Genomic DNA, 107167 nt, shown 5'->3' on the forward strand with positions numbered 1-107167 from the left:
CAGGCAGAGGGTGAGAGTTGAGGGAGAGCGATGCCACGCCACCCACTCATCAGGGAAATGGAGAGCGCCTACTGCTGCACTCACAGCCAGTGCAAAACATCAAAGTGCTGTGATGAATGGAATGTACAGGAATGAAGCTGTACAGCATGATGTGGGTGGTACCAAATGGGGCAAGCCATCTCATCCAAATTCACTCCACGATACCCTGTGCCCTGTATTCATCAGTGTAGTGGAAAGCGGCCACACTAACGTCCGTGTTTGACTCATCTGCTCCTGCATCACCAACCTATGAACTGCCGCTCCTGCTGCTTTCACCGCCTACATTGAAGCGCATTACTGGGATGTACAGCATGATATAAGCCATACTAAGCCGTGGGGTACAGTGGGGATGTGGTGCACAATGGTTCGTGCTGCATTCACAGCACACATCAAAGCGCTGTACAGGAATGTACAGCATGAGGTGGACTCTAGCAAGCACAAGAGGGTCCATGCTTAGTGGCTCCTGTGCCAAGTGGTTTGTGGTCCAAGCAGTTTCTGCTTCTCAAGAGCTTAGGAAAAATTTCACCAGTGTCTATGAAAGTGGGTCAGTGGTGCAACACGTAAAGGAACCTCCACATTGGTTAATCCTGGTTATTTTGTGTAGTTGAAATAGCAGATGCCTTTGCATTACAATTTTTATTCCTAATTCCACTAAGCAATTTTTGGGAGCATGGATCTTTTTATTATATGGATTGCAGTCAGTGTCGTAACCCCGCATGTTGGTCAGATGTATGGACCCTTGTAGCGTTTTAAATCCTATAAGGATATATGTTGCCCCCCTCATTATGTAGTAATGTCCCACATCCTGGGCCCCTTCCTGGTATTTATGTCCCCCCCATCCTGGATATTTTCCTGGTGTATAGTTTCCCTATCTTGGTATATATGCCCTCCATTCTGGGCCCTTCCTGGAATATATGTCCCCCATCCTAGCTTATATTTATTTATTTTACTTACTTATATAGTGCCATTAATTCCACCGTGCTTTACAGACATTATGGGCACTGTCCCCATTGGGGCTCACAATCTACATTCCCTATCAGTATGTCTTTGGAGTGTGGGAGGAAACCGGAGAAACCCACGCAAACACGGGGAGAACATACAAACTCATTGCAGATGTTGTCCTTGGTGGGATTTGAACCCAGGACCTCAGCGCTGCAAGGCTGCAGTGCTAACCACTGAGCCCCCGTGCTACCCATATATATGCCCCCTATCCTGGGTTCCTTCCTGGTATATACAGGGTGGTCCAAAAGTAGGTGGACAGAAAGTGTAATAAGGTTATGAAGGGGGAGATTTATCAAACATGGTGTAAAGTGAAACTGGCTCAGTTGCCCTTAGCAGCCAATCAGATTCCACTTTTCATTCCTCACAGACCCTTTGGAAAATGAAAGGTGGAATCTGATTGGTTGCTAAGGGCAACTGAGCCAGTTTCACAGATCTAGTTTTCACAGATAGATCTCCCCCAAATCTGTTTTCTTTTCAGATAATTCAGATAACACATAATGGCAAATAATTTAAATACAGATCAAAGAAAATGGATTTTAACAGAGTATTGGAAATCTCAAAATGCTGAAACCGTTAGAGCAAATTGGGTTGAAACATTTGGTACTCAAGCCCCAAAGAGACAAACCATTTACCGCATTCGTGACAAATTCAATGCCACTGGCTCAATCCTTAATGCTCCAAAAACTGCCAGACCCAAAACAGTCTGTACAGAAGATAATAAACAACTTGTTGCTGAAACATTTGCTCAGAGTCCAAAAAAGTCCACAGAAAAGCCTCTTTGAATTGGGAATTTCACGAGCTTCTATCATGTGAATCCTGAAATCTATTGTGTGGAAAGCTTATCGTCCACGTCTAATTCATGGTTTATTGGAGGATGATCCAGACAGACAGCTGCAATTTAGCGAGATTATGCTTAACGAAATTGAAGAAAATCCAGTAATTTTAGATAACATTAAGTGGAGTGATGAAGCTTCTTTCAAATTATCCGGCCTTATTAACAGACATAATTGTATTTACTGCTATAATGAGAACATGCATTTAAGATTAGAGCAACAACTAAATGAGCCCGGTGTCAATGTTTGGGGTGGTATTTCAAGTTTTGGTGTTTTAGGACCAATATTTTTTGATGGAACAGTCACAGGAGATAAGTATCTCGAAATTCTAATGAATCAAGTTGTCAAGTTGTTCCCCAGTTACAGCAACAGCCTAATTCAAATGTTATTATTTTCTGTCCACCTACTTTTGGACCACCCTGTATGTCCCCCATCCTGGGTTCCTTTCTAGTATATATGCCCCCCATCCTGGGTTTCTTCTGGGTATATATGTCTCTCATCCTGGGTTCCTTCCTGGTATATATGCCCTCATCCTGGGTTACTCCCTTGTATATATATGTCCCCTTTCTGCCGCTGTTCTCTAATGCATTGAAAAAAAAACCAAAACACTCTACTCACCTTCCCCTGCTCTCTAGACAAGCAGCGCCCTCTTCTGTAGCCAGCACAGAGGCCGGCCGCTGACTTTGGCATGCCTTCTATTGGCGACGTGCAGGGCTGCCACCAGGAATTTCAGGGCCCCATACTGGCAAAATTTTTGGGCCCCCTTGAAACTCTGCTCAGGCCTCCACCCCTCGAATCTTCCACAGGCCTACCGCACACTCTTGGAAAAACTGTACTTCTGCACCATGTCCTCACCAATCACACATTAACAATTCCCATTGAACCATATCACATACATAGCCAGCAGCTTTTGTTTTCGCCAAAAGATTTTTTTAAGCAGCCACCACCACGACAAGGTAGACTCTTTTGGGCAGGCCCTACTCTACTCTAATCTATGGTAAAGAAAAAGAAGGTAAGCGCCCCTAGTGCAAATCATACGGAGTAGATGGAACACTTGAAGGTTATATTATACACCCTGTGAAGTTGTGCTTGCAGGCACAACTCTGCACACATAGGAAATAAGATGCTCCTTGAGGGCTGCAGTTTCACCCACTGGGTTCCAACGGGAGTCCAGAAGATTGGATGACGGATGGTGGGAATGGCTGATCGATAGTGCTGCCCAGGAAACCGATGTCACAAAGGAGTAATCTTTAAAATTTGTATTTATTTGCTACGCATTTCGAGGCTGTTCAAGCCTCTTCATCAGGCAAAAGTATATATATATATATATATATATATATATATATAGTACTCTTTTTAGGTATATTTTTCTTTAAGGGAATGTGTCACATTTTTTAAAATGACCAATAATATCACATACAAGGGGCAAATACCACCATACAATGATCAGATCACATATTACCATCACATAGTGACAGAATAATTCCGCAGTCGTGGAGTCGGAGTCTATGTCCATTTTAGTAGAGTCTAAATCGGAGTCGGTATAAAATGGACCGACTCCAACTCCAAAAATATATAATAAATTGGGTTCAGTAGTTCAATGCAGTTTCTGGGGAATGTTTATTTCATAAGAATTTGGAAAAGCTATGAAATGTCCTATAAATGTCTGTCCTATTCCTGATCTAAGGGTCTAGACTTTTAGCTGAGATGAATCTGTGCTACAGTAAATTTATCACTTAAACATGAGCCGTGTATGAGGGAGTCGTGGAGTCAGAGGTTTGGCTTACCGAGTGTCAGTGTACAGGTAACACACTGACTCACCGGTGACGTCTCTAGTTGAAGTCCTTCATCTTTGCTTTTCTTGTTCATCCAACGCAGACCGCCATCACTTCTTCCAGCCAGGACGCATCTCTGCAGAAAATAACACACAGTTATCTAGAGCACCGCTTCCAGAGCACATTCCCCAATTTATCCCCAACTTCGACACTACACCAGATGAAGAAAAAAAAAAAGCAATATAGTGCCGTCCTGCACAGTAACATGACCCCCCACTAAAAACAGTATCCTCAAAAATAAAATACATCACAGCAGTAATAATATCCATAATTAGGCCCTACAGTAATAACATCCCCCATCCTGGCCCCAACCATATGTTCTCCCGTCCTGCACCATGTGACCTCCCATCCTGCCCCAAGTGATCTCCATCCTGCCCCATGTGTCTCCATCCTGCTCCATGATCCTGCCCCATTTGTCTCCATCCAGCCCCATGATCCTACCCCATCTGTCTCCATAGTACTCCATGATCCTGCCCCATCTTTCCCCATTCTGCCCCATCTGTCTCCATCCTGCTCCATGTTCTTGCCCTATCTGTCTCCATCCTGCTCCATGATCCTGCCCAATCTGCTCCATCCTACCTCATGATCCTGCCCCATCTGTCCCCATCCTGCACTTTCAGTACAAAAAAAAAGTTTATAAAGTAAAAAAAGTTTCTCCTTACCTCGCTGCACTCCAGCGGCACCCGACTCTCCCTCATCCATTCGAGAGGCGGACACGTCGGCTCATGACAGTGACATCATACACTGGCGATGTGCGCGTGATGTCAGCCCCCGGCCTGTGATTGGCCGGTGGCTTTTAACACACGGCAATAAATTTTTAACTGAACATGCATCCAAGGACACACGTTCAGTCACTGAACCAGCAGGATCCTGCTGCTGGGGCCCGGTAAGCTCACCGGGCCCCATATGCCAGTAAAGGCAGTAATGCCCTGATGGTGGCCCAGCGAAGTGCCTGCTGACTTCAGCTGCCAGCCAGCAGTGTGTATTTCAACTGAATGTGCGTTATCAAGCTAAAATAGCTCCTGGTATCGGTGGACTCCTGTCCCGCAAGAGTCCGGTCGCTGCCGCACCCTCTGCAGCTGCAATCGTTATGTTCCTGAGTGCAGTCATTGTCGTGAGATAAGGGCTCTGCTCTTAAGCTACTACAATCACCATCCTGGGACGGACTATCTAACTAGTATTAAATATTGATAAATTTGTCACAAATAATGACAATGTTGCCCCCAGCAAAAGTGACTTAAAAAATAACGCACATTATAGCATCCCTATTGTTTTTGTAGATTAATATGGTGCCTCCATAAAGGAGCGATCTTCAGTTTTACCAATGGCCTTTTGTGGCATCAACATCACTCTGCCTTCACTTGTTCTTCATTGCTTGTAAATGCTACAGTTCCTTATAGACATTTTATTCTGTCAACAGAGGAAGGATAACCACATGATATCTTTGGACATAGTTACCACCCAGGATTATCCTTTCAAATACCTCTTCTTTTTCTCTTAAGCACAAAAAGTAAGTAAAGTATATGGCAGGCCGTGTTATTTCACTAAATATTGACTTTAGTATTCAGTAGCAACGAGAGATTAAAGGATTTTAACTTCTTTGCACAAGGCTGGAGCTCCTCAACGAGACAATGTTTTTATACTCAGGCTAGATATGGCTCCTGAGGATTGGCAGCTGAGACAAACCCACCTAAGTTTGTTTTATTTTGTTGCATATGTAGAGGTTGGCATTCAGTGGGGTACATGGAGGAATGGGGGCTCGATATCAAATGTCACTATTAGCTCCCCATTAGGATGCAAGGTTTTGCCACACAGGGTAAATGCCTTAATCTGGTTCTTCTGGGTAGATGGTTTCTGCGCATTTTCCCACCATGAAGTTGGAAAGAGAAGAGGACTATCCACCATTGGCTCCTCTTTTCAAGGGACCCGATAACATTGGCATGGTCTACCACTAATATGATATGTATCCTGCTAGTACCATTGGTAGGACTGTGTTTTTTGCCTTTTTCTCTCTCCTACTTTCATAGAATATGACAGGGCAGCTACTCCGCAAATACTAATGTCTCTATATAGAGGATGTATGGGCATGGTCCGCTGTGGCTCCATATATTAGCAGATTCTTCAGATTATACCAATTGCTGTAGAAACGTTGCCATCCACCCAACTGCAGAAGTACCAGGAACTGAGGAAGTTTCTGAACATTTTAAGGTTACAAGGGTCCTACCAGCCGCTGGAAGGAGATCATGTATTTATATGTGCTACTGATTTATACAGAGATAATATATGGTAGTTTTGTTTGAGAATGGATATGTTATATGATGTCTCACATTTTTTCTATTTGCAAGGCAGGTAAGATGGAAAATCACAGTCATCCCACCGCCTTTTTTTCATATTTGTGACAACTTGGTGAAGGGTGATACATCAATGTTATGTTTGCTGTCTGGGTGTGTAAACCTGCTGCCATTCTCATTTTCACCATAACAAGACAAATAAAATAAATGCCATTGCTAACATTTTATTGGACTTTGACACATGAACAGAAATATATAAAGTATCTGCACACTTCTGAAGGAAAGCAGAAGAGCAAGACATCCAGGTAGGTATCTGCTCCTTGTGCTGCGTCCTCATATTCCTGTTCATGTGTTTGTCTTTAAGGGATTTCCACTTTGGATGATGCATTTTTATTATAAGGATCTCCTGATGATAACTTCATAACAAGACCTTGCAGGAAACCCTGGTGGTATGGGCCAACTCAACCAACTCTTCCAACTCAACTATTTTCAATCTCACTCAACATGCCTGATCCTATATTCCTGGATAAAAAAATCTGAGGGGTCTGGCAGTATAGGAGATCGATGTTGGTCCAACTGTTGAGACTCCCACCTATCCCGAGAACCAGAGATCTGAAGAGCCTGATGTGAATCCAGCAGTGGTCAATCATGTGCACTGCAGCTCCATTCATTTCTACGGAAGTGACCAACCAAACTGAGCTCAGCTATCTCCAGTAGTTCCATTAAGAATGAATGGAGTGGTAGTATGCCTGATCGACCACTGCTCCATTCACATGGAGCAATTCTCGGGAATGGTGGGTGTCACAGCAGCCAGATCTCACGGATCTGAAATTTATCTTCTACAGATATAGGTCCATTCTTTTAAGTCATATGGTCTAGCTTTGGAAATAATGGAGAAGCAATACACTTCGGCAACGAAATAGCAAAATGGTTAAATATTTTTTTTGTCAATTGCAAACATTGGCAGAGGGCTATAACTTCCCTTCTGCCACTAAGAATACATTTTAGGTAGGTTACACTAGTGTGGATGAGGACATCTTTGTTCACCAAAGGAAATTATTTTCAGGACCAAACCTCAAGTTAAATTGACCACTCCCCATCTACAAAGATCAAGTGGATGTCATGATCTTGTAATTTACATAACATTTATAAGGTTACCAACTTTTTTCCTGGACAACGTATCCAAAAATTACAGCTAGTCAATAGGCACATTGTAAAACTATTAAAACTATAACAATTCATTAAAATTTGAAGCAATATACAGTACAGACCAAAAGTTTGGACACACCTTCTCATTTAAAGATTTTTCTGTATTTTCATGACTATGAAAATTGTACATTCACACTGAAGGCAGCAAAACTATGAATTATCACATGTGGAATTATATACTTAACAAAAAAGTATGAAACAACTGAAAATATGTCTTATATTCTAGGTTCTTCAAAGTAGCCGCCTTTTGCTTTGATGACTGCATTTGCACACTCTTGGCATTCTCTTGATGAGCTTCAAGAGGTAGTCACCGGAAATGGTCTTCCAACAATCTTGAAGGAGTTCCCAGAGATGCTTAGCACTTGTTGGCCCTTTTGCCTTCACTCTGAGGTCCAGCTCACCCCAAACCATCTCAATTGGGTTCAGGTCTCGTGACTGTGGAGGCCAGGTCATTTGGCGTAGCACCCCATCTCTCTCCTTCTTGGTCAAATAGCCCTTACACAGCCTGGAGGTGTGTTTGGGGTCATTGTCCTGTTGAAAAATAAATGATGGTCCAACTAAATGCAAACCGGATGGAATAGCATGCCTCTGCAAGATGCTGTGGTAGCCATGCTGGTTCAGTATGCCTTCAATTTTGAATAAATCCCCAACAGTGTCACCAGCAAAGCACCCCCACACCATCACACCTGCTCCTCCATGCTTCACGGTGGAAACCAGGCATGTAGAGTCCATCCGTTCACCTTTTCTGCGTCACACAAAGACATGGTGGTTTGAACCAAAGATCTCAAATTTGGACTCATCAGACCAAAGCACAGATTTCCACTGGTCTAATGTCCATTCCTTGTGTTCTTTAGCCCAAACAAGTCTCTTCTGCTTGTTGTCTGTCCTTAGCAGTGGTTCCCTAGCAGCTATATTACCATGAATGCCTGCTGCACAAAGTCTCCTCTTAACAGTTGTTGAAGAGATGTGTCTGCTGCTAGAACTCTGTGTGACATTGACCAGGTCTCTAATCTGAGCTGCTGTTAACCTGCGATTTCTGAGGCTGGTGACTCGGATAAACTTATCCTCAGAAGCAGAGGTGACTCTTGGTCTTCTTTTCCTGGGGCGGTCCTCAAGTGAGCCAGTTTCTTTGTAGCGATTTATGGTTTTTGCAACTGCACTTGGGGACACTTTCAAAGTTTTCCCAATTTTTCGCATTGAGTGACCTTCATTTCTTAAAGTAATGATGGCCTCTCGTTTTTCTTTACTTAGCTGCTTTTTTCTTGCCATAATACAAATTCTAACAGTCTATTCAGTAGGACTATCAGCTGTGTATCCACCAGACTTCTCCACAACACAACTGATGGTCCCAACCCCATTTATAAGGCAAGAAATCCCACTTATTAAACCTGACAGGGCACACCTGTGAAGTGAAAACCATTTCCGGTGACTACCTCTTGAAGCTCATCAAGAGAATGCCAAGAGGGTGCAAAGCAGTCATCAAAGCAAAAGGTGGCTACTTTGAAGAACCTAGAATATAAGACATATTTTCAGTTGTTTCACACTTTTTTGTTAAGTATATAATTCCACATATGTTAATTCATAGTTTTGATGCCTTCAGTGTGAATGTACAATTTTCATAGTCATGAAAATACAGAAAAATCTTTAAATGAGAAGGTGTGTCCAAACTTTTGGTCTGTACTGTATGTCTACAGCCAATGATAGTCATATAAACATATAGGCAACATCACTGTAAAATAATGATTATTACAATCTTAATAATCTGTACAAACTTCATAAAAGTCAAGAACACACCAAATTTTGAGACAGGATTCTGCTGAAATCAAAGGGTTAAGACAGTTGTTTGTTTCATTTGGATATAATGCTAATTATTATATTTTTATTCAATGATAGCAAAGTTATCCTTGTAACATTAGTGGCTCCTGATATCTTCAGGGCATTTAGGGCTGTATTGTAGAAAATGCAATGTATCCTGTCTGAGAGAGAAATACATAATAGTGGATAATTCCAAGTGGTGCTTTGGCGACTTGTGACAATATGACCCATCTAAAGATTTAGATTCAAATAAATAAACTCAATTGGAAAAGTTACAATATATATTAAAATGATGAACCATATAGAGACTAACTCCAAAATTAGTTTACTTATGTGGTCAATGTATCACTGAATCGTACTGGACACCTCAGAGGAAATGATTCTTATCTTCATTCCCATCTAAATAGAACATGTACACTCTCAATAATAATTGTATGGTAATTGTTCGTTATTATCACACACATCATTAACCTTATCTAATAGGGTATTTGTGAATAAACCCATTTCCATTAGACCAAGTGGTTGGCTTCAAAGCTGTCTTCTACTGGACTTCTGGTGTCAGACCTTGAACTTCTAAAATTTTGGTGGGCTAGTCAGGCTCTATATGGGGTACACATTTTATTAATGTCCTTAGAATATATGTATGGATATATTTTTATTACCTGTATCAGTCAAACATAACTGCATTACGTTTCTACAGGACTAACGATGTCCAGCATGCTGTCTTTATCACTGTTACTTTCTTTGCTGTTTCTTCAAGGTTCTCTAGGTAAGTCTAATTCTTTTCCTGTGTAGTCAATCCAAACTATAGCCCAACAGAGAAGAAGTGGGATTAAGACCACTAACCTAGCATATGTTTCTTTATAGGGATTCTATTTGGAAAACCTCAAGATTCAAGATCCTCTGGAATCAATCTTCCATTCCTCAACATTGGGTTTGGCTCTTCACATGAGAACCATAGACACAGTGGAGAACAAAGTGAATCATCAGTGTCAGATGACCTGAACCCAATGTATTTCTGCCAAGGTCCTTGTAAAGATGGTTGGATCTCCTATAAAGGTTATTGTCATTTGTATGTTGCTCGGGAACTTAGCTGGAAAGATGCTGAGGTAAGAAGAAATCATTGTCAAGGATATGTATCATTTACTACTATTATAAAAGCTACCAAGCTGGTTATACATGATGAACATTGATATAAAATGACCCTGGTCAAGTTGAAGGGTCATGACACTTAATGCTATTCACTTCAATTTTAAAGCTAAAAGAAAAAAGCAATAAACTTCTAAATGTTTATGAATTACTTCTAGTCAGTGGTTTCAGATTCTCTTAGTTTATATTATAAAACCTGCCAAATTTATAAGGAATACACTCCCATATATGCTATCTGAACAAGCAACTTTTTTAACCCTTTTTACTACACCTTTTGGCAGGGTAAATGGAGAAAAAAACAATAATTCTGGATTCCATGTATTATTTTTTTTATTGTTATGCTATTTATATAATTGACATGTGTAATTGACACATTAATTGTATTTTGAGGTCAATGTGATTATGATCATACCAAATGTATATATTTTTTTACTTTTACTTTTGCATAAAAAAAATAACTTTTAAAAAAAAAAAAAGACACATTTGTCTATTCTTCCGAAGTCAGAGCTGCGTGAGGGCTTGTTTGTTTGCTGGACATGCTATAGATTTCAACAGTACTATTTTTGGTACTTACAGCTTTTTTTTTATTTCTTTTTATTCCATTTTTTGGTAGAAGACCTGAAAAAAAAGGATATGTTTACATGTCACGTTTTTTGCTGCACATTTCCTGCATTTTTTCCCTGTACAAATTTGCCACTAGAAATGCAGCATTTTACTGTCCAAGCAAAGTGAATGAGATTTCTGAAATCTCCTGCATGTTACTTATTTTTTCTTTACAGATTTGAAGCAGTTTCACATATCTAGAATGTTCTTTCAGCATTTTTGCAGCATATTTCACCCATTCAGGGACTGGAGTGAGATTTCTGTGGGAACGCCACAATACGTGATTAAATAGACGAGCTGAGGCGGTACGACTCTGCTGTGCCCTGTCCTGCCCAACTCTACCCATTTTAGCTGGGAGAAACTAACATCAAAACACCAGAGGACAGGGTCGTACTGCCTATTGTGGCAGTCCATGAAGTCGCTATGGGACTTGTGAGTGGGGGGCTCAGTGTGGCTCAGCATCGTGCTCACTCTCTTCCCCTCGTTGTCACAATTTCAGCAGTATCCACATCCCACATGACTCAGATACCATTGAATGGAATGATGCATCAGGGAGCCTCGCTCCCTGATCCACCATTCAGCCTGTGCCAGTGGTCTGAGACTCTGTGAAATGCGATGTGATGACGTCACTACATTGCGCCTGTTGTGTGGAGCCTCAGTACTCACACTGCACAGCGCTCAGGGGGAACGGTACAAAATGAGTAGTGTTTTTTTAAATGTCAGTAATTGTGGGGGTCCATATACTGTGTGGGGGTCTGGTTGGGTCCTCATACTGAATAGGCCATTATGCTGAGTAGAGGGCTAGTGAAGCCATTATTCTGAGTGGGGGGGCTTGTGGGGCCACTATACTTAATGGGGGGCTGTGGGGGACTGTGAGGACTCCCATACTGAGTGGGGATCTTTAGGGTATCTATCCTAAGTGAGGGCCCTCATACTGATTAGGGGGCTGCGAAGATCTTCATGCTGAGTAGAGGTTTGTGGAGGCCCTCATACTGAGTAAGGGGCTGTGGGAACCTTCATATTATGTAGGGGTCTGTGGGGGCCCTCATACTGTGGGGGGGGGGGGCTGTGGGGCATCATACTTTGTTGGGGTGTTGTAGAGGCCATCATACTGAGTGGTGGGCTGTGGGGGCTCCCATACTAAGTGAAGGGCTGTTGCTGTTGGGGCTTCCTTACTAAGTACAGGGCTGTGGGGGCCCTCATATTGAGTGTGGTCTGTGGGGGTTATCACACTGACAGGCCATCATAGTGTTTGGGGGCCATGATACTGTGAGTGTGTAGGGAGGGACTATGGGGATATCATACTATGGGGCATCATGCTGTGGGGGTATTAGTCTCTGTTCAAACATTTGCATTTCAGCTGCATTTTTTGTGCCATTAAAAGCTTCTTTTTATAGTACCAACAAAAGCTCTGAGATTTCAGAAATCTCATGCACACGCTTGTTTTTTTTCCCTGACTCAAATGGAAAACTTTGGCATTTTTGGAATCTGCAGCATGTCTATTCTTTCGGTGTTTTTGCAGCATTATTTCACCCATAGAAAGTAATGAGAAAATGCAAAACGCTGCAAAAACGCTTAGTTGTGCTTTTGCAGCATTTTTGCTGTGTTTCTGGTGAATAAAACTAACTTTATTAAGCATGTACTATAGACAAATTACAAAAGCAATCCGCACCAAAAATGTTCCAAAAAATGCTGTGAAAAATGCCCAAAAATGCTGAAAAACGGCAATGTAAAATTATTATACAATGTTTTCTAAGCACTAATCATTTATCATGTATAAAGACATACATTTATGATATACTGTACGTTTGCTATACACTTGTGGCCACCAGATTCTTTCCCTGACCCATTTAGCCAGGTAAGGCACAAGGTTCTTCAAAGGGTTCAAGAACCTTCAAAGGGTTCAAAAAATTCTAATTAATTGTCATTACAAAATATATGGACTGCTGACATCCATATACGGTGAAAAATGTCCTAAAGGCCACTGAGAAGACCACAACCTTATCAAGATGAGATTTTCTGCTCCATTTTATTTTAAGAATGTTGTCATTTTCTTTGAGAGGACCCATCTGTAGAAGATGTAATTTTGGATGGTCACCTCTAAGACTGCTGATATTCAGAGCTGAACAAGGGCTTGGGTCTAGGTTTATGAAAACGTGTGTGTGTGTGTATATATATATATATATATATATATATATATATATATATATATATATATATATATATATATATATATATATATATGTCTACGTATAAAAAATTATTTCCCTCTTACTTCTAGGACTACATTAGTCAGCCTTTGAAACTTTATCTTCATGAGAGTAAACGGATTATCTACTGGTTTATAAACTAAATATTTGTACTTGCAATCTAGGTGGCATGAAAGTCACTTTGCAAAGACTTATCTGTACTTCATCTTTGATTACTCTCTGTTATCACAAGGAGGGTATTCCTTGTGGATATAGCAGAACCTTGATGTATTTAGAGATAAAACACATTGATGACTCTTGTATTCCCATGACAGTCGTTACAGTATTTATAACATGAATCCTAATGCATCAAATGGTGCTCTGTCCGTACACTTATCCATTTATACTCCTCTGTCTATGGATTACTGTTTCTATATTGGAAGCTTTGAGATGAGGCTCTATTGATTTGTGACTTTCTTCCATTTGCAGTGTAATAGATGGGGGATAAGAAAGAAAACTAGGAGACCCACAATGCACTGTACCATGATAAGCAAAGATACATAGGGAATCTAACGTCCAATCATGTGAAAACGTAAAGACACCCTATGTGTTTCTTATATTTGTTATTCAATCTCTGTCATCAACTGGAAGAAACCTCTTCTTACTCCTCCATGGAGAATGCTTTCCTCAATACAATGTATGAGGGGACTTCTCGTGTAAGGAGATGGACATACTGCCTACATTCCCCCTTGAAAAACACGCGTATCGCTGTGTTGTATAATGTGAATTGATTGTGATATACATTAATAGTGTTGGTATTGTCTTCTGCCTGACAGTAGGGAGAGTTCAAGTTAATTGTTCGGACTGGCCTAGAGTGGGCTAAGGTGAAGGGACAGAGACAGTTTCCTGTCAGTAAGATATATAGGGCCACGGATGCAGCAAAAGCAGACCTAGTGATGCACTGGAGACAGGTCCTGGGACAAGACGACTAGCAGTATGGCCCCGAGTTATTAACTCAGAGAGGTAACGGGCCAGCAGGGAACAAAGAACGTGAGACGAAGACAGTGTCCTGGTGCTGGAGTTGCAAGGCGTCAGAAGCAGAGAAGCTAAGTACCGGACATATTGGCAAACTAGTTCCCTTAAGAGGGAAGAGAATAGAACCCTCACTTACAGGACTGTAGTACTGTGCTGGGTAGTGGTGAACATATAGAACTGAGTGAAGGACAACCGAGTCATTCTGAGAAGAACAGGAAGAATGTATGTAAAGATGTTGAAGAAGCACACATGCCAAACTCTGGCCCGTAGACCAAATCTGGCCCGCAGTGTGATTATATTTGGCCCGCGACACCAGAACCACCACCCCTATCTGTGGCCATTATTCTGTATGGAGGACTATGTGGGGCCATTAGTCTGTATGGAGGACTATGTGGTGCCATTATACTGTATGGAGGAATATGTGGTGCCATTATACTGTATGGAGGAATATGTGGAGCCCATTATTCTGTATGGAGGACTATGCAGGTCCATTATACTGTATGGAGGACTATGTGGAGCCCATTATTCTCTATGGAGGACTATACTGTATTAAAAGCTATGTGGGTCCATTATACTCTTTGGAGAACTATGTGGAGCCCATTTTTCTGTATGGAGTACTGTGTGTGGCCCATTATCCTGGATACTGGTTGGCCCGGGACTTTATCCAAGTTTTTCATTTCGGCCATCTGTGTGTTTTGAGTTTGACATCCCTGTGTTAAAGGAAATGTTTGTGAAGTATTGCAAGCGCTTATCTACTCTACATAGTTCTGTCACACAAGGTGTAGGAAAGACTTAGTGCAACACAAAGGGAAAAGGGAAAGGGAGCTCACACTCCAGGGTAAGGGGGGGAGTAGCGACCTCCTAGGCTGATCTAATATCACCCTGTCTCCACTAACGTCCATATATTGGTTCTTCACCAATCGCCGCACGCGTACCTCGCCCTGTCTTTCCCTGGCGTTTGGCCCTGGCTAGGGAAGGGAGGGGATGAGCGCTAGTCGATCCCCACTGAACACTAAAGACAACAAGGGGGAACAAACAAGGGAAAATCACTTAGCTTTAGTTGTCTCCAGACAAATGCGCACACGTCCTCTAGCACCAGAGAGGAAGAAGTACTGCTCTTGCTCAAGCCTTCACAAGGAGTAATGAATATCGCCGACACCCCTCTCTGGCACACAGCAGGTATTTATACACCCAGGCCAGGGTGTTAATTAGCCAGAGGAAGGTAGCGGCTGGGTCCTAGAGAGACAGCTTCTAAGAAGTTGTCTGTAATGCCAAACAAAGAGATCTCCTGCAACCAACTGCAGGATGATGTCACTTCTGACACATCCGTGACAAGTTCCCACCAAATTGTTGTTTAGCAAAAGACTGTTTATTGTTGATTAGTGGTTCCCTCATTGTATATGATAACACCTGGTCTTAGCTAGTCAAAGTCATCGGCATCATGTGGCCTGCAAGGACGTAGCACCCTCATAGCACAAGTCCACACACCCAGACAGGACCCCCATCTTCATGTAATGTACTGGGGCATAATAGACGATTATATCGCCCCACGCTACATTACACTTGCATACAGATTTTATTACAAATCCCACCACTAGCATCTTAATGAGATTTAAGGTGGCCATTCACATTACACTAAGGTGGGCAGAACCCACTATTATTGGCAGGACACATGATTGGGCATGTTACATTTGCTATGACTAAGGAGGGGGGGGTGTCTCCCCCTGAATCCTTTAAACATATCCTCATGTCCTATTATATTTCTTGGATTGCATAGGATTGAAATAAAGTGAGCTGATTTGTAATAATGGATGCTGGACTGTATGTTTATGAAGTGTTGAAATTCACAGTTGTACAATACTATGACACAAATATTGGTGGCACAGAGCTTGATAGTTACATCACTTGACAGTGGCACATAGCTTGGTAGTTACACTACTTGACAGTAGCACAAAGCTTGGTTACACTACCTGACTATGGCACAGAGTTTGCCAATTACAACATTAACAGAGACAGTCTCTTGTCATTCGTACAGTCAATTCATAAAGTCATCAGTTGTTATCGGCAGCAAACACAGTTCAGCAACTTTGGGTTATTAACATGGAACACAATGTGGCGGGTTGCACCCAGACCACAGTTGCTCTCTTACAGATGCAGTTTGTAATGTTTACTTAGGCTATGTGCCCATGTTGCATTTATGAAGCAGAAATTTTCTGCTGCATAAATGCAAGTCCTCTCCCGGAAAAACGCATGCGGAATTCCGCACGCGTTTATCGCGCATTTTTCGCGCGTTTATCACGCGTTTTCCACATGCGGAATTGCCTTGCGTTTTTTATGCATTGGACAAAGGCAATTCCGCTTGCGGAAACGCAAAATTAAATGACATGCTGCGGATTTTTGAACGCGGCATAAACGCTGCGGAAAAATCCGCAGCATGTGCATAGAACTTGCGGAATCCCATTGGGGACCATGGGGTGCGGATATACATGCGTTTTTCAAGCGTTTACGCTGCGGAAATTCCGCAGCATATACGCTTGAAAAATGCTACGTGGGCACACAGCCTTATAGATGCGGGGCACAACTGAAGTTGAAGACATGGTAACAAATAGGCTGAGGAAGTTTGTAGAGTTTAATATTTCTTCAGTAAAGTAAAGAAAATGTAACAGGTCTCATAACTTGTAATGGAATATATCTGTACTCAACCTCTGTAAGGCTAAGTGCCCACGATGCAGAAATGCTCCGGATTTTATCCTGAGCGTTTCTGCTTCTCCCTGGCAGAAAAAAAAACATGCGGATTTTACATGCGGATTTTACATGTTTTTTTCCTGCCAGGGACAAGCGTAAGTGAAGCGTTTTTCACACGCGATTTCGCATGCGGGTTGTCAAGCGCTTTCCAAGCGATTTTAGCATCACTTGGAAAGTGCTTGACAACTTGGTCACACTATATAAATCCATGCAACCGGCATGGATTTATATAGTCTGACCAAGTTAGTTAAAAAAAGATAAAAATAGTTAAAAATGAAAAAAAACATTATACTCACCTTTCGATGGCCCCCGGTCTCCTTATCCGATGCGTCCGGTGTCTCGCGGTTGTGTAAAAGGACCTTCCATGACATCATTAAGTAATGTGACAGGTCACGCGACCACCGACGTCAGCGGTCACGTGACCCGTCACATGACTAAATGACATCATGGCAGGTCCTTTTAGACCATCGCGAGCAGCTGGAGAGCCAGGACGCATCACTAAGGAGACCGGGGGCCATCAGAAGGTGAGTATAATATATTTTTTTATTTTAAATTCCTTTTTTTTTACAGGTACTATGGTACCCGGGTCTGGAGGAGAGTCTCCTCTTCTCCAGACCCAGGTACCATCCGCACATTGAATCTCTTAATAGCCTTATACTTCCCCTTTTTTTAGTTGCCCCAAGCAACTTTTACTGTGGAGTTCTGTCCTGAAGCGGTAACTTGCCTTTGAATTTTGGAGGCACCCTACTCTGCCTCCACCCCTTGAACCTTCCACAGTCCCACCACTCACTCTTGAAAAAACTCTACACCACATCCTCATCAATCACACATGATGTTATGATCTGCAACAAGTACTAAGGAAAGAAAGGGGAAAACTTTCCCTACAGTAAGACTAAGCTGAATCCCTACGATGCAGCAGGCTGCCTGTTCCTTGCGAACGGACCCGCCTTAGTCCTAGGCTAGTCTGAATGAAGACATATAGAATAAAGGGAAGGGGTCCCTAAAAGAACTAAGGACTGGAACAAAAATAGGACACCTCCTGAACAGAGAAAGTTGTTGCAGAACACAAAAAGATAAACTGACAAAAAAGTACTAGAGGTCCCAGAAGGACCAAGCAAACTGACAGAGAAAGGCACCAAAGCACCTGGCTTGCAAAACAGTCAAACAACACTGAAGTCCAGCGCAGCCAAAAAGGCGGAGCTGGAATATAAAGGTAGATGGTCACGTGACCGCAAAAGACAAGATGGAATAAACAAACAGGAGGGTTCTAACAGTACCCCCTCTTTTATGAGGATCCGAAACCCTTCCAGGAGACGATATACTGTAATCTCCCTCTATGCCATCTGGAATTTCATATTCGCCGTCTTCCACCACAGGAGGAACTGTGACAGTGACATCCCTCTCTGATACATCCGCCTGTTTCAACAAGGAAACATGAAACACAGGATTAATCTTCCAGGAAGTAGGGACATCCAACCTAACCGCAGATGGGTTAACAACCTGAAGCACTTTAAATGGACCCACAAATTTAGGACCCAGTTTTTTAGAGGGAATCCTCAACCCCAGGTTCCTTGAGGACAACCAAACCTTGTCACCCACAGTAAACAAAACCTCCTTACGTTTCCTGTCAAAATACTTCTTGGACCTCTTGTTAGTCCCTTGAAGGTTGCAATGTACATTAGTCCAAACTCTCTCCAAATCACAGGAAAAATTCTCCTCCTTCGGCACCACCGACCCCAATTTGGAGAGCGAACCAAAAGGCGGATGTCTCCCAGTACAACAAAAAAAAAGAGAACACCCAGCTGAGGAGGATGCATGATTGTTAAGAGCAAATTCTGCGAGAGGCAGAAACTCAGACCACACCTCTTGATTGTCCACCACAAAAGATCGCAAAAACTGTTCTACATCCTGGTTCTTTCTCTCAGTCTGTCCATTAGACTCAGGATGATACGCAGACGAAAATGACAAATGGACTCCCAACCTGTCACAAAAAACACGCCAAAAGCGAGCCACAAACTGAGGTCCCCTATCTGAAACAACATCCATGGGAACACCATGAAGCTTGACAATCTCCTTAACAAACGCCTTAGCGAGTGTCTTGGCGCAGGGCAACTTAATGAATGGAACCAAATGACACATCTTACTAAAACGGTCCACGACCACCCACATGACAGTAAAACCCTTGGACACAGGCAGATCAGTAATAAAATCCATTGAGAGATGCGTCCAAGGCGCACTAGGAACCTCCAGAGGGCAAAGCAACCGCGCAGCAGGAGTATGTGAAGCCTTTGACCTAGCACACACAGTACACTGACGCGCCCACTTGATGACTTCTTTCTGCCATCCAGGCCACCAAAAACTGCGACTGATAACTGCCAACCGAGACTCATGACACTCCACAAACAAGTCTCTCCTAAAGGTTCTAGGCACAAACAACCTCCCATGGGGAGTATTAGTTGCCATCATCTTGAGCTTTTAGAATCCCATTCTCCAAAACGAAGTCCAATGCCGACACCACAACTCCTTTCAGTAAAATGCTCTACTCCTCCTCGGCACCAACCGCAGGAGAGAAGCTGCGAGATAAAGCATTGGCTTTAACATTCTTAGTACCAGGGATATAGGTAACAGAAAAATGAAACCGAGAAAAAAAAAGTGCCCACCTAGCTTGACGGGCATTCAAGCGCTTGGCTGCATCCAGATAGATCAAATTCTTATGATCTGTGAAAACCTGAATGGGAAATCTAGCGCCTTCCAAAAAATGACGCCAATTTTCAAACGTGAGTTTAATAGCCAGCAACTCCCTATTTCCAACATCATAATTCAGTTCGGTTTCCGAAATTTTTTTCGAAAAGAAGTCACAAGGATGTACTCCATCCCTGTTCTCCTGAGACAAAACTGCTCCGACCCCCGCCGATGAAGCATCGACCTCGACCAAAAAAGGCTTGGTCTCATCAGGCTGCATAAGGATAGGGGCAGAACTGAACCTCTCTTTGAGATACTTAAATGCTTCAATGGCCTCAGTAGTCCACTGTACGGTATTCGCACCTTTCCTGGTGAGATCGGTTAGAGGCTTAACAATTACAGAAAAATTCTTAATGAACTTCCTGTAATAATTGGCAAAACCCAAAAATCTCTGTATAGATTTCAAACCAATCGGCCTAGGCCATTCCTGCACAGCTTGAAGCTTCACCGGGTCCATCTCAAAGCCCTCGCTGGAGACAATGCAGCCCAAAAAACTAATTTTCTGCACAGCAAACTCACATTTCTCCAGCTTAGCAAAGAATGAATTATCACTCAATAACTGCAAAACTTCACGTACACTCTGCCAATGGGACTCCAGATCTGGCGAATAAATCAAAATGTCATCCAAATACACAACCACATTCTTACCAATCAAAGGTCTCAGGATGTCATTAATAAGGTTCTGAAAAAATGCAGGTGCATTGGTAAGACCAAAAGGCATCACCAGATTCTCAAAATGACCTACTGGAGTGTTTAGAGAACCACTTGGCCCCCACTAACTGGTTAAACAAGTCAGGAATTAAGGCAAAGGGTAGGTATTGCGTACGGTAATCTTATTAATTTCACGAACATCCAGACATGGACGCAAACCCCCGTCCTTTTTTTTAACAAAGAAAAATCCAACTGCCACAGGTGACAAGGTCTAATGTGACCAGCAGCCAGGCTAGTCTGTATGTACTCCTCCAAGGCATTTCTTTCCGGGATAGTCAGATTAAACAAGAGACTCTTGGGAAGAGTAGCTCCCGGAACAAACTCAATGGCGCAATCATAATCCCTATGAGGAGGTAAAACTTCTCCAAAAAAACCCTCCAAAAATCTTGAATAGGTACAGGTAATTCCCCTTTTCCCACAGCCGCAATGCGACTATTACAACATTTATCATAGCACTTCGGACTCCAAGACTTTATCATATTAGTAGACCAGTCCAGAAAAGGATTGTGCAGTTTTAACCAAGGCAATCCTAGAACGACCGGAGAGGGTAAATTATTCAATACAACCAAGTCCAAAATTGCAGCAACCTTGTGAGTAATACATTTCAAGGGAGTGTTATCAATTGCAATCACAGAAATAGGTGATGACAAAGGTTTGGATTTCAATTTAAGTTTTTCCAAAAACCCTTTATCAAACACATTAAGTGTTGAACCACAATCCGCAAATACCTGAAATTCAATCAAATTTCCCTGCAAAGTAGTACTCCCTGAAACAAATACTCCTGCAGAGCGTAAATAAGCTATACGGGTGTACCTGACCTTTTTTTTTTCTTTACTTAAATGAAGCTCACAATACTTAATCAAATGCTCAGCTTTACCACAATAAGGACACAATCCCTCGGTGAACCTCCGGTCTCTTTCCTGAGAGTGGAGTGACATCGCCCCAACCTCCATCGGTTCTCCACCATCTGAGCAGATTTTCTGGGGACTAGGACCTGGCATTACAGGAGTTTTTACCTCATTCTGCCTAGATTTCAGCCTCCTATCCACACGAACAGCTAATTGCATGGCATCCTGCAGAGTCTCAGGTGCGGGGAATGCAATTAGCAAATCCTTAACCCTTTCTCTCAGACCAGCAAAAAATAGACATTTCAGCGCAGGATCATTCCATTTGACTTCTGAAGCCCTTCTTCTGAAGTGTGTGCAATAATTTTCAGCATCATCTGACCCCTGATTTAAACGCCTGAGTTCAGCCTCAGCAGATGAGATTCGATCAGGATCGTCATATAATAGACCCATAGCAGAAAAAACTCTTCTACCGACCTTAAGCATGGGTCATTAGGTTGAAGAGAAAAGGCCCACCCTTGTGGTTCATTGCGCAAAGGAGACATAATAAAACCAATGCGCTGTGATTCGTTCCCAGAGGACCTTGGTCTCAATCGAAAATATAACAAACAAGCATTTTTAAAAGAAAAAAAATCTTGCTGTTTACCATAAAAAACATCAGGCAGTCCTACCTTGAGTTCCACAAAATGAGCTCCAGAACAGCTACTCACATGTTGCTGGAGCTCGGCCACCTCCAGAGTCAACCCCTGCAAGTGTTGAGCCAAATCCTGGACGGAAGCCATACTGATCCCCGTATTTTTTTTTTTTTGGGCTGGACTTACTGCTATGATCTGCAACAAGTACTAAGGAAAGAAAGAGGAAAACTTTCCCTAAAGTAAGACTAAGCTGAATCCCTACGATGCAGCGGACTGCCTGTTCCTTGCGAACGGACCCGCCTTAGTCCTAGGCTAGTCTGAACGAAGACCTATAGAATAAAGGGAAGAGGTCCCTAAACGAACTAAGGACTGGAACAAAAATGGGACACCTCCTGAACAGAGAAAGTTGTTGCAGGACACAAAAGATAAACTGACAAAAAGGTACTAGAGGTCCCAGAAGGACCAAGCGAACTGACAGAGAAAGGCACCGAAGCACCTGGCTAGCAAAACAGTCAAACAACACTGAAGTCCAGCGCAGCCAAAAAGGCGGAGCTGGAATATAAAGGTAGATGGTCACGTGACCGCAAAACACAAGATGGAATAAACAAACAGGAGGGTTCTAACAGTCCCATTGAACACCATATCACATACACAGCCATCAGCTTTTGTTTTGGCCAAAAGATTTTTAAGCCTGCCACCCGACAAGGTAGAGTCTTTTGGCAGGACCCTACTTTACTGTAACCTATTAAAAATTTGTTAAAATACCCAATACTCTTTTTAGGTATATTTTTATTTATTTTTCTTTATGGGAATGTGTCTCATACATTTTTTAAAATGATCAATAATACCACATACAAGGGACAAATACCGTAACGCCATGACCGAACCACATATTACCACCACACAGTGACCAAATAGTACCACATACTAGGGACAAATACCACCACACCATGACCAGACCACATATTACCACCACATAGTGACCGAATAATACCACATACAAGGGACAAATACTGCCACACCATGACCAGACCACATAGTGATCGAATTATACCACATACATCGAGAAATACTGCCACACCATGACCAGACCACATATTACCACTACATAGCGACTGAATACTACCATACTGATCATTAATAAAAAAAACACAATACTATTATCATAAGTTCCATAATACACAGGAGCTCTGTACATAGTATATAGTGTAAATGTACAAATAATACAGTGATCACCAGTGTCATTATACACAGGAGCTCTGTATATAGTTTACAGGTAATACAGGGATCACCAGTGACATTATACACAGTAGCTCTGTATATAGTGTCAGTGTACAGGTAATACAGGAATCACCTGTGACATTATATACACAAGCTCTGTATATAGTGTATAGTGTAAGTGTACATGTAACACACCGACTTACCAGTGACGTCTCTAGTTGAAGATATTCATCTTCATTTTGTTTCTTCATCCAGTGCAGACCACCATCACTTCTTCCAGCCTGGAATCGTCTCAGCGGAAAATAACAAAGTTATCTAAAGCACATTTCCCAATTTGTCCCCAACTTGCACACCACGCCAGATGAAGAAAAAAAAGTGATAGTGTGGCCCTGCATAGTAATGGGATCCACCCCCCCCACTGAAAACAGTATCCTCAAAAATAAAATACATCACAGCAGTAATAATATCCCTTAATTAGCCCCTACAATCATAATGTCCTAATAATGTCCCATCATGGCCCCATGTGTCTCCATCCTGTCCCCCACATGTCTCAATCCTGCCACCCCACATGTCTCCATCCTGCCCCCCACATGTCTCCATCCTGCCCCCATATATGGCCTCTCATTCTGGCCCCATCTCCTTCCTGCCCCCACATGTCTCCATCCTGCCCCCATATATGTCCTTTCATCCTGGCCCCACATGTTTCCACCATGCCCCCATATATGTCCTCTCATCCTGGCCCTACATGTCTCCATCATGCCCCCCACATGTATCCATCCTGCCCCATATATGTCCTCTCATCCTGGTCCCACATGTCTCCATCATACCCTCCCATATGTCCTCTCATCATAGCCCCACATGTCTCCATCATGCCCCCATATGTCATTAAATCCTGGCCCTACATGCTGCCCCATATAGGTTATCTCATCCTGGCCCCACATGTCTCCATCATGCCCCCCACTTGTCTCCACACTGCCCCCATATACAGTACAGACCAAAAGTTTGGACACACCTTCTCATTTAAAGATTTTTCTGTATTTTCATGACTGAAAATTGTACATTCACACTGAAGGCATCAAAGCTATGAATTAACACATGTGGAATTATATACTTAACAAAAAAGTGTGAAACAACTGAAAATATGTCTTATATTCTAGGTTCTTCAAAGTAGCCACCTTTTGCTTTGATGACTGCTTTGCACACTCTTGGCATTCTCTTGATGAGCTTCAAGAGGTAGTCACCGGAAATGGTTTTCACTTCACAGGTGTGCCCTGTCAGGTTTAATAAGTGGGATTTCTTGCCTTATAAATGGAGTTGGGACCATCAGTTGTGTTGTGCAGAAGTCTGGTAGATACACAGCTGATAGTTCTACTGAATAGACTGTTAGAATTTGTATTATGTCAAGAAAAAAACAGCTAAGTAAAGATAAAAGAGTGGCCATCATTACTTTAAGAAATGAAGGTCGGTCAGTCCGAAAAATTGGGAAAACTTTGAAAGTGTCCCCAAGTGCAGTTGCAAAAACCATCAAGCGCTACAAAGAAACTGGCTCACATGAGGACCTCCCCAGGAAAGGAAGACCAAGAGTCATCTCTGCTTCTGAGGATAAGTTTATCCGAGTCACCAGCCTCAGAAATCGCAGGTTAACAGCAGCTCAGATTAGAGACCAGGTCAATGCCACACATTGCAGCAGCAGACACATCTCTTCAACAACTGTTAAGAGGAGACTTTGTGCAGCAGGCCTTCATGGTAAAATAGCTGCTAGGAAACCACTGCTAAGGACAGGCAACAAGCAGAAGAGACTTGTTTGGGCTAAAGAACACAAGGAATGGACATTAGACCAGTGGAAATCTGTGCTTTGGTCTGATGAGTCCAAATTTGAGATCTTTGGTTCCAACCACCGTGTCTTTGTGCGAAGCAGAAAAGGTGAACGGATGGACTCTATATGCCTGGTTCTCCCCGTAAAGCATGGAGGAGGAGGTGTGATAGTGTGGGGGTGCTTTGCTGGTGACACTGTTGGGGATTAATTCAAAATTGAAGGCATACTGAACCAGCAGGGCTACCACAGCATCTTGCAGCGGCATGCTATTCCATCCGGTATGCGTTTAGTTGGACCATCATTTATTTTTCAACAAGACAATGACGCCAAACACACCTCCAGGCTGTGTAAGGGCTATTTGACCAAGAAGGAGAGTGATGGGGTGCTATGCCAGATGACCTGGCCTCCACAGTCACCAGACCTGAACCCAATCGAGATGGTTTGGGGTGAGCTGGACCGCAGAGTGAAGGCAAAAGGGCCAACAAGTGCTAAGCATCCCTGGGTACTCCTTCAAGATTGTTGGAAGACCATTTCCAGTGACTACCTCTTGAAGCTCAACAAGAGAATACCAGAATGTGCAAAGCAGTCATCAAAGCAAAAGGTGGCTACTTTGAAGAACCTAGAATATAAGACATATTTTCAGTTGTTTCACACTTTTTTGTTAAGTATATAATTCCACATGTGTTAATTCATAGTTTTGATGGCTTCAGTGTGAATGTACAATTTTCAGGCATGAAAATACAGAAAAATCTTTAAATGAGAAGGTGTGTCCAAACTTTTGGTCTGTACTGTATATCTTCTCATCCTGGCCCCACATGTCTCTACCATGCCCCCATATATGTCCTTTCATCCTGGCTTCACAAGTACCCATCCTGCCCCCATATATGTCCTCTCATCCTGGCCCCACATGTCTTCATCCTGGCCCCACAAGTCTCCATCATGCCCCCATATAGGTCCTCTTATCCTAGCCCCATATGTCTCCATCCTGCCCCCATATATGTCCTCAAATACTGGCTCTACATGCTGCCCCCATTTAGGTTCCTTCATCTTGGCCCCACATGTCTGGATCCTGTCCCCCCCCCATATCTTATTATTATTTCAGTACCAAAAAAAAAAAAGTTTCTTCTTTCCTGGTCGTGGTCCAGCAGTGTTCACTTCATTAACATTTGAATCGCGGTCTAAACGGCGCATGACAATGATGTCATACCCAGCGAATTGCGCGCTGACATCAGCTGCCGGCCTCTGACTGGCTGGCGGCTCCCATTGTTGTGCAGGAAGCGGGTCCTGTATGGCAGTAGAATTCAATTGAATGTGCGTCCGAGAATGCACGTTCAGTTAGTGAGCGAGCGGCCAACTTCTGCCCCCTGGGACCTGGTGAGGAGGGGGGCCCGGACTGTGAAATGATGATCTTTCCACTTGCGGATTATGGCGCCAACAGTGCTCACTGGAACCTTTAGTAGTTTTGAAATTCTTCTGTAACAAATGCCATCAGTATGTTTTGCAACAATAAGGTTGTGAAGGTCTTGAGACAGCTCACTAGTTTTATCCATAATGAGATGTTTCTTGTGTGGCACCTTGGTAATGAAACACCTTTTTATAGGCCATCAGTAGAACCAGCAGATATTATTTTTCACGAAGTGGCAGTATTGTTTTCTAATTACTGATAGATTTCAGCTGATGTCATGACTTTCCATGGCTTTTTGTACCTCTCTTTCTCCATGTGTTCAATCTTTTTCTCAAGATTTCTCATTATTACACATTTAAGTAAAATCCTATTCAAAAATGGACGGTATTCACATAGCTGGTCACCACCAAGTATATAACTATTAGAAAATAGGAAGGATATCAAGGAGGAAAAGTATGTGAATAAAATTTAACTTTTAATAATAAGATTAAAATTTTAATGTAACAAATTATCATACATCCAAGCGGATATATATTGGGCCACTGCTGTAGAAGGTTCTAAGCAGCTTTGACCCACAAAGTCCTGACTTCAATATGACAGCACCAATATGAATATTCCACAACCAATGTCCCCACAATTGAATGTTTGGGTATTATAGATTACTCATCCCGTCTATCCCTGTCATACCCTATCAAAATTATTCTTATTGGATATATGTGCCGTATACTACACTGTGTGCAGAATTATTAGGCAAGTTGTATTTTAGAGGATTATTTTTATTATTGATCAACAACTATGTTCTCAATCAACCCAAAAGACTCATAAATATCCAAGCTTAATATTTTTGGAAGTTGGAGTGGGTTTTTTTTCGATTTGGCTATCTTAGGAGGATATCTGTTTGTGCAGGTAACTATTACTGTGCCGAATTATTAGGCAACTTAATAAAAACCAAATATAATCCCATCTCACTTGTTTATTTTCACCAGATAAACCAATATCAGTGCACAAAATTTAGAAATAAACATTTCTGACATGCAAAAACAAAAACCCAAAAAATTAGTGATCAATATAGCCACCTTTCTTTATGATGACACTCAACAGCCTTCCATCCATAGATTCTGTCAGTTGCGTGATCTGTTTTCGATCAACATTGCGTGCAGCAGCCACCACAGCCTCCCAGACACTGTTCCGAGAGGTGTACTGTTTTCCCTCCCTGTAGATCTCACATTTTATGAAGTACCACAGGTTCTCTATGGGGTTCAGATCAGGTGAACAAGGGGGCCATGTCATTATTTTTTCTTCTTTTAGACCTTTACTGGCCAGCCACACTGTGGAGTAGTTGGATGCATGTGATGGAGCATTGTCCTGCATGAAAATCATGTTTTTCTTGAACGATACCGACTTCTTCCTGTACCACTGCTTGAAGAAGTTGTCTTCCAGAAACTGGCAGTAGGTCTGGGAGTTGAGCTTCACTCCATCCTCAACCCGAAAAGGTCCCACAAGTTCATCTTTGATGATACCAGTCCAAACCAGTACCCCACCTCCACCTTGCTGGCGTCTGAGTCAGAGTGGAGCTCTCTGCCCTTTACCTTTACTGATCCAGCCTCTGGCCCATCCATCTGGCCCATCAAGAGTCACACTCATTTCATCAGTCCATAAAACCTTTGAAAAATCAGTCTTAAGATATTTTTTGGCCCATTCTTGACGTTTTATCTTATGTTTCTTGTTCAAAGGTGGTCGTTTTTCAGCCTTCCTTACCTTGGCCATGTCCCTGAGTATCGCAAACCTTGTGCTTTTTGATACTCCAGTAATGTTGCAGCTCTGAAATATGGCAAAACTGGTGGTGAATGGCATCTTGGCAGCTTCACGCTCGATTTTCCTCTATTCATGGGCATGATCACGCTTCAAAAGTTTGGAAATTTCAAGACTGCTGCATCCCTCTGCAAGACATCTCACAATTTTGGACTTTTCAGAGCCCGTCAAATCTCTCTTCTTTGCCAAAGGAAAGGAAGTTGCCTAATAATTAAGCACACCTTATATAGGGTGTTGATGTCATTAGTCAACACCCCTCATTATTACAGAGATGTGTGGCACCCCAGGGGTCTGGTTTCCACAGTAACAGCAAGGTTCTGTCTGAGAGCAGGTGGGAGGTCTCTTGGTCAGGGATCCTATGCATGCCACACCTCCTGCCCAGTCCTGGGAGGGGAAGAACTTCCCCTATATAAACCTAGGGCTGAGGCAGGGTTAGTGAGTAGAGAAGAAGTAGAGACAGAGAAGAGAAGCAGATCTAGGAAAAGAACATCAGGAGCTCTGTGGGAGCAGTGCTACAAGGAGTCAGGGGCTGGCAGCTGCAGAGCTCGCCCTGACTGAGAAGATTTCTTACCGGACCCGGAGTCCGAGGCTGTGGGGACTAACTCCTACCCAGCAGCAGAATCCGTCAGGCAGGGGATTCCAGGTCCTCTGGCCAAGAAACCCGAAGGCACGGTCACACGTATGGGACCAGCACCGCCGTCGTGGAGCGGAAGCTACTAGAAGGCCCCGAGTCACCGGCCATACGGGTGAGCACCACACGGCACACTCAGGGACGTGGGCTACTTTTACCCGCCTCTAGCAAGGTAGCCAGAAGAGTACAGTTAGTTTGGGAGGCCTACAACTCCGCCTGGCCAGGGGAGATCCCATCTGCTCAAGGACTGACCAGGCCCCAATCGCTAGCCAGTACTCCGGGAGGGTCTATCTTTGTCACCAGTAAAGACCCTGAACTACACCGTACCGTCTCCGAGTGGTTCCTGCTACCCCCATCGTCCACGTCGGCTGCCCTGAGGCCATACCCCTCCCGTTGGGGGTTATACTATCACGCTGCACAATCCTACCACCGGCCTCAGCGGTCTGCCCTGCAGCGGCAGCTCCATAGCTGCATTCAACGGGTGGTGTAGTCGTCCAACATCTACCGCTAATACAGCGCCACTTAGTCTGACTCCCTGGGCACGGACCGGGTCACCGCCACGAGACTACTACCCTCAACAGATCCGGCTCCGGGTAAGCTCCCGCGTGCGCGACGCTGCGCGACACAGGCCCAGGGGTGCGTCAACTTTTGGCGTAGTCGGCAGGATTTCGTGCCCGCAACCACCGGGTACTGCGTGCCTGAAAAAAGACTGTTCAAACTTACCAGTGGTGAAGATTCCCGCCATCCGGCGCCATCTTCTACATTCTTCCCGCCATCCGCGAAGTTTTCCCGCCATCCGGCGCCATCTTCGGCCTTCTTCCCGCCATCCGTGGAGGTTTCTCGCCATTGGACACCATCTTGAGGACGCCGCGCGGGAAGAAGAGGGGCGTGGACTCCGAAAGCGCGCGAGAACTGAAGTCCCGCCTCACGTCCGGACGTTGCGTAAGGTCCTGGAAGGAGCCCAGCAGACGCCGACGTCACAGGAGCGCGACGGAAGGTCCTCAACCCTGACGATCCACTGCGGAGCCGCGGCCTACGGAAGAGGATCATCGCAAGGTAGGCCACGGTCCACTAGGGGGGAGAAGGATGTCGGATACGGAGGAGAGCTTCACCGCTTCAACCCCCGCCAGCGCCACCGCTGTTGCGGTCATGCCTTTCACCATGCCCTATATCCCGGGGGCAGCCTGGCTACCCCAGTACTCAGGGGAATCGCATACCCTGCATGACTTTAGAGAAAAGCTGGATAGCCTCTTCCAGGTGTACCCCCTTACAGAAGAGCAAAAAGTGAGCATCCTGGTGGCCCAATTAACCGGGGCAGCCCAAAGGGAGGTAAAGTCCTGGCCACCTGGGGGGAGGACTGTCGCAGGGATACTGGCCCGGCTGAGGGACACCTTTGATACCCGCACCTCAGCCGAGATCAAGCTCAGATTCTACGGGTGCAAACAGCGGGCACATGAGAGTATAAGGGACTATGCATTAAACCTACAAGAAGCCCTGAGAGCCATTAAGCAGACCGACCCTGACGGCGTGGGAGACGAGGACAGGCTGTTGACTGAACAATTTATAGAGGGTTTATATTGCAATGCCCACCGAACCCAGTTGCGGGCAATGGCCTTACAGGACCCTCATCTGGGATTTGCACAGTTCAAGGACAGAGCCATCCGGGTGCTCCGAGAACTGGCACCAGGTGGCGTTGTGACCCACAGACGCCCCACTACCACTTACCACCAGGAGGCGGCGCCCTTGTCGGCAGGGCCTGTGGGAGCTGATGCGCAGGCTTTGAGCAATGACCCGGCTCCAGACCTGCACCATCAGGTCCAAGAGCTAGCTAAAAGCGTTGCTGCGCTAACCCGAACTGTGCAGTCTTTACAGGTTTCTACTCCAGGGAAGATCCAGCTGGCATCCGGACCGGAGGACATCCCGTGGCGTCGACCAAGGAGGACCCCACCGGCCAGAGGAAGACCCAGCGACCGATACCACGAGGACGGACGACCCATCTGCCGCCGCTGTAATCAACCCGGACATATGGCAAGGTACTGTCCTTTAAACTGGCACAACCTAGGGTAGAGGGCCAACCCCTAGGAAAAAGATCATCAGGCCCATCGAACTGGCGCGACAAATATGTGGGAGGACGTCCAGTCTTGCCTGTGGTACTGGATGGCATTCCTATGAGTGCCCTACTGGACACCGGGTCACAGGTCACCACCATCCCGTACGTGCTCTTCAAGCAGTACTGGAATGACTCGGATATTACCCGCTACCCTGACGACGACTTGAGTATCATCGCCAGCAATGGTCAGCCCGTGCCACAGATCGGATTTAAAGAGGTGACCATTAAAATTGGTAGAGTTGAACTGGCAGCACAGGGACTGATCATTGTAGACATTGACAAACACGAGAGTCACCCAAAGATAACTCTAGGAACTAATGTAATTGAAAATTGTCTTGCAGAGGTGATTTTCCTTTTACAGCAGGTTGCCAAGAACGCCAGCTCCGGCGAGCAGCGAGTGCTCCAAAAAGAGATCCGGGCACTGATGCGACGGCAACAGGTGGAACTCTCCAGCGGTGAGATTGGTAGCGTGAGAATGTGTGACCCTTTCCCTATTGCCATGCCCCCAAAAAGTGAAATGATGATTTGGTGCCGGGCAGCTATTGGTCTGAGAGGTAGAGATTACCAGGCAATGGTAGAACCAGTTTACTCAGACAGTAGGCCCACCATCTTGACAGCACGGGGGGTGGTTAATGTACGCCATGGGAGGGTGCCCGTTCGCATAATCAATATCGGGAAGAGGGAAGTGTACCTGCCCCGGTATGCCACGCTAGCCAAATTATATACCATTAACCAAAATGCTATACAATCTGTGGAACCCTTGCCTCCATCTCACCCGGAGGAAGGTAACGGCTCTAAGAAAACAATGGAGGACTGGTGTCAGCAACTACATTTGGGTACTGACTCCACTCCCTCACACCAGAAACAGGGAGTCTATCGGGTGGTTCAAGAGTACGAGAGAGTGTTTAGTAAACACCCGTTAGACTTCGGGCGAGTCAAGGGGGTAGAACACCACATCCCCACGGGAGACCATCCTCCCATAAAAGAGAGGTATCGACCCGTACCCCCTGCACACTACCAACACGCCAAGGGGATGCTTAGAGACATGAAGGAGGCTGGGGTGATCAGGGATAGCTGTAGCCCCTGGGCAGCTCCACTAGTCTTAGTCAAAAAGAAAGACAACACCATGAGGATGTGTGTAGATTACCGGAAAATCAACCGTATCACACACAAGGATGCGTACCCCTTACCAAGGATAGAGGAGTCTTTGGCTGCTTTAAGATCTGCTAACTTCTTCTCTACCTTGGATCTCACTAGTGGGTACTGGCAGGTTCCTGTAGCAGAGGCGGACCGGGAGAAGACCGCATTCACCACCCCGATGGGACTTAGCGAGTTTACCTGCATGCCGTTCGGACTCTGCAATGCACCAGGAACCTTCCAACGATTAATGGAGTGCTGTCTGGGCCACAGAAACTTCGAGACCTGGACGATGTCATCGTATATTCTAAGACTTATGAGGACCACCTGAAACACCTGGCGGAAGTGTTCGAAGCTCTGGCAAGCTACGGCCTAAAGGTGAAACCCTCCAAGTGTCACCTCCTGAAACCAAAGGTGCAGTACCTGGGACACGTGGTGAGCGCTGACGGAGTGGCTCCCGACCCTGATATGATCACCGCAATTAAGGAATGGCCAAGTCCCTCCAGTGTAAAGGAAGTGCGGCAGTTCCTCGGGTTGGTAGGCTACTACCGCAGGTTCATCCCCGGTTTCACCAAAAAGGCAGCTCCTATGCAGGACCTCCTGATAGGCCAGTCCCGGAAGGCCAAGAACCAGAAGCCGCCCTTCAGATGGGAGAAGTTGGAAGAAGAGTCCTTCCACCAGCTGAAGATGGCCCTCACGGGGGATGAAATCCTGGCGTACCCGGATTACAGCCAGCCCTTTATCCTCTACACCGACGCAAGTAACATCGGGCTAGGAGCCGTGCTGTCCCAGATCCAGCAGGGGAAAGAGCGAGTAATCGCTTACGCCAGCCGAAAACTGCGACCCACCGAAAGAAACCCTGAGAATTACAGCTCATTTAAGCTAGAGTTCCTGGCAGTGGTGTGGGCAGTCACCGAACGCTTTAAGCACTACCTCGCTTCTTCCCGGTTCGTCGTGTACACGGATAACAACCCGTTGACACACCTGGACACGGCAAGACTCGGTGCCCTAGAGCAGAGATGGATGGCCCGCCTGTCCAACTACGAGTTCACCATCAAATACCGGGCAGGACGCTCCAATACCAACACGGACGCCCTGTCCAGGATGCCAAACCTACCGGACGTAGGAGAAGATCCAGAGGGACTGGAAGAAGTCGAACTCCCCGCGTTCCACCGTCAGGGGACTATCCAGTATTCCCATCGGGTAAGGAGTAAGCAAGCCTCTACGTTTAACCCCTTGCCTCACTACAACTGGGAGGAAACGCAAGACAGTGACCATGCCGTCCGGCTGGTGAAGGAGATGCTGACTCGGCCAGAGGCTCGCCTTGACCCAGACGCTCCGGAGGAAGCCAAGCAACTGTGGGCTGAGAAGAGTCGACTGTTCCTTTACAAGGGGAAGTTGTGCCGCAGAATGGTTAACTCCCGGACGCATGAACTAATCTGGCAAGTAGTGGTGCCACGGAGAGACGCAGCCATGGTGATGGAAGCATACCACGACGGGGCTGGACACTTCGGATGGAAGAAGCTGGAGTTCCTGCTGCGTGGGCGGTTCCACTGGGTAGGCATGAGGGGAACCATCGAGAGGTGGTGCAGAGACTGTGTCCCGTGCAACCTAAGAAGGAAGGACCGTGCCAGCCAGAAGACTCCCCTGCAGTCCATCGTCACCCGGCAGCCGTTGGAACTGGTAGCCTTGGATCATGTAAAACTGACCCCAAGCAGAAGTGGCTACGTCTACGCGTTAACCATTGTGGATCATTACTCCCGGTTCTTGGTTGTCGTCCCCGTTAAGGACTTAACGGCTCAAACAGCAGCTAGAGCCTTCCAGCAGCACTTCTGCCGTCCACACGGGTACCCGGACCAAGTGCTGACGGACCAGGGACCTGCCTTTGAAGCGGAGGTCTTCCAGGAATTCTGCAATCTGTATGGCTGCCGGAAGATAAGGACGACACCCTATCATCCGCAAACTAATGGACTTTGTGAGAAAATGAACCAGGTGGTAATTGATCTCCTGAAAACGTTGCCCCTGGAAGAACGCAGTCTGTGGCCTGAGAAGCTGCCCGATCTAGTGGACCTATACAACCACATTCCGGTAGGTTCCACCAACTGTACCCCGGCTTACCTAATGAGGGCGAGACCTGGTAAGTTACCTGTTGACCTGGAAATGGGAGTCCTGACACCCGAGGACACTTCACCAGAAGCAGACTGGGACACAGAGAGGCAGCAGCAGTACCGGAAAGTACAGGAGAGCGTGGAGCGAAGTCTCTGTCAGGCTAGGGAAAGACAAGAGAAAACTTACAACCAGTATGCTCCCGCTGTTCCCCTGGTACCCGGAGAGCAGGTCTTGAAGAGGAAAAGACGGCTCCACAAGTTGGACGACCAGTGGGAGAAGGACCCGTACACCGTACTGCCCTCAAGCCATGAGAACCCGAAAGTCTGTACCATCAGTAAAGACGGAGGGGAGACCGTAGCCATTGTATCCCGGGATCACCTGAGGAAGTGTCCTGAACAGCTACGGAACCCTGAAGAGGAACAGGAAGACCATCGACCCGTAGAGGAAAGGGAAGATATGGTTAGTACTGTGCTCGGAGACTTCCCTCGGTCTTGGACTCAAGTCAATGGTGCAGTTGTGGTACCCGTACTCACCTTCCTCCAACCAGCATTCCAAGCACCTACGGAGCAACAGGTAGAGCTGGAAGAACAGCCGGTCCAGGAGGCAGAAGACCCCACACCAGCAGACCAGGAGGATCAACCCTCTGCTTGCAGTGAGCCTGCCATATCCCTAGTGAGCCGAAGGGCCCGTAGACTGCTGCCCAGTTTACCCTTAACAGCTCCTACACCCTGTAGTTCAGGGCCAGACAGTCAGCTCCGTAGGTCCACTAGGGCCACTAGAGGCCAGTTACCCGCACGTTGGAGGATTTGAAGTGTATAAATTGTTTTATTTGTGGTTACCTGTTTTTCTTGTTGCTTGTGTATAATTATGTGTTTCTAGTTGTTTATAGGAGTCTTTGGTGGATTTACCGGGAATCCTGTGTACATAGTTGGAGCGTAACCCAGGACGGACTAAAGACTGTTAAGGACTCGGGGCAGGACAGACCCCTACCTGGTTACGTCTCCCTGTTTTGGTGAAATGGACACCTTGCTTTCTTCAAAGACTGCACCCGGTTACGGACATGCCGTGACCACCTTTATGTGTTTCTTTATTGTATTGTTATTGTTATATCTTGTTATGTTTTTCTAAAATATGTTTAGTCCCGGAGTACTAAATTTCACTAGGGGGGAATGTGGCACCCCAGGGGTCTGGTTTCCACAGTAACAGCAAGGTTCTGTCTGAGAGCAGGTGGGAGGTCTCTTGGTCAGGGATCCTATGCATGCCACACCTCCTGCCCAGTCCTGGGAGGGGAAGAACTTCCCCTATATAAACCTAGGGCTGAGGCAGGGTTAGTGAGTAGAGAAGAAGTAGAGACAGAGAAGAGAAGCAGATCTAGGAAAAGAACATCAGGACCTCTGTGGGAGCAGTGCTACAAGGAGTCAGGGGCTGGCAGCTGCAGAGCTCGCCCTGACTGAGAAGATTTCTTACCGGACCCGGAGTCCGAGGCTGTGGGGACTAACTCCTACCCAGCAGCAGAATCCGTCAGGCAGGGGATTCCAGGTCCTCTGGCCAAGAAACCCGAAGGCACGGTCACACGCATGGGACCAGCACCGCCGTCGTGGAGCGGAAGCTACTAGAAGGCCCCGAGTCACCGGCCATACGGGTGAGCACCACACGGCACACTCAGGGACGTGGGCTACTTTTACCCGCCTCTAGCAAGGTAGCCAGAAGAGTACAGTTAGTTTTGGAGGCCTACAACTCCGCCTGGCCAGGGGAGATCCCATCTGCTCAAGGACTGACCAGGCCCCAATCGCTAGCCAGTACTCCGGGAGGGTCTATCTTTGTCACCAGTAAAGACCCTGAACTACACCGTACCGTCTCCGAGTGGTTCCTGCTACCCCCATCGTCCACGTCGGCTGCCCTGAGGCCATACCCCTCCCATTGGGGGTTATACTATCACGCTGCACAATCCTACCACCGGCCTCAGCGGTCTGCCCTGCAGCGGCAGCTCCATAGCTGCATTCAACGGGTGGTGTAGTCGTCCAACATCTACCGCTAATACAGCGCCACTTAGTCTGACTCCCTGGGCACGGACCGGGTCACCGCCACGAGACTACTACCCTCAACAGATCCGGCTCCGGGTAAGCTCCCGCGTGCGCGACGCTGCGCGACACAGGCCCAGGGGTGCGTCAGATGCACATCACCAGATTTACTTAATTGGTAGTTGGCTCTCAAGTCTATGCAGCTTGGAGTAGGACAACATGTATAAAAAGTATCATGTGATCAAAATACTCATTTGCCTAATAATTCTGCACACAGTGTAAAGAGCGATCTCAATATGAAAGGTGACTATTATAATAATCACCATCCATCAGCCTCATATTTAACCCTATATCAGGTCTGTAGGGCTGGTATACTAATAACCATAATGATTAGAGAGACGGCTGGTATTATCACGGTACGATCCTATAATGGGGAGTTATCACCCATGCCACAATTGTGCTGGCATGAGGAGCTACCACCCCATATTAAATAGATGAATCGCCAGCATACATATTGGTATTTCACTGGCACATACGAGGATACCATACATATATCACCCCGTCTCTCACACAACGCTCACAGACTGATCACGTGCAGGTGGTGCGCACGCGGTCAGCGCCGCTAGATATATTCAGCCGGCAGAGCTAATCTTATAGTGAAATGATATCGGCACGTGGCAGGACCGGGGAATAATATGGGACACTCTAATGTGCTGACATATAGATTAATGTCAGGATAATCGTCCCTGACGCGCGTTTCGCCAGGATTACCGGCTTTTTCTAAGGGCGAAATCGACCGCCTTCTCAGGATTCTTATACACCCTGTCAAGATTGACAGGTGTGACAGCCAATCAGATTATCGGTATACCTATGTTCACCAGATATTAAGATAAAACAATACCAAATGATTATAAAGAATAACAAAAATTACAATGCTAATACATGGGTCCCAAATTTCATCCCATTCTTCTAGATATTTAGCTAATATTGTACCTAAGAGGGCATATACATTAGAAATTCAAATTGTAACAATCTTATGATATATGTAGACCTATTAAATTCCAAAAGCTGATGTATTCAATGCCCACCAACTACATTTACACAAAGCTAGCCAAACCACATATAATATTTACTAAAAGGAATATAATCACAATTCCCATCAAAATTATTGTGGCTGATATATGTGCATCAATTAATACTTCTTGAATATCTCACAATAACTCCCAGTCATCAATATGTTATAAAAGGAAAAAAAGAATTATATCCTAGGTGATTTGAGATATCTAAAGTATATTCCCCACATATTAGGAATTAATATTTATCCATGGTGTAATATCTGGGACACCGATAATTCAGTGCCCAAACACAGCACCATGGGAGACAAAGAAAGCCATATGCTAGTTCACTATGAACGATAAAATCTTCGAAAGATTTTTCTCAAGGTTTTAAGCCAAAATATTTAAATGCTGAGGGCATCAAAGGGAAGGCACAGTGTTTTGGGATAAAAAGGGGAACATTATAGCAAGCAACCGAAATTAAAGTTTTCATTCAATCCATACTGATTGACCGTGTGTAACCGGAATATCCATTGGCTTTCCGTCTTCAATAGAATTGAGTCCAGATCTCCACCTCTGATATCCAATTTTTGCTGAAAAATAGCCCACCCTTTGAGATTTTTCAATCGTAGATCATGTTCATACTTGAAGTGCTTGGTGATGGGAGTGGGAGCAAAAGTTTTTTGTTTTTCTTTACTTGTTTGTTCGTCTTTGTCAAAATTAATAATGCTCCTAATGTGTTCCCTAACAAGTGTTCTGAGTCCACATGTGCACTCCAAACAGTAATCAGATTTTGAAATCTGATTGTGACCTCAACCGATGCCTTACATCTAGGGCTTCCGTAGGATACCGTAAAACCACCTCTATTTCCAATCTTCTAGTCTCGAGCCATTTTAAACGCAACAACAAAGCTACGAATGTAAGGGATCCAGGCTTTTTCCCCTGTAAGTTGTGCAAGGCCTGTCAAGTTTTGATCCCTATTAAATCTTTCAAGGATGTGACGCACCCCTGGGCCTGTGTCGCGCAGCGTCGCGCACGCGGGAGCTTACCCGGAGCCGGATCTGTTGAGGGTAGTAGTCTCGTGGCGGTGACCCGGTCCGTGCCCAGGGAGTCAGACTAAGTGGCGCTGTATTAGCGGTAGATGTTGGACGACTACGCCACCCGTTGAATGCAGCTATGGAGCTGCCGCTGCAGGGCAGACCGCTGAGGCCGGTGGTAGGATTGTGCAGCGTGATAGTATAACCCCCAACGGGAGGGGTATGGCCTCAGGGCAGCCGACGTGGACGATGGGGGTAGCAGGAACCACTCGGAGACGGTACGGTGTAGTTCAGGGTCTTTACTGGTGACAAAGATAGACCCTCCCGGAGTACTGGCTAGCGATTGGGGCCTGGTCAGTCCTTGAGCAGATGGGATCTCCCCTGGCCAGGCGGAGTTGTAGGCCTCCCAAACTAACTGTACTCTTCTGGCTACCTTGCTAGAGGCGGGTAAAAGTAGCCCACGTCCCTGAGTGTGCCGTGTGGTGCTCACCCGTATGGCCGGTGACTCGGGGCCTTCTAGTAGCTTCCGCTCCACGACGGCGGTGCTGGTCCCATGCGTGTGACCGTGCCTTCGGGTTTCTTGGCCAGAGGACCTGGAATCCCCTGCCTGACGGATTCTGCTGCTGGGTAGGAGTTAGTCCCCACAGCCTCGGACTCCGGGTCCGGTAAGAAATCTTCTCAGGGCGAGCTCTGCAGCTGCCAGCCCCTGACTCCTTGTAACACTGCTCCCACAGAGCTCCTGATGTTCTGTTCCTATATTTGCTTCTTTTCTCTGTCTCTACTTCTTCTCTACTCACTAACCCTGCCTCAGCCCTAGGTTTATATAGGGGAAGTTCTTCCCCTCCCAGGACTGGGCAGGAGGTGTGGCATGCATAGGATCCCTGACCAAGAGACCTCCCACCTGCTCTCAGACATAACATTGCTGTTACTGTGGAAACCAGACCCCTGGGGTGCCACATTCCCCCCTAGTGAAATTTAGTACTCCGGGACTAAACATATTTTAGAAAAACATAACAAGATATAACAATAACAATACAATAAAGAAACACATAAAGGTGGTCACGGCATGTCCGTAACCGGGTGCAGTCTTTGAAGAAAGCAAGGTGTCCATTTCACCAAAACAGGGAGACGTAACCAGGTAGGGGTCTGTCCTGCCCCGAGTCCTTAACAGTCTTTAGTCCGTCCTGGGTTACGCTCCAACTATGTACACAGGATTCCCGGTAAATCCACCAAAGACTCCTATAAACAACTAGAAACACATAATTATACACAAGCAACAAGAAAAACAGGTAACCACAAATAAAACAATTTATACACTTCAAATCCTCCAACGTGCGGGTAACTGGCCTCTAGTGGCCCTAGTGGACCTACGGAGCTGACTGTCTGGCCCTGAACTACAGGGTGTAGGAGCTGTTAAGGGTAAACTGGGCAGCGGTCTACGGGCCCTTTGGCTCACTAGGGATATGGCAAGCTCACTGCAAGCAGAGGGTTGATCCTCCTGGTCTGCTGGTGTGGGGTCTTCTGCCTCCTGGACCGGCTGTTCTTCCAGCTCTACCTGTTGCTCCGTAGGTGCTTGGGATGCTGGTTGGAGGAAGGTGAGTACGGGTACCACAACTGCACCATTGACTTGAGTCCAAGACTGAGGGAAGTCTCCGAGCACAGTACTAACCATATCTTCCCTTTCCTCTACGGGTCGATGGTCTTCCTGTTCCTCTTCAGGGTTCCGTAGCTGTTCAGGACACTTCTTCAGGTGATCCCGGGATACAATGGCTATGGTCTCCCCTCCGTCTTTACTGATGGTACAGACTTTCGGGTTCTCGTGGCTTGAGGGCAGTACGGTGTACGGGTCCTTCTCCCACTGGTCGTCCAACTTGTGGAGCCGTCTTTTCCTCTTCAAGACCTGCTCTCCGGGTACCAGGGGAACAGCGGGAGCATACTGGTTGTAAGCTTTCTCTTGTCTTTCCCTAGCCTGACAGAGACTTCGCTCCACGCTCTCCTGTACTTTCCGGTACTGCTGCTGCCTCTCTGTGTCCCAGTCTGCTTCTGGTGAAGTGTCCTCGGGTGTCAGGACTCCCATTTCCAGGTCAACAGGTAACTTACCAGGTCTCGCCCTCATTAGGTAAGCCGGGGTACAGTTGGTGGAACCTACCGGAATGTGGTTGTATAGGTCCACTAAATCGGGCAGCTTCTCAGGCCACAGACTGCGTTCTTCCAGGGGCAACGTTTTCAGGAGATCCATTACCACCTGGTTCATTTTCTCACAAAGTCCATTAGTTTGCGGATGATAGGGTGTCGTCCTTATCTTCCGGCAGCCATACAGATTGCAGAATTCCTGGAAGACCTCCGCTTCAAAGGCAGGTCCCTGGTCCGTCAGCACTTGGTCCGGGTACCCGTGTGGACGGCAGAAGTGCTGCTGGAAGGCTCTAGCTGCTGTTTGAGCCGTTAAGTCCTTAACGGGGACGACAACCAAGAACCGGGAGTAATGATCCACAATGGTTAACGCGTAGACGTAGCCACTTCTGCTTGGGGTCAGTTTTACATGATCCAAGGCTACCAGTTCCAACGGCTGCCGGGTGACGATGGACTGCAGGGGAGTCTTCTGGCTGGCACGGTCCTTCCTTCTTAGGTTGCACGGGCCACAGTCTCTGCACCACCTCTCGATGGTTCCCCTCATGCCTACCCAGTGGAACCGCCCACGCAGCAGGAACTCCAGCTTCTTCCTTCCGAAGTGTCCAGCCCCGTCGTGGTATGCTTCCATCACCATGGCTGCGTCTCTCCGTGGCACCACTACTTGCCAGATTAGTTCATGCGTCCGGGAGTTAACCATTCTGCGGCACAACTTCCCCTTGTAAAGGAACAGTCGACTTTTCTCAGCCCACAGTTGCTTGGCTTCCTCCGGAGCGTCTGGGTCAAGACGAGCCTCTGGCCGAGTCAGCATCTCCTTCACCAGCCGGACGGCAGGGTCACTGTCTTGCGTTTCCTCCCAGTTGTAGTGAGGCAAGGGGTTAAACGTAGCGGCTTGCTTACTCCTTACCCGATGGGAATACTGGATAGTCCCATGACGGTGGAACGCGGGGAGTTCGACTTCTTCCAGTCCCTCTGGATCTTCTCCTACGTCCGGTAAGTTTGGCATCCTGGACAGGGCGTCCGCGTTGGTATTGGAGCGTCCTGCCCGGTATTTGATGGTGAACTCGTAGTTGGACAGGCGGGCCATCCATCTCTGCTCTAGGGCACCGAGTCTTGCCGTGTCCAGGTGTGTCAACGGGTTGTTATCCGTGTACACGACGAACCGGGAAGAAGCGAGGTAGTGCTTAAAGCGTTCGGTGACTGCCCACACCACTGCCAGGAACTCTAGCTTAAATGAGCTGTAATTCTCAGGGTTTCTTTCGGTGGGTCGCAGTTTTCGGCTGGCGTAAGCGATTACTCGCTCTTTCCCCTGCTGGATCTGGGACAGCACGGCTCCTAGCCCGATGTTACTTGCGTCGGTGTAGAGGATAAAGGGCTGGCTGTAATCCGGGTACGCCAGGATTTCATCCCCCGTGAGGGCCATCTTCAGCTGGTGGAAGGACTCTTCTTCCAACTTCTCCCATCTGAAGGGCGGCTTCTGGTTCTTGGCCTTCCGGGACTGGCCTATCAGGAGGTCCTGCATAGGAGCTGCCTTTTTGGTGAAACCGGGGATGAACCTGCGGTAGTAGCCTACCAACCCGAGGAACTGCCGCACTTCCTTTACACTGGAGGGACTTGGCCATTCCTTAATTGCGGTGATCTTAGGGTCGGGAGCCACTCCGTCAGCGCTCACCACGTGTCCCAGGTACTGCACCTTTGGTTTCAGGAGGTGACACTTGGAGGGTTTCACCTTTAGGCCGTAGCTTGCCAGAGCTTCGAACACTTCCGCCAGGTGTTTCAGGTGGTCCTCATAAGTCTTAGAATATACGATGACATCGTCCAGGTACAACAGGACCGTCTCGAAGTTTCTGTGGCCCAGACAGCACTCCATTAATCGTTGGAAGGTTCCTGGTGCGTTGCAGAGTCCGAACGGCATGCAGGTAAACTCGCTAAGTCCCATCGGGGTGGTGAATGCGGTCTTCTCCCGGTCCGCCTCTGCTACAGGAACCTGCCAGTACCCACTAGTGAGATCCAAGGTAGAGAAGAAGTTAGCAGATCTTAAAGCAGCCAAAGACTCCTCTATCCTTGGTAAGGGGTACGCATCCTTGTGTGTGATACGGTTGATTTTCCGGTAATCTACACACATCCTCATGGTGTTGTCTTTCTTTTTGACTAAGACTAGTGGAGCTGCCCAGGGGCTACAGCTATCCCTGATCACCCCAGCCTCCTTCATGTCTCTAAGCATCCCCTTGGCGTGTTGGTAGTGTGCAGGGGGTACGGGTCGATACCTCTCTTTTATGGGAGGATGGTCTCCCGTGGGGATGTGGTGTTCTACCCCCTTGACTCGCCCGAAGTCTAACGGGTGTTTACTAAACACTCTCTCGTACTCTTGAACCACCCGATAGACTCCCTGTTTCTGGTGTGAGGGAGTGGAGTCAGCACCCAAATGTAGTTGCTGACACCAGTCCTCCATTGTTTTCTTAGAGCCGTTACCTTCCTCCGGGTGAGATGGAGGCAAGGGTTCCACAGATTGTATAGCATTTTGGTTAATGGTATATAATTTGGCTAGCGTGGCATACCGGGGCAGGTACACTTCCCTCTTCCCGATATTGATTATGCGAACGGGCACCCTCCCATGGCGTACATTAACCACCCCCCGTGCTGTCAAGATGGTGGGCCTACTGTCTGAGTAAACTGGTTCTACCATTGCCTGGTAATCTCTACCTCTCAGACCAATAGCTGCCCGGCACCAAATCATCATTTCACTTTTTGGGGGCATGGCAATAGGGAAAGGGTCACACATTCTCACGCTACCAATCTCACCGCCGGAGAGTTCCACCTGTTGCCGTCGCATCAGTGCCCGGATCTCTTTTTGGAGCACTCGCTGCTCGCCGGAGCTGGCGTTCTTGGCAACCTGCTGTAAAAGGAAAATCACCTCTGCAAGACAATTTTCAATTACATTAGTTCCTAGAGTTATCTTTGGGTGACTCTCGTGTTTGTCAGTGTCTACAATGATCAGTCCCTGTGCTGCCAGTTCAACTCTACCAATTTTAATGGTCACCTCTTTAAATCCGATCTGTGGCACGGGCTGACCATTGCTGGCGATGATACTCAAGTCGTCGTCAGGGTAGCGGGTAATATCCGAGTCATTCCAGTACTGCTTGAAGAGCACGTACGGGATGGTGGTGACCTGTGACCCGGTGTCCAGTAGGGCACTCATAGGAATGCCATCCAGTACCACAGGCAAGACTGGACATCCTCCCACATATTTGTCGCGCCAGTTCGATGGGCCTGATGATCTTTTTCCTAGGGGTTGGCCCTCTACCCTAGGTTGTGCCAGTTTAAAGGACAGTACCTTGCCATATGTCCGGGTTGATTACAGCGGCGGCAGATGGGTCGTCCGTCCTCGTGGTATCGGTCGCTGGGTCTTCCTCTGGCCGGTGGGGTCCTCCTTGGTCGACGCCACGGGATGTCCTCCGGTCCGGATGCCAGCTGGATCTTCCCTGGAGTAGAAACCTGTAAAGACTGCACAGTTCGGGTAAGCGCAGCAACGCTTTTAGCTAGCTCTTGGACCTGATGGTGCAGGTCTGGAGCCGGGTCATTGCTCAAAGCCTGCGCATCAGCTCCCACAGGCCCTGCCGACAAGGGCGCCGCCTCCTGGTGGTAAGTGGTAGTGGGGCGTCTGTGGGTCACAACGCCACCTGGTGCCGGTTCTCGGAGCACCCGGATGGCTCTGTCCTTGAACTGTGCAAATCCCAGATGAGGGTCCTGTAAGGCCATTGCCCGCAACTGGGTTCGGTGGGCATTGCAATATAAACCCTCTATAAATTGTTCAGTCAACAGCCTGTCCTCGTCTCCCACGCCGTCAGGGTCGGTCTGCTTAATGGCTCTCAGGGCTTCTTGTAGGTTTAATGCATAGTCCCTTATACTCTCATGTGCCCGCTGTTTGCACCCGTAGAATCTGAGCTTGATCTCGGCTGAGGTGCGGGTATCAAAGGTGTCCCTCAGCCGGGCCAGTATCCCTGCGACAGTCCTCCCCCCAGGTGGCCAGGACTTTACCTCCCTTTGGGCTGCCCCGGTTAATTGGGCCACCAGGATGCTCACTTTTTGCTCTTCTGTAAGGGGGTACACCTGGAAGAGGCTATCCAGCTTTTCTCTAAAGTCATGCAGGGTATGCGATTCCCCTGAGTACTGGGGTAGCCAGGCTGCCCCCGGGATATAGGGCATGGTGAAAGACATGACCGCAACAGCGGTGGCGCTGGCGGGGGTTGAAGCGGTGAAGCTCTCCTCCGTATCCGACATCCTTCTCCCCCCTAGTGGACCGTGGCCTACCTTGCGATGATCCTCTTCCGTAGGCCGCGGCTCCGCAGTGGATCGTCAGGGTTGAGGACCTTCCGTCGCGCTCCTGTGACGTCGGCGTCTGCTGGGCTCCTTCCAGGACCTTACGCAACGTCCGGACGTGAGGCGGGACTTCAGTTCTCGCGCGCTTTCGGAGTCCACGCCCCTCTTCTTCCCGCACGGCGTCCTCAAGATGGCGTCCAATGGCGGAAAACCTCCACGGATGGCGGGAAGAAGGCTGAAGATGGCGCCGGATGGCGGGAAAACTTCGCGGATGGCGGGAAGAATGTAGAAGATGGCGCCGGATGGCGGGAATCTTCACCACTGGTAAGTTTGAACAGTCTTTTTTCAGGCACGCAGTACCCGGTGGTTGCGGGCACGAAATCCTGCCGACTACGCCAAAAGTTGACGCACCCCTGGGCCTGTGTCGCGCAGCGTCGCACACGCAGGAGCTTACCCGGAGCCGGATCTGTTGAGGGTAGTAGTCTCGTGGCGGTGACCCAGTCCGTGCCCAGGGAGTCAGACTAAGTGGCGCTGTATTAGCGGTAGATGTTGGACGACTACGCCACCCGTTGAATGCAGCTATGGAGCTGCCGCTGCAGGGCAGACCGCTGAAGCCGGTGGTAGGATTGTGCAGCGTGATAGTATAACCCCCAACGGGAGGGGTATGGCCTCAGGGCAGCCGACGTGGACGATGGGGGTAGCAGGAACCACTCGGAGACGGTACGGTGTAGTTCAGGGTCTTTACTGGTGACAAAGATAGACCCTCCCGGAGTACTGGCTAGCGATTGGGGCCTGGTCAGTCCTTGAGCAGATGGGATCTCCCCTGGCCAGGCGGAGTTGTAGGCCTCCCAAACTAACTGTACTCTTCTGGCTACCTTGCTAGAGGCGGGTAAAAGTAGCCCACGTCCCTGAGTGTGCCGTGTGGTGCTCACCCGTATGGCCGGTGACTCGGGGCCTTCTAGTAGCTTCCGCTCCACGACGGCGGTGCTGGTCCCATGCGTGTGACCGTGCCTTCGGGTTTCTTGGCCAGAGGACCTGGAATCCCCTGCCTGACGGATTCTGCTGCTGGGTAGGAGTTAGTCCCCACAGCCTCGGACTCCGGGTCCGGTAAGAAATCTTCTCAGTCAGGGCGAGCTCTGCAGCTGCCAGCCCCTGACTCCTTGTAACACTGCTCCCACAGAGCTCCTGATGTTCTGTTCCTATATTTGCTTCTTTTCTCTGTCTCTACTTCTTCTCTACTCACTAACCCTGCCTCAGCCCTAGGTTTATATAGGGGAAGTTCTTCCCCTCCCAGGACTGGGCAGGAGGTGTGGCATGCACAGGATCCCTGACCAAGAGACCTCCCACCTGCTCTCAGACATAACATTGCTGTTACTGTGGAAACCAGACCCCTGGGGTGCCACAGATGCCTTCGGAAAAAATTTAACTATACATCAGCAACTGAATTGTTCGTCTACTGGGGTGATATACTGTTTGGAGTGCACATGTGGACTCAGATATGTGGGGAAGACAACCAGAGACTTAAGAACACGTGTTAAGGAACACATTAGGAGCATTATTAATTTTGACGAACAAACAAGTAAAGAAAAACAAAAAACTTTTGCTATAAGATTAGCTCTGCCGGCTGAATATATCTAGCGGCGCTGACCGCGTGCGCACCACCTGCACGCCGATCAGTATGTGAGCGTTGTGTGAGAGACGGGGTGATATATGTACGGTATCCTCGTATGTGTCGGTGAAATACCAATATGTATGCTGGCAATTCATCTATTTAATATGGGATGGTAGCTGCTCATGCTGACACAATTGTGGCATGGGTGATAACTCCCCATTATAGGATCGTACCGTGATAATACCAGCCGTCTCTCTAATCATTATGGTTATTAGTATACCAGCCCTACAGACCTGATATCGGGTTAAATGTGAGGCTGATGGATGGTGATTATTATAATAGTCACCTTTCATATTGAAATGGGATGAGTAATCTATAATACCCAAACATTCAATTGAAGTCAGGACTTTGTGGGTCAAAGCTGCTTAGAACCTTCTACAGCAGTGGCCCAATATATATCCCCTTGGATGTATGATAATTTGTTACATTAAAATTTTAATCTTATTATTAAAAGTTAAATTTTATTCACATACTTTTCCTCCTTGATATCCCTCCTATTTTCTAATCATTATTACACATAACTTTAATTTATGGACATCTATGGTTTTATTTCTTTGCTTATGTGGATTGGATGGGTTGTTACCAACATCTGGTGACAATTTCATGTCAATAGCACCTTTAGAAATATATTTACTTAGAAAATTGGTGACATGTTCAATACTTATTGCACCCGCTGTATATCCCAATCAAGAGATTCACACAAAGAGCATTATAAATATATAGTATCTATTCATTCCATGGTGCAAAACAAAAAAGTAGAAAAAGGAAATTCCGCACAGTACTTTCTGCCCTCTATTAGTGACCCACAGAAAATACATAGAAACATGTGTAACTACTAGTGATGAGTGAGCACTAAAATGCTCGGGTACTCGTTGCTCGGGTCGAGCAAATTGGAATACTCGGGTGCTCGACCCGAGCAATGAGCCCAATGTAAGTCTATGGGAAACTCGAGCATTTTTCAGGCGGCTCCCCCCGGCGGTCTGCAGAGGGCCTAAAAATTGCCCAAATCGATGGGAACAGTGCTCAAATGACATGGGAACAGCATGGGGAAGACCCCTGGAAGCATTTCTGACTCCCAGGTCACTGCTGTCAACAATGTTGTCAGAGGTATTACGCCACTTTTACGGACTCACAATAAAACATACAAAAACGAAACCAAAATGGATTTTCCTGAGAAATATGTTATGGAACATCCTTTCCATGACATTTACAATGTATATAAAGCAAAATAAATAACCAAAAACAAAAATACTCCTCCACACCTTGGGCTATGTTCACACGTAGCGTTTTTGATGCGTTTTTGCACCTTTGCATTGCTTTCAACCAAGACAAATGCATTCACCAGGAAATTTCATTTTAACATTTTACAACCTTATCTGGCCATGTGGTGTGTGACACATCATCAGACACATGCATACAGTGCTGAAAAGTCATGAGAACAGCATGCGGAAGACCTCTGGAAGCATTTCTGACTCCCAGGTCACTGTCTAAAAGTGTGTCCATCATAAGTGATCCTTGGCGCATGCGAAAATGCCTCCCACCATGAACCTGTCATTGCAGACTTGCAACAATCACCGTCCACGTCCTTGTCCTAGTGCAGCGTTCAGTTGTCCCTACCCCATTCTTTGGAATGCAAGCGCAAGTATGCAGCCAGCCACCCACCCACCCACAGGCTGCAATACTATACTGACAAATTTTTGACATCTGCTTGCACTTGAAATATGGCCTTTTAAGCTCATGGAGGCGGAAGCTTTTCACAGCCTCATGCCAGCGGCGGCTGGGTGTCCATACTCGGTCCCCAGCCGCCACTATATTTCCTGGTATCACCTCCGCCTTCCACAAGCACGTGTCCCACAACATTACCCGTGCCCTCCCCAGTGCACTTACTGGGAAGGACCGCCTAACCACAAACACGTGGACAGGTGAATGTGGCCAAGGACGGTACGGAGCCAGTCCACAACTTTTTTTGCTGACAGTTTTATTTAGCTCGGTGAAAGGACTGGCATAGAGGGAAACCCTATCTACCCTGCATGTCATTTCTCACAGGAAGTACTGTAATGCAGCTTGTTGCAGAAGCAATTGCAGCCCGTCCAACATCAACTCGCCCTTGTCGGTGGTGCTTTGACACACACACATCTTTCTCTGCTCATTTAATTTCTTGAATACAGAGTTGGACAATGGCCTGATCTGTAATGTGGTTTGAGAAATAACATGCATAAGCATGGCCGATCCACATTAAAAAAGCAGCCATAGAGTGTCCGGGAACCTTCATCCACACTTTTCTTAGCCAGGGCTGCTTTTCAGCAGGGTTGGACGGGCCCACCAGAGAACCGGAGACTCCTCCGGCAGGCCTTGGCTTCTCCTTCAGGAGAGTTCATAGTGCCGAGGTGAGGCCATGATGATGATAGAGGCCACCATCTGCTTAGTTTTCTGTTAATTGGAATGCAAGTGCAAGTATGCAGCTAGCCACCCACCCACAGGCCGCAACACTAAACTGCCAGATTTCTGGGCAGCTTTTTGCACATAAAATAAGGCATTTTAAGCTCGTGGAGGCGGAAGCTTTTCACAACCTCATGCCAGCGGCGGCCGGGTGTCCATACTCGGTCCCCAGCCGCCACTATATTTCCCGGTATCGCCTCCGCCTTCCACAAGAACGGGTCCTACAACATTACCTGTGCCCTCCCCAGTGCACTTACTGGGAAGGACCGCCTAACCACAAACACTTGGACAGGTTAATGTGGCCAGGGACAGTACAGAGCCAGTCCACAACTTTTTTTGCTGACAGTTGTATTTAGCTCTGTGAAAGGACTGGCATAGAGGGAAACCCTATCTACCCTGCGTGTCATTTCTCACAGGAAGTCCTGTAAAGCTGCTTTCACTTGAAATGTGGCCTTTTAGGCTCATGGAGGCGGAAGCTTTTCACAACCACATGCCTCATGCCTCGTGTCCATACTCGGTCCCCAGCCGTCACTACTTCTCCCGGTGTTGTCTCCGTCTTCTACAAGCGTGGGTCCCTGAACATTACTGCTGGTACTTTTCTGTGGGAATTTGCTTGCCTTCTACCAGCCTGGAATATTTCCAGCAAACTATGGTACGACGCCATGGTATTAGCACTGCCCCCAGTACCAGTAGCAAAGCCATCCCCAATTTCCTTCTCAGGAATTTTATTTGGTAGACTGAGTGTCTGCCCAAATACATTTTCTCACAAAGGAGCTGAAGATAGAGTGGCAGTAGGTGCAAGTTTCTCCAGCCTGTTAGATATTAGAGGGTGAACGGCAGAACATTGGATCAGTGGTTAGCATTGAAGACTTGCAGGCTTGGGATCCTGGGTTCAAATCCCAGTAAGGACAACATCTGCAAGGACTTTGTATGTTCTCCCCTTGTTTTCGTGTGTTTCCTCCTCAGTAAAAATGCAGGCATAAAGTGTTCGGGAACCTTTCCACACACTTTTCTTAGCCAGGACTGCTTCATGGCAGGGTTGGTCGGTCCCAGCAGAGAATCCTCTGGTGTGCCTTGGCTTCTACCTCAGGAGAGTTCATGATAGCGCTAACTTTGCAGCTGCTATGGGGCTCTTGAGCGGGGGAGAAAGGTTAGCCCTCAGAATCAAATCCTCTGGTGGGCACAATGTTTTTCAATCTGAAACAGCTTCTCAGTGGGAGTTGTATTTCACCACAGCCATATTCTTTAGCTCGGTGAAAGGACTGGCATAGAGGGAAACCATATCTACCCCGGCTGTCATTTCTCCGTCACCAAGTTCCGTGCATTGTCACACACGACCTTGCCTGGCTGTATGTTCAGCGGTGAGAGCCACAGATCAGGCTGCTGTGTTACAGCTTTCAACAACTCTGCAGTGCTGGGCGGTTTGTCAATTAAGCATTAAGCATGTTATCTTCAGCACAGCATGTTGCCGCTTGGCCAAGGCATCGCTGCAGTGCTGTCAGCTTGTGACTGATGTGGTCATTTCGGAGATGGAGGAGGAGGTGCATGAGCTGAACAATGTGATTACATTGTTGTTAAATTGGTGACGCTGTTTTTTATACTAAACAAAGATCCTATTGTTTTGTTTTTTTTACGTTTTTTTATAAGACAAATGCATTCACCGGGAAATGTCATTTTAACATTTTACAACCTTATCTGGCAATGTGGTGTGTGACACATCATCAGACACATCCTGTTTTATTTATGATGGAGGGACTCTGAAACTCATAAAGCCTATTTTCATAGGGACATCAGACGGCCCTTACTATTCTTAAAAGGCCAGCAGTCGGCCCTAGCTATTGTTAGAGAGCCATCAGCCGGCTATGCTTTGTTGTTCCCATTTTTAACAAGTGGGTCTCCTATACTGTTATTGCATATACAGTGACTGCCAGGGCTGCCAAAAATTTGGACGCAACCCAATACCCCTTTGAAGAGACATAGAGGAGGGTCTCAGTAAAAAAAATGTTCCCATTATAAAGGAGCGGGTCTCCTATAGTGGTAATGCCCATGCTGTGACTGCAAGGGCTGCCAAAATTTGGAAAAAATCCCACTAAGAATTTAAAGACACATAGAGCAGGGCCACAGTAACAAGGTACGACATGTTCCCATTAGAAAGGAGAGGGTCTGCTATACAGTTATAGGGTATGCAGTGAGTCCAAGGGCTGACAATTTTAGGAAAAACCCCACTAAGAATTTAAAGGCACACAGAGCAGGGCCACAGTAACAAGGTATGACATGTTCCCATTAGAAAGGAGAGGGTCTGCTATACAGTTATAGGGTATGCAGTGAGTCCAACGGCTGACCAATTTTAGTAAAAACCCCACTAAGAATTTAAAGACACATGGAGCAGGTGTTAGAACCCTCCTGTTTATTTTTTTCCATCTTGTGTTTTGCGGTCACGTGACCATCTACCTTTATATTCCAGCTCAGCCCTTTTGGCTGTGCTGGACTTCAGTGTTTGACTGTTTCTCTAGCCAGGTGCTTCGGTGCCTTTCTCTGTCAGTTCGCTTGGTCCTTCTGGGACCTCTAGTACCTTTTTGTCAGTTTGTCTTTTTGTGTTCTGCAACAACTTCTCTGTTTAGGAGGTGTCCCATTTTTGTTCCAGTCCTTAGTTCTTTTAGGGACCCCTCCCCTTATGCTATAGGTCTTCGTTCAGACTAGCCGAGGACAAAGGCGGGTCTGTTCGCTAGGAACAGGCAGCCCGCTACATCGTAGGGATTCAGCTTAGTCTTACTGTAGGGACAGCTTTCCCCTATCTTTCCTTAGTACTTGTTGCAGATCATAACAGCAGGGCCACAGTAACAAGGTACGACATGTTCCCATTAGAAAGGAGAGAGTCTGCTATACAGTTATAGGGTATGCAGTGAGTCCAATGGCTGACCAATTTTAGGAAAAATCCCACTAAGAATTTAAAAACACACAGAGCAGGACCACAGTAATGACGAATTCCCATTAGAAAGCAGAGAGTCTCCCATAGTGTTGGCCTATGCAGTGAATGCAAGGGCTGCCTAAAATTTGGAGGCACTTCAATGCCCCTTGGAAACGACGTGGATGTGGGTCTCATAAAAAAATGTTCCCATTAGAAAGGAGTGGGCCTCCTATACTTGTAATGCCCATGCACTAAGTGTATGGGCTGACAAACATTTACCCCCGGGGGTATACATGAACATACCGTATAAAAAAAAATTTTTACGGGCATCATCAACACCCTTTAAAAAAATTAGGTGGGTGTCGCACCACTGACCATGGTCACCCTGGTGATATGGTGGTGGAGGATGAGGAGAAGGAGGAGGACAAGAGCAAATAGCCAAAATCAGGAAGCGTATACCCATGTGTGGGTGTGAAAAGGTGCATGGGAATACACCTCCCAAGAAAAGACACTGAATTGGAGTTTATGTTACGCTGCTATCATTCGGTGGTGTTGAGAAGTCTGGCCCAGTCCAGTTGACAGGCAGATGCGCTTATCAGTTATAATTCCACCAGCCGCACTAAAAAACCCGCTCTGATAAAACGCTGGCGGCAGGGCAGGCCAGGACCTCCAAGGCATAGAGAGCCAGTTCATTCCACGTATCCAGCTTGGATACCCAATAATGATAAGGCACAGAGGAATCATGGAGGACGCTGGTATGGTCGGCAAGGTACTCCCTCAGCATCTTCCCAAACTTTGCACTCCTTGTGAGAGTACCCCGCGCCTCAGGGCCTGTCCAATGGGAGGGTCTGAGAAAACTCTCCCAGAACTTTGACAGTGTTCCCCTGCCTCTGCTGGCTTGAAGTTGTGCCTCTCTCGCCTGTACTCCTTGGTTGCCCAACGAAGTGTGCCCTCTGCCGCCAGCGTTTTCAGATGGGAATTTTTTTAATAGTTCCGCAACAAGGGCCTTCTGGTACAGCCCCATTTTTGTAGACCTGTCCGCCTCAGGAATAAGAGATATAAAGTTCTCCTTGTAGCGTGGGTCTAGAAGTGTCACCAACCAGTAATGACTGTCACCCAAACTTTTGAGAACGCGAGGGTCATGGGAAAGGCAGCGTAACATAAACTCGGCCATGCGTGCCAGACTACTAACAGGCAAGACTTCCTCACCAAGAGGATGACTGACCATGCTCTCCTCCTCCACCTCCTCCTCTCTGTCCTCTGGCTATCCACGCTGAACAGACGGGATGACAGCTGTGCAGGTAGTACCTTCTATAGTGCATGAAACTAGGTCCTGTCCTTCCTCCTCCTCTTCCTCATTGTCACCCAATCCACGTTGGGATGAGATGAGGCTTGGCTGTGTGTAATCACCCTGTATGGTTCCTTGCTCCATCTCATCATGCTCCGCTTGCAATGCATCCTCTTTGATTGTGAGCAGAGAGCGTTTCAGAAGACAGAAGCGGGATGGTGACGCTAATTATGGCGTCATCGCTGCTCACCATCTTGGTGGAGTCCTCAAAGTTTTGGAGGATGGTACATATGTCTGACATCCATGTCCACTCCTAAGGTCTTATGTGGGGAGTCTGAACTGAATACCGACGGCCTTGTTGATGCTGGTACTTAACAACTACCCTCTTCTGCTCACAAATCCTTCCCAACATCTGCAGTGTAGAGTTCTAACGCGTGGGGACATCACACACCAGTCTGTGAGCCGGAAGCTGCAAACGCTGCTGAAACACTGCAAGGGCGGCGGAAGCTGTAGCTGACTTTCTAAAATGGGCACACAGGCGGCGTACTTTAACAAGCAGATCCGGCAGCTCCGGGTAGGATTTGAGAAACCGCTGAACCATGAGGTTAAGCACATGGGCCAGGCATGGTACATGTGTGAGCTCGCCTCGCCTCAGAGCCGCCACCAGGTTCCGGCCATTGTCACACACAACCATGCCTGGCTGTAGGTTCAGCGGTGTGAGCCACAGATCTGCCTGCTCTTTCAGAGCTGTCCACAACTCTTCAGAATTGTGCGGTTTTTCACCTAAACGTATTAGCTTCAGCACAGCCTGTTGCCGCTTGGCCGAGGCAGTGCTGCAGTGCTTCCAGATTGTGACTGATGTGGTCATTTCGGATATGGAGGCTGAAGAGAGAGGAGGAGGCTGAGGAGGATGAGGTGCAGGAGCTGTAGACCGTGGGGGCAACCCTGATTGACCTAAGGCCCGCAATCCTTGGCGTCAGGAGGAGGGGTTCCGTCCCAAGGTCCGACTGGGTCCCGGCTTCCACTATGTTAACCCAGTGTGCCGTCAGCGAGATGTACCATCCCTGCCCACAAGCACTTGTCCACGTGTCCGTGGTTAGGTGGACTTTACCGGTAACTGTGTTGTTGAGAGCACGGCTAATGTTTTGGGAGACGTGCTTGTGTAATGTGGGGACGGCACACCGGGAGAAATAGTGGTGGCTGGGGACTGAGTACCGAGGGACGGCCGCCGTCATCTGATTGCGGAATGCTTCCATCTCCATGAGCCTAAGAGGCAACATTTCGAGCGCATTCAGTCGTAAAATGTGAGAATTTAGTAGTGTGGCCTGTGGGGCGTTGGCTGAATATTTGCGCTTGCGTTCCTAGGACTGGGGTATGGACAACTGAATGCTGCGCTGGGACAAGGACGTGCTTTCTGATGCTGCTACTTGAGAGTGTGCAACGACAGGTGCAGGGCAGGAGGCATCTTCGCATGCACCATGGACAGGGGATTGGCTTGCATGCACAACAGCGGAAGAACCAATGGTGCCACCCGCAGACACTGTTACTGGACCCTGGGGTTCGGCCCACAAAGTCGGGTGCTTTGCTGCCATGTGCCTGATCATGCTGGTGGTGGTCAGGCTGGTCATTTTGCCACCCCTGCTGATACTGGCTCGGCAGGTGCTGCAAATGGCCTTTTTGGGGTTATCGGCAGAGTCTTTAAAAAACAACCAGACTCGGGAAGACCTAACAGTTGTACTGGCAACTTCCTTCATGTTGGTGTTACGGGGAACGGTTGCCTGCCTTCTGTCTGCGGCCACCACACTGCTTCTTCCTGCCTGTTGGGGTGCTCTGCCTCCCTCCCCCTGTGTTCTGCTGTCCTCGCTCTGCATGTCCTCCTGCCAGGTTGGGTCAGTTACTATATCATCCACCACCTCGTCTTCCACTTCCGCACTCTGATCCTCCTCCTGACTTTCTGGCAATTGTGTCTCATCATCGTTCACCTCTTGTGACACTTTACCACCGTTGCCTCCGTGTGACCATGGCCGCTCAAATATTTGGGCATCGCTACATGCGGTCTCCTCTTGCCCTGTTTCAAGTGGACTGGGCGAGAGGCCCGAATCTATAAATGGAAAAGTGAACAGCTCTTCAGAGTGTCCAAGTGTGGGATCAGTTGTCTCTGGGTACTCGGCATGGTGGGAGGAAGGAGGATCAGGGTGAGGAATATGCGGTCCAGACTCACAGCTGCTGAGACTTGACCGTGTGGAAGACAGGGTGGTGGTGGTGGTGGCTAACTGACTGGAAGCATTAAGTGCTATCCAACCAACAACCTTTTGACACTGCTCTGGGTTCAATAGTGGTGTGCTGCGGTCCCCTTGAAATTGGGACAGGAAGGTCAGGCGAGAAGATGTGGGTGTTTGTTGTGGCACAATTTTGGCTTGCCCACGGCCTTGTCCTCGGCCTCTGCATGCACCATTACTATCACGTCCAGTTCCCCGTCCCTTGCCGCGTGCCTTGCCTATTTTAAATGGAGGACAGTATCTTCCACGCTCACTACAAATGACTGAGTTTGGAGCGAACTTATATGTGATCCGTGTGACGGAGAAAACAGAGTTTTAAATACCTGGCCTGTAGGTAAGTAGTTTGACCAGCAAACTGCTGTGAATTGCTTCTCTGACACAGTGTAAGAAATTTTTAATGGAGGCTAGAAATGGCAGTATTTTCTGACAACGTATATGTGATCCGTGTGACGGAGAAAACACAGTTTTAAATACCTGGCCGGTAGGTAACTATTTTGAACAGCAATCTGGTGTCAATTGCTTCACTGACACACTGAAAATTTTTTTTAATGGAGGCCAGAAATGGCAGTATTTTCTGACAACGTATATGTGATTTGTGTGACGGAGAAAACACAGTTTTAAATACCTGGCCTGTAGGTAACTGTTTTGAACAGCAAACCAGTGTCAAAAACTTTGCTGACACACTGAAAATAATTTTTAATGGAGGCCAGAAATGGCAGTATTTTCTGAAAAAGTATATGTGATCCGTGTGATGGAGAAAACACAGTTTTAAATAGATGGATTTTTAGCGCTGTAATATGGAAAGGACCTGGCTGTATTCTGCAGTGCCAACAAGCAAATGGTGCAGGAAAAACCATGTTCTCTGGATTGCTTTTTAAGCAAATAATGAGGATTAAGATGCAAAAAATTATTCCTGGCCCCTGAGACCTCGGCCTATTTCCAGAAATATCTAACAGCAGCAGCCGCCAGAACTGGAATTGAGCCTCTTGTCCTATATGCACTGCAGTCTGCTATATACCCTGCCTGCCTGCCTATATACACTGCCTGCCTGATATCTCTGCAGATGTATTAGTCCTCAGAATGACTGTTTGTTAAGATGGATATGTGTAATGTACGGTTTTTCTCCGTACACTACCTAATACACGATTAAATCTCTACCTGACACAGCAGCTGCTCTCCGTACACTGTCTGATCCGGAGTGACTGTGGCGAGCATGGCGGCGCCAGGTCTTATATAGACCTGATGATGCTGTGCGGCCAGCCAATCACTGTAATGCCACAACCAACATGGCTACGGCATTACAGTGCATGGCAGGCAATACCTGCATGTTCATTGGCTGTGTAAAGAGCGCCAAACATGCAGGGAGGAGACCCGCGCTCCCGCCGAGCAACCCCGGAAATACTCGGCGAGCGCCGAGCTTATCAAGTACCATGATGCTAGGGTGAGTACCGAGTAGTGGCGAGCACGTTCACTCATCACTAGTAACTATGGTCGGCACAGCTCAGTCTGTCAAAGAATGGATACTATATATTTATGAATGCTGCAATTACGACACCAAGAAGTAAAAGTCGTGGAATTATGGAAATCACAGGATGGATAGACATGTTACTAATATGTAAATTATGAAAAAATGGAAACTAAATTTTCAACACTTTCAATTTATTCAGAATCGACTATGAGTGCCATGTGCAGAAATACATGTACTAAAATGGTTTGGCTGCTATCAATGCATGGTATAAAGATATAAGATGCGGCGAAAAGTAGAATTGCGGCACATGATGCGAATACAGTATTAACAAGAAATAATTAACATTTCTGGTGCAACAAGCTATTTTTCTGAGATACATGCAGATAGTTTGAATTCATTTGTTTTTATTTGGCTTTGTAAGGGTTAATTATACCCAAGCTGGAAGGAGACCTAAAAGTGAAGCATTTTGGATAATGAAATTAAATTTTCGATTCCCCCATGGTATGAATTTTCATAGTGATTTGATATACATGTATTGAATGAATTTTGATATTTTTGTGAGTCCAATGTCATTGGGATTTATCCTAACATTTGGTTATAATTAATTAGTGATGTCGTCAATGGGAGGTTGACAGGTGTTTATACATAGATCTGTTGGCATTTGACCTGTATGTTATGACTAAGACCGAAAGATTGAAATGCGTCAACACAATAAAATGTTATCTTGCCATGCTTATGTTTTAATGGGATTTTGAATAAAGAAATCTACATTTTAATCAGAAGAATTTTAGATATGAATATGTAGAGATTATGGCTCTATGATAGTGAGTTATGCTACATGGATGTAGTCTGGGTTTATAATTGTGTGTGAGGTCATATTGGCATATATTCCTGATATGATATCATGTTGTTGACTGAATACTGGGAAACTAGTTCTGCAGAACAATACAGGGTATATTCATAATAATGCATTTAGATAATACATTATCATCATTCATTTATTTTGCGCCAATCACTTCATACCTTCTTTTGTACTATACAGAAACATTGCCAATCCATCTTTAGTCGTGCCCATCTTACAAGTATAATGAGTGAGGAGCACAATCAATTCCTCATGACTTTGGCTCGTTCAAAAGGATATCGTGGTGACCAACTCTGGACCGGTGGCAGCACGCAAAGGGTGAGAGACAGTCGTCTACAGAAAACATGCAGCTCACAATGTGGTGGCATGTCAATTATTTCCTAGTTCCTTTAGGGATGTAGGCATAGCCTGATGATGATCTCTGGGAACTCTCTGTTTGGTGAGGTTGTTTCACATTACAAAATAATTTTCTTTTTTCCAAACTTTCTCTCACTCCTTTTATTTTTTGTTAAAGGTAGTCTGTCACCCCAAATTTACACTTCAAACTAACTACATAGCCCTGTAGGAGATTAAATAGTGATAAAATTGTTCTTTTTGTTTTTAAATCTCTTCCTCTGTTGCCCTTCCAAACAATTTTAATGTAATATGCAAATGAAGGTGCACAGTGCACCCTTTTTGTGACTTAACACTTCAATGCACCGTTCCACCAATTTATCTAGATTACTGCTACTCTTTCTATGTTGATTGACAGCGATGGTTTGCCCCAAGACACCGCTTTCTGAAGATATACCACTATTATGTACACACTGACCCTGTACTACAGCGCTATACCTGAGCAATGTCATCAGCGAGGAGAGAGTGATTAGTGTGCTCTCTCTTCCACTGAAGTGATAGCAGAAGAGACAAGCATTGTCAGAAGGGAGGAGAGAGTGATTAGTGTGCTCTCTCTTCCACTGAAGTGATAGCAGAAGAGACAAGCATTGTCAGAAGGGAGGAGAGAGTTATTAGTGTGCTCTCTCCTGCACTGAAGTGATAGCAGTTGAGATGAGCAATGTCAGAAGCGAGGAGAGAGTGGAGGCCACTGTGCTCTTAGGGACTTTGAGTAATGCATAAATTCTTTTATAACCTTGGCCAGATCTGTGCCTTGCCACAATTCTGTCTCTGAGCTCCTTGGGCAGTTCCTTTGAGCTCATGATTCTCATTTGGTCTGACATGCACTGTGAGCTGTGAGGTCTTATATAGACAGGTGTGTGTCTTTCCAAATCAAGTCCTATCAGTTTAATTAAACACAGCTGGACTCCAATGAAGGAGTAGAACCATCTCAAGGAGGATCACAAGGAAATGGACAGCATGTGACTTAAAAATGAGTGTCTGAGCAAAGGGTCTGAATATTTATGACCATGTGATATTTCAGTTTTTCTTTTTTAATAAATTTGCAAATATTTCTACATTTTTTCAGTCAAGATGGGGTGCAGAGTGTACTTTTAATGAGAAAAAAATGTACTTTTTAGAATTTATATATATACTAGATGGTGGCCCGATTCTAACGCATCGGGTATTCTAGAATATGTATGCGGCCGACCGGGCGCAATCAGCAGAGCGTTGTTTAAATTTGGCGCCAAAATCGCTGATTGATCGTGGCCGGCAACCGCGACCAATCAGCAAAATGGTGTTTAAATTTGGCAGCAATATCGGTGATTGGTCGCGGGTGGCGGCCGCGACCAATCAGCGAACTGTGTTAGTGAGGACCGGAGAGCTTGTTTAAATTTGGCCATAAAATCGCTGATTAGTTGCGGCCGCGACCAATCAGCAGAGCGGGGTTTAAATTTGGCGTCAATAATGCTGATTGGTTGCGGCCGGCGACCGCGACCAATCAGCAGAGCGGTGTTTAAATTTGGCGCCAATAATGCTGGTTGGTCGCGACCGTCAGCAGAGGGGTGTTTAAATTTGGCGCCAATATCGCTGATTGGTCGCGGCGGGCAACCGTGACCAATCAGCAGAGGGGTGTTTAAATTTGGCGCCAATATCGCTGATTGGTCGCGGCCGGCGACCGCGACCAATCAGCAGAAGGGTGTTTAAATTTGGCGCCAATAATGCTGATTGGTCGCGGCCAGCGACCGCGACCAATCAGTAGAGCGGTGTTTAAATTTGGCGCCAATCTGGCTGATTGGTCGCGGCTGGCGGCCGCGACCAATTAGCAGAGCAGTGTTTAAATTAGGCGCCAAAATCGCTGATTGGTCGCGGCTGGCAGCCTCGACCAATCAGCAGAGCGTTGTTTAAATTTGACGGCAATCTCGCTGATTGGTCGCGGCTGGAGGACGCGACCAATCAGCAGAGCGTTGTTTAAATTTGACGCCAATCTCGCTGATTGGTCGCGGCTGGAGGACGCGAACAATCAGCAGAGCGTTGTTTAAATTTGGTGCCAATCTGGCTGATTGGTCGAGGTCGGCCGGCGGTAGCAGAGCGGTGTTTAAATTTGGCGCCAATCTCGCTGATTGGTCACGGTCGGCCGGCGACCGCAACCAATTAGCAGAGCAATGTTTAAATTTGGCGCCAATCTTGCTGATTGGTCGTGGCTGGCGGCCGCGACCAATCAGCAGAGCGTTGTTTAAATTTGGCGCCAATCTCGCTGACTGGTCGCGGCCGGCGGCCACGACCAATCAGCAGAGCGTTGTTTAAATTTGGCGCCTACATCACTGATTGGTCGCGGCAGTGTTCCCTTCATTTTTTTGAGCAGTGTATATATATATATATATATATATATATATATATATATATATATATATATGAAGCATAAAGTAAGTAGGCCAAAATGCACATAGAAAAAGAACAAAACCGATGTCTTACATGCTTTTTAAAAACTGTTTAATCTATGCCAAATAAAATGTTATTTTATTGGTATATCTCTGTGCCTTGCACTTATCGGTTTTGTTTTATCTCTACACAGTAGCAGCAGAGATCAGTGAGGGAGGAGGGTGTGTTCTTTCTCTTTTCCTCTGCGTGACACTTGCGGCTTATGATTGGTGAATCTGATGTAGGGGAAGAACTTGAACTTTACATCATTTGTAACCTAAACTTTACAAGCTAATATCTCCACAACAAGAGGAGAAATTAAAAAATAAAAAATAAATTTTACTCAGCTCTGAAGCCAATATTCCATGATGTGGACAGTTTAACATGCTAAAACTGGTGAAAGGTTCTCTTTAACATGAGCAAGCCAAAACATCAACAATTATAAATGTAAGGCCCCTTTAACCTAAATCCCTGCCTTTGTTGTATATATGCCCTTTGGATTGAGTTATTTTTTATGCTGACTTCTGGTCCGCTCATGATAGTATAGCATGGTTAGTAATGCCAAGCTTTCTCTGAAGCCTACAGAAGTCTTTGTAGGGAGGAAAATGTCATTTTTTTTTCATCAGATTTTAAGTTTAATATTATTTTAAAGCAACATTAGTTAACAGTCATGTTTAATTATCTGTATCCTTAGGGAACAAATGCTTGGGCTGATGGATCACCATTCAACTTTCTGAAGTTTCCCGGAGGCAATGTGATGAGATTTTTTGGTGTCAATAAGTGCTTGAGCCTGTCCTTTGGAGGTAAGTAACTATTAATGTCCTATGGGAAAACAGTGGTAATGAAACTGTGTGAAAGCTAGTGAAAATTAAACCAATTCTCTTACCCATAGTTAGGGTTGCCACCTGATATCATGATGCCAGTTCAGGTAATACATTGATATCTCCTCCTGCTCTTCCAGGGTCAGCTTTAAACATCCAACATTCATGGCCTGAGTACGGACCATGATGTATGGACTCTCCACAGTCTCTAAGGCATATTTGAGGGTGACGAGGTTAGGGACAGGAGACCTGCTGCTGGTCCATGCTAGTACTGTGAATGTTGGAAGTAAAAAGCCGGCATTGTTGTGATTAGGCCAATAGTTCAGACAGATAGGTAATTAAACCTTTCATTATACTAGACCACCATTGATGTTTGACATCAACCCCTTAATTAACTAGACCACGTAGAATGCTTAAATTAACCTAGGGTGTTACTATTAAACTTTTCATTACCTTAAAACCCAGGAATATTAGATAATAAAAATCTTCCTATAAAGCACACCCTCCTTTTTATAAAGCCAGTTTATTGGGTTGAAAAGTTGGCAACTCTACCTATAGCAATAAATTAAATTCAAAATGTCACTGTTTAAGATCCTGGAGTCATGTCAGTGGAACATTGTATGGATATAAATTGCCACTAACATTAGGCTTGAGCTACACAGCAACTGTGGTCATGACACAAGTCAAGTGGCCAAACATTGCCAGGTATCGCTACTGCATTGCAGCACAGTGCGAGTCAATGAGGTCACATTGCCACCCGAGGGTTCTGCGACCATAACAAGCAAGTCGCAAAATAGTCCAACCTCATCTGAATTTTTGAGACTTGTCATGGTCATAGTACCCTCGGGGTGACAATGCAGCCCTATTTACTAGTATTGTGCTGTAATGTAGCAGCAAGACACTGCAATTATGCGTCTTGTGTCATGGCCAAAGTCATTGTGTAGCCCAAGCTTAAATGTGCACATCTATACAATGAGTGGAGCCAGACTAAAGGAGAAGATAAACACCTTTCTTTAGCTGACTGATTTGAACATCCATCAGTCAGCCTGACAGTTTTAGTGCGTCTGTCTCGTGCTTCATGCAGCCCGTCCTACTGTGGGTCCTGGCAGTTGACATCTTTAAAATCCTTACAGAGTGCACTAGCTAAAGCATAACTTTATGCTAAATAAAGGTATTTAGAAAAATGTTTAATGTTTACATGTATATTATTTATTTGATTTAATTACATTTCTTGGAGAAACCCTTAAAGTCAGATTGTATGTGGGCATTAATATCTACAATAATTTAAAACTTCAAATATAACAAGACTGACAGAAAGTATCATGATGGATGAAAAAACTAAAAACTGCAATCTAGAAATTTCAATATTTTTTTTATATATTTTGACATTTCTCTCTAGGTGGAAACTTCTGGGATCAACTAAACTGTGTGCAGAAGCTCCATTTTATCTGCATATACAAGCCAAGTCAGCTGGGACGCTGAAGAGCATCTCCAAAACAGGACACTACTCCGATATCACAAATATGGCACGAGCCGAAGCAACCAATCAGTTACTAGCTTTAAGAGCTGGCGTTTAGACACTTTGTAATTGGTCTCTTGTTTAATAAATATATTCTTGTCTTAAAGTAGTATTCCAATTAGGACAGATCTGGTCAAGACTAGTGTGACAGACTGTGTATCATATTGTTTCTGTAACTCCCACTGATATGAGTTGGAGTTACAGAAACTGCTCACCACAACAAGCTAGGCTATTTCTGTAGCTCCTGAATTACTAAAACACTTCTACCCTTGCTGTTGCAGATAGATATGAATGGCCTATATTTGGGAATGTTAAGTGCAAGATAAACACCAAATACTACTACACCAAATATTAATAAAAAAAATAATTGTAAAGCAATATGTTGGTTGATTTCAAACCTGCAAGGACTGGTGATCCTCTGCCAACTACAGACTTTTGTAAAAATTGGCACTTCTACTCATGTAGGTACAGAATGTTTCTAAGAAAGTGGTTTCTTATACTTTACTACGTATATTATCATCCTCTAAACACAGGATCTTATATATATGATCCTTCACCAACCAAGTAGCCCATACCTTAAAGAGGACCAACCACCTTCTGGAAAACTACATGAAGTTAAGAGGCCAAAATCTAAATACTTTCTTAAATAAATATTTAGAAATTACAATAAAAATCCTAATTTAGTGATAAAAGCTTTGACCTTTTAAAAACGTGAGACTGAAGTCGGTCAAGGTCCAGCTCTTCACGGTCTCACTATTTTGACAGCTATATGAGACTTCCTGCTTTTGAGCTGGGAGATACCACTGTGTGCGGGGGAAGACTGAGTGTGCAGCATGAAAACATAGGTCAGGTCTCTATGCTGGATGTATTTATAAAAGTAATTTAAGATGGATCCCTGTGTATTATGCAGCAGCAGAAAGAGGAGGAGAAAGTTAAAAGATGCAGCAGAGGTAAACCCTGTTACAACCTTATTCTCAGTGCAGAGGCATAGCTAGGGTTTTGGTTCAGGCGGCGTAAAACTTCTGAGTGGGCCCCTAACTAGGTAATCCTGATTACAACTATGGTGGTGCGCCCTGATAGTGGATGTAGGAAAACCTCAGCAGATGACCGCGCTGTTTCTAAAAATATCTCTATACAACGACCAAAACTGATATTACCGCCATATGGTGACTATATAGTTGTAGTGGTAGATATCAGTGCTGCAGAACATGTAAGAGTTACAGATAGTGACTTAGGCTGTGTTCCCACGATGCGTTTTTTAAGCGTTTCCGCAGCGGCAATTCCGCTGCAGAAACGCTTAAAAAACGCATGGTAGAAGGCCTGCCATGTTCCCCAATGATAATCCGCATGTGCTGTGCACATGCTGCGGAAGTTTCTGCTGCGGGTTATCATTGCAGAAAAATCCGCAGCACTACCAATTATTTTGCGGTAGCGCTGCGTTTTCACCGCCATTGGAACGCATGGAATCCGCATTACTGGATCTATACATGCGGATTCCATGCGTTTCAATGTGTGGATTGTACCCGGGTCTGGAGGAGAGGAGTCTCTCTTCCGGACCCGGGTACCATAGAACCTGTAAAAAAAAGAATAAAATAAAAAATAAACATTATATTCACCTTCTGATGGCCCCCGGTGTGCTTGTCTTGGCTTGCCGTCAGATCACGGTGGACTCAAGGACCTGCCATGACGTCATTTAGTCATGTGACGGGTCATGCGGCCGCTGACGTCGGCAGGTCCTTTCAGTGTACCGCGTGCTGCCGGCAGCCAAGACACCGGGGTCCATCAGAAGGCAAGTATAATATTTATTTTTTATTTTTTACCATTCTTTTACGGTCACACTATATAAATTCATGCCGTTTGTATGGATTTATATAGTGTGACCAAGTTGTCAAGCACTTTCCAAGTTATGCTAAAATCGCTTGGAAAGCGCTTGACAACCCGCATGCGGAAATGCATGTGAAGAACGCTTCACATCCGCATGTCCCTGGCAGGAAAAACGCATGTACAATCCGCATGTAAAATCCGCATGTGTTTTTTCTGCCAGGAAGATGCAGAAACGCTCAGGAAAAAATCCGGAGCATTTCTGCATCGTGGGCACATAGCCTTACAGCTGACGTTCTTTCTGATGGAGTCATTCACTTATCCCATCTTTTCCTTCTGGCCCAGACCAACATGACAACTTCTTCCAGCCAGGAATCGGCTGCAGAGATTACAAAAAGACATATGATTTCTCACATTTCCTGCACCGTTCCCATCTTTTCCCTACCTGCACAAAATCCTCACCCTGCTGATACCCCGATGCTGAGCCGCTGCTGCCGTATGTGTCCCTATTACTGCATCTACTGTGTGGTACTGTGTACCCTCTAAATGGTAAAACAAACTCTGGAATATATAAATGCCCTCCTGTGCAAGTGCCCCAGGAAACAGTGCCCATATTTTGCCCCCTAGAAAGTAATAGTGCCCTGTGTGCCCCTTTGACAGCCACAATAACCTGTGTTCCCTTATAACAATAAGTGCCCACTTAATATTTCATAATGCCCCAAGTCCCCCCCTTGTACAGCTCCCCTCTACACAGTATGATGCTCTCCTATACGCAGTGTTTCGAACCCCGCACTATATAGTACCCCTCACACAGTGTACTGACCCCTTAGTAGCCCCCAAACTGTTTGATGGCCCCAACACTGTACAAAGGTCCCACATTTGCTCACACACTGTATGATGACCCCTCACTGTAATCTCCACACTGCATGATGGCCCCCTAAATAGCCTCCATACAATATAATGCACTCCTCACAGGCCCCCATACAGTATAATACACTCCCCATAGGCCTCCATATTCATTTTAATTCGACCATACTTCCACCTCCACCCTAATTCCACCTCCCCCTACCTCCACACTACCTTCACCCTACATCTACACCCTACTTCCCTACTTCCACCTTATCTCCATCTCCACCCTACTTCAACCCTACCTACATCCTACACCATACCTCTATATCCACTCTACCTTTACCCCACTTTCACCCTACCTCCATCAAATTTCCATGTACCCTACCTCCAACTCCACCCTACCACCACCCTACCTTCATCTACTTCAATCCTGCCTCCACTTCCACCCTACCTCCACCTTCCCCCTACTTCCACACAAACTCCACCGCCACCCGACTTCCTCTATACCTCCACTCTACTTCCATCTCCATCCTATCTCTACCTTCATGCTACCTCCATCCTACCTCCACCCCACCTCCACCTCAAACCTACTTCCATCACCACCCTACTGTCACCTCCAGCCTATCTCCACCTCCACACAATCTCCATGTCCACCCTACCTCCAAATTCATTCTAACTCCACCCTACTTCCATCAAATTTCCACATCCACCCTACCTTCACCCTACCTCCACCTTACCCCTACTTCCACACCAACTGAACCTAAGGCCACCTGACCTCCTCTATACCTCCACCTCGACACTGCCCCCACCCCATCCTACTTCCACCTCCACCCTACCTCCATGCTACCTCAGCCTCATTTCCACCACCACCCTATCTTCAGGTTCACCCTACCTCCACCTCCATTCTAACTCCACCCTACCTCCTCCCCACCACTACCATATGTCAATCCTACCTCAACCCTATCTCCATCCTTACCCCTTCCCAAACTCCACCTCCACCCTACCTCATCTCTACCACCACTTCCATCCTTCCTCCACTCCACCTCCATTCTACATCCATTCTACCTCCATCCAATCTCCAAGTTCACCCTACCTCCACCACCCTATCTTCACCCCTACCGCCTCCTCTACCTCCATTCTAACTACATCCTGCCACCACCATATGTCAATCCCACCTCAACCCTATCTCCAACCTACCTCAACCCTACTTCCACCTCCACCATACCTCAATCCTATCTCCACCTCCACCCTTCCTCAACTCCACCTCCTCCACCCTACTTTCTTCCTACCTGCACCTCCACCCTTCCTCGACGCTACCTCCATCTCCACCCTACTTCCCCCTTACCTTCTCCTCTACCATACCTTCATTCTACGTCCATCTACACCTCCACCCGGCGTTCACTCTACCTCCACCTCCATTCTAACTACACCTTACCTCCACCCTACCACCACCATATGTCAACCCCACCTCATCCTTATTTCTACCCTTCCTCAACCTTACTACCACTTCCAACCTACTTCCACCTCCATGCTACATCAACCCTACCTCAAGTCCAGCTCCTCCTCCACTCTATTTCCACCACGCCTCCACCCCCACCCTACCTTCTTCCTACCTCCATCTCCACCCTACCTCCAAACTACATTCACTTTACTACCACCATACCTCCACCTCTACCATACCACCACTCTTCTTCCACCCTCTCAACTCCACCCTACATATATCTCCACCTTCATGTGATGTCTATGACTCGCCCCCTGGGCCTGTGCTGTGCAGGGGGATACCCGGAGCCGGGCCTTCTGTATGATGCTGGGGGTTGTAGTCTCCGTGTGGCGGTGACCCGGTCCGTGCCCAGGGTTGTCAAACCAGTGGCAGTCTTAATGTATAGCAAATGTCCGACTACGCTGCTGAGGCTGATGTTGTTTGCGCAGCCGAGTATGGGATAACTCCCCACGGGAGAAGTATTGCCTCAGGGCAGCTAATGTGAGAGATGATGGGAGTGATGGTGTGAACGTCCCAGTGCTAATGGTGCTGGTGCGACGAGGAACCACAGAGACGTGCGGTTGCAGTTTTCAATGCTTTACTCACCGTTGTTGTTCATGTCAATGCTGCAGGCGATGACTGCCCGAGCCGTGCTGCGTCCACCAGGCAAGGGACTCGGTCAACTCCCAGGTAATTCCAGAGTGTGGTTCAGAGCTCCCTTCTCTACCTTTCTCTGGCCGTCCCCACCAGTGACCCACCTTTGTCCAGCTTCCTCGGGCCTTCTGTTGGCGAAACCTCTCCCGGTTTCCCTGACCCTATACGGTATGCCTTTCTGGTGGATGTAGTGAGGGGTCGCACCAAGATGTGGTAACAACCTCCGGTCTTTGGCTGAGGAATCTGTCGCCTCCACCAATTTGGGTTCCGGTACCCTGTTCTGCCAACCCTTCACCCTGTATCTCCTCTGGGCATATGGGGTTCCTTCAGTCCTCGTGTCTCTGGGCCTTTCTCTGTGTTCCTTGCTTCCTTTCTCCTCTATTCCAGTTCCTTTCCGTTCATTCTCCCCTCTCTTTCTGCTGTTTCTGGCCTCCACTCCAGGCCTGCCTCTGGAGCTGGGCCCAGACTGAGCCACAGCTCCCTGTCAGCCCTCTCTGGCTGAACTCCTCTCTGAACAGACTCCCCGGACTGAACTCTGTTCTAAGATGGTGCCCACCTTATATACCTCCTTCTGACACCCGAGCCCAGGTGACTAGCAACCAATGGGCTCCTGCCTATGCCCAGAGACCCATCCCTATCTGCTCCTACACCACTGGGTATTCCACCCCCTCCCCACTCCAGCCAGGGACAGATGCTGTCGTGCCTGCACTTCTGTCTAGTGGGAGCACCGTTGAGCTGTCCCTCGGAAATGGGGTGTGTGTGGTGCATGCAGCCTACCGAGTCCTGGTCCACACTCCATCCTTACCCGGGAGTGGAATATCACACCTCTGGTTTGAGGTGCAATACCCCTGTAGCAGCCGAGTCCTTGTTAAGTGGTCAACGGCAAACACCTACCTCTACCTCCATCCTACCTCCACAATCACCCTACCTCCACTCTACCTTAAGCCTACCTCAATCTTCACCATACTTCCATCTCCACTCTACCGCCACACTAAATCCAACCTACCTCCACCCACACCCTAGCTCATCTGAACCTAAGATAAAATTACTGGGCTGTTTCGACAGGGGCCAAAGTAAGTTTTCCATCTTTTTTACTTTATGCAAATTGTATTTTCGTCTCCGTCCTACCTCGTCAAGGGGAGAGAGTCGAGTGGGTATTGTTTTGTCGTTGCTTCATGGAGATCCTCAGGCTTGGGCATTTTCTTTGCCTGAGTATTCTCCAGTGTTTTCCTCTGTTGACACTTTCCCTTATATATAGTATCATGGCCCTACTGCCCCTTATATATAGCATAATGATGCCCATAGCCCCTTATATATAGTATGATGGCCCCATAGCCTCTTATATACAGCATGATGGCACCAGAGCCCCTTATCTATAGTATGATGGCCCCACAGTTCCATATCTATAGTGTGATGGCTCCACAGTCCCTTATAAATATACAGGTGCATCTCACAAAACTAGAATATCATCAAAAAGTTAATTTATTTCAGTTCTTCAATACATAAAGTGAAACTCATATATTATATAGAGTCATTACGAACAGAGTGATCTATTTCAAGTGTTCATTTCTGTGAATGTTGATGATTATGGCTTATAGCCAATGAAAACACCAAAGTCATTATCTCAGTAAATTAGAATACTTTATAACTACAGCTTGAAAAATGTTTTTAAAATCCGAAATTTTGGTCTACTGAAATGTATGTTCAGTAAATGCACTCAATACTTGGTCGGAGCTCCTTTTGCATCAATCACTGCATCAATGCGGCGTGGCATGGAGGCGATCAGCCTGTGGCACTGCTGAGGTGTTATGGAAGCACAGGTTGCTTTGATAGCAGTCTTCAGCTCATCTGTATTGTTGAGTCTGGTGTCTCTCATCTTCCTCTTGACAATACCCCATAGATTCTCTATGGGGTTAAGCTCAGAAAAGTTTGCTGGCCAATCAAGCACAGTGTTACTGTTGATTTGTAACCAGGTATTGGTACTTTTGGCAGTGTGGACAGGTGACAAGTTCTGGTGGAGAATGAAATTTCCATCTCCAAAAAGCTTGTCGGCAGAGGGAAGCATCAAGTGCTCTAAAATTTCCTGGTAGACGGCTGCGCTGACTTTGGTCTTGATAAAACACAGTGGACCTACACCAGCAGATGACATGGCTCCCCAAACCATCACTGATTGTGGAAACTTCACACTAGACCTCAAGCAGCTTGGATTGTGTGCCTCTCCACTCTTCCTCCAGACTCTGGGACCTTGATTACCAAATGAAGATTGGAACTCTGGGACCTTGTGGAGTGTGTGAATGACTGCCTTCTGGACATCTGTCAAGTCAGCAGTCTTCCCAATGATTGTGGAGCTTACTGAAACAGACTAATGGACGTTTTTAAACGCTAAGGAAAATTGCAGGTGTTTTTTTTAATTATTCTAATTTACTGAGATAATGTCTTTTATGTTTTCATTGGCTGTAAGCCATAATCATTAATATTAACAGAAATAAACACTTGAAATAGATCACTCTCTTTGTAATGACTATATAATATATGAGTTTCACTTTTTGTATTGAAGAACTGAAATAAATTAACTTTTTGATGATATTTTAATTTAGTGAGATGATGGTAACCATAGGCTCTTATATATAGTATGATGGCACCCATAGCCCCTTATATATAGTATGATGGCCCCACAGTCCCTTAAAAAAAATTGTATGATGGCCCCACAGCCCCTGATATATAGTATGATGGCCCACAGCCCCTTACATGTTGTATGGTGGCCCCTCTGCTCCATATATATAGTATGATGGCACCCACTGCCCCTTATCTATAGTATGATGGCCCCATTGCTCCATATATGTGTAGCACCCTGAGGATTCGGCTGCTACAAGGGTATTGCACCTCAAGCCAGAGGTGTGATATTCCACTCCCGGGTAAGGATGGAGTGTGGAACTGAGCTCAGTAGGCTGCATGCACTACATACATCCCATTTCCGGGGGACAGATCAATGGTACTCCCACTAGAGAAATGTGCAGGTACGACAGTGTCTGTCCCTGGCTGGAGTGGGAGGGGGGGTGGAACATCCCAGTAGTGTAGGGGCAGATAGGGGGAGCAGTCTGGGTAATGCTAGGAGCTCATTGGGTGCTGGTCACCTGAGCTCACACATAGAGGGAGTATATAAGGTGGGAACCATCTTAGAACAGGGTCTTTTGTAGAGGTTTGGTCAGTCTGTCAGAGTTGAGTCAGACAAGCAGAGCAGCTCAGCCAGCTCCAAGGCCAAGAGAGAGAGAGAGAGGAGAAAGAAGGACCCAGAGGGGGAGAAGAGGGAACTCCAAGAACCCAAAATTAGACCAGAGGGTGAAGAGTTGGCACAAGGGTACCGGATCCCAAGCTGGTGGAGGGCCCTAATCCTTAGCCAGAGACCGGAGGTCGTGGGCAGGATCTGCCACGACCACCCACTAAATCCACCCGGAAGGCAAACCGTGAATAGGGTCAGGGAACCCAGAGACAAGGGTTTTACCAACAAGAGGCCCGAGGGAGCCGGACATAGGTGGATCCCTGGTGGGGAAGGCCAGAGAGAAGGACAAGTCAGAAAGGGAGCTCAGGATCACGCTCCAGAATTACCTGGGGGTTGGCCGAGTCCAGGACCTGGTGGACGCAGCACGGCTCGGGCGGTCACTCAAGGCCGGAGTGACCAGAACAACAGCAGTAAGTAAAACCCTGAACTGCACAGCCCGACTCGGAGTCTTATTACCACTCTCACTGCACCACCACAACCACCACCCTCTACACCTGACCCCCTGAGGCTATACCCCTCCCGTTGGGGGTTATACTACCTGAGCTGCACACACATCACCAGCCTCAGCGGACCCTGCTGCAGCGGCGGCTGTAGTGACTGCAAATCAACGGGTGGCGTAGTCGACATAAAAGAACATCTAGTAACATCTATAAGGACTGCCACACACTGAGCTTGACACCCTGGGCACGGACCGGGTCACCGCCACTCGGAGACTACAACCCCCATCTGATCCGGCTCCGGGTAATCCCCAAACAGCACTGGCCCAGGGGGCGCGTCATATGCACTACTCACAAAAAGTTAGGGATATTTGGCTTTCAGGTGAAATTAATGGAAAACATAAAAAATTCACACTACAGTGATATTTTATCATGAAAGTAGGGCATTTAAGTAAAACCATGCAATGGTGTTTTCCTCATCTCAAACAATTTATTGAAACAAAAGCCAACAAAAGTGGTGGGTATACCCCCTAAAAAATGTCAATGTCTCAACTTGTCATGTAATTGATGCCTTGAGCATCAATTACAGCTTGACAATGACGTTTCATGCTGTTCACAAGTCGAGTAATTGTCTGCTGAGGCAAGGCATCTTACTCTTCTTGAAGGGTGGCCCTCAGGTCATTGAGGTTCTGGAGTACAGAGTTACAAGTCTCTACATGGCGACTCAACGGCTCTCAAAAGTTGTCTACTGTATTCAGGTCTGGAAAAAGTGCAGGCCACTCCATTTGAGGTATCTCAGTCTCCAACAGCCGTTCCTTAATGATGAGAGCTAGATCATTGTCGTTCATGAAGATGAAATTAGGACTGTGCGGTTCATGCAGAGTCACAATGACTGGGTTAATGATGTTATTCAAGTAGTAGGGGCTTGTCACTGTACCATTCACAAAGTGTAGGGCAACTTTGTATTGACTTGACACACCTGCCAACACTGTAACACCACCACCAAAGGCTTGTCTGGTGACAACAGTGGCTAATGCATAGCGCTCTCCTTGACATCTCCAATATTGTTGGTGGCGATCATTTCTGCTCAGCGTGAATCAACTTTCATCAGTGAACAGCACTGAGGCCGACTGGTCCCTTGTCCAGCCTAGATGCTCCCTGGACCATGTGACGCGCCCCCTGGGCCATGTTGTTAGGGATACCCGGAGCCGGATCAGATGGGGGTTGTAGTCTCCGAGTGGCTGTGACCCGGTCCGTGCCCAGGGTGTCAAGCTCAGAGTGTGGCAGTCCTACAGATGTTATTAGTTCTTTGTGTCGACTACGCCACCCGTTGATTTGCGGTCAAAAGGCCGCCGCTGCAGCAGGGTCCGCTGAGGCTGTTGGTATGTGTGCAGCTTTGGTAGTATAACCCCCAACGGGAGGGGTATAGCCTCAGGGGGTCAGCCGTGGAGGATGGTGGTTGTGAAGGTGCAGCAAAGAGACTCAGAGGCATAAAATGCAGTTCCAGGGTTTTACTTACTGGTGTTGCTCGGGTCACTGTGTACAGCAGTGACCACCCGAGCCGTGCTGCGTCCACCAGGTCCTGGACTCGGTCAACTCCCAGGCAACTCCGGAGTGTGGTCCTGAGCTCCTTTCTGACTCTCCCTTCTTCTGGCCGTTCCCACCAGGGATCCACCTAAGTCCGGCTCCCTCGGGCCTCTTGTTGGTCAAGCCTCCTCTGGGCTCCCTGACCCTATTCTTGGTCTGCCTTCTGGGTGGATTTAGTGGGTGGTCGTGGCAGATCCTGCCCACGACCTCCGGTCTCTGGCTGAGGATTAGTGCTGTAGCCTCCACCAGCTTGGGATCCGGTACCCTGTTGCCGACCCTTCACCCTATTAGCTCTCTTATGGGCTCTTGGGGTCCCCTCTTTCTGCGCCTCTGGGTCCCTCTTCCTTCTCCTCTGCTCTGCTTCTCAGGCTCTCAGACAGACTGTCTGACTGACTCACAGGCTCTGACGGACTGACTGACGTCTCACAGACTGACCCTGATCTAAGATGGTGCCCACCTTATATACTCCCTCTATGTGTGAGCTCAGGTGACCAGCACCCAATGAGCTCCTAGCTTTACCCAGGCTGCTCCCCCTATCTGCCCCTACACTACTGGGATGTTCCACCCCCCTCCCACTCCAGCCAGGAACAGACACTGTCGTACCTGCACATTTATTAAGTGGGAGTACCGTCGGTCTGTTCCCCGGAAATGGGATGTGTGTAGTGCATGCAGCCTACTAGCTCAGTTCCACACTCCATCCTTACCCGGGAGTGGAATATCACACCTCTGGGTTGAGGTGCAATACCCCTGTAGCAGCCGAATCCTCAGGGTGCTACATTCCCCCCTGGTAAATCACAGCACGCCCTCGGGCTGTAAAATATAAACATCCAAAACATACAATTTTTTTTTTTCATAAACATAAACATAGAAAACATCATATATATATATCAGCAATAAACTTTTCATATAAATAACATTCTTGTTTCTGGTTCCTCCGGTCACGGTGCAACTTGTGACCGGGTAAAGTGCGACAGTCTCTCTTGGAATAAAACAGTTCCCTATAAAACCGGTAGGGGGCGCTTTAGGAAGCGCAACTATATACAAAGGGGATATGGCCGCTCTCAGTCCTCGGCCAGGTATTAGGGAGGAATGACCGCTCTCAGTCCTCGGTCAGTGGGAATAGGGACACACTGGTTTCAGTTCAATCTGCTGGTCCCAACGGGGACTATATTTTAACTAGAACAGTTCTTATACCCTGACGGGTAACTATGTACAGTCTCTCTCTACCGTACTTCAACGACGGCGTCCTCCTGCTCCTTCTTTAGATTCTTCAGACCCGTCCGGGTCCTCTTGCTCCTCCTCACACCGCAGCTCCTCCTCCGTCAGGCGATGCACATGGAGGGCGTAGGGTCCTTTGGCACACTTGTGCCGGGTGAAGGTGACCTCGTCCCCTACATACAGGTCACGACCTCTGTGTCCCTCCGGCAGATGGCTTTCTACGTCTCTGCGGGTCACAAAGACGTCGCCGGGGGTATGATGGTCTCTAATGAAGCCCCACCCATGCTGCATGTTGAATTTTATCACAGTCCCGGTGGAAGGGGGACCATGAGCTGCACGGGGATTCCTCCTGGTCCGGCTCTTCTGCTCCGCGCTCCTTATCTGTGCTTGCTGTTCCCGGACCCGCCTCTCTCTCCGCTCCTTCTCGAAGACCTCGAGCTGCTGGCGGCAGCACTCTGCACGCTCCGCTGCGGCCGCCCGAGTCTCCTGAGTGAACCCCATGAGGTCTTCTCCAGTGGGGTCCCACTCGAACTGTGCCTCCTCCAGCGGGGGCGAGGTCCTCCTTGCGGGCTTCGGAACCGGAATCAGGGGTTCATCTAGGGGTCTCTCTTTCCGGAGTCGGGGATGGTGAAACTCCAGTGGCCATATGAAGGGCTGCCCATCCGGGCACGTATGCTGGGCGAACAGGTCCTCACCCAGGTGCGGTACTTTAGGTGCTATGGGCGCTGTGGTAGTAGCGGCGCCCGGGTTGACCAGGCCTTGCGACCAGGCTTGGGGCACGCTAAAGGAAAAGGGCACCGTAAGAACGGCGGCGCCCGTGGTTACTCGGCCCTGCGACCAGGCCGGTGGCTCCGCGGAGGTAGGGGGCGCTGTTGGAATTGCGGCGCCCGGGTGTACTAGGCCTTGCGACCAGGCCGGTGGTATTTCCTGCTTGGCCACGCTCGAAGTCGAGGCGTGTGACGTCACAGGGGTCGCGGCCGCGGTTTCCGGTTGAGGCCTAGTCGGCGGCGGTGACGATGCAGCGACGGGCACGGCAGGGGGAATTTCGGGCTCTGCGACGGGGAGCTGGGGCAGGCACACGGTTTCCCGGCTCGGGGTAGAGACGTCCCCTTTACCTGCCTCCGTCCGTTCAGCTCCCTTCTCGGCGCCGTCTCCTGCCTTCATTCCTCCTGCGCCATCCTCAGAGGCGGTCTGTCTCCTCGTCTCGGGCGGCGTGCTCCGCTGACGGGTTCCGGTCTGCTGGGCCATCTCTCGGCTCCACTCCGCCAACGTCTCTCGCTGCACCCGGGCCATCCTCCGTGCGAGGCCCTCCAGCGCGGTCTGTGCACACTCCCGGTCTCGGGGGAGCTGTGCTAGGATCTCCAGCAGGCCTTCTGGAGTGGCGACCTGCAACAGGCTCCTGACCACTGGGTCGGTGCTGCCTGACTCTCCCTCCATCTCCGGGTAGGCTTTCTCTGGACTCTCTTCCAGACGTCTTGTCTCCGGGTGCGCTCTCTCCAGACTGCTCCAGGCGACACCCATCTTTGCTCTCTTGTTCTGTCTCCGCCCACATTGAGGGTGGTCCCGGGGCAACTTAGTGATTGTCAGTTCCAGGGGCAGTTCTCTTACGCTGATGGACACTTCCAGCATCACAGTCTCTGTTGGTGGGCGCGGTTTCCGCTTTTGGCGCCATTCTTCGACCTGGCCCACGATGGGAGGTGGCCTTTTGCCACCCTCTGGCACGCCCATAATGGCGTCCGCTCTTCCAAGGCGGGAAATCTTTGGAAATGGCGGGAATCGTCTCCCAGTGGCGGGAAACTCCATGGATGGCGGGAAAAAGCTGCAAATGGCGGACAACCGGCGGGAAACGACCTGTGATGGGGTCCGTTGGCGGGGACCCTCCGGAACCGGCGGGAGACTTCTTTTTGAGGTAACGGTGAACTTTTCTTCAGGCACGCAGTACCCGGTTGTTGCGGGCACGTAATCCTGCCGACTACGCCAAAGTTGACGCGCCCCCTGGGCCATGTTGTTAGGGATACCCGGAGCCGGATCAGATGGGGGTTGTAGTCTCCGAGTGGCTGTGACCCGGTCCGTGCCCAGGGTGTCAAGCTCAGAGTGTGGCAGTCCTACAGATGTTATTAGTTCTTTGTGTCGACTACGCCACCCGTTGATTTGCGGTCAAAAGGCCGCCGCTGCAGCAGGGTCCGCTGAGGCTGTTGGTATGTGTGCAGCTTTGGTAGTATAACCCCCAACGGGAGGGGTATAGCCTCAGGGGGTCAGCCGTGGAGGATGGTGGTTGTGAAGGTGCAGCAAAGAGACTCAGAGGCATAAAATGCAGTTCCAGGGTTTTACTTACTGGTGTTGCTCGGGTCACTGTGTACAGCAGTGACCACCCGAGCCGTGCTGCGTCCACCAGGTCCTGGACTCGGTCAACTCCCAGGCAACTCCGGAGTGTGGTCCTGAGCTCCTTTCTGACTCTCCCTTCTTCTGGCCGTTCCCACCAGGGATCCACCTAAGTCCGGCTCCCTCGGGCCTCTTGTTGGTCAAGCCTCCTCTGGGCTCCCTGACCCTATTCTTGGTCTGCCTTCCGGGTGGATTTAGTGGGTGGTCGTGGCAGATCCTGCCCACGACCTCCGGTCTCTGGCTGAGGATTAGTGCTGTAGCCTCCACCAGCTTGGGATCCGGTACCCTGTTGCCGACCCTTCACCCTATTAGCTCTCTTATGGGCTCATGGGGTCCCCTCTTCCTGCGCCTCTGGGTCCCTCTTCCTTCTCCTCTGCTCTGCTTCTCAGGCTCTCAGACAGACTGTCTGACTGACTCACAGGCTCTGACGGACTGACTGACGTCTCACAGACTGACCCTGATCTAAGATGGTGCCCACCTTATATACTCCCTCTATGTGTGAGCTCAGGTGACCAGCACCCAATGAGCTCCTAGCTTTACCCAGGCTGCTCCCCCTATCTGCCCCTACACTACTGGGATGTTCCACCCCCCTCCCACTCCAGCCAGGAACAGACACTGTCGTACCTGCACATTTATTAAGTGGGAGTACCGTCGGTCTGTTCCCCGGAAATGGGATGTGTGTAGTGCATGCAGCCTACTAGCTCAGTTCCACACTCCATCCTTACCCGGGAGTGGAATATCACACCTCTGGGTTGAGGTGCAATACCCCTGTAGCAGCCGAATCCTCAGGGTGCTACACATGCAAGACGATGAAGCCTGTGCCTGGTGGTGTGGTCAGGTTCCCTTGCAGTTTGTCTAGCACGCAGACCACGCTGATGTAAATGGTTTCAAATGGTCTGATGTGACACTTGGGTGCCTCTCACCTCCCTTAAATGTGCCTGAAGTTGTGAGGCATTCATCATCTGGTTTCGAAGGGCATTGTTCACAGTGAAGCGGTCATCTTTGTGGGATGTGGCCAAAGGAAGTCCACTTATATCCCTTTCTGTGGCTCTTCCAGTCTCTCTGTATCTCTGTTACAACCTTCTGATGACACTCAAAGCTCAGTGGCTGTTAGAACTCTCCTGTTAGGTTTTTTCTAGTTTGCTGGTCACATGACCATTTTTGCCTATTTAATCCGGCTCCGCCCCCCTGGCCTTGCTGGACTTCATTGTATTTACTACTCTTGAGCTAGCTTGGTGCTCTGTTACCGTTCTCTGTTAGTTGTGCTAGGTCTTCGGACCTCTATGTTCTTTGTTGTGTGTTTGTCTTTGACTGCTACAATTTCTGCTAGGAGGTGTCCAACTTTATCCCAGTCCCTAGTTCTTGTAGGGATCCCTCCCTTGCATCTATAGGTCTTCGTACAGACTAGCCGAGGACTTTAGCGGGTCTGATCGCAGGATCAGGTCCCCCGTTACATCGTAGGGATCCAGTTTAGTTCTATTGTAGGGACAGATCTCCTGTCTTTCCTTAGTGCTTGTAGCAGATCATAACAGTGGCCACTTTAGCCTGAGAACATCCTGCTTGAAGCCTCGCAACGTCGAGCTCCTCTCCTGTTGATCAATTGATAGGTGTTGTCTTGGTCTCATGATGTCAAAATATGAACAGCATGATGAGGAGGACTGTTTAAATACCAATTCTAATTGAACCCCAAAATGTAGTGGAAGATTAATGGATCAAACACCTGTTGTGAATTTTGCCATTAAGCTCCTTGTTAGAGAACAGCAAGTTATACAAATAGTTGGACATGTGTATTCAAAAGTTTAGAGACAGTCACAATAAATTCACCTGAAAAGACTTTTTGTGAGTAGTATATATATATATATATATATATATATATATATATTTATACATATATACAGTACAGACCAAAAGTTTGGACACATCTTTTCATTTAAAGATTTTTCTGTATTTTCTTGACTATGAAAATTGTACATTCACACTGAAGGCATCAAAACTATGAATTAACACATGTGGAATTATATACTTAACAAAAAAGTGTGAAACAACTGAAAATATGTCTTATATTCTAGGTTCTTCAAAGTAGCCACCTTTTTCTTTGATGACTGCTTTGCACACTCTTGGCATTCTCTTGATGAGCTTCAAGAGGTAGTCACCGGAAATGGTCTTCCAACAATCTTGAAGGAGTTCCCAGAGATGCTTAGCACTTGTTGGCCCTTTTGCCTTCACTCTGCGGTCCAGCTCACCCCAAACCATCTCAATTGGGTTCAGGTCTGGTGACTGTGGAGGCCAGGTCATCTGGCGTAGCACCCCATCACTGTCCTTCTTGGTCAAATAGCCCTTACACAGCCTGGCGGTGTGCTTGGGATCATTGTCCTGTTGAAAAATAAATGATGGTCCAACTAAACGCAAACCGGATGGAATAGAATGCCGCTGCAAGATGCTGTGGTAGCCATGCTGGTTCAGTATGCCTTCAATTTTGAATAAATCCCCAACAGTGTCACCAGCAAAGCACCCCCACACCATCACACCTCCTCCTCCATGCTTCACGGTGGGAACCAGGCATGTAGAGTCCATCCGTTCACCTTTTCTGAGTTGCACAAAGACACGGTGGCTGGAACCAAAGATCTCAAATTTGGACTCATCAGACCAAAGCACAGATTTCCACTGGTCTAATGTCCATACCTTATGTTCTTTAGCCCAAACAAGTCTCTTCTGCTTGTTGCCTGTCCTTAGCAGTGGTTTCCTAGCAGCTATTTTACCATGAAGGCCTGCTGCACAAAGTCTCCTTTTAACAGTTGTTGAAGAGATGTGTCTGCTGCTAGAACTCTGTGTGGCATTGACCTGGTCTCTAATCTTAGCTGCTGTTAACCTGCGATTTCTGAGGCTGGTGACTTGGATAAACTTGTCCTCAGAAGCAGAGGTGACTCTTGATCTTCCTTTTCTGGGGCGGTCCTAATGTGAGCCAGTTTCTTTGTAGCGCTTGATGGTTTTTGCAACTGCACTTGGGGACACTTTCAAAGTTCTCCCAATTTTTCACACTGACTGACCTTCATTTCTTAATGTAATAATGGCCATTCGTTTTTCTTTACTTAGCTGCTTTTTTCTTGCCATAATACAAATTGTAACAGTCTATTCAGTAGGACTATCAGCTGTGTATCCACCAGACTTCTGCACAAAACAACTGATGCTCCCAACCCCATTTATAAAGCAAGAAATCCCACTTATTAAACCTGACAGGGCACACCTGTGAAGTGAAAACCATTTCCGGTGACTACATCTTGAAGCTCATCACGAGAATGCCAAGAGTGTGCAAAGCAGTCATCAAAGCAAAAGGTGGCTACTTTGAAGAACCAAGAATATAAGACATATTTTCAGTTGTTTCACACTTTTTTGTTAAGTATATAATTCCACATGTGTTAATTCATAGTTTTGATGCCTTCAGTGTGAATGTACAATTTTCATAGTCATGAAAATACAGAAAAATCTTTAAATGAGAAGGTGTGTCCAAACTTTTGGTCTGTATTGTATATATATACACACACATACATATATATATATATATACATACAGTACAGACCAAAAGTTTGGATACACCTTCTCATTTAAAGATTTTTCTGTATTTTCATGTCTATGAAAATTGTACATTCACACTGAAGGCATCAAAACTATGAATTAACACATGTGGAATTATATACTTAACAAAAAAGTGTGAAACAACTGAAAATATGTCTTATATTCTAGGTTCTTCAAAGTAGCCACCTTTTGCTTTGATGACTGCTTTGCATACTCTTGGCATTCTCTTGATGCGCTTCAAGAGGTAGTCACCGGAAATGGTCTTCCAACAATCTTGAAGGAGTTCCCAGAGATGCTTAGCACTTGTTGGCCCTTTTGCCTTCACTCTGCGGTCCAGCTCACCCCAAACCATCTCGATTGGGTTCAGGTCTGGTAACTGTGGAGGCCAGGTCATCTGGCGTAGCACCCCATCACTCTCCTTCTTGGTCAAATAGGCCTTACACAGCCTGGAGGTGTGTTTGGGGTCACTGTCCTGTTGAAAATTAAATGATGGTCCAACTAAACGCAAACCGGATGGAATAGCATGCCGTTGCAAGATGCTGTGGTAGCCATGCTGGTTCAGTATGCCTTCAATTTTGAATAAATCCCCAACAGTGTCACCAGCAAAGCACCCCCACACCATCACACCTCCTTCTCCATGCTTCACGGTGGGAACCAGGCATGTAGAGTCCATCCGTTCACCTTTTCTGCGTCGCATAAAGACACGGTGGTTGGAACCAAAGATCTCAAATTTGGACTCATCAGACCAAAGCACCTATTTCCACTGGTCTAATGTCCATTCCTTGTATTCTTGAGCCAAAATAAGTCTCTTCTGCTTGTTGCCTGTCCTTAGCAGTGGTTTCCTAGCAGCTATTTTACCATGAAGGCATGCTGCACAAAGTCTCCTCTTAACAGTTGTTGAAGAGATGTGTCTGCTGCTAGAACTCTGTGTGGCATTGACCTGGTCTCTAATCTGAGCTGCTGTTAACCTGCGATTTCTGAGGCTGGTGACTTGGATAAACTTATCTTCAGAAGTAGAGGTGACTCTTGGTCTTCCTTTCCTGGGGTGGCCCTCATGTGAGCCAGTTTCTTTGAAGCGCTTGATGGTTTTTGCAACTGCACTTGGGGACACTTTCAAAGTTTTCCCAATTTTTCGCACTGACTGACCTTCATTTTTTAAAGTAATGATGGCCACTTGTTTTTCTTTACTTAGCTGCTTTTTTCTTGCCATGATTCAAATTCTAAGTAAAGAAAAACGAGTGGCCATCATTACTTTAAGAAATGAAGGTCAGTCAGTGTGAAAAATTGGGAAAACTTTGAAAGTGTCCCCAAGTGCAGTTGCAAAAACCATCAAAAAAACTGGCTCACATGAGGACCGCCCCAGGAAAGGAAGACCAAGAGTCACCTCTGCTTCTGAGGATAAGTTTATCCGAGTCAACAGCCTCAGAAATCGCAGGATAATGTAGCATCGGCGTCTCTGCCCCCTGCCAGGCAAAGACGCCGTCCCTCTCACCGCCGCGCTCCCCGCCCGGCGTCCTCCAGCGCTCCTCTTCCTGCTTCTGCCAGCGCGCAGCTTCCCGGGCACTGTGCTTAGGGCGCGCGCGCTCCCTCCCTCTTAAAGGGACCGCGTGCGCCGCTCTAAGGAGTCCCTGTCCAATTGCTGGAGGTCCTCCCATATTTAAAGCACCTCCTCCAATATGGAGGTGCCCGAGCAATAGTTGATGCACAGTGTACTTACCTCTGCTTCAGCCCTCAGGTCCCACTGCTATCCTGACTACTAGTCCTGCCCGCCAGCCTGACTATCAGTCCAGTCCGCCAGCCTGACTACTCTCCAGCCCGCCAGTCTGTCTTCCGTTCATTCCGCCAGTCTGTCTATGGGCTTGGCCCGCCTGCTTACCTGGAAGCACCTGCCTGTTACCTGTCAGCCTACCTGGAGGCTCCTGCCTGTCACTTTCCGTGACCACCTGTCTGCCTACCTGGAGGCTCCTGCCGTCACTTGCCGTGACCACCTGACAGCCTACCTAGAGGCTCCCGCCTGTCACTTGCCGTGACCACCTGTCTGCCTACCTGGAGGCTCCTGCCGTCACTTGCCGTGACCACCTGACAGCCTACCTAGAGGCTCCCGCCTGTCACTTGCCATGACCACCTGTCTGCCTACCTGGAGGCTCCTGCCGTCACTTGCCGTGACCACCTGACAGCCTACCTAGAGGCTCTCGCCTGTCGCCTGCTGTCTCTGCCAGTTCATCTACCCGGATCTCTCATCTGCCTGCCTGCTGTGCCCATCTGCAGCATCGGTCAGTCTCAGCCATCTGACCCGTGGGAGTCACCTGCTCTCTTACAAGGTCGTCCCCAGAGTAGCACCTGGTCCCTCTGCTCGGTCCCTCCCTGGTCACGGAGTTGTTAGCCGCCGTACGACCTAGGTCGGTCCGAGTTGATACTTAGTTACGCCCCTCTGGGTCCCTCCTTGCACCGCAGCACAGATGTTCCACCACCCGAATCCGTAACAGTTTGCTCGGGCCATGGAACCCGCTGGCCCCCAAGCTTCCTCGCTCTCTGACCTGTACCAGGAGGTTTCTCGTCAGAGATCCCAACAGGAAACCATCCTGAACTTCCTGCGGAGTGTCAACTCCCGCCTGGACACACTGACTGTACCACCTGTGTCCGCCTCGAGTCGTGCGACTCCCGCTCCGGCAGCGCCGCTGCCCACCAATACCATGGCATCCAACCCAGGTCCCCGACTTTCTGCACCTCCTCGTTTTGGAGGCAACCCCGCTCTAGCTATGGGTTTCATAAACCAGTGCACCCTGCACTTTGAACTTTTGGCACATCAGTTTCCCTCCGACCGGGCCAAGGTGGCGTTCATCATGTCTCACCTCACTGGGGAAGCACTGGCATGGCTAAATCCCCTGTGGGAGGGAGGGGATCCCCTGGTGTCCGATCTATTGTCTTTCCTCGCTGCTTTCCGGAAAGTTTTCAATGAACCAGGACGAAAATCCTCTTCAGCCTCCTTTCTGCTAGGTCTCCACCAAGGGAGTCTCACCGTGGGCCAATATGCCATAAGGTTCCTTACCCTCGCTTCTGAGCTTGCCTGGGACAACGAGGCTCTGGTGTCCGTCTTCTGGGAGTGTCTTTCCGGTCAGATTAAGGACGAGTTAGCCGGCCGGGACATTCCTACCACCCTGGGATGACCTGGTGTCACTAGCTACCCGGATTGACATCCGTTTCCAAGAACGTACCAAGGAGGTTGCCTGGGAGAGAAGATTTCCTCGTCTTGCTCCTGTTTTTCAGAAACCGGTTTCACAACCAGCAATTCCCCGGGCACGCTCACCTGAACCTATGCAGATTGACCAGACCAAGATGGTCAAGTCTCGCCTAGAAACTCGCCGAACCGATGGGAGCTGTTTCTACTGCGGTAGTAAGGAGATGATCCATTCCTGCCCGGTGAAGCCGGGAAACTCCAGAGTCTAGGACCGCTTGGAGAGGTCGCCCTAGGCAAAAGTAAATCCTCTCCGTACTTGACTTAATCCGTCTCTATCTCCTGGGGAGAGAACCGCTACTTTGAAATTGCACACCTAGATTCCAGAGCTGCTGGGAACCTCATTTCCCAGTCCCTGGTAGAGAAATATCACATTCCCACTAAACCTCTGGCTGAACCATTGGCAGTTGCCTCCGTGGATGGAAGACTCCTTCCGGTGACCATCCTGCTCGTCACAGAACCTATAACCCTGCAGATGGGAATGCTGCACTCTGAGAGGATCTCCTTCCATGTGCTTTCCGGTCTCTCTCACTCCCTATTGCTAGGTCTACCCTGGCTTCAGAGACATGAACCCGTTCTGAACTGGCAATCCGGTGAAGTTCTCCTTTGGGGACAGGATTGCCATAAGACCTGCCTGGTCCCGATCCGCCCGGTTCGTCCGCCTCTCACCCCGGCTAATCTACCCGGTTTACCGGCACCTTACTGGCCTTATGCAGATGTCTTCGACAAAAAGGAAGCAGAGACACTGCCACCTCATAGGCCATATGATTGCCCTATCGACCTGGTACCCGGTGCCACTCCACCCCGTGGGCGTATTTACCCGTTGTCGTCGGCCGAGACCCGGGCCATGTCAGAATACATTAAGGAGAATCTGGCTAGGAGATTCATCCAGAAATCTACCTCCCCGGCTGGAGCCGGATTCTTCTTCGTCAAGAAGAAGGATGGTTCACTACGCCCCTGTATAGACTATCGAGGACTCAACCAAATCACGGTCAAAAATAAATACCCCCTGCCACTCATCTCCGAGTTGTTTGACCACCTTAAGGGCGCTAGGATCTTTTCCAAGCTGGATCTACGTGGGGCGTATAACCTGGTCCGGATCCGTCAAGGAGACGAGTGGAAGACGGCATTCAATACCCGGGACAGTCACTATGAATACTGTGTAATGCTCTTCGGTCTCTGCAATGCTCCCGCCGTCTTCCAAGAATTAGTCAATGACATCTTCCGTGATCTTCTATATTCCTGCGTAGTGGTGTACCTGGACGACATCTTGGTCTTCTCTCCGGACCTTGCCACACACCGGAGGGATGTTCGTCAGGTCCTGCTTAGGCTCAGGCAGAATCACCTCTATGCCAAATTTGAGAAGTGCCTCTTCGAGCAGACCTCCCTTCCGTTCCTGGGCTATATTATCTCCCAGACAGGTCTACGAATGGACCCCGAGAAGCTCCCTGCCGTCTTAAAATGGCCCCGTCCGGAGGGGTTGAAGGTGATTCAGGGATTCCTGGGCTTCGCCAACTACTACCGTCTCTTCATCCCGCACTTCTCTTCCCGGACTGTTCCCATCTCTGCGCTCACCCGTAAGAGAGCAAATCCCAAGGTATGGCCGCCCGAAGCTGAGGAGGCCTTCCTTTCCTTAAAGCAAGCCTTCTCCTCTGCCCCAGTGCTGCACCGTCCGGACTGCAACAAACAGTTCTTCTTGGAGGTTGATGCTTCCTCCTCCGGAGCCGGAGCGGTGCTCACCCAAAAATCTTCATCCGGGAGAATGGTAACCTGCGGCTTCTTCTCCAAACTCTTCTCCTTGTCTGAGCGCAACTACTCCTTAGGAGACCGTGAACTGCTAGCCATCAAATTGGCGCTGGGGGAGTGGCGTTACCTGCTTGAAGGGGCTCTTTACCCAGTGATCATCTATACTGATCACAAAACCCTTGCATATCTCTAGAATGCCCAAAGACTCAATCCGCGTCAGGCCCAGTGGTCTTTGTTCTTCGCTCGCTTCGACTTTATCCTACATTTCCGCCCGGCGGACAAGAATGTTAAAGCTGATGCTTTGTCCCGATCCTTCCTGTCCTCCGATCTAGAGGAGGAGCCTATGCACATCATCGATCCCTCCAAAGTGATGAGTATGGCCCCCTTAGATCTGACTCGTCTCCCACCCGGTAAGACGTTTGTAGCAGTTCCAGATCGGGAGAAGATTCTTCACTGGGGTCATTCATCTAAACTAGCTGGCCATGCCGGTCAGAAGAAAACTTTCCTGCTCATTACCTGACATTACTGGTGGCCTACCCTGCGTAAGGATGTGGTAGACTTCGTCTCGGCCTGTTCGTCTTGTGCCCGCAACAAAGTTCCCAGACATCTTCCAGCCGGTCACCTCCTGCCTCTTTCCGTACCTGCTGCTCCTTGGCAACACATTGCTAGGGACTTTATTACAGATCTCCCTGTTTCTGCCGGCTGTACAGTCATTTGGGTGGTCGCCGACCGCTTTTCTAAGATGGCCCACTTCATCCCTCTGCCTTGTCTCCCGTCTGCATCAGAGCTGGCTAAGGACTTCTTCAATCACATTTTACGTCTCCATGGCCTACATCTCCACATTGTGTCGGATCGAGGGGTTCAGTTCACCTCACGTTTCTGGAGAGCTACGTGTAAGCTGCTGGATGTCACCCTGGATTTCTCCTCCGCTTACCATCCACAGTCCAATGGCCAAGTGGAGCGTATCAACCAGATCCTTACCAGCTACCTCTGGCACTTTGTTAATGCTCACCATACAGATTGGGTGGACCTCCTACCATGGGCTGAATTCTCCTACAACAACCATGAGAGCGAATCGACTTCCAAGTCCCCGTTCTTTGTAGTCTATGGTCAACATCCCTGGATTCCGTTTCCCGTCTCCGCTTCTGTGGACAACCCTGCCGCGGAGTCTCTGGTCAGCGAATTTTCCACCATTTAGGAAAATACTAGGTCCGCACTTCTTCAGTCCTCCGAGCGGATGAAGAGATATGCTGACAAGAGACGTCTGGATCTGCCTCAATTCCGTCCGGGAGACAAGGTTTGGCTCTCCTCCAAACATGTTCGGCTCAAAATACCCTCCTACAAGTTGGGTCCTCGGTTCATCGGTCCATTTGAAGTCCTCAAACAAATCAACCCAGTGGCCTACAACTTAAAACTCCCGGGCACCTTACAGATTCCCAACTCCTTCCACGTATCTCTCCTCAAACCAGTTGTGTTTAATTCTTTTTCCAACAATCCAGGTACTCCCCCTGCTCCGGTTTCCGCTGAGGACGTTTTTGATGTAGAGAACATTCTGGCCACCAAGAGGGTAAGAGGAAAAACCTTTTTTCTGGTAGATTGGAAGGGGTTTGGCCCAGAGGAGAGAACTTGGGAACCCAGGGAGAACATTCATGCCCCGCTTCTCCTTGAAAAATTTATTTCTGGCCTAAAAAAGAGGGGGCGTAAAGCGGGGGGGTACTGTAGCATCGGCGTCTTTGCCCCCTGCCAGGCAGAGACGCTGTCCCTCTCACCGCCGCGCTCCCCGCCCGGCGTCCTCCAGCGCTCCTCTTCCTGCTTCTGCCGGTGCGCGCAGCTTCCCGGGCACTGTGCTTAGGGCGCGCGTGCGCGCGCTCCCTCCCTCTTAAAAGGGCCGCGCACGCTGCCCTAACTAGTCCCCGGCCAATTGCTGGAGGTCCTCCCATATTTAAAGCACCTCCTCCAATATGGAGGTGCCCGAGCAATAGTTGATGCACAGTGTACTTACCTCTGCTTCAGCCCTCAGGTCCCGCTGCTAGCCTGACTACTAGTCCTGCCCGCCAGCCTGACTATCAGTCCAGTCCGCCAGCCTGACTACTCTCCAGCCCGACAGTCTGTCTTCCGTTCATTCCGCCAGTCTGTCTATGGGCTTGGCCCGCCTGCTTACCTGGAAGCACCTGCCTGTTACCTGTCAGCCTACCTGGAGGCTCCTGCCCGTCACTTGCCGTGACCACCTGACAGCCTACCTAGAGGCTCCCGCCTGTCACTTGCCGTGACCACCTTTCTGCCTACCTGGAGGCTCCCGCCTGTCACTTGCCGTGACCACCTGTCTGCCTATCTGGAGGCTCCTGCCGTCACTTGCCGTGACCACCTGACAGCCTACCTAGAGGCTCCTGCCTGTCACTTGCCGTGACCACCTGTCTGCCTACCTGGAGGCTCCTGCCGTCACTTGCCGTGACCACCTGACAGCCTACCTAGAGGCTCCCGCCTGTCGCCTGCTTATTCTGCCAGTTCATCTACCCGGATCTCTCGTCTGCCTGCCTGCTGTGCCCATCTGCAGTATCGGTCAGTCTCAGCCATTTGACCCGTGGGAGTCACCTGCTCTCTTACAAGGTCGTCCCCAGAGTAGCACCTGGTCCCTCTGCTCGGTCCCTCCCTGGTCACGGAGTCGTTAGCCGCCGTACGACCTAGGTCGGTCCGAGTTGATACTTAGTTACGCCCCTCTGGGTCCCTCCTTGCACCGCAGCACAGAGGTTCCACCACCCGGATCCGTAACAGTTAACAGCAGCTCAGATTAGAGACCAGGTCAATGCCACACAGAGTTCTAGCAGCAGACACATCTCTACAACAACTGTTAAGAGGAGACTTTGTGCAGCAGGCCTTCATGGTAAAATAGCTGCTAGGAAACCACTGCTAAGGACAGGCAACAAGCAGAAGAGACTTGTTTGGGCTAAAGAACACAAGGAATGGACATTAGACCTGTGGAAATCTGTGCTTTGGTCTGATGAGTCCAAATTTGAGATCTTTGGTTCCAACCACCGCGTCTTTGTGCGACACAGAAAAGGTGAACGGATGGACTCTACATGCTGGTTCCCACCGAGAAGCATGGAGGAGGAGGTGTGATGGTGTGGGGGTGCTTTGCTGGTGACACGGTTGGGGATTTCTTCAAAATTGAAGGCATGCTAAACCAGCATGGCTACCACAGCATCTTGCAGCGGCATTCTATTCCATCCGATTTGCGTTTAGTTGGACCATCATTTATTTTTCAACAGGACAATGACCCCAAACACACCTCCAGGCTGTGTAAGGGCTATTTGACCAAGAAGGAGAGTGATGGGGTGCTACGCCAGATGACCTGGCCTCCACAGTCACCAGACCTGAACCCAAACGAGATGGTTTGGGGTGAGCTGGACCGCAGAGTGAAGGCAAAAGGGCCAACAAGTGCTAAGCATCTCTGGGAACTCCTTCAAGATTGTTGGAAGACCATTTCCGGTGACTACCTCTTGAAGCTCATCAAGAGAATGCCAAGAGTGTGCAAAACAGTCATCAAAGCAAAAGGTGGCTACTTTGAAGAACCTAGAATATAAGACATATTTTCAGTTGTTTCACACTTTTTTGTTCAGTATATAATTCCACATGTGTTAATTCATAGTTTTGATGCCTTCAGTGTGAACGTACAATTTTCATAGTCATGAAAATACAGAAAAATCTTTAAATGAGAAGGTGTGTCCAAACTTTTGGTCTGTGCTATATATATATATATAGATATATATGTATGTATATAATGGCACCCCCAGCCCCCTATGTATAGCATGATGGCCCCACAGTCCTATACATATGGTATGATGGCCCCACTGCCCCATATATATAGTATCATGACCCCGCATATACAGTCGCAACTAAAAGTTTGGGCATCCCTGGTCAAAATTACTGCTATTGTGAACAGTTAAGCCAGTTGAAGATTAAATAATCTCTAAAAGGCCTAAAGTTAACACATTTCCTTTGTATTTTAGACAAAATAATATTGTCATTTTTTACATTTTAAAAATTACAGAAAGGAAAATGGGTCGATGCAAAAGTTTGGGCTCCCTTGGAGATTTGTGTGCTCAGATAACTTTGACCAAGGTTCCAGACCTTAATTAGCCTGTTAAGGTTATAACTTGTTCACTATCATCATTAGGAAAGGCCAGGTGATGCAAATTTCCTTGCTTTATAAAAACCCAGCCCCCTCTAACCTAGTGCCAAAAAAACAGCAGCCATGGGTTCTTCTAAGCATCTGCCTAGCACTCTGAAAATGAAAATGGTGGAGGCCCACAAAGCAGGAGAAGGCTATAAGAGCATATATGGGCTTTTACTGCATTTATTCAGGCTAAAAATATTACTGTTAGCATGTGACAAAATCGTCTTTAAATACTATAACTACTTTTCATCTATGGATAATGCACTTGCACTTTATCAGTATACGGACTAATTTTGCTCATCAAAATTATTAATGGGATTACTGTGCAGATGAAATATGGCAATTCATACTTGCGTATAATTTCCTATATTTCTAATATGCATTCATTATCCTCTGCACGCTACTTCTAGTTGACATCACACTTTGCATACATTTCATTAGTATTTGGTACCATTGCCCATAAACTGAATGACTTGGGTCAAACGTTTGGGATATACTTCCACAAGCTTCTCACAATAGTTGGTCGGAATTTGGGCCCATTCCTCCTGACAAAACTGGTGCAACTGCTCCAGGTTTGTAGGTCGCCTTGCTCGCATCTGCCTTTTCAGCTTTGCCTATAAATTTTAGACTTTCCCATGATGCTACACAAAGAAGCAGTGTGTTTCAGGTGTGCATTAAAATCCATCCACAGGTGTGTCTCTAATTAACTCAGATGTTGCCAAAAAAACTATCAGAAGCTTCCAAACACATGACATCATCATATGGGCAGTCCAGAATTGTTTAAAGGCATAGTAATCTTAGTGTATACAAACTTTTGACTTTGCAGTAATACAAATGCCTTAAAACATTCTCTATCTCTCTCATTATTCTGGCATTTGGCAAATATTAAAACTTATGGTAATCCTATTTGACCTAAAACGGGAAAGGTTTATTCTGATTTCATGTCAGATATTGAGAAAAACATGAATGTGTCTTTTTATATAGTGCATGTTAACTTCTGGTTTCAACTGTATGTAACTTTTATAATATGCACATATAGATATATTCTTTTGTGATGAGTTGACCTACCACATTTTGTGTTAGAAGTGCAGGCAACGTTCCCAGGGAACACGTGTGACTGCTACAGAAGTACTGTGTGTCTTGGGTGAAGGTGGCTAAAGGCCAGGGAGCAGCGTCAGACACCATGGAGGACCTGATTAAACACCTGGTGCAAGCCCAACAGGAAACAAGTAAGCTGCTTATGGAACAGCTCCAGCAGCAACAGCACCAGCAACACCACCAACAACAGCAGCAGAAAATTGATTACTCACAGAGACGGACCATGGCACAGTGGCAAACTCCAACTTCAATGTCAGATAATGATTTTTATATTCGGAAAGCAGTGGGAAGAGCCTTGCAAAACATGATCCCGGGGGAGTCCTCTACCTCATCACAAATGGTAGAGAGAATTGTAATGGACCGGTTTGTGCACTCCCTTCCGAGGCCGATGCAGACTTGGGTTACCCAGGGAGATCCCCAGAACGCCGATGACTTGGTCGGACTGCTCGAAAGTAATCAGGGGGTCAATGGTTCCTTGGGGAGGCAACCCACTTCATAATGGGGGGGGGTTAAAAAGTGGGGCATCCAAAGTCCAAGGGGGTGACGGAGGTCATGCTGAGGGCCTCATCGGGGGATGTAACTTGCTGGAGATGTCACGGCCCAGGTCATATAGCTGCCCATTGTCCCCTGACTACCAAGCAAATGGACTGTAGTATGGAACGCCAGTGTTCATTCTAGACATATCCAGCTTGCAGTGTGAACTGTCCACCAAGAGAGGGCCCCCATGCTTGTCCTGTAAAAGTGAATGGTCTGTAAATGACTGGATTCCTAGACTCAGGGAGTATGGTGACCATCGTGAGGGCCACACTCCCTCTCCAATTGATACCTGGGAAAAAGGTGGACATCCACTGCATTCACAGGGATGTTAAAGATTATCCGGTGGCCAGAGTGGTCATTGAGACATTGTGCTGTTTTGGGACTTGTGGGGGAAGGCATAGACCTCGATTGCTTGGGTAAGAAACGGGTTGGCCCTACAAATTATCACCAACCCCAGAGTCTGACAGGTTTCCCTTCTGTATAATGTGGGAAGATGTGGAGATAGGAATGTCTGCCTCAGGGAAAACTGAGATAGGGGTGACCAGAAAAAAATTTGGGTTTGTCCAACATAGGGACCTAACTCTAAAAGAAGCGTTCAATAAGGTAACCGTTATAAACGGCATAGCACAGGAGTCGGGGGCTGACACCAGGTTTCCCTATTTCATGTTGAGTGGGAACTTGTATCGGTTTACTAAAGTGAGGGAGCAGATAGTGGAACAAGTGTTGGTACCAGGACCCTGTAGACGGAGGTTGTTTGACATGGCCCATTCACATGTCTTGGGTGGCCATCTGGGGGGACACAAAACTCAAGAACGGGTCATGCGGAGGTTCTATTGGCTCGGATGTCACAGGGAAATCCTAAGGTATTGCAAGTCCTGTCCCACCTGCCAGTTAACCACTCCCACCTCTCACTTCCGAAATCCTCTCTTGCCACTACCCATCAAGGCAGGGCAAGAGGGACCCCGTTGAAACTCGTGTTGGCTGGTTAAGCCAAAAGGGGATATTGAAGACGTCACAGTAGCCAAAACACTGTCAAAGGCCCAGAAACGGCAATGTCGAGAATAGCTACAGCAGACCCAAGACCTGGCCTTAGGCCACGGCCCCACTATCAGTAATTGGTCAGTATTCGGTCAGTAATTTTTCTCAGGAGTGGGAGCCAAAACCAGGTGAGGAACAATCAGAGAAAAGCTATAATAGAAACAAGGGCACCAATTCTGCATTTATCACCCGCTCCTGGTTTTGTCTCCCACTCCTGAAAAAAAATACTGACCAAATACTGATAGTGGGGCCGTGGCCTTAGGGTGAGAATTTAAATTAGTCTCAGACCATGGCCCACTCAGGTGGATGAGGAAGGAAAATGAGAAAAATGCTTGTGCTACCCGCAAGTTGTTAGCCCTGCAGGGTTTTCCACTTCCATGTAGAACATAGAGCTGGGAGTTACATGGTAATACCGATCCCCTCTCGAGAATCCCGTGTCTAGTGGTAGAAGGTGCCAAGGCTTTAGGCACAGGGGGCTGTTAGACACCTAGTGGTTTGGAGATAAACTTGAAGTAATGCTTTAGTGCATATAGGACTAAAAGGGGTTAATCAGCCATGACAGGTTGATTAAGAGCAGCTGAAGGGCTGCTCACCATATCTCCACCCCTGGGTGGGATTCACTGGGTAAATTGAGAGCTGTTTTGTCTCACACTTGCTGGACGTATGGAGATTGCAGATCTCCTGGAGTGAATGCCTTTGCTAAAGGACATGGAAGCAGGACTCTAAGCAAGGGGGGCTAACCTGCACTATTGTATGGACTTGTTACTTTATGTTTTACCTTGTGCTGGACAAAGGATGTATTTAAGTTTTCTGATGACGTGGTTTATGAGGACTACAGTAAACCAGCTGGACTTTAAATAGAAACAGCTCTAGTGTCTACCTCTTTAAGAAGCCGAGTGAGTCAGCCCCTTATCTATAATATTATGGCCCTACAGCCCCATATATATATATAGTATGATGGCACCACCGCCCTATATCTATAGTATGATAACCCACAGACTCTTATCTATAGTATGATGGCACTAAAATAATAAACATTAGACTCACCTAATCTTGATTCCAGGCACTACAGGCTCAGTCTCCTCTTCAATGGCAGGTCTGAAGAATGGTGCGATGCAACAACGTCATTGCGCCACCTGCATGAGTACGTGGATGTCTGGTAAGCCATTGGCCTATAGCAGCTGCGGCTTACAAAATGGACAGGGAGCTTGTGTCTCACTGCTCTATCATGAAATTGAACTGTATTGGCATGAAGTTGACACTAACAGAGGTCAATGTGGTGGCCGCAGGAAATCCAGGGCTCTGCGCAAAATGTTTGGACGGAAGCCCCGAATCTTTGATGCTAGCGACGCCCCGGCCATCAGTCTTTGTTAAAGGTAATCATACAGCATGTTGGTATGTAATCTGAGGATAGCATAATGTAGAGGTTGAGACACAGATTTCAGCGATATGCCATTTATTAAGCTATATGCTGATTATATACAATGAATCTTTTATCATTAGGAGATAATTATTGCTCAGACCACAGTGCAGTGAGCCCTAATCTGACCACGCCCCTTCCTCTGATAAGCAGCTTACTGTCAATATACAATGTACACAGAGAGCTATGGTGGGGGCGGGGTCAGCTTTCTGGGCTCAGTCACATGTTACATCTAAAACCTCAGATTGTGTCACAACTGCTTAACCCAGTAAACTAAGTGATATATCATTGGAATCAGGGTCTCTTTTCCTACATTATGCGGCTCTCAGATTAAGATGCCAAAAAATGGGGAAAGATTCCCTTCAACTGGCCTGCAGTGATTATGTTTTGTGCAGAAGTTATAGGTACAATTTAAGTTGTACAGGATTTATAAGAAATAGACACAGAGGAGGGAATACTTAGAGCATAAAATGGGGACCAAGAAGAGAACATGGATACTGATTTCCCACATAGCCTACAGCAATTAGGTCCCAACAATGCAATCATAACAGATGTAGCTAGTCAATGGTCTCTGCAGTTATGTGCCATAGGATCATTCCCAGTGAAGCCAGGGATTGGTGGTAGCTGTAACCTGTGTATGTGTGGCACCCCAGGGGTCTGATTGCCACAGTGGTAGAAATAACATGTCTGAGAGCAAGCATGGGTTTTCCTGGTCAGGAGCATTATTGCATGCCACACCTCCTGCCCCAGTCCAGGGAGGGGAGGAACCTGCCCTTTATAAACTGGATCTGGGGCGGGGTTAAGAAGAGAAGTCTAGTTCCAGGGAAAGGGACAGAGGAGCAGCAAGGAGCTCTGTAGGAGCCAGGAGCTGAAGATCAGAGACTGGAGCAGAGCTCGTCCTGGCAGAAGACACAGAGAACCGGACACCGGAGTCCGAGGCTGTGGGGATATCTACATCCAGCTGCAGAAACCACCTGGCAGGGGATTTCAGGTCCTCTGGCCATAGAAAGCCCGGAGGCTCAGTCACACGCAAGGGACCGGCACCGCCATCGAGGAGCGGAAGGCACCAAAGGCCCCAAGTCACCAGCCATACGGGTGAGCACCACACGGTACACTCAGGGACGTGGGCTACTACACGATTACAGCAGGGTAGCCAGGAAGAGTGCAGTCAGACAGGAAGGTCTATACCTCCACCTGGCCAGGGGGACTCTTGTTCGCTCACAGACTGACCAGGCCTCTAATGTTAGCCAGTACTCCCGGCAGGGCCTTCTTTATTACCAACAGTAAAGACCCTGAACTGCACTGCACGGACTCTGAGTCATTTCTGCTGCGCCCACGCACCACAACCCTCACCATCTACAGACACTGCTTTGAGGCTATACTCCTCCCGTGGGGAGTTATACTACCCTCTGCTGCGCACACAATATCAGCCTCAGCGGTCTGCTCGCAGCGGTGGTTCTCAGTGACCGCAATCCACGGGTGGCGTAGTCGGACATTTAAATATTACAAAACCAAAGAAACAGATCCGCCACTGGTTTGACCACCCTGAGCCACGGGACCGGGTCACCGCCACGGAGACTACAACCCCCAGTATTACACAGAGACCTGGCTCCAGGTATCCCTCTACACACACGGCCCAGGGGGCGCGTCATATGTTCAGCTCAAAAGTCTGGCAAAACAGTTTCCAAAGACCAGTAGGACCATTATATTAGCAGTCTGCTGGCTGCAGGGAGTTTTAAGGCATATTCTAGATATTTTGTGAGTTTGACACATTCCCTGTTTTGTGGCCAGTTTTGTAAAATTATGGACATACTCTCTAAAAACTAGATATTTAATATATACACATAGTGCAACTCACTTTAAAGGCTAGATGAATCCTAAACGCTAAGGCTACATTAATACAAGCTTTCTTAAATTATGAGCATATGGACTAAAGTAGCTAAGAAGAGAACGTAAACGTAACATTTATTTTTATAAAGCACAGTAATTTGTGAAAATAAAGATTTATAATTTAACCCCTTAACAACCTTGGGTTTTTCCGTTTTCATTTTTTGCTCTTCTTCCCAGAGCCATAGACTTTTTATTTTTTGGTCAATATGGCCATGTGAGGGCTTATTTTTTGCGGGACGAGTTGTACATTTAAACGCCATCACTCGTTTTACCATATCATGTACTGTAAAACAGGAAAAAAATTCCAAGTGCGGTGAAATTGCAAAAAAATGCAATTCCACGGTTGTTGGTTTTTTTTTTTTTTTTTTTCTTACCACGTTCACTGAATGATAAAACTGACCTGCAATATGATTCTCCAGGTCATTACGAGTTCGTAGACACCAAACATGTATAGGTTCTTTTTTATTTAAGTGGTGAAAATAAATCCAAAGTTTGCTCTAAAAAAAACCAAAATGGCGCCATTTTCTGAGACCCGTATTGTCTCCATTTTTCGGGACCTGGGGCTAGGTGAAGGCTTATTTTTTTCGCGCCGAGCTGACATTTTTACTTATACCATTTTGGGCAGATGTGATGTTTTGATCGCCCGTTATTGCATTTTATTTCAATGTTGCGATGACCAAAAAACGTAATTTTGTCGTTTAGAATTTTTTTCTCGCTACGCCATTTACCGATCGGATTAATTCTTTTTTTATTTTGATAGATCGGGCAATTCTGAACGCGGCGATACCAAATATGTGTATGTGGATTTTTTTTTTATTATTTTATTTTGAATGGGGCAAAAGCGGGGTGATTTAAACTTTTATATTTTTAAAAACATTTTTTTACACTTTCTGCATGCTTTAATAGTCTCCATGGGAGACTAGAAGCAGCAGTTTTCTGATTGCTTCTACTGCATACAGGCGATGAGCAGATCGCCTGAATGTAGTAGAAATGCTCATGTGCTATGAGCGCTGACCACTAGGTGGTGCTCACAGCAAGCGAGACATGACAACCACAGGGGGTCTGCTGCAGACCCCGGGTTGTCATGCCGACTCATCGGTGACGCGAGATCACGTGACAGGGTCACCAATGGGCGGGGCTAGTGCCGCGCTTCCTACGCGGCGTTTAACTGGTTAACAGCCGTGGGTGGATAGCGATTCCACCCTCGGCTGTTTTGGACACATGTCAGCTGTAAGAAACAGCTGACATGTGCCCTTTTCAGTGCGGGCTCAGCGCCGGGGCCCTCGCTGAACCGGGGGTGATGGCCTGGGGCACACCCCAGGCTTTAAAGGATTTAAAACTGAATTATCAAAAGAAGTGAAATTGTCATTTTTGATAATAAGGTAAAATAATAGGGGTTGTAAAAAGTAATCTCATTGTTAGTGTAAGTAAACACTTTTTAAAGGGAAGGTGCCATCAAAAAAAATTTTTCAACAATTAAAAAAAATGTAAAGCATTAATGTTTTGATTTTTTTTTTTTAAATATCACTTGTTTTTAATGAAGTAAAATGTGAAAAATAATTTAAAAAGGTTTCATATTTCCACTTTTAAACACTAGGGGGAGCAGCTGCTGAAATTTGTCATGAAAACCCAGTGTACAACTAGCTCACATTTCGACTGCAGTAAATGTGGGCTGGATCTGCGCACATGTGTGTGATATCTCCTCCTCTCCTCCCCTTCTGGGTGTTTGTAAAGAGATAAGAGAATAAGAAAAGATGAAGTTTAGGATCACATTGCAGAGCCATTTTGTTGGTGACTGCAGAGTGATACTGGCAAGTAGTGTCACCGAGGACAGGCAGCAGCACCGATTCTGTTAGTTAGTGCTGCTCTGTGTATCATAAACTAGGGTTAGATATGTGGAGTGTAACACACACTCTGATTATTCACAGCACATGATACACTACACATATCTAGATACAGGGCTTAGTGTAGTGTATAGGATGATTGTATTAGATTCAAGGGTCTGGGGCGTATCATGCATGATGGGATTAGATTCATCAGCCTGGGGCGTATCGTGCATGATGGGATTAGACACACCGGTCTTAGACATAGCGCGCATGATGTGATTAGATACACCACTCTGGGGCAGATCATACATGATGGTATTATATACACTGCTCTGGGGCGTATCGCGCATGATGGGATTAGATACACGGGTCTGGGACGTATCACGCATGATGGGATTAAATGCACTGCTCTTGAGCATATCGCGCATGATGGGATTAGATACACGGGTCTGGGGCGTATCACGCATGATGGGATTAGATGCACTGCTCTTGAGCATATCGTGCATGAGGGGATTAGAGACACCATTCTGGGGTGTATCGCGCATGATGGGATTATATACATCGGTCTGGGACGTATCGCACATAATGTGATAAGATACGCCCCAGAGTGGTGTATCTAATTGTGTATCATAGGATTAGAAGCACCGGTCTGGGGCGTATTGCGCATGATGGGTTTAGATGCACCAGTTTGTGCATTATACACTGGTCTGTGGGGAGTTCATTATACTATTTGGAGGCTTATGGGGAGTACATTATACTGTATAGAGGCCTATGGGGAGGGCATTATATTACATGGAGGACTATAGGGAGGGCTATATACTATATGATGGACTATGTATGAGGGAGTGTATTATACTGCATGGAGGCCTATGAGGAGTGTATTATACTATTTGGAAGCTTATGGGGAGTACATTATACAATAAGACCTCGCTTTATCCACTTGTATGGAGCAGTGGTGTAATGTGTGACTCCGCTCTGTCCACTATATTACTACTCCCATAGAAGTAAACAGAGCGGGGGTCACACATTACACCACTGCTCCCTTAGAAATATGTAACCCTGCTCTGTCCACTTCTATGGAGCAGTAGTGTAATAACATAGATTAGGTAAATAGAATAGATGTCCTGTAGATATATGTCACAAGCCCTCTACATAAAATAAACTTGCACCCTTTAGTGCCTTTCATGTGGCACTGAAAAGTGTTTAGACTGGTTTACCCTAGTAAGTGAAAAAAATGACATGGGGTCCCCCCTATTATTGGTAACCAGCCAAGGTAAAGCAGACAGCTGGGGGCTTATATTATCAGGCTGGGAAGGTCCCTGGTTATCGGGCCCTTCCCAGCCTAAAAATACCAGCCCACAGCCGCCCCAGAATTGGCAAATCACATCAGATGCGCCAATTCTGTTACTTCGTCTTCACTCTTTCTGATTGCCCTGGTGCGGTGGCAATTGGGGTAATGGTAGTTGGGAATGATGACAGCTGTGATTTGTCAAAAATCACAGCTGGCATCAAACCCTGGTTTTAGTAATTACTAGTGATGAGAGAACGCGCTCGCCACTACTCGGAACTCGGGTCCCCTCCCTGCATGCTTGGGGCTCTTTAGAGAGCCAATGAACATGCAGGTATTGCCTGCCATGCACTGTAATGCCATAGCCATATTGGTTGTGGCATTACAGTGATTGGCTGGCCGCACAGCGTCATCAGGTCTATATCAGACCTGGCGCCACCATGCTCGTCACAGTCACTCCGGATCAGACAGTGTAGGGAGAGCAGCTGCTGTGTCAGGGAGAGATTTAATCGTGTATTAGATAATGTAGGGAGAAAAACCTTACATTACACATATTCATCTTAACAAACAGTCCTTTTGAGGACTAACTAATCCATCTGCAGAGATATCAGGCAGGGAGTGTATATAGGCAGGCAGGCAGGGTATATAACAGACTGCAGTGCACATAGGACAAGAGGCTCCATTCCAATTCTGCCTTCTGCTGCTGTTATATTTCTAGAAATAGGCCCAGGTCTCAGGGGCCAGGAATAATTTTTTTTGCATCTTAATCCTCATAATTTGCTTAAAAAGCAATCCAGAGAACATCGTTTTTCTGCACCATTTGCTTGTTGGCACTGCAGAATACAGCCAGGTCCTTTCCATATTACAGCGCTAAAAATCCAGCTATTTAAAACTGTGTTTTCTCCGTCACATGGATCACATATATGTTTTCGAAAATACTGCCATTTCTGGCCTGCATTACATTTCTTTTTCAGTGTGTCAGCAAAGTTTTTGACACTGGTTTGCTGTTCAAAACAGTTACCTACAGGCCAGGTATTTAAAACTGTGTTTTCTCCGTCACACGGATCACATATAAGTTCGCTCCAAACTCAGTCATTTTTAGTGAGCGTGGAAGATACTGTCCTCCATTTAAAATGGGCAAGGCACGTGGCAAGGGACGGGGAACTGGACGTGATGGTGATGATGGTGCATGCAGAGGCCGAGGACAAGGCCGTGGGCAAGCCGAAATTGTGCCACAACAAACACCCACATCTTCTCGCCTGACCTTCCTGTCCCAATTTCTAGGGCACTTCATCACACCACTATTGAACCCAGAGCAGTGTCAAAAGGTTGGTGGTTGGATAGCAGATAATGCTTCCAGTCAGTTAGCCATCACCACCCTGTCTTCCACACGGTCAAGTCTCAGTAGCCGTGAGTCTGGACCGCATATTCCTCACCCTGATCCTCCTTCCTCCCACCATGCCGAGTACCCAGAGACAACTGATCCCACACTTGGACACTCTGAAGAGCTGTTCACTTTTCCATTTATAGATTTGGGCCTCTCGCCCGGTCCACTTGAAGCGGGGCAAGAGGAGATCGCGTGTAGCGATGCCCAAATATTTGAGCAGCCACGGTCACACGAAGGCGACGGTGGGATGATCTGATGATGTGTCACACACCACATTGCCAGCTAAGGTTGTAAAATGTTAAAATGTTTTACCGGTGAATGCATTTGTCTTAAAAAAAAAACGTAAAAAAAACAAAACAATAGGATCTTTCTTTACTATAAAAAACAGCGTCACCAATTTAACAACAATGTAATTATTATTATTATTATTATCACATTGTTCAGCTCATGCACCTCCTGCTCCATCTCCGAAATGACCACATCAGTCACAAGCTGACAGCACTGCAGCACTGCCTTGGCCAAGCGGCAACATGCTGTGCTGAAGATAACATGCTTAATGCTTAATTGACAAACCGCCCAGAGCTGCAGAGTTGTTGAAAGCTGTAACACAGCAGCCTGATCTGTGGCTCTCACTGCTGAACATACAGCCAGGCATGGTTATGTGGGACAATGGGTGGAACCTGGTGATGGAGAAATGACAGCCGGGGTACATACGGTTTCCCTCTATGCCAGTCCTTTCACCGAGCTAAAGAATATGTCTGTGGTGAAATACAACTCCCACTGAGAAGCTGTTTCAGATTGAAAAACATTGTGCCCACCAGAGGATTTGATTCTGAGGGCTAACCTTTCTCCCCCGCTCAAGAGCCCCATAGCAGCTGCAAAGTTAGCGCTATCATGAACTCTCCTGAGGTAGAAGCCAAGGCACACCAGAGGATTCTCTGGTGGGACTGTCCAACCATGCCGAGAAGCAGTCCTGGCTAAGAAAAGTGTGTGGAAAGGTTCCTGGACACTCTATGGCTGCTTTTTTTACTGAGGTGGAAACCCACGCAAACATGGTGAGAACATACAAAGTCCTTGCAGATGTTGTCCTTGCTGGGATTTGAACCCAGGATCCCAGCACTGCAAGTCTTCAGTGCTAACCACTGATCCAATGTGCTGCCGTTCACCCTCTAATATCTAACAGGCTGGAGAAACTTGCACCTACTGCCACTCTATCTTCAGCTCCTTTGTGAGAAAATGTATTTGGGCAGCCACTCAATCTACCAAATAAAATTACTGAGAAGGAAATTGGGGATGGCTTCGCTACTGGTACTGGGGGCAGTGCTAATACCATGGCGTCGTACGATAGTTTGCTGGAAATATTCCAGGCTGGTAGGAGGCAAGCAAATTCCCACAGAAAAGTACCAGCAGTAATGTTCAGGGACCCGCGCTTGTAGAAGACGGAGACAACACCGGGAGAAATAGTGATGGCTGGGGACCGAGTATGGACACGAGGCATGAGGCATGTGGTTCTGAAAAGCTTCCGCCTCCACGAGCCTAAAAGGCCACATTTCAAGTGCAAGCAGCTTTACAGGACTTCCTGTGAGAAATGACATGCAGGCTAGATAGGGTTTCCCTCTATGCCTGCCGAAAAGCAGCCCTGGCTAAGAAAAGTGTGGGGGAAGGTTCCCGGACACTCTATGGCTGCTTTTTTAATGTGGATCGGCCATGCTTATGCATGTTATTTCTCAAACCGCATTACAGATCAGGCCATTGTCCAACTCTGTATTCAAGAAATTAAATGTGCAAATAAAGATGTGTGTGTGTGTGTGTGAGTGTGTCAAAGCACCACCGACAAGGGCGAGTTGATGTTGGACGGGCTGCCATTGCTTCTGCAACAAGCTCAATTACAGGACTTCTTGTGAGAAATGACATGCAGGCTAGATAGGGTTTCCCTCTATGCCAGTCCTTTCACCTAGCTAAATACAACTGTCAGCAAACAAAGTTGTGGACTGGCTCCGTACCGTCCCTGGCCACATTCACCTGTCCACGTGTTTGTGGTTAGGCGGTCCTTCCCAGTAAGTGCACTGGGGAGGGCACGGGTAATGTTGTGGGACCCGTTCTTGTGGAAAGCGGAGGCGATACCTGGAAATATAGTGGCGGCTGGGGACCAAGTATGGACACCCGGCCGCCGCCGGCATGAGGTTGTGAAAAGCTTCCGCCTCCAGGAGCTTAATAGGCCACATTTCAAGTGCAAGCAGCTGTCAAAAATTTGTCAGTTTACTATTGCAGCCTGTGGGTGGGTGGGTGGCTGGCAGCCTGCATACTTGCGCTTGCATTCCAAGGAATGGGGTAGGGACAACTGAACGCTGCAGTGGGACAAGGAAGTGGACGGTGATTGTTGCAAGTCTGCAACGACAGGTGCATGGCGGGAGGCATCTTCGCATGCGCCAAGGATCACTTATGATGGGCACACTTTTAGGCAGTGACCTGGAAGTCAGAGATGCTTCCAGAGGTCTTCCAGAGGTCTTCCCCATGCTGTTCCCATGTCTTTTCAGCACTGTATGCATGTGTCTGATGATGTGTCACACACCACATGGCCAGATAAGGTTGTAAAATGTTAAAATGACATTTCTCAGTGAATGCATTTGTCTTGGTTGAAAGCAATGCAAAAGTGCAAAAACGCATCAAAAACGCAACATGTGAACATAGCCCAAGGTGTGGAGGAGTATTTTTGCTTTTGGTTATTTATTTTGCCTTCTATACAAGTCATTACCCTGGAAAGGATGTTCCTTAACATATTTCCCAGGAAAATCCATTTTGGTTTCATTTTTGTATGTTTTTTATTGTGAGTCCGTAAAAGTGGCGTAATACTCTGACAACGTTGTTAACAGCAGTGACCTGGGAGTCAGAAATGCTTCCAGGGGTCTTCCCCATGCTGTTCCCATGTCATTTGAGCACTGTTCCCATCGATTTGGGCAATTTTTAGGCCCTCTGTAGACCGCCGGGGGGAGCCGCCTGAAAAATGCTCGAGTTTCCCATAGACTTACATTGGGCTCGTTGCTCGGGTCGAGCACCCGAGTATTCCAATTTGCTCGACCCGAGCAACGAGTACTTGAGCATTTTAGTGCTCGCTCATCACTAGTAATTACTAACCCAATAATGAAATTAAAACACACATGCAGAAAAATAAATTTTATTTTAAAAAACACTCCAACACATTTCCTGGTTCACCAATTTATTTTTGGGGAAAAAAAAAACATGCAGGTCTGCCGTAGACCAGGGAATTTGCCATAGTCCACAAATGGAAACCTGAAAAACATAAAACAAGAGCAATAAAGACAAGACACTATCACTGTCCTGACGATCCCCGAATCAGATGTCCAAAGGCTATGGAGCCTCATTCAGAGAAACAAGCTCCATAGGCTGTAGCAGCAGCCACTCCGGGTCCCGCTGCGCTTCACGAGACCCAGCGGCTGTGATGAGCCGTGACGTCAGTAAATACACTGCTCACCAGAGTCCCCGAGCCCTCTGTATAATGGTCCAATATTATAATGGCCCCATATAGTGCCTCATAGTATCATGGGCTCCATAGAGTGCATCCTGATATATGGCCCCTCCATCCTGGTATCTGTCCCCCATCCTGGTATATGCCCCTATATGGTCCCAATCCTGGTATATGACCCCCATCCTGGTATAAGGCCCCATCCTGGTATATGTCCCTATCTGGCCCGCATCCTGGTATATGTCCCTGTAAGGCCCCCATCCTGGTATATCTGGCCCCCATCTTGTTATTTGTCTCTATAATGCCCCCTTCCCTGGTATATACACTGCTCAAAAAAATAAAGGGAACACTCAAATAACACATCCTAGATCTGAATGAATGAAATATTCTCATTGAATACTTTGTTCTGTACGAAGTTGAATGTGCTGACAACAAAATCACACAAAAATCATCAATGGAAATCCAATTTATTAACCAATGGAGGCCTGGATTTGGAGTCAACCTCAAAATTAAAGTGGAAAAACACACTACAGGCTGATCCAACTTTGATGTAATTTCCTTAAAATAAGCCAAAATGAGGCTCAGTATTGTGTGTGGCCTCCAAGTGCCTGTATGACCTCCCTTCAACGCCTGGGCATGCTCCTGATGAGGTTGCAGATGGTCTCCTGTGGGATCTCCTCCCAGACCTGGACTAAAGCATCCGCCAACTCCTGGACAGTCTGTGGTGCAACGTGACGTTGGTGGATAGAGTGAGACATGATGTCCCAGATGTGCTCAATCGGATTCAGGTATGGGGAACGGGCGGGCCAGTCTATAGCTTCAATGCCTTCATCTTGCAGGAACTGCTGACACACTCCAGCCACATGAGGTCTGGCATTGTCCTGCATTAGGAGGAACCCAGTGCCAACCGCACCAGCATATGGTCTCACAAGGGGTCTGAGGATCTCATCTCGGTACCTAATGGCAGTCAGGCTACCTCTGGTGAGCACATGGAGGGCTGTGCGGCCCTCCAAAGAAATGCCACCCCACACCATTACTGACCCACTGCCAAACCGGTCATGCTGAAGGATGTTGCAGGCAGCAGATCACTCTCCACGGCGTCTCCAGACTCTGTCACGTCTGTCACATGTGCTCAGTGTGAACCTGTTTCATCTGTGAAGAGCACAGGGCGCCAGTGGCGACTTTGCCAATCCTGGTGTTCTGTGGCAAATGCCAAGCGTCCTGCTCGGTGTTGGACTGTGAGCACAACCCCCATCTGTGGATGTCGGACCCTGATACCACCCTCATGGAGTCGGTTTCTAAGCGTTTATGCAGACACATGCACATTTGTGGCCTGCTGGAGGTAATTTTGGAGGGCTCTAGCAGTGCTCCTCCTGTTCCTCCTTGCACAAAGGTGGAAGTAGCGGTCCTGCTGCTGGGTTGTTGCCCTCCTACGGCCCCCTCCATGTCTCCTGGTGTAATGGCCTGTCTCCTGGTAGCGCCTCCAGCCTCTGGACACTACATTGACAGACGCAGCAAACCTTCTTGCCACAGCTCACATTGATGTGCCATCCTGGATGAGCTGCACTACCTGAGCAACTTCTGTGGGTTGTAGAGTCCGTCTCATGCTACCACTAGTGTGAAAGCAAAACCAACATTCAAAAGTGACCAAAACATCAGCCAGAAAGCATTGGTACTGAGATGTGGTCTGTGGTCCCCACCTGCAGAACCACTCCTTTATTGAGGGGGTCTTGATAATTGCCAATAATTTCCATCTATTGTCTATTCCATTTGCACAACAGCATGTGAAATTGATTGTCAATCAGTGTTGCTTCCTAAGTGGACAGTTTGATTTCACAGAAGTTTGATTTACTTGGAGTTATATTCTGTTGTTTAAGTGTTGCCTTTATTTTTTTGAGCAGTGTACATGCCCACCCAATCCTGGTATATACATGGCCCCATATATTCAATGCATAAAAAACCTCTCTAATAAACACTTCTACTTACCTTCCCAGACCTCCCATGCAGCGCTATCTTGTGTGTTCAGGTTGGTGGTGATCTGCAGCCTCTACTGTAGAGGCTGTCATCACCACTCCCCGCAAATACTAACCTAACCTGAGACCTCCGCTCCTTGGCACTTCCTCTACCCGGCCAATAGCTTCTGTCATCGCACGCACTGAGCAGTACGCTGACAGGGGAAAAGTGGAACCCACAGCATACACTGCGGGCTCCACAAAGATGGCCCCAATCACTTCCCACAGCTGTGACCTGGACAGCCCAGGGGGCATGCCCAGGTCACAGCTAAGAGGCAGGAGAAGCGGCCTCAATGCAAGAGATGCGGTCGCCTCTAACCACAGTATCTTATGCCCAGGGCTGACGAAAGTGAAATGTATAACTGATGTACTTGTTGAGGGAGGGCAATGGCCCTTCACGGTTGACCAAGTGAGTGTCAAATTATTATGATGATTGCGCAATCCAACATGGAACCAGACGGAGACAGTGTGCTCTGTATGGGAGGATTCAAAAGAATCTATGATCCCGTTTATTTTGCTTAGCATTTTATATTGTTTTGAGTTTATTAATGTCCAATCATCTACAGCCATACTACAGTACTACAGGCTTGAGCGAATGATAGTGCAATTATTACGGAAACACATATATGGTCATATTATCGTTAGTTCGAAGCACGCTGGAAATTTACAAGGTCAATCCTGGCCTAGACTAGTTAGATAACAGGAGCAGGATGTCTGACAAAATGTTCTTGTGATAAAAAGTTAGTGTGAGAAAGTTCCATGTAAAGGAAAGAATGTATGTTATGCAAGGAGTGATGATAACATGATTTTGAAGCAAGCAGACAAAATGGAGTTGCTCTAGCATGAGTATCAATATGTCCTTTACACTTGGATAGCATGAATATTAATATGTCCTTTACATTCCCCCCTAAAAATTATGTTATTATCAACAATAGAGGTGCTTTCCCAGGGTCATGTTTTGAGCCTGAGGGACATTGGTCTTCACCCAATTAGTGCCCTTGTTACCAATTAAGGCTGTCGCGGCATGTCCATCCCCCCTTGTTTGTTGACATAATCATAAAGCTCAGATCTTCAGACGTGAGGTTGGTTGGGGCATGCGGGTAAAGGTCATCAATCCCTTGTCGTCCAGGTCCTCAATGCTGGTTACATCTGGGAGGTCCGTGTATAGTAGCACTGGATGTTGGTTGACAGCGTTCTCCTTGCTCTCTGATGACTGGCAGGTTTTCCTCATGCAAAATGGGATACAATAAAAGACTAGTTTTAGTAAAACATATTAACAAGATGCAAGCAGCAATATGCAACACTCCTTGTAATATTCCAGCAATCCACCCACCAATCCCTTTAAACCAATTAGCAGGATTTAAAAAGGAGAACGTATCAGACCAACTGTCTTTGGTCAATTCGTTAAGTTTGTTATATTCTTCCCTGAGTTTCCTAATGTCTTCCATTTTAGTCTTTAACCGTATGGTAGAGTCGGGATCAATATAGTGACAACAGGCTGGGCCTATAACCTTACACATCCCCCCATGAGCTGCTGTCAAATAGTCCAGCACTAAAGTATGTTGATTGGCCACTATAATAAGTTGATTCTGCATTGCAACAGTAGTATTAATTACTTCCAATACACTCCAAATCTGGTCATCTAAGTAATCAGTGACTTCCACTAATTTGTCCCACATTTGTGTTACTATAGGGTAGAGGAAGACAGTACTGGCTATCTTATTGGGTATACTCATTTGTACTAAATGAGGTCTTCCTGATGGGCGTGGGGTGTTGTCCTTAGCACGTTTATAGATGGTATGAAGAGGGATGGCTCTCATATCTACTTTACTACGGGGAATAAGATAAGTGGCTGGAGTTAGCCGGGCCAACGTACAAGTCCCCCCTACTCCGACTGGGAGCCATTTATATGCATTATTCTCACAGACCCAATATGTGGCTAATGGCAGGTCCCATAAAACAGAGTGCTGTAATACTAATTTATCTACCAAATCTGGTGGTAATGAACTTGTTGTTAAAAGGGTCAGTACTCTGTTGTAGGCTATTCCAGGTATAGACTAGTTTAACCATACATGTTATCATAAAACATCTCAGCTGTTGGGGTTGTCAGGAGCACTTGGTATGGTCCGTCATACAATGGTTCTAGTCCGTGTTTCCGAACATGCCTCTTCACATACACATAATCTCCAGGCTTGAGGGTATGACAACCATCTGCATCAGCTG

General features: G+C 47.2%; 1 protein-coding gene across 1 annotated transcript; it reads left to right on the plus strand.

Moving 5' to 3' along the window:
• The first annotated feature begins 6220 nt into the window (after window positions 1–6220).
• Window positions 6221–62634, plus strand: LOC141273052 (snaclec coagulation factor IX/factor X-binding protein subunit A-like). Its single transcript, XM_073684386.1, has 6 exons — window positions 6221–6305; window positions 9725–9793; window positions 9892–10133; window positions 57576–57713; window positions 60883–60991; window positions 62409–62634. The coding sequence occupies exons 2-6, from the start codon at window positions 9733–9735 to the stop codon at window positions 62489–62491; spliced, it is 633 nt and encodes a 210-aa protein (XP_073540487.1). The 5' UTR covers window positions 6221–6305; window positions 9725–9732; the 3' UTR covers window positions 62492–62634.
• Window positions 62635–107167: the final 44533 nt, after the last annotated feature.

The sequence above is a fragment of the Phyllobates terribilis genome, unplaced genomic scaffold (genome assembly GCF_046119375.1).
Source record: "Phyllobates terribilis strain yellow unplaced genomic scaffold, ASM4611937v1 Scaffold_5__5_contigs__length_657084704, whole genome shotgun sequence".
Taxonomy (NCBI): domain Eukaryota; kingdom Metazoa; phylum Chordata; class Amphibia; order Anura; family Dendrobatidae; genus Phyllobates; species Phyllobates terribilis.

Coding starts and splice junctions, on each gene's coding strand:
- LOC141273052 (XM_073684386.1), top strand. CDS start 9,733: ATGTCCAGCATGCTGTCTTTATCACTGTTACTTTCTTTGCTGTTTCTT. Junction 10,134..57,575: donor TTAGCTGGAAAGATGCTGAG/GTAAGAAGAAAT, acceptor TGTACTATACAG/AAACATTGCCAATCCATCTT. Junction 60,992..62,408: donor CTTGAGCCTGTCCTTTGGAG/GTAAGTAACTAT, acceptor ATTTCTCTCTAG/GTGGAAACTTCTGGGATCAA.